Source organism: Stomoxys calcitrans, chromosome 5 (assembly GCF_963082655.1).
Source record: "Stomoxys calcitrans chromosome 5, idStoCalc2.1, whole genome shotgun sequence".
NCBI lineage: Eukaryota > Metazoa > Arthropoda > Insecta > Diptera > Muscidae > Stomoxys > Stomoxys calcitrans.
The window spans coordinates 38582153-38720040 of record NC_081556.1 but is presented as its reverse complement, the minus strand read 5'-3'; the positions used below and the strand labels follow the sequence as shown (position 1 = coordinate 38720040).

Below are 137888 nucleotides of genomic sequence, written 5' to 3'. Positions count from 1 at the left end.
GACAAAAATTGTGGCTTCCAGGGGCTCAAAGAAGTCAAATCGGGAGATCGTTTTATATGGGAGCTATATCAGGTCACAGACCGATTTGGAACGTACTTGGCAGGGTTGTTGGAAGTCGTAATAGAACACCGCATGTAAAATTTTAGCCAAATCGGATGAAAATTGAGGCTTCCAGGGGTTCAAGAAGTCAAACTGGGAGATCGGTTTATATGGGAGCTATATCCAAATCTGAACCGATATGGCCCATTTGCAATCCCTTTTAAAATTTCATCAAAATCGGATGAAAAATGCTGCTTTTATGAGTTAAGTACTCCATATCGGGAGGTCGGTGTATGTGACAGCTATATCCAAATATGGTGCGATCTGTACGATATTCAACAAAAAGGTTTAGAGGGGTACCAAAACTCACTGTTTAAAATTTCATCCAAATCGAATGAAAAATGCTTCTTTATGGGCTCAATATTCTATATGGGGAGATCGGTCTATTTGGCAGCTATATCCACATATGGTCCGATCTGAACGATATTCAACGAAAAGGTTTAGAGGGATACCAAAACGCACTGTGAATTTGCTGTGCCAAATTTCATTGAAATCGGATGAAAAATGCTGCTTTTATGAACTCAATACTCCATATCGTGCGATCGGTCGATATGGCAGCTATATCCAAATATGGTCCGATCTGGACCACATTTGACAGGGATGGGAAGGGATCTACCAGAACACATTGTGTCGAATTCGGGTAATAAATGGATATTTTATGGCCTTAATACCATATATCGGGAGATCGGGCGGTCGGTCTTAGGGTCTTATCCAAATATAATGCGATCTGAACCACACTTCACAGAAATGGGTAGGGGTCTACCAGAACTCACTATGCCAAATTTCATCGAAATCGGATGGAATATTACCAATTTATCGCCTCAAGACTTTAAGTCTGGAGATCGGTCTATATAGCGGCTATGTATAACTAAAATTCGATTTTATGAGATCAAAAGATCAGGTTTATATACAAAGAAAACGAAATCATCAAAAATTATTTGGAAAATATTTTTGTGTCCAAGATATCGGCAAAATTATAAATACCCAAATAAATACCCAAAAAGGGTTATTTATTGGGTATTTATCCAATAAATACCCAAGCGTTGGGTATTTACCCGGTAGAAACCCATCTCTATGAATCCTGCAAGATTTTCTTGGCAATAAACCATCACTACCACAAGCGGAATTTTGTGGCTGGAACACTTGGAGCAATGTAACTTAGGCACCGGTGTAGGCAAACTGTGGTCTACTGTGGAACCCCGGTAGACGGAATGACAGGACCTCAGTCACTTTTGGCAAAATAACCGTGACTGATCCCAAGAGATCCCAGGTTGTTCAACCGTCAATTTATTGTGCACCCGAGAGAGACAGGGCAAGGAGGAGAGCCATTCGCCGTATTCGTGGTCTCCGAGCCGATGAACAGCCATCACAATTTACCGTGGGCGAAGTTACGAATGTCATCCGTGGCGCCAAATCATCTAAGGCGTTGGGCCCCGACGGAATCTCTAAATTGATGTTGAAGAATCTCTATTCACCTGGAGTTGGAGAGTACCTTACCACTGGCCTCAACCTGTCATTGAACACTCTTATAGTTCCCGACGTCTGAAAAATGGACAGAGTGATCCCGCTACTGAAGCCTGGAAAAGACCTGAGTTTGGGAGAGTCGAACAGACCAATCTCCCTTCTCTCACCAGTGGCAAAGACGCTTGAGGCATTACTCCACTCGAGCCTCGTAGGAGAATTTCCATTAGCCGAGCATCAACATGGATTTCGAAGATTGCACAGCACAACAGCAGCTTTGCATGCCATCACTGCACACATTTGCCGTGGCTTCAATCAGCCCAGGCCATGTGATGGGACGGTCCTCGTGGCACTGGACCTATCGAAGGCATTCGACACGGTCAGCCATGCCAAATTATTTGAGGACATTGCCAACTCGTCCCTTCAGCCAGGCCTGAAACGATAGGTAGCGAATTATCTGTGTAGTCGCCAGTCATTTGTGGAACTTAGGGATAAGAAGTCGAAACACCGTAGAGTGAAACAGGGAGTTTCCCAAGGTGGTGTGATATCTCCGGCACTGTTTAACCTCTACCTGTCTTCCATTCCACCCCCTTCAGACGGCATAGAGATCGTATCATATGCGGACGATTGTACGATCATGGCATCAGGCCCCTCACCCATTGATGACATCTGCGATAGGTTGAACGTCTACCTCAATGAACTTGCCTCATATTTCGCTGCAAGAAATCGGAAGATATCCGCCACCAAATCTTCAGCCACATTGTTCATTACAAATACGCGTGAGGTGATTCTGACCATCAAGTGTCCCAAATCACACTTTTGACAGCTCTTACACATTCTCCCCACATGCCACAGCAATCTGGGATAAAGTCAAAAGTGGAGGTCCTCAAGTCACTTGCTGCCGGCACTTGGGGTGCAGACAAAGACGCCTTGTTGACCACGTACAAAGCAATTGGCCTGTATGTGGTAAGTTATGCTGCGCCAGTGTGGTCTCGTCAACTTTGTGACACGGGGTGGAACTGCGACGGGCTGTCTCCTCAGTTCTCACGTGGACCATCAGGAGACAAAGATCCTACTACATGCTGTCTAAGCAATACCTTTTGGGCTGTTATCGCAGAGATCATCCAAATCATAATCTTGTGGATAGATATCCACCGCCCAGAAGCCTTAAGGTAGATCTACATGATCTAGAGCGTAAGGTTCAGCACTACAAGAGAGAACCTCTAGATCAAGCGGTTCTAAACAACATTCATGCAGACACGGTAGCAGATACGGTAATTGGCTACCGGGTGAATGTAGTCCCTGGAGAACGACCGCCACCCATTGCAACCGAAGAAATTGACCTCCCCTGGCAAACCAGAGTAGTTCTGGCTTATTTACGTTCCGGCAGATGCAGCCGCCTCAATTCCTACAGAGCTTGGATTGATGCCGACGTGCAAGATGTATGTACCGATTGTAACCAGGGACCGCACGGTACACGTCACTTGTTTAACTGCCCGACCAGACCCACTCGACTCAGACCCAGATCCCTGTGGACGCACCCCATCTTAGTCGCAGAGTTCCTGGGTCTTGACACTCAACAGAATCAAGCAAACGAAAGATAGAACACACAGTTATCAGCTGTTACTTTTAGCTTGCTTTAGAAAAAAAGTATATTTGATTAAAGTTCATTCTAAGTTTTATTAAAAATGCATTTACTTTCTTTTAAAAAATCCGCAATTACTTTTTGGGCAACCCAATAGTAGTAATAAAGTCGGCGTTGACAATTTTTTTCAACGGCTTGTGACTCTGTAATTGCATTCTTTCTTCTGTCAGTTATCAGCTGTTACTTTTAGCTTGCTTTAGAAAAAAAGTGCGCGAAATTTTGTTTACATTTGTTTGTTTGGCGTCAATTTTTGATATGGGTACCACATGTATTGAAAGAAATTCATTTAGCAAACCGAATCAACGCTTGTGATATGCACCTTAAACGCAATGAATTCGATCCGTTTTTAAAACGAATCATAACTGGAGAATCATAAAAATGGATTGTTTACAACAACGTTAGTCGAAAACGATCATGGTCCAAGCATGGTGAACCAGCTCAAACCACTTCAAAGGCTGATATCCACCAAAAGAAGGTTGTGCTGTCTGTTTGGTGGGATTGGAAGGGTGTGGTATATTTTGAGCTGCTTCCAAGGAACCAAACGATTAATTCGGATGTTTACTGTCAACAATTCCACAAATTGAATACAGCCATCAAGGAGAAGCGACCAGAATTGGTCAATCGTAAAGGTGTCATATTCCACCAGGACAACGCTAGACCCCACACACCTTTGGTCACTCGCCACAAACTGAGTGAGCTTGGCTGGGAACTTTTGATCCATCCACCAATAGCCCTGACCTTGCACCATCAGACTACCATTTGTTTCGATCTTTGCAGAACTCCTTAAATGGTAAAACTTTCGGCAATAATGAGGCTATAAAATCGCACTTGGTTCAGTTTTTTGCAGATAAAGGCCAGAAGTTCTATGAGCGTGGAATACTAAATTTGCCAGGAAGATGACAAAAGGTAATCGAACAAAATGGCAATTATATATTTGATTAAAGTTCATTCTAAGTTTTATTAAAAATGCATTTACTTTCTTTTAAAAAATCCGCAATTACTTTTTAGGCAACCCAATATCATTAGCAAAATTCACTTTTATTGACTGTTATACAAATGAAGCATGTCATTTTCAGGCGCTTCTACTAAATATCACTAACGGTTCTTACAATATATAACATTTTCAAAGTTATGCGAGCACTTTTGTTTGGCACTGTTCATTTCTCCTTTAATTTTTGAAGTAAAGATAAGAGAAGACTCAACTTTGTTTACAGTGTCAAAAAAAATATTTATTAAGCACATTTGGCAACAACGCCATTTTGTTTGACAATTTGTTAAAATTTAATACCATTTTCCACTTCAATTGTGATATGAAAGTAGGAGCTAATGCGTTTATAAGTCTTTATTTATTTTCCAATTTTTTAGTTGTCGTTTGTAGTTTGCAAAGGGGCTTGGAATACGAGTAAGTGAATGTGTCACACAGGTAAACTTGGAATGTTTAAACAATTAAAACATTCTTAAGAGTAAAATAAATGCATACCAGCCTTGGAAATACATATACATCTTAAATTCTTGCCAAGATCAATTGATGCTTTTTAGCACAAAAAAAAAATTCGAAAGCAATACGACTCCAGCTCACCGTTTATTCATGCCTGGCATAAATTTTATTTTTAATCTTATGAGTAGATATGTTTGTATGCTATATGTTTGTAGATCCCCCTCTTTCGCAAAAGGGAATAGCCAGCCAATCAATGCGTCATGGATTGCTGTAAACAACTTTTTGTTTTTTTTTTATTAGCAATTCTAGCAATAATAACTATGGAGCCGTTTTAGTTGAACACGTTTATTCAACGTCAATTGAAATAAATGCTCATATGAACACTGCAGTCGTGTATTTTAATAATTGAGGCAAAAAACCGGCTCGTTGGCTACTTTTTTTTAATTTTCATCTTATATACAAAAAAACATACGTACTAGGTGTTCCCCTGTAGATTGGCAAGGAAGGAAATAGCTGAGCGTTTACTAGTCTTATATATAAAAATCAATTTGTGTTTGTTTGTATGTTTGTGTGTTTGTTTGTTTGTATGTTTGTGTGTTTGTAAGTTTGTGTGTTCCTTATAGACTTCGAAACGGCTGAACCGATTTTCTTGAAATTTTCACAGATGGTACATATAGACCCCGTGGTGAAAATAGGGTACTACATTTTTTGATATCTGAAGGGGGGTGGACCCTCCCCCTTACCCTAATTTTCAGAAACACCATATCTCGAAGATGGGTGATGCGATTTAAGCGAAATTTTGTGTGCTCTCATATAGTAACCTAAAAATAAAAATTTGGCATCCAAATTTCGGATGGGGTACCTGGGGGGGGGGGGGGGGGCTGTCCCACCCTAAAACCTACCAAACATATATTTACACCAATCACGACAATATGGGACTCAAAAGAAAGGTATTTAGGATAAGAAAACGGTCCTGATATCCAATTGTCGGACCAAGTGCTAGGGGGACCACCCCAAGCCCCAAAACACCCCTAAATCGGACATATTTACCGACCATGGCAACATGGGACTCATATGAAAGGTATATGCGAGTAGAATACCAATCTGATATCCAAATGTGGGACCACGTTTCCGGAGGTCCACCCCTTTCCCAAAAAAACACCCCCAAAACAGCACTTATTTACTGACCGTGAGAATATGGGGCTTAAATAAACGGTATTTGAATGCAGAATACGAATCTGATATCCAAATATGGAACCAAGTGTTTGGGGGGCCGCCTCTCACGAAAAACATCCCCCAAAGGGGACAAATTTACGACCATAGCAATATGGGACTCAAATGAAAGGTCTTTGGGAGTAAAGGACGAATTCGATATCAATATTCGGGATAAGTGTCTATGGGGCCACCCCACCCCCACAACACCACCCAAATAGTAAGTATTTTCTGACTATTATGATGGCTCAAATAAGAGGGTTTTTAGAGTGGAACACGAATCCTATATATTTTTTCAAGGCCAACTCACTGAGTGGCCGCCCATTCCTCAAAACACCCCCCAAGCCGGTCATGTTTGCCGACTATGGAAATGTGGGGCTCAAATTAAAGGTATGTGGGAGTAGACCACATGTCTGATATCAACATTAGGGGCCAACTGTCTAGCGGACGTCCCACCACCATAACAACCCCCAAATAGGACGTATTTCCTCACCAAGACAATTTGGGTCTTAAAGAGAGTAGAACTAAATATTCATAGTTTTTAGGACCAATACCCCAAACCGGACATATTTGCTGACTTTTGCAATAAGGAGTTTAAATGAGATTAGAAAACGAATTTGATATCCAATTTGGAGGCCAATGGCAATATGGGGTTCAAATAAATGATATATAGATATATGGGAATAGAGCGCGTTGCTGATATATTGTATTTTCAGGGCTTAGAATTTGGGGGACCACCCCACTCGCAAAACACCCCTAAATCGGGCATATTTACGGACCATGACAATGTGGGGCTTAAATGAAAGGTATTGGGGGGTCGAGCAAGAATTGATACCCACTTTCGGGACCAATTTTCTGGGGGTCTACCTCATTCCCAAAATACCCCACAAACAGCAAATTTTTACTAACCATCGCAATATGGGGCTCAATTTAGAGGTATTTGGAAATAGAATACAAATTTGCTATTCAAATGTAGGACCATGTATTTAAGGCATCACCCCTTCTCCAAAACACCCCCCAAAGGGTAAACATTTTTCGATCATGCCAATATGTGGCTCAAATGAAAGGTATTTGAGATTTTGGGACCACGTGTTTGGGCGACGCCTCATACTGTAAACTCCCCTACAAAACCTATGGCAATATGGGGTTTAAATAAATGGTATTTGAGAGAAGAGAACGATACCAAGTCAAGTGTCTGGGGGACCACCTCACCCCGAAAACACCCCTAAATCAGACATCATGAGAATATCGGGCTGAAATAAAGTATTCTAAGAATGGAGTACACCTTACATCCAAACTTAAATTCGTAGACCAATAAAGATCATGTGGGATTCAGATAAAGGCACTTATATTGTTAAACTGTTTGTCAAGCGATATACTATTTTCGTAGCATGGTATTTCACTAAAAGCTCTGTAATTGCCGAAAATAAATATTCAAAGGAAAATTTTGCTCCATATAAAGTAAAAGAAGGCGCAGCGAAGCGGGCGGGGTTCAGCTAGTGTCTTATAGAAATGAAATGAATTTTTTCTAAAATCTTGCACTCATAGAAAAAAGTCTGCTCATAAAAACAAAGACTTTCTGCTGACTGCTAAAAGTAAATTTTGCTGCTATTACAGCAGTAGTTCTGCTGTTATAGCAAAATGTTTGCAATTTCAGAACAGCAGGTTGACTGCTGAAAAGACCGTTGTATACTGAGAATGGCAGCTGCTTAATTTATGATTGAGTTGTTAGAAGGAGTGTAAAATAAAACAAGTAAAAGCGTGCTAAGTTCGGCCGGGCCGAATCTTATATACCCTCCATCATGGATCGCATTTGTCGAGCTCTTGCCACGGTATATCTTTTAAGGCACACAAAGGATAAAAGAAAATAATTGCTATGTTATTGGTACAATATCAAGTTATGGTTCATTTCGGACCATAATTGAACTGAATAATGGAGACCATAGTACAAGTCATTGTGTAAAATTTCAGCCAAATCTTGAAAGCATTGCGCACTTTAGGGGATGAAGAAGTAAAATAGGGAGATCGGTTTATAGGGGAACTACATTAGGCTATAAACCGATTCATGCCATTTTCGACACGTATGTTAAAGGTCATGAGAGAAGCCGTTGTACACAATTTCAGCTAAATCGGATAAAAATTGCGCCATCTAGAGGCTCTAGATGCTCAAGAAGTCAAGACCCCAGATCGGTTTTTATTGCAGCTCAGTTGTTGAAAGTCATAACAAAACACCTCATGCTAAATTTCAGCCAAATCGGATAATAATTGCGTCCTCTAGAGGCTCAAGAAGTCAAGACCCCAGATCGGTTTATATGGCAGCTATATCAGGTTATGGACCGATTTGAACTATTCTTAGAACAGTTGTTGAAAGTCATAACAAAACACGTCATGCAAAATTTCAGCCAAATCGGATAAGAATTGTGCCCTCTAGCCGCTCAAGAAGTCAAGATCCAAGATCGGTTTATATGGCAGCTATATTAAAACGTGGACTGATATAGCCCATTTACAATCCTAACCGACCTACACTAATAAGAAGTATTTGTGCAAAATTTCAAGCGGCTAGCTTTACTTCTTCGAAAGTTAGCGTGCTTTCGACAGACATACGGACGGACGAACAGACAGACGGACGGACATGGCTAGTTCGACTTAAAATGTCATGACGATCAAGAATATATATAAAGGGTGATTTTTTTGAGGTTAGGATTTTCATGCATTAGTATTTGACAGATCACGTGGGATTTCAGACATGGTGTCAAAGAGAAAGATGCTCAGTATGCTTTGACATTTCATCATGAATAGACTTACTAACGAGCAACGCTTGCAAATCATTGAATTTTATTACCAAAATCAGTGTTCGGTTCGAAATGTGTTCATTCAATTCAATACTAATGCATGAAAATCCTAACCTCAAAAAAATCACCCTTTACTTTATGGGATCCAGATCGCGAGAAGACGAGGCTATTACTGAAAGGAAGCACGAAGGAGGTCAGTATAGCTATTGATATCATAACGGGACACATAGGACTACGAGCTCACTTATGTAATATGTAAAATCGGTGCGGCAAGTGATAGCATGTGTAGGGCATGCGAGGAAGATGATAAGACGTTGGAACATTTCCTTTGTCATTGCCCGGCTTTCGCGTCCAACAGATACCGGTACTTAGGTGGAGACACAATATCAGACATGAACCAACTTAGGGGAGTGGCATTGAAAACAATTAAGGATTTTGTAAGTAGCACGGAATTCCTAACTTAAAATTTTCTTTTTAAAGGTTACTTTAGAGTATTTAGAGCCTTTTCAAGTCTAGATGAGGCCATATAGTTTTGGAATTTTCACAGCCCTCTCTTTGTGACCATCTATCTGTCATTCGTTGCCCTTCGGGCCTGGTCCTGAAAACGTAGCTTACATGGCACTAGAGCAGTAGACCTCTTCTCTAGTCTAGATCAGGCCACATAGTTTTGGAAAGCTCACAGCCCCTTCTTTGTGACCATCTGTCATTCGTCGCCATTCGGGCCTGGTCCTGAAAACTTAGCTCAAATGTGAATATAGACCGATTTGGACCGTACTTATCACAGTTGGTGAAGGAACAGAACACTACATGCAAAATTTCAGCCAAATCGGACAAAAATTGCGGCTTCCAGGGGCTAGCCGCTTGAAATTTTGCACAGATACTTAATATTGATGTAAAGGGTGATTTTTTTGAGGTTAAGATTTTCATGCATTAGTATTTGACAGATCACGTGGGATTTCAGACATGGTGTCAAAGAGAAAGATGCTCAGTATGCTTTGACATTTCATCATGAATAGACTTACTAACGAGCAACGCTTGCAAATCATTGAATTTTATTACCAAAATCAGTGTTCGGTTCGAAATGTGTTCAAATTTTGACAAATTTTGTTCAGCGATGAGGCTCATTTCTAGTTGAATGGCTACGTAAATAAGCAAAATTGCCGCATTTGGAGTGAAGAGCAACCAGAAGCCGTTCAAGAACTGCCCATGCATCCCGAAAAATGCACTGTTTGGTGTGGTTTGTACGCTGGTGGAATCATTGGACCGTATTTTTTCAAAGATGCTGTTGGACGCAACGTTACGGTGAATGAACACATTTAGAACCGAACACTGATTTTGGTAATAAAATTCAATGATTTGCAAGCGTTGCTCGTTAGTAAGTCTATTCATGATGAAATGTCAAAGCATACTGAGCATCTTTCTCTTTGACACCATGTCTGAAATCCCACGAGATCTGTCAAATACTAATGCATGAAAATCCTAACCTCAAAAAAATCACCCTTTATGTCGTTGGGGATGGCATTTGAGCCATATCAGATAAGATTTAGATATATATATATAGCTCCCATATAAACCGATCTCCCAATCTGACTTTTTGAGGCTCTATAGGGCGCAATTGTTGTCCGATTTAGCTAATATTTATTTTATTTTATTACTAGCTGAACCCGGCCCGCTCCACAGCGGCTTCATTGACACCACGCGAAAAATGTGTTTTTTATTTTATACCATATGTTTCTACCCAGAACAATAAGTTTATCTACTCCCAAATTATTCACCGTTTATATGTACCTCATATAGCCATAATTCGCAAATATTTCCATTTGGGGGGAGGGGTTTTGTAGTCCCATATTTTCATGATCTCCCAAATCAGTGCGGCCCCCTAGGTACTTGGACTCTACTCTCGAATACCTTCCATTTAGATCCCGTATTGTCTCTATCGTCCCACTTTTATTTTTGGGTGGTGCTTTTGGGGTAACGGGGAGAGTCCGCCCCTTCCTACATCAACAAATCATATACCCTTCTGCTCCTTCCAGACGATATTCGTAATCTACTACCTAATGCCTTTCACTTGAGTCCCATATTGTCACTATCGTCCAATATTGCTATTTTTTGGGTTTTGGGGTCGGGACGGCCCTTAGGTACCTGTATCCAATTTTTAAGATCAAGTTAGTACTGTAATCTTGAATACCTTTCATATGACTCCCATAATGTCCCCTTCGGCATACTTAAATTTTTAGGTTGTGCTTTAGGGGTAAGGGGGAGAGTCCGACCCTTTACGATATTAACAAATTCTATACCCTATTGCTCCTGCCAGACCATATTCGTTATATACTATCTAATACCTTTCATATGAATCCCATATTGTCCCGATCGGTTCACTTTTATTATTGGATGGTGCTTTTGCTGTAGGGGGAGGGTCCGCCCCCTTACGATATCAACTAATTATATAGCCTATTGCTCCTTACAGACCATATTCGTAATCTACTCTCTCAAACCTTTCATTTCAGTACCATATTGTCATTATCGTCCAATATTTTACGGGGTTTTGGGGTCGAGGCGGCCCCCTTGGTAGCTAAACCTAATTTTTATATCAATTTAGTACTCTAATCTCGAATACCTTTCATTTGAGTCCATATTTTCTCGATCGGTCCACTTTCAATTTTTGGGTGATTATTTCCTTTCCGATTTTAAAATATTATCTATTATCTAAATCTAGACAATCTGTGAAAATTTCAAGAAAATCGGTTTAGCCGTTTTCGAGTCTATTCGGAACAAACAAAACCGACAAACAAACTCACTTTGAGTATTATATAATAGATAATATATTTCATTTTTTCATTTAATTTAATTTAACTAATTAAATTTTTCATGTTTTTTTTTAATTAAAATTTTTAAATATTTTCGTAAAAAAAATTTTTTGTATTTAATTGATACGGTACCACCCTATTATTTATAAGGTTCTCTAAATTCCTTAACACTTGCGTGCTAACTAATACATATGTAGCTCGTATCACAAATGAAAGGGGGTTTGTGCACTATATCAAATGGTGGTTTTGGGTGTCCCGTTCAAATAAATTAATTTAAAATAATAACAGAGCTCTTAGAGGACATCAAATGTTTCATAATTTCCTCAATTATTTAATAAAATCGAACAATTGATAAAGTAATCAACAAAAGCAACAAAAACAATGGAAAGCACAGCAGAAATTGCGCGCCTATGAATGAAAGAATATTGTTTGTGTGTAAACAAAAGATACCATTACTAATCTCTGTTGATAGTGCCTCTGCCGCTGAGGCCGCCGCCATCACAACCGTCTTTTCCGGCGTGTTTGGTAGTTTATTTACTCAACAACACAAAATATAAACAAATCAGGCGTTTCATTTAAATACAAAGATTTGCATTTAAATTCACATTGTGAACTTCCAGGAACGCAGTGATGTGTATGACAAATGAAGTACATATGTGGTTGTTGGTGGGTGGGTGACTCAAGAATTGTTTTCGACTAGACTACTGCCGCTGCCTCACAACACATTTGGAATGAAGAAATTATTTTTTGGGAGTGTCAAAACCATAAAAACACCTTAGAGAGAATATTTTTAATGAAAAAACAAGGTTAGACTACTGCCATAATATTTATACTAATAATTAGCACACCCAAAACCTGGTTGGAACTGGTCCCATGCCTTCTAATTTGTTGCGAGGATATAAAATCCCAAATTGGCAAAGTTTCAAGAAAAAAAAACAACAAAACAGACACACTAGCCCCTTACCAACAACACTCATACCAAATGCCAACACAAACACTTTCTACTTTCCCTAAAAGTGATCCCATTATTACTACGACGTGTTGTCAATGCCTAAACTGGATTGATTTTTATAATTATTTTGGTTAAATCCCATCATAACAATTGAGACAGTTCGATGATCATAGTGATGGCTTGGCTACATTTTTATATAAAAACTCGATATCACACATTTTCATGTGATCGAAACGTCGACGTCTCTATGATTTTAAGCGAAATAGATGAATCAGTAAAGACCAATCGGCGACTGGTCCCAAAAAAAAACAAAAAAGCATAACAAAGTACGTTTGTGTGTAAATAATGGCCGTGGCCGTTTATGTTTTTTTTTTGCTTTTGATGATTGAAAGAATCTAATTTTGGATATAATATGTATATTCTGCGTTGTTCATTCATTCACACTCTAAGATGGCCAAAGGAAAGGTTTGTTTGTTGCTTTCCATATGTTGGTTGTTGGATTCGTGGGATTTTTTGTTTTTGTTGTTTTTATTATTTTTTGTCTGTTTGATGACATCACCGTTTCCACAAACACACACTTTCTCCTAAGATTAGGTATTTTTCTTAAATTATTTCACAAACTCATTTTATATTGCGTATCTTTTCCCCATTTTATTTCTATGGGTTAATAAAGTAACACACTGGTAGTATAACAGCAAAAATTTCCTAGTACAATCTCGTTTCACAGCAATTATAATGAGTAAAGAGGCACATGCACACACACACACACACAGATACACACCTACGCGAAATAGCAGAACTACTGAGAACCGTATCGCAACACTTTAACCAAATGACTGAATAGCTGAACAGCAATCATATGTTTAGACAGCGAGCAGAGACTGTTTTGACAGATACAACAATGATAGCAATGTGGCGTTTTTACAAAAGATTTGAGCGTTTTTAAAGGTGACTGCAATGCATACATACAATGAAGATTGTTAAAAAACTAGTTCTTGTTATATAAGTTCATGCTGATGTGTCTTAGGGGAATCAGGGCAAGTGTACCAATCTATCAACCTCGATTGCTACCCTCTTCACTCGCATACTTTAGGTCCAGATAAGGCAACTATTGGGCTAAAGTACAGTTTGCCGAGAAAATTACATAAAATATTCCGACTTGGGTGGGAAAACGGGGCAATTGGGGCCCATAGCCCAAGCCCCAAAAAATAACCTGTATATAAGTGGTCCTAGACGTTATGGAGAGTAGGCTCCACTTAAAGAGAAGAATAATTCTGCTTAAGGTTCATTTTTCTTTGAAGACTTTTACGGATGTGAACATTTGCAAGGTAATTTTTTACCTTTTTTCGCTGAAAAGTTTGCTTTTATAAGCTGTGGTATGGTCTAGACTATCCAGATAATTTTCCGATATTGTTTATACTTTCATGAATCTACAGAAGCTTTAATTTTTATCCAATTTCTTTCAAATATAGCCCATAAAAAATTATTTTTACGTGTTAGAGTTTTCTTATGCCACTTAAAACATTGACATCACTTATAACGCTCCATTGGATATTTAAATAAAAACATCTTGCGATGCGTATGCCGGCATTAAGTGACATTTCAACATGTATTTTTGAATTACAAATTTGACGTTGCTGCAAAGCATTCCATCAGTTTCCAAAACAAGTTCAGATGGCGCTAGTCTTAAACAGAAATAAAATGTCTTTGCTTCATCTCAGAGATAGAATTGAAAGATAAATCAATATAAATTTCTTCAGATAAATCAAAGTAGTATTGAAATACACACAAATGTATTTCAATCCAAAATTAAACTTTTGTGAAAATTTTGTAACATTTTTGGCCCTATTTACAAAACTTAATGAAGCTTTTAAATAGGTTTATTTGACGGTTCTATAAAGGAAATCTGTCAAATAAACCTATTTCAAATCTATATTAAGTTTTGTGAATACCGTTATTATTAATTCATACAATTTTTTTCAAAATTTTTTCAAGTTTAATTCACGGTATTGCTTTACTATCAATATCAATGGAAAAACCTACCAAAAATTGAGATCAGCCTACCAAGAAAATAAAAACCTACCACCTTTGGTAGGAAACTACCAAAAACGGCAACACTGACAGCAAACAGCTGAGTAAAATTTTTCTTGTCGACGAGTTTTAATAACGTTCGGTTGTTGTGTATGCATTATGTTCGGTTGTTGTGTGTGCATTATGGTTAAGAAGCATAACACACACAAACAACGAGAAATGACGCGAACTAATAGAAAACTCGGAATCAGTGTTGCACTTAATACTGATTTTGACAGATAGTGCACCCAATTTTTTGTTGTTGGGCAACTGCTCCTACCTGTCAAATTTATCTTGACAACGAGTTTTGGTTGTGTGTGTATTATAGTTAAGAACAATAACACACCCGAACGACGGAAAACTCTCTCTTTCTAAATATAGTCCGATTTGGTCCAATCAAGAATTTAACCCGTAGATCTATACCAAATTTCAATTTTTGAAGTCTGTAGTGTGATTACAACAGACGGACGGAAAGACATCTTGAAATTTTACGACGACCAAGAATATATTTTATAGGGTCGTAAATGGATATTTAGATGTGTTGCAAACATAATGACTAAATGAGTGTACATACCCTTTTTCCTATGGTGGTGGGTATAAAAATACAATTTCGCTAAAAATCGACCAAAATCGAAATGAGCTGTCAATCCGGCAAAACCCTTAAAATGTAAAGTAAATCCTACCAAATTTGGTAGAAAAAGACCTAGACAGCTACTTTGTATTTGGGCATCGCTGGATTAGATCTATATACAAGAGAGAGAAAGTAAGAAAGAACAAGGAAAACGGGGAAAACAAGAACTTATCCAATACGCCTATGTGTATATGCCTTCACTGGAGGAGTACTAGTCCGCACACACCTATGCGTTCAATTTTTGTGCTTGCTAACTAAAATCGCTACACCCATAGAAAAAATCAAGCACCGCATTGACAAAGGGACCACATTCGTTCATAAAAGTGAATCAACACACAGATATTATCAGATCAACCACAAATGTTCATAAACCAACGACAGTATTTGTGAATGAAACGTCCAAACGTCTCGTTCACATTCTGACAACGTCCTGCGCACATTTTTTTAAAAGATTGCAAAAAGATTTTGTGTGCTGCTGAGTATCGAACCTGTGTTCCATCCATTCCATTGAATGTTTACGGCTTACCACATTGCACCACAGCCGGCTATGTACATACAATGTTTTTAGAGTTATTTAAACTTAAGCTTGGAATACATACACATTTTGTAGGGATGATGTTCACAACGCTCGGTGTATGAAACAACAACGTGTGTTCACAAAATCATCCACGCTTGTTAACAATGTTTTCAACAACATCCGTGTACGATGGTGACAACATTGGTGCATGATTTTGCAACGTATTTTTCTATCAGTGTATGCACTAAACAAATAAATGTGTCGAAAAGCTGTTTGGGACCAACCAGGTGGGCTTGACGTATTACCAACGGAACAGCCTGAGCCATAAATTCGAGCTGTGTGAATTGAGAAGGTCACACTGTTTGGAGGCCACCGTAGCGTAGAGGTAAGCTTGTCTGCCTCTAACGCTGAACTCCTCTGTTCGAACCCTGGCCGGAGCATCTGAAAAATAATTTCCTCCTAATGCTCGCACGGTTACGATCATTGAAACCATGTTTTCGATCTCAAGGAGCGTTCTGGCATGTTTCAATGTCTTACTAACCAGTGTAACTTACACTGGTACTGCATAGTTAGTTACTGCTGGCAAACAGTGGGAATTTGGTTTCTACTTATAACAGATAACGTGGCGTGGCGTGGGAAAAGGATCCGAAGGCTATCGAAGATGATATGAATTGTTTTGCCGTTGTGGAAAATTGCATTCAGTAATTGTAATCATGATTTGGTGGCTGTTATTTCATTATCTACCACAAAAAGGCGGTACTATAAATTGCTAGTCGTTGCTAGCAATCGCGTTTGGCATCTCTATTTTATTTCACAATAAAATAAGGTTGCAACTGTCGGCTGTTCATCCGACTAATCCCTTAAAATTGAAAATAAATCACACCAAATTTGATAGAAAAAGCCCAAAACGGCCACTTTTTTCAGTCGCTCGCTGTCCCATATATTCTGTGTCCCTCAAGTGAGTGACTCGACTCAATTAAGCATTTGTTTTTCGTTTATTAAATCATCGGACTTTGACATACAAGCGACATTTCAGTGGCACAAATTTCGAGAACAGGCAGTTAATGCAATCCTATTTCAAATAGTTTCAGAATAAGGAATGTCGATTTTAATCGAAAATGCAGTTTTGACAACAACAACAAATTTCAAAAAAACATCTACAAAGATTTGCAGCTTCTCAATTATCGAAGTGTTTATTTTTTACACATTTCTCTCTCTCTCACTTCCCTTCTCTGGTCTGTGCAATTGCATATAAATCAGCGAGTCAGGCTGCGAGAGAAATAGGGATGCCGATTTACATCACAAAAGCACCAGAAATAGGGATGTCGATAAGTACCCCAAGAATTATCTTTCAACGAAGATTACATATAAAGAAAAATAAAACAATTTTTAGATATAACAAAAAAGATGTAAAATGATCATTTGTATTTTGTTTTTAAAATTAAAATTTAATTGTATTACAATTCAATCATCATATATATTACATATGTATAAAATAAAAATAATAATAATAAAAAAAAAATCATGTATACGTTGTAAAGTTTTCTTTTTCTTTTCTATGTCATATAAAATATACAAAAAAAATATATATATAGTAGAAAAAATAGAGATGGAAATGTTAAAATTAACAAAAAATGCATAGATATATGTATATACATATGTATATATATATATATTTAGTATATATATAGTATATATTTGGAAGTATATGTACATATGTATGGTATATATGAATGCAGCAGAAGAGGGCCTTACGCACACACATACAATGTGAGTAACACAATGCGGTTGTTGTTGTTGTAGTTGGTAGGTATGTTTTCTTTTATTACGAGTTTTAAAAGTATGTATGTGTGTGTATTGTATAAAGTATATAAGTATGTATATGTATTTATATAAATATAGTTTTTTGTTTTTGTTTTTTTTTATTAGGAGCGACAAAACTACTACTCTATTACATATGTATATATTTATGTATATGGATAGTATCAAAACGAAGTACTAATCGCGTAAATTTTTTGCTAACAATAAATTGTTGTGATGGCCGGACAAATGCCGGACCAACTCTTGTACTGATTCGAAATACATTGAACAGAAGCAGCAACAATATCGCGTATCATTGTCGCTGCCATTGGTGGTGATGACATTTCTATGCACTGAACACAAATGTTTGAGTAGATGGGCCTTTTGCTTGAACATCGCTATGCAGAGGCGGCAGGCGAAGGGCTTCTCGCCGGTGTGGACACGCAGATGCGTCTTCAAATTCCAGGACATGCCAAACTGTTTGCCACAGTATTCGCAGCGATATTCACGCACTGGACTTTGATTGTTGCCCACACCGCCGCCGCCTCCTCCCCCGCCACCCACACCGGCGCTAATGCCACAGGCGGGACTACTGTTTTGATTGCTGGATCCCTCGAGGCTGAGTTTAATGTCGGACATGGAAGTCAGACCCGGCTGCAGATGGGACAATGAAGACATATTCGAGTTGTGGGTGGACTGCCATTGGTAGACCAGTTGCGGTGGTAGTTGTACTGTCTTTTCAGGGCTGGTGTCGTGTCGCGATATGCTCTTCTCCAACAGGGTGCGATTTTGCGGCAGTATATCGGCAGGATTTATAACCACGCCCTCATCCAGGGGCAGCAGCATATTCTTTTCGGGCATGTAACCAGACATGGGCGAGAGAGCTGATTTAGCGGAACGAAATTCGTCGAGAATATTTTGTTGATACGATACAAAGGGCTTGTGGCTGGGCGAGGAATGAAAACCGGGACGCCGCTTTCGATGCGGCGTTACCACATAGTTGTCTGGCGAACTATTGAGATCACCATGTTCGGAGAGGGGCTTTAGGCAATCACGAGCCGAATCGGAAAATAGGGTTTTGCGCTTGGCACTTTCCATAATGTTGAGGGAATCATAGTCGGGGGAATAGCTGCTTTTGCCGCGGAATATATTGCGCATGCTGTGTTCGGATTTTGTGCGTATGCCCAGTGAAAGATTGACGGGATTCAGGCCTCCTCCATTGCCGCCGCTCACACTGTTTACATCGGATAATTGGTCAATGTCGTGATGGGAATCCTTGGTTTTTAAGTCGGCTGTGCTATCGCTGTCTATGTTAAGATTGTCCTCGTCTTCCTCTTCATCATGGTCTTCGGAAATATTTTTCTCGGAACTTTGCGAGGAAGGGGGACTCTGTTTGATGTCATTGCCATTTTCGTTGCTGCGTAACTTTTTCTCACAATCGGGACTGTCACAGCGTTGGTCAATGGAAAGTTTGCGATTGTGGGAATTGGAGAGATTTGTAATGGAACCGCTACCACCTCCTCCTCCGCCGAGGCCTAAGCCCCCACCGCCTCCAACACCGCCATTGTTGCCGCCGCTTATAGAGGAACTGTTGTTGTTCTCATGTGTGGTGGGCTGTGGGGCTGCCGTAGGCGGCGGTGTGGTATCTGTGGTCTTCCAATTGTCCGATTTAATTTGCAACAACAGCAACAGATCATGCAAATAGTTGACATCTCGCGATGTTATGCACGTCTGGCCGGAATACAAGAAATCCAACAAGAACTTGAAGTACGTTGCATTCACATCCGGGAAATAGACCGTTGTCATGCAGTCATACAGCTGCGTATCTTCCAGAAGATTTCTAAACACCAAGAAAAAGAGGAAGAAGAGAGAAAAGAAACGAAACGAGAAAAAGAAAAATAAAAATAGATTCTCAAGAATTTGTGGGAATTTCCCAAGTTGTTGGTGGTGGGTTTTTTGTTTCGGGAATTGTTGTTACCTAATTAACGGACTCGCCGCTGCCAAGACCAGCTTGTGGGCATGCAATTTGACTTGATTCTCGCAGACAATTGTCAGATCGGCGGGGTGTTCTCCACGGAAGGCAGCTCCAATTTCTTTAAGAATACATTCGCCATGTTTGCTGTATTGCAACATCAACATTCTCGGTACCTGAAACAACAATGAACGTTGGTTGTGTTGTTCCCCCAAAACGAGCGAGCGAGCGAACGAACCGCCACACACAACAACAGAAAGAAAGAAAACCAAGATTAATTTTCAAGTCGCCAAAGTACAAAAAAAAGACAATAACAAAAAACTTTTATAAAGCCATACATACATACACCAAAGGCCCCACACTCATACACACACACACACTCGTACAAACCATACAAAAAAGATGTTAGTAAAAGGCCTTGGATTTTGAAATTATTGCTACAATAAAAAAAACCTCGACTTGATCAAAACTACTTTCTAAAAATGGCTTACATCTCTTTTTCGTTTTTCGTAAGCTCAGCAGCTCTTGCATTTACATACAAACAGACATACACACACATACCTAGATATAAAGTCCCCTTTCAACTTCACATAGCGCTGGCAGCAGCAGTAGCGGCAGCACTTGAAGCCACAGCCATAGCGTAGCTATGCCACCAGAGGCATAGGACAGACATTTAAACTTAAAAGAGAGTGTTTCTTTTCTTGCCTCCCTTCCACTTCCCCCTCACCCTTCGAACACCCCCAACTCACTAGCCTTATATATTTTGTAGGTGTATACGAGGAGAAGCTTAACAGGGGATTTCGGAACATATGAAATCGCATTCGTCTATCTTCTGTTCGTTTCAGCTAGTCAGTCAGTCATGCGCACTGAAAACCACAAGAAAAAAAAAAGAGATTTACCCCAGCAGGTAGAACATCCAACATGGTCGTAGTAATATTGGCCAATGGATCCTGTTTGTGTTGTTGCAAAATAAACCCAAAGACTAACGGGCGGACGGACGGACGCAAAGCAAGACAAACAGCCAGCCCATCGAACAAGGCAGCCAACAACAAACAGACAGACAGCCAAACCGCCAGCCAACACTGGGTAATAATAATGAAATTGAAAGCGTTCTTGAGTTTACGGTTAATCAACTTCTTCAGCCAAGTATAGACAACGCAACCAACACATGTTTAAGCTTCAAAGTAACATTCGAACAGAAACTGAGAAAGAGAGAGAGAGAGAGCGAACTATCCTCATATATTAACAGATACGAGAGTATGCTTGTGCACACTCCCATGTACAGAGCTATGACAACATTAAGTGTTGCCACATTCCTTTTTTGGACTCCGAATGTTTTTTCCCGCAATGCAACTTCAATAAATTATGTGCTGATCTTCATTGGGAGCCTCGATTGGTATATTTAAATAGCGTTTTGAAAACCGCAGCAGCCGTGGATTGCTGTTGTCTGATTATTTTCTACTTTCGGTTATATCCAGCCCGACAAATCAAGTAATTTCACCAAATCAACTAGGCCTACAGTTATTGTCTTGATAAGACCCTGAACCTCAGGTCCTCCTGTTTTCTGCAGGAACGGAGGAGGTGCGCAAGCGAATCCTCTTCATCTCCGCAATTGCTACAGTGGCTTTTTTTTACCTTTAAGTCTTAACAATTTAAGTTGTAACAAGCTGGTCAAAGACTCTAAGGCCATATCGCGGCCAGGTTCTTCCTTTCCGGTCTCTTTGGAGTTTGACAGAAGTCGGGGATCCAAATGTTTTCGATCTCAATGCTAGGAGAGGCGTTTGAATCTTTCCTTTGTATACTGTATACAAATTCCTATAGAATTTCCTGCATGAAATGCACTGCAATGCTCAAGAAGCTTTACTGAGGTTATCTCTACTTTATCTAAGAAAACATCCGAACCCAAACCACAATTCATTTTCGAGCCCGCCGTTTGCACCTTGGTGTCGTATCTTGTCACAGAATTTCAGCCCGTTCTACTTGAGAATTTTTTTCCTAAATGGCTGATCGAAGGCCATTGCAGGGGTGAAGTAGTTAGCGGTGATTATTTATATCTCCTGGAAAATTCTGATAAGCATTGCCCTGTCACTCCGGTACATGTCTGTAAGCTATATATCCCAGCTTTGTAGTCCAATTTTTCATTGCACCACACAAGTGTTCCATATGTGAGTGTTGATTCTATTGTAACAATGCTAGAAGAAATTCCGGCCAGAAAGCTTTATGAAACTCTGGCATTTTTACAGAAATAGGAATATCGAAAGATCAAGACAGTCATCTCGAAACTTGGTCCTAGAAATTGGACAAATTTACATCGACCAGATATGCCAGACGGAACATTTCTAGTAGCATAATCAAAAGTCATAGCTCTGCCATCGCAGCAAGAGGGCATGGGCAAAGAACTGGCCCACAGTTTGCAACTGGTGATGTACGTGTGAAAATAAGTCGACCGATGGCAACCGTAGGAGGGCCCATTCAATAACATCTGGGAGCAAAATATCTCCCCCGGGCACATAGAACGGCGTATCTAAGGAATATATTATTCTACAGGACTCAGCGCAGCCCTCGTTATAGGTGGAATGGCAGACTCTTGAAACAGGCGTGCAATAACATCTGTAAGCGAAAAACACTCCCTCGGTACAGGGAACGACGGATCTAAGGATTATATAATACTACCGCACAGTGGAAGACCCGCAAATCTCGTTATAGCTGAAATGGTCTCAGAAACCTACAAGAGGGCCAAGCTTTATACCGGGAGGGGTAGCTTCCTAACAGGAGAGGGAGAGAGAGAGGGCTATAAACGGATCATGCACATTACATACGAGAAAAGTTCATCGAGAGGTGGCAACAAATGTAGCAAAATAAGAGTCATGACTGGTGGAGACGACCACTAATGGGAAAAATAGGAGGGACGGCAATGTGAACTAATTAATACCTGAGAAAGATGTCATTCGGCCAAGTAATGCGAAAACGATGTAAACTTTTACCTAACCCAGAAGTTATCCGACCATGGCGATGATGACACAGCGGCGTAGAAGATAAAGCTTGACATTCTACGCACTAGGCATGGAATACACCTGGGCATAATGTGAAAACATTTCAGTAATGTAACTAATTCCCTGGATTTAAACTAGTACTCTCGATACCTATAGAGTCAGGCATATGACAAGAAACGCACTCTTTAGATGAGTAAAGCATTTTCGCCCACTAATCCGCAAACAATAGTCCAGAACTTTTTGTGCCTTCCCGACTAGGCAGTCTTTGCTTTATTTTATTCATTTAGGCCTCAACTATTATGGTATAATTCAAACCTAAGAATCCTGGATTGCTGGATAGAGCTCATCACCGCATCGAAAGGTAGGCATGGTTAACAATTCCCAGAATGATTTAATACTCCTTTTGTTTGGATAAGAAGTGGTGCGCTTCAGAGAAAAAAAAACTTACCGTGCATGGGGAAAAAACCCCTGTTCCGGCGGCAAGTGATTAGTCCACGATCCGTGGATTGTGGGTGCCAGACACCTCTAGTCAAGAGTAATGGTTTATCCCACAACCAGTTATAAGACTATAAAATGAGGAACAGACAGTAAAACAAGGGGAGTTCTATGCAGTTCATCCCCATCCGTTGAATACGGATGCGTTTCCGACAACGATAATGTCAATAAACTTTCACCGCAGCTGAATCTAAAGATGAGATCGGCAGGATGATGTCAGAAGTTGCACACAATGACGACAGCGATAATGAAAATAAAACTTTCATCACAGCTGCATCTAAAGAGGAGGCCCGCAGGATGATGGCAGAAGTCAGCACACAATGAAGGAAACTGAAGATGTACAACCATCTTGCGAAAGTGCTACATGTTCCTAGGGATACAACTGACACTGCAACAGCAATTTCTGTGGAAGCTGGTAAGGATCAGGTCGACGCAATAGAGCCACCCGCATTCAAATACTCTGGGAAGACTTTTGTCAGCCCTCCCTTAATGTATACTTAGACAGTATCATACGGAGGGAGAAAACTCGGATCAAGTGCGAAAGAAGCGCTTGCAACCCAAGTCTTCAGGGTGGCGCAAACTCGACTAGGTGAGGAAGAGGACATCCCCCCGGCTCACGAAGGCGACGACGGTCTTTATGAAATGATGGGGCATAAAGACGGAAAGCTAGCCGAAAATTTTATGCAAACAGGCCAAGGCTTAGTCGTGAAGAATGGGAGGAATTTCACAGGGAATAGAAGGGCGAGGGACATACATGACAAGCTTGGCTAAGACTAAAGCCATAGCGTTCTTCGTGTTCAAGGATGTAATTTTTTAAGATTGCGAAGATCTTCGTCTAGTATCATCAGGCAGTGCAGGAGAATCAGTGCACCACATAGATCAGGGAGCCGGCAACAAAGGCGTTACCGGTGGGGAATGTCGACCCATCCCCAAGTTGTTAAATGGCCCCTCAATATTCAGGAATGCCGCTATCGCGTCCTCCTTTTTAGGAGAGACAGCCCGACTTCTCGCACCATTTCGAGGAGGGCCGTCTTCTACGACTTGCCCTTGAGGTATGCATGATGTGCCCTTGATGCATTCCTGAAGTTCTCCGACGTCAGGTCGTCCCTCATCTTCTCCATTTTTTATTCCAATAAGTATTTATCCGTAAAAAGAAAAACATCAAACGGCAACTCTGAGCACATGCGCGAGCGCTGTTGCTGTTTTGTTGGTCTTGCAAAATAAATGTTGCCACTCACTCACTCACCCATTGTTATTTTCCATGAGGTTGGTTGGTTAGCTTTTATTTCTTCTTTGTGTGGCATTGTTTTATTTGCTATTGTTGTTGTTGATGGCATTTTTATTCGAATGAAAGCTTTAAAATCTCAGATTCTTCCGTTTGACTTAATAACGACGACGACAAAGAAGAAGACGAACGACTTCTTTCTATCTAGTGCAATATCTCTTCTCAATATTCCTTTCACGAAAAGCTTTGCCTTTTCTGATGGTGTGGTATTGAGAGTAGTTGTGGCTTGATTACGTATGCGTACGTCAGCCCCAACCATACATAAATATGTACATACATCCATACACATTTTTATACACACATAGGGGTGCGCAGGCGCTCGTTCAAGTACACAACCAAATAAAAAACAAAAACAACGACCGCAACAACAACAATTATAATAATAAAAGAAGCGAAAATGAAAATGAAAACGAAAATCATGAAATGAAATTCAGCACAGTGTGAGCACATACACCGACACACAGTCGTCGTTAACACATTCCAGTGTTGCCCATGTTAAAAGTGCACAACTATATTGCGCGTTGGGTATTAAGTAATTCCCCCTTCAAAGAGTTTGCTAGTTTGTTTACACTAGCTTACAGTCTATTCGTTGGATTTCGGAGTAATCAATTTTTTTTGACAAGAGAGAAAAAAGAAGGAAAGGCGTACTTTCAAAAAGATAAATCAGAAGATCTATTTGTATGCAGGGTTACCGTTGAGTATTTTAGAAAAGAGGATAAACATTTTATGTTGTTTTTTTTTTAATATGGCTTTTTTTTTACAAAATTAAAACGAAAAAATCGGGCAAGACCTTAAAAAAGGCAACTTAGCCCTTCAGTCGCACCATGGTAAAGCTGTTTTTAGACGACCCTTAACATAGACCTGTGAAGACGACAGAATTCGGATACAAAATTTCATAACAGTTTGGCAATAATTGTGCTCTCCAAGTGCTCAAGAAGAGTTCTGGGCCGAAGACGAGGCTAAAACTACAGCTATATGGATTCCCACTCGCAGTGCTATTCAGGAAAGGGCAAGGGATTCGTATATGTAAATCTAATCGACTTTACGCTGTTTAGTTCCAGAGATACTATTGACGATTTCCAGTCCAAGCTTGATGCTTTCGAGGATGTGCTGAGAGAGTTTCACAACTGAGAGAGAGTGACAACCATATAGTGGCAAAGCGTTGTTGTTGTTGTAGCTGTGTGTTGTACACAAAAGCTGCAGCCTTTGCCGATGAAGCACTCCATCGGGTCAATCCGGTACGTACCACCGGCTGCCATGGTAGGTAAAAGGATTTTGCTAATGGAAGCAAGGAAGAGAGTGGTTGTGGTCAATAGTGGGAACGTTCCAACATTCAGATGCCCCGTTGTGAAGTCACAATACCCGATATAACTCTTTTATCTGAGAGAATCGCAGATAGGGTCGACAAATGTTGGGTACTGGAAACATACTCCGCAAGTGATTACCATTGAGTTTCCTTTCGAAGGCCACCTTAGACAAATAAAATGAGAACAAGCTAGAGCCATCTATGCTCCTAGCCGAGATCGAATCCGAATCCAGCGTAAACGCCTCAATAGCAACGTATACTATCATGTTCGTAGCCACTAAAGGATAAGGAAATGTCGATGATTAAGGCATTGTCGCTAAAGGATAATGCAATGCCGATGATTAAGGGGCCCAGATCAAACAGAACCGCAATATCCTGTTGGAATAACTTAATCGATGAACACAGACGTGATTGCATCCGTAAAAAGCGGAAGTACACCAGAGCTAAAAGCAGGGCCGTAGCAGAAGCAGAGCATACCCAATATAAGAACGCGAAAAAGCACTCAAGAGCGCCAAATGGGAAGAACTAAGAGAAGACCTCAACCGAGAACCCAGGGGATTTTAATACAAAGTCGTAATGAAAAAGGTTGGAACAAAATGCCCAAATATGTAGTAAGATGATTAAACAATGCTGAATATTGTAACCACCATATTCAACGTACCACCGTAATGCCCAGAAATGGTTCGCCTAGGGAAGGGCTGTCGAAAAATTGTAAAACCGACGCCAATCATGCAGGAGCTGGAGTTTCTAGAGATCAACACTACCGTAAGAAAATATATAAATAGCTTACTTAATAAAAGATGCACTATGGCAGGCTTGGGATTCGTGGATCTTATAAGATGAGACAGCAGAGGAACCCCTCGTGAAGGTGTACTATATCCTCTACTTTGGAATATAGCAATTAACAATGTGTTATTGTTTCTGGAAGAAAAAATGTGTAAAAGAGATATCCTTCAGAAAGCCTTTTGTTCGATGGCGAAGTGGGCTACCGAGCGTAAATCTGCGTAAGACAAATGTTGGTCTCTTCTGCGGGATATACAAGTTACCCACAGTGGCACCTGTCTCCTTGCGAGGGACCATTAGGTGAAAAGTATGTAATAGCTCTTCACCATTGTCTGAAGTGGAATATTAATGATACCGAGGTATCATGTTTTGGGATGTTCCGTAGCAATTGATCTCTTGGATACGACATTTGCTGTTTGAATCATGGATAAATGTTTTGTACTGTTTATTAAAGTAAATGTACGGTAAGGAGTTGAAGGGCGGTTGAAGCGGTGGGAAGGAGGATGGATGGGGAGCTAGTAGACTGCATGGAAAAGGTCGGTTATTTGCAGACTGCTGTACCGTAATGAAGTCTTCGGAGTTGATCGTGTGGAGGTGAATGTGGATATATGGAAGTTCTTGTTGGTTTGGATGTTTTTCACACGGTGTCGCTGCTATTCCTTGTAAATAGCAGAATACATACCGAGTTGTTGGGCGTTTTACTGGGCAGAATATCTGTAGGATTTGGGGTTTACTCTGAAGTATCAGCACTGGTCATATCGAGAAGATGGAGGCCACCGTAGCGCAGAGGTTAGCATGTCCGCCTATGACGCTGAACGCCTGGGTTCAAATCCTTGCTAAAAACATCAAACAAAAATTTCAGCGGTGGTTATCCTTTCGAAGGCTGGCAACATTTACATATGTGCCGTTTGGTATGGCAGCCATATATAAAAACTTCTCCACAAAGAGATCTCGCACAGCAGCATGCCGTTCGAAATCGGCTATAAAAAGGGGGCCTCTTATCATTGAGTTTAAAACTTGAATCGGACAGCACTCATTGATATGTTCCCCTGTTCCTTAATGGAATGTTAATGGGCACACAAATATGCCGGGCCACACAAATATCCCAGGAAATTGTTGAACAGTCGTGCTTGCGAGACTAGGAACTACCTTACACATCCCGGGGGAACTGGGATCTGGGGGTATGCCTCTAGCGACAAGTAAGCTAAGACTTCTAGATTAGGCCCGAAGGGAATCGAATTACTTTTTTTAAGGGAAAGGACGGGAAAATGCATTACGCATGTGACGAGTACGTCTCTCGCTTTATGCCAGACACCGTTTTTTCAACGGTACCGGCTAAAAAGCCACCCTGTATCACCCCTGGGGATTAATATCACCTCGGAACCGCTTTTGCATTACCTCGAGGTGGATACCATATCGAATGATTATCCGTATTATCTTCGTTACGCCGCTGCGTCAGGGTCGATCTTCTTCCTTTGCAGTACTTGTTTCTCTCATCACCGCTTCCCAGCTCTTCTTGTCTTCCAGCATCCTCTGGACTATTGTCAACATCTGCATAACGTAATAGTTGACGTCGCAATGCTTCCTATCTCTCCACATCCGTACATCGACATATGTCGTCGCATCCACCCGGCCCGGCCCATTCGTCCTCCTTTTCGCTATCTCTTGTTAATGTCCCCTCGTCTCGTGTTTGATCCGTTTGAATTTCACCCTTTCCTCTCTGTGTTTCATCTCCCGGTGGAGAGTCTGGCGCGCTCCATGGCCTATAGGTCTATCGGAACCATTCCGGCTATCACAAGGGCTGCCGGCTCCGCCACTGTCCGGTTGGGTGATATGACGCTAAAAGCCGCCGTCCTCTGTACCGAGAGCAGCATGCTGTCTGCAGTGTCTCGCCCCTACCTACCTAAGAACTACCTTATACATTCATGTAAGCTAAGTCTTCAGTATCAGGCCCGAAACGAATCGATAGATGGTCACAAAATTCAAAAATTATGTGGCCCAATCTAGATTTGAAAAGGTCTACCGTATGCTGTCTTTGGCAAGAATAGACGTCTCAATCATTGTGTCCGTAATAACAAGTAACTGTCTGATCGGAAAACATGCTGACAGACTGAAGGTTGTCAGTAACTACTTTTGCAGAAACTGTGAGGACATCGAGGAAGAGCCTATAGATAGCTGCTGTGTGTGTCCTGCACTTACAGTGCGGGAGAACTTTGAGAACTTGGCAGAGTTATTGGATGTGAACAAGTTGTTAGGCTTTTCAAATTGATCTGTATGGTTCAACGGCAAGCTCTAGTAGGCATCTTCCTGGTACCACAATGGACGAAAACGTCTAAATGACTCTGATGGCAGACTGCCACTTAAACCAAACCTAGCCTAAGGTACTACTGATTTTACCGAAATTGGACCGAAATTCAATGTTTCGAGTTCTCAGTAGGAAGAACACATTGCAAACATTTAGAATATTAGTCCACATTTAGATATACACCCCATATAAAATAACCGCACGATTTTTAAACATTTTCCAACCGTAGCACTGTGGGATAGAATCGTAAAAACTAGAAAAAAATCTACCGTTTGAGAACGTGTAGAGATTTCTCTTTAAAATTTTAAATAGTTAGAGCTGAGGGATCATATGTAAAATTTTAAGGCAAATATACACTCCATATAAAGTTGCCGCACGATTTTTGGACATTTTCCCATCGTTGCACTGTGGGATAGAATCGTAAAAAATATAGTTTGAGAACTTGTAGAGATTTTTCTTTAAAATTGTAAATAGTTAGAGCTGATGGATCATATGCAAAATTTTAAGGCCCTAAGTGGTCCGTGCGTCTCTTGGGAGGCCCCTAAAGTTGTTCATCTCGGCATTTGGAAAACTAGGTCGGGCTGCAAAATTTGTGGTCCGACTTTCAAAATTCTGTTTTTAAATTTCAAACAAATATCTCTACCCCTTTTTAAACGGCAGATTTTTTACTAGCTTTTTCGATTCTATCCCACTGTACATAAAGATTCTCGGATTATTTAATTCAGGTCCTGATTTTGATGTAGCCCCTGCATCCATGTAGCGTTACCACTCTATTTTAGATATTTTTTTAAGAATTTGTTATCTTTTAACATAAAAATTTATTAACCTCGACTTAAAAATCTTTTCCGCACTGTTTTTTGGGAAGAAAACAATTTGAGCAAACATTTGCGTGTGACAACACTGGCTGCGCTGCCATTGTTTTGCAAGAAAACTATATCCGTTTTATAATCCAGTGCAGCGCTCATTAAAGCGGCAATCGACTGTAAAGATATAACTTTTAAAATAAGTACCTTCATTTCAACTGAAGTGTGTGTGAATGTGTTGGTTCACCTTCATAACACAAAGGTGAAACTAAACTTATTTTCTTAATTATCCATAAAAATGGCATTACGTTAACCTCACTGTGCGAAAAAGCCAAATATTCGTGAATTTTCTATTGCAGTATTTTGTTAAACAGTGTTAAATAGCAATGGAAAACCTTTCCTTGAAAGCATAAGCTTTCATGAGTGTGTGTGCGCGCTGTGTGGACCATGAAGTCATGTTAACTACTTTAGCGGCGGCACAGAGAGTGAAATGTTTTCCGGCTGTGGCCCACATACAAATGAAAAAAAGTGAAGTATTGCTACATAGCCCAACAACTCGCACATACACTGACACACACCCGGAGAGATCACAAAACAACAACAAAGCAAAAAACAAAAGTTTAGGTGGGCCATGAGACAATGAATGGTTGGTTTGGTCTGCTGGTTGGTTGGCTGGTGGTCGGTTATACGGTTCGGTTGGGTATATCTTACGATCGACAACGCGACGACTCACTGCCTGCTTGCTTGTTCGTTCGAATGTTGAAATGTTAGGTCTGGTTAGGTTTTGCAGCTCTCTTTTTTCGATTGTTTATTTATTTTGTTTTTATTGTTGCTGTTTTTTTTTTGTTTTGACATACCTTCCACTTGGTGTAAGCATATGTGTGGGTTTGCAGGAGGGAGCGCAACGAGTGTAAGAGAGTGTGTGTGTATGTACGAGCGCGTATCTATGTAGCAACTCATCATCTGCTTAAATGTAAGAGAAGTGAAAAATATGCCTCTAAACCAAAAAAATATTGTTTTTATTTTTTATCATGTTTTGAGTATGTCCAAATATTTCTATATAAAGGAAATACAAAACTATTTCCGCCATTAACGCAAATAAATATTTTACTTATTTTTGTGTTTTAAAATTTCTTGTTAAGCTTTGAGAAATTATTCTTTTTTTTTTTTTTAATTAACTCCCTTCACTTTTCGCTTTCAAAAGCAAAGTAAAAGTGCAAAAAAGACAACTTCTCAGAAATGCTTAAATAATGTGGTGAAGGGGAAGAAAAAGGTGTTTCAGTTTTAACCCCATAATGCAGGTTGAGTATGCCAGCCAGTAATTATCAACACAAATTTCTCTGATATTGCGGTTGCGGCGATTGCTGCCGCGCTTTTGCTTGCGCTCCGTTTGCTGCCTCAGCAAATGAAATGGAAATGTTTATTTCGCATTCTCCACCACCAAGTTGTTGCTTGCGTTGTATGCCTTTGTCCATATGCATATGTATTTCTCTATGTGGTAATACCCCAAACACACACACACATACTTAACTCAACTAAAGCATTGAGCGAGCAAGGCAACAACTTTTCGAAAGTTTACCATTAAGAAGTGAATTGTCTCTGATCGTCAGTCAAAATCTACTACTTTTTAGTAACGACGCAGAGATTAAAAACAAAATTATAAAGTCTGCCTTTCACAAAAAGCTCAACACAACAGTGAACGACGAAATCATTGTTGTTTGGTAGGTCGATTGTTCGTTTTGCTCGTGCGACAGCCGACGTTAACGTTGGCAATGTGACCGACATCTACATGAGTGTTTTGCTTGGCGGAATGCTTGCTTTGCTGTTTTGTTGTCTCTTCACTCTCGCTTGTTAACAGGGTTACCAAAATAGATTTTATTTGTTTTAATGAAAATGCTTGAGCCATTTAAGAAGTTGTTTTAGTTCTAGTAATGTCATTTTTTCGTACTGAATTTTAAAAACGTACGGAAACTAGTGCACTGACCATGTAAAAATATTAGGAATCTTCGCAAAAAATCATTTTACGTGATGCAAGGTGCAATCTGACGTTTCCATTGGAAAATTTGATATTTTCTGGCATAATAGTACTCAGATCATCATCATTTGTACTGTTTGCCGTGACTAGAAAAAAAGAATTTGGCAAATAAGTGGAATTAACTCTTATATATTTTCGTGCCATCATTTTTCGCAACATATGACGTGGATTATCATGACAACAGTTCATTGATGAACTTTAATCTTTGTATGGCGAATCTTTGGATCTTTTTGGATTTACAATCCTATTTAGATTTTCAATCCTATAGCACTGTGAACAACTGGTTTATGAATTCAATCGTGGCCGACGCTCGCTCAAAAACGAATTTCGTGAAGGTCGCCCAAAGATGAGCCAAATCAAAAGAAAATTGTTCGTGAAAGAAGCACTTCGATGCAAATGGTCGCAGGTTTCTTTAGCAATTCTCAGTGGTATACCACGATTTGTTTGACCACAGTCTTCGGAAAGATTTAAAAAACGAACAAGAAAAGACGAATAATTGTTCACAATGACAATGCGGGCACAAGCAAAATAAGAAAAATAATGCATAAATCATGCTTTAGAATATTTTGAAAAACAAACTAACTTTTTTCAATGACAAATATATACATTTTCATTATTAGGCCAGAAATATATATAGTAGAACTCGTAAAGAAAAATAACAGTAATTTTATATTTATGTACAAATTTCATAGTGTTGTGATTTGCATGTTTGTGGATATATAATCAAAAACGGCTGAACGAACTTTACTGAAATTTCCAAAAAAAAAAAAAAATTTAGGAGTTTGGCCCCTTTTAAAAATAGAATACTTAATTTTTCGAAAGGGCCCTAATAAAAAAATCGCCTGATCTCGCAGATGAGTGCAACGAATTAAACGAAATTTTCTTTGGGCGATAACCCAAAAAACAAATCTGGTACAAAAATTTGGGGGTGTTATAAGGAAAACGCCACAAATCATACTAAAATCCGACGCGATCAGCACAATATGAACATCGAGTGAAAGGCATATACAACTATAGTAGGAATCTGATATTAAAATTTAGGGCCAAGTATTTACAGGGTCATCCTACCACAACAAAGGGGACCCACCATAGCTCAGAAATTAGCCTGTCCGCCTGGACTCAAATCCCGGCGAGAACATCAGAAAGAATTTTTGGCGGTAGTTAGTGCTCCTCTGCTGCTCCCGACACTTGAGGTATTTACCTTAAGAAATCAGCCGTGTAAACTTCCCTAAGTGGTTTCGCTCTGCGGTAAGCAGTTCGGACTCGGCAATAAAAAGGAGATCCCTTACTATTGAGCTTAAACTTATATCGGAAATATTCCCTCTGTTCTTTATGGAAATGTTCATAGGAAAATTTGCAATTTTTTTGTATTTTGATCCGGACAAAATAGAACTCAAATGAAAGGCCTTTGATGAAGGTCAAATGAAAGGTCTTTGTAATATTTATACGAAATGTATTTAAAATTAGATAACAAGTTGGATAGAAAAATTAAATAATGTGTATCCGCAAGTTTCTGAAAACCTCCTACAAAATGGTTTATTTTTTCAGGGTGATCAAAACACACCGGATCTGCTTGTATACTACTATATAACTGTACTCGTTTTCAAAGCAATCAATAAGGAGATACCGTATCACCGTAGCTCATTGAGCCTAAACTTATATCGGAAATCATTCAATGAGGTAAGAAAACAGGAAAAACCATAAGCTGACAATATTTGTCAGTATATATATCCCATTAAAGTTCTCTACCTGTCTTTGTTTATGTCCAAAGTTTGTCCACGTTTTTTTGTAGTTTGCGAATTTTGATGACAACGATTCAATCGGCTATTTATACAAATTAGGGTCCCGTCACGGGACGACTATAAGCACCACACGGGTTGAAATCCTGAGCTCCAATTTGTGTGGTTTTCATCATCTACAGTGTGCGGATAGTGGGATGCTTCCTATACGGAGTAGTTGAAATTCCAGTCGTGGACAATTAGCGGTATCAAGTGGGGAGTATCTGTGAGAGGCCTGCGGCATCGGATCTTTCTTTAATTCTGAGTGCCCGTGATACTTGCGAGTTATTGGCACCTTTAAATAACCAATGGCCATAACGTTCTCGCTGCGATCTATCCCATAGACCGGAACGAGCTTGCTCACCAACAGAGCTTGGCTAAGAATGCCATCTCCTCATACCAATGTGACTACAACACCAACAATTAAGGGTCATTTGAAGGTTTTAACAGCAGTTTCCATCATCTTTGACCAAAATTCATTTTTGAGGTTCTTTTGAAAGTTGAAAGTTTTGGCACGGAACCATATTAAGGTAAGGAAGAATAGAAGTGTAAGGAACTGCCTGAGCTTAAGAACTTTTAATGTCTAAGACACAATTTCTTATCGCTTGGTTTGGTTTTGATATTGGTTTTCAAATTCTGAGAGTTAGAAAACTTTTAGTTAAAAATATTTAATATCAGTCCACGATTTTGCATAACCTCAATATTATGCTAATTTTGCAGCCACGATGCTGTAATTTGGCATAGCTAGTCCTCCCAGTGGCTAAAAAATCTCCTGGCACACAGTTTTCGTTATAGGCCTATTTTTTGCCTGTATGTAATAGTACCAACTAATCCAACGTATTTGCACAAAGACTAAAACGCTTTAGTAGAACATTTTAGAAATATCTGAAGTAAAGTACGATTTTTCAAAAAAAAAAAAACAAATACGGTGCTATTCTATAGAAACTATGAATAAACTTGAACCGACGTAAACCATATAACCATAGTTGAATAAGTCTAAAAAGTTCTGTTCCGATTTTTAGTTAAATTAGATAATCGAAGTCGATTTCTGCTTGACTTAAAATTTCAAAGAAGACATAGTGCATAATAGGATACACAAAATAAAAGAAAGTGGGAGGGAGAGTTTTGTAGCCTCCTCAATTCATAAAAACAGATTTTAAAGAAAAACAAGCTTAAGCAAATGTTATCGTTTTGTGATTTAGAAAAAAATTGGTTCATAATTCATATATTTAAGTAAGGACGTGGTGGTCTGACCAACCATATTGGTATTGGGTTTTTTTTTATAAAAAATCGCCCAATTCGAACAATTTTATTCCTTTAGAATGTACAAAATTTTCTTTCGTCCCTGGCAAATAGGGTGTCATATTTTTCAAACTCCCCTCGCACCAGCCGAAATGCTCTTTTTATGACCTTCATAACAACGACTTTTTTATGTACATTTTCGGATACAAAGTTAGCTTAAATTTAACAAAAATAACATATTTTTATATTCACAAACTTTCTTGCAAATCTTTACTAAGAAAAAAGTTTCCATTTTAATTGTTAATCATTTCTAATCTAAAACCAATATATCAAGTTCTGGCAACCCTACGATCATCGTCAGCTTGCTTTATTGCTCTCCCCTGCTGTTGCTGCTTCACACACATAAGTAACAACAAACATAAATGTGTAAGTATGGGAGATGTGATTGCATTAATACACCATACAGCAACAATAATAACAACAACAACAATAAGACAACACTGGAAAACATTTCGTAAGTTTTTTTTCGTTTGTGAAACTTTGAAAAAGTGGTAATATTTTTTTATCGCAAGTATTATTTCGTATTGTTTTTTTTACAGTTGCTGCCTTTTTGATGTTATTGTTGTATATGTGTCTGTTGTTGCTTGGGCTAACTCTAGCTGTAGCTATAGCTAACTAGCTTTCTGTCTGTCCCTAAAGAAACTTCTCTTGTTTTGTTGTCTTTTCGTTGTGTATTGCGACGAAGACCACAAACTAACAGCAACAGCAACAACTATAGCAGCCAATAAAACAGAAAACACAAAGAAAAAACTATTTATGTTAAATATACGCAGAAATGTGAAATATAAATTCAAATTAAAGAAGAAACTTGAAGTGAAGGTCGCATATATATATGTATGTATGTATTGTACGTATGTTTGTTTGAATATACGTCGAAGTGGGGTATGTAGTAAGCTTGTTGTAGATTTTAAAGTTATTGTGTGCATGTGTGTAGATACATTTTTTTTTTTAATATGTTTGCATGCACAGTCACAGTCACTAGCCAGCCAGTTTACAGACAGACGACTTACAGACCTATCTCCACACTCTTAATTCATGTAAAATATCTTTACTTTATTGTCTGTCAGAGTCTGTCCATACGTTTGCTTGATCGTCTGCCTGCTGTTCGCCCGTCCGTCCGTCCGTCCGTCCGTCCTTCTGTAGTTATGTTTTTGTCATGTTTTTTTATGCATACGAAAATATCCCCCCACCATTTAAACCATGTGAGTGAGTGTTGTGTGTGTGTATGTATGCCATGCCTAGCCATATCATCCATGCATGCATGCATGCCTATGTGTGCTACTCCTCCTCAGAGAAGAGATGTAATAATACATGTCGTTGTCGACGACGTAGTCGTCGTCGTAGTCTCCGACAACGACACGACCTACATAAAAGAAAATTATTCACTTGAAAAAGAAGAAGAGGCAAAAGACGGACGGACGGACATATAGATGTTTGGTTGGTTGGTTAGTTGGACGTCAAAGGGGGGGAAACTTACCTCTTTCATTTACAATAGTTTTATTGTTGTTGTTGCCTTCCCAAGAAACACGTAGTAGTTGAAATTGAGAAATGAATATCAAAAAAAATGGGATTTTGCTTTCCGTCTTCAATGTGCTGATGATGTTGAGAGAAGGAGTATGTTGGTTGGGGATGAATGGTTTTCGAAGGGGGTCAGCAGGGGAAATGCGTTTAATTATTTTATTGCCTATGGCTGTCGTTGTTGTTGTTGGGTTTGCTGCTGCTGCTGCTGCTTCCACTACTGCTGATTTGGTGTGTGCGTTTTCTTTTAATTGATTGTTGTATTTCTTTTTATTAGCAAGAATTCTTTTTCTTTCTTTTCTTTCCTTCTTGTCTTGGCACAATTTTTTCTTTACTTCTTTCTTTCATATATTTTCTTGTTTTCTTTTACGACTTGGTTCTTTGCAAAAATCAAAAAACAACTTTTAACGTTATAATTCTGCGACTGCTTATTGGTTTTCTAGTTGTTGTTGCTGTTGTGGTTGATGTTGATCTCTGATCATCATCTTCACCACTATTAACATAATTCTCACCACTATCACACACATTCACTTTTATTTGAGTGGGGAAAAATAGTTTCAAGTCTTTTTTTTCTTACGTTTTCAATTTATCATATCGGTTTTCATAATTTCACAGTTCCTTTATAATTATTTAGCACAGTTGAAGATCGTTGGGGGTAATTATTGTAAATTTCCTCTTTAGCGGCGGCAGCCATAAGTAATAATCCACGATTTAGGCTGCTTGGTGTGTGTTGTGTCCTACTGCTGCTCACAAAGCAGCAAAAAACAAGCACTTTTTTTCTACAAAAACTCTTAAAAACTTTTTTTGTTGTTTTTGCTATATTGTACTATTGTGAAACAACATGGGGGAGCCTATGTTGGGGTCTGGTCTCGCTAAAGTAGTGAGTGCAGCCCCAATAACTTGGCACTATGCGCTTTCGTACTGTAGAAAAATCCCACTCACTCACTTTACGGCTCTTGTTTTTTTTTTTGTGTAATATAATTTTCCAAAAATATTAGCTTTTAACGTTTATTTTTTATGAATTTTTATTTTCTATTTCACTCCGCGTTTCTCTTAAAGTGAGGAAAAATCCAAGAAATACTTAAACTTTCCAACGACACCCAACAGGTTTTCCGCGACTGCTTGCTTAAATATCACTTTTCTTACTGTGCCGAAACTTTTAAGTAAACACATTTCGTGGTCTAAAACACAACTGCAGTAAAACTTCATACTTAGCTTTTGTTGGTTTCACATATTTTTATGGTTTTTTTTTTTGCTGTTGGTGGTTTTTTGTGCTGCTTGATGTTGATCACACTACCATCTCTTTTTTGTGTGTCTGCTGCCCGCTCGCGTATTGTTGTTTTTGGCGTTTTTCAATGCAATATTTTGTTGTACTAGATACGTTTTATTTTCTCCTTCTTTTACGAAGTGAGATCTTTCCCATCCATCCAAAAAACACACACTGCTGGATGGCTCTGAGACAACGACTACTCTGGCTACTACTCTACCACTGTGAGACATTAAACGAGCAAGCAATCGATCGATGTGTGCTGTTACTCACTCTCTATTGCGGAGAATTTGAATTTTTTACTTGTGTCTTGTTTTTTTTTTTTTTGCCAGCAAACGTTATTGTTACAACTTTCGGTGTGAATGGATGGTTGATTATTGTTATTATTGAGTAAGTGTATGTTGTGTAGTCGCTCTTGTTCTTCTCCCATCTGTTTTTTCCAAAAGCTTTAAGCTGAGAGAAAGATGTTGGTTGGTTGGTTGGTTGAATGCATGAATGGTGGTTTGGTTTGCTTTGCTATGGCACTACGGTACTATGCACGATGGCCACTCTCTTTTTCTTTCGCAAAACGGTCATCATTTGAAATGCCAGAGTGGAGTAAAGCTTTAACTGGAAATTTCTCATTGCCATATTGACCCTGCCTGCCCCTCCTTGGATAGTTGAGTGAGAGGGGAAAAGTTGTTGTATGAATCATTGTGAATTTTACTCTGCTTGCTGCTCTCACTGACAAATGAGGTAACAAGCAACAACTCTTCAATCTTGATTGGTGATGTTTAGAAGAGTTCACACAGCTGTTACAGTGTTTTCAGGAAAGTATGTATTTTTAAAGAAAAACATACATATGTAACTATATGTAGTATGCAGATTTAATTTATTTATATTAACTAATCTAAGCAATTTTTGGCCGACAAAACCGACGTTGAAAAGAGGGTGCAAATATTAGTCCGTCCCATGCCAATATGGACAAACACTTAAGCCAGTGCTCTCTACCTACTATAAAAAGTAACCTTGAAAAAAGAAATTAAGTAAAAAGTTTCGTGCAGGTGATAAAATCCTTAATTGTTCTCCATGCCACGCCCCTCAGTCGGTTCAGGTCTGGTATTTTGTCCCCACCTTAGTTCCGGTGTTAGTTACTGAAAATGGAAAAATATCAGGGGCCGAATTAACGCATACGTGAACGAGTAAAATCGTTCGAAATCTCTCTATTGTGAATTATGTATCTTTTTATTGGATGGGAATTTTTAAAATTTAAGAACACATACATAAAATGTATGTACAACTCTACTAAATACGATTTGAAAATTCATTTGATACGAAAGTGCACTCAATCACTTATGCGGTAATTCGGCCCCAGGTAGGTGATCTGACTTTCCAACCATGCCCGTTTGTCAATCTGTCGATAGCGTTCGAACGAATAAAGATATCCGCCTGAAATTGGGAGGCCACCGTAGCATGTCCGTCTATGACGCTGAATGTCTGGGTTCAAATCCTGGCTAAAACAGCAGAAAAAAAAGTTCTTAGCGATGGTTATCCCAGCAATCGACCTTCGGAATCTGTTATAAAATGGAGGACCCTTATCATTGAGCTTAAACTTGAATGGGACAGCCCCTGAGAAGATTGCCCCTGTTTCTTAATGGAATGTTAATGGACAAATTTGCATTTTTTGCCTGAAAATTTTCACAGAGACTTCTTATCGATATAGGTCGTTGGGGATTGGTAATGGCCTATATCGGCTCAGATTTGAAATTAGCCTCCATATAAACCTATCCCCAGTTTTAGATTCTTGAGACCAAGGCTTCTGGCAGGAATCGAACCCACGACCCCTGCACTGATAATCCAAGAGACCAAAGTAGCCGCAAACAATTCCCAATTTGATTGTTGTCAACATTTCGAATAGGAACTGGATTAGGTTAGGTTAGGTATGAGTGGCAGTCCTTTACTGACTAACTTAGGCAATTTTAGATCCATTGTGATACCACAGTAGCGACAGATCAAGGCTTCAGGCGGGAATCGAACCCCATCTTATGCCAAGTTTGGGCATTCGCCGTAGTGGCAATCCACCATCCCACAATCAGAGGTTTATCATCGCAGTAACAATCGCAGAATATATTCGCGATTCAAACCTGGTCAGCTCATAAGCCCAGGGCCCAGCGCCATCTGACGGCAGCACCTAAATGTCGGAGACGCGCTTTGCATCTCCCGGTAAGTCTCGATCTCACACGACCCGCAGCCAGGGCCTTCAGCGCGGCCTGACTGCCCACGTATGTATTGGGTTGCCCAAAAAGTAATTGCGGATTTTTTAAAAGAAAGTAAATGCATTTTTAATAAAACTTAGAATGAACTTTAATCGAATATAATTTTTTTACACTTTTTTTCTAAAGCAAGCTAAAAGTAACAGCTGATAACTGACAGAAGAAAGAATGCAATTAAAATTTTTCACAAGCTGTGAAAAAATTTGTCAACTCCGACTATATGAAAAATCCGCAATTACTTTTTGGGCAACCCAATATATCATGACAGACGGAGAGGGCTGCCGCTCCTGGCTCAGGATCGCAAAAACCTCAATTTGGAAGACACTACATCCGTCCAAAATCCCACGTATCCCAACCAGCTTGTTCCCATCCATGTAAATAGAGGGACCCTATGTCGCGCACTCCACGTACAAATACAAAAGGTCTCAGATCAAGTATCCTGACTCAGATTCACTACTTAGGTCCTGAGGACCGAAAAATCTCAGCCTGCAAGACATTCACCCGTCCAGAATCCCCCGTTCCCCATCCGGCTTGTACCCATTCGTGTTAACATAGGGTCCCGAGAAGGGCGAGGCTTAAAGTTCCCTCTACGGTTAAACAACATCCAGGTCACCATCTAAAAGTCTACGAACGGCACCCATTTCATCTCGTCACCAACGCCACATAGTCGTCCCTTGCCAGCGACCTTTCTCAGAACAGACGGATAAACAAAATTCGAAGAGCCTCATGTTTCTGACTACCTTAGACTAAGGTCAGTACTCAAGGCCCCTCACTCCACGTACAAATACAAAAGGTCTTAGATCAAGTATCCTGACTCAGGTTCACTTGCTTAGTCCTGAGGATCGCAAAATTCTTATCTCTCACCATACCCGTCCAGAATCCCCCGTCCTCATCCAGCTTGGACCCATCCGTGTAAAAAGAGGTTCCCTCTACGTTAAGACAAACTTCAAGTCTGGTCGCCTATGCCACATAATCCTCCTACGCCAGCGGCCTTCCGCAGAACAGACAGATGCCCGAAATCCAAAGTGCCTCATGTCCCTGTCTCCCTTAGTCTAAGGACAGTACTCAACGCGCCGCACTCCACCTACAAATACAAAAGGTCTCAGATCAAGTATCCTGACTCAGAATCACATGCAAGGTCCTTAGGATTGCAAAAATCTCAGTTTTAAATAAACTGCCCCCGTCTAGAGGTTCCCTATACGGTTAGAAATCCTCCAGGTCCTCATCGAAAACGATCCGCCCGGCATCAAGTCTGTGCCACATAGTCCTCTTACTCTAGCGGCCTTCCCCAGTACAGACGGATGTCTGAAATCCAAAGAGCCCCATATCCCTGACTCCCTTATTCTAAGGACAGTACTCAACGCCGCGCACTCCAGGTACAAATTCAAAAGGTCTCATACCAAGTATCCTGACTCAGAATCACATGCAAGGTCCTTAGGATTGCAAAAATCACAGTCTGAAAGACACTGCACCCGTCCAGCTAAAACCCATCCATGTAAGCAGAGGGATCCGAGAAAGGCGCGTCGCCCACAGCTCATATTCCTTTTACGGGAAGACAACCTCCAGAATATCATCGAAAAGAATCCGCTTGGCACCACACCAGAGGCCTTCTCCAAAACAGGCGGATGCCCGAAATCCGAAGAGCCCCGTGTCCCTAAGGACAGTCCCCAAAGTCACACACTCCACGTGCAAATGCAAAAGGTCGCAGATCGAGTATCGCAATCAATGCCACTCCTTGGAGCACTCTTACTCGCCCCCGATATCAGCACCGACGCAATTTCCTAAATTTTCTCCATCATACCGCGAAAACTCACCTTCTCCAGGACCCGGTGCCACTCCAGGCACGCATAGAAGCCACTCCTGATCCGCAACTCCTAACTATCAACTTGCGATATGAGTAGCAACAACGCCTAGGTATTTAGCCTGCCGAGAGATTGGCAGCTCCACTTCATCCAGGACCTGGGAATACCAATACCCTCCCTGTGGTGTCCCTCTGATCACCATCCCTCTAATCTAGTCCTCAGCCAGTGAAGCATTGATTATTCTGCCCTTTTGCATGGTATCAATCGAACTTACCAGAAGAGGGGGGACTCTCTTACGTGTATTAAGCAGGGAACCATGTATAGAAACCATCTTCACTTTATTTAAAGCCCCTTCTATACCGAAGAAGGCCGCCAATATTAAGTTGCCTGTCCGCAAGTACCACTCTATATTTCCCACCACGTCGTGGAGAGCAGTATCAACCGACCGACTTTCGGTTTAAGCATGCTAGTAGCCGTTTACAAAAAAAATCCCTGATATACGCTCCTTATGTCGAGCTACTGAACACAGTAGATGGGATGGCCAGGGCGGCGTCGGTGGCGAGATGGGACACGGTATATGGTTGCCGGACTGCGAAGGCGCTGAGACCGGTCATCGACCGAAGGAGGACGTGGGAGTTGCTGGCGTTCGATAAGAAGTCGATGAGTACTTTGACATGGGTCATAACCGGACACTGTGCCATAGGCCGCATGGCGGCGCACATGGGGATACCGTACAATGACTTTTGTAGGAGTTGCCTCGATGAGAATGAGGAGAGACTATTGAGCACTTGCTGTGTTCCTGTCTGGGTCTGCAGAGACGCAGGATCTCCTTTCTGGGGGGCCGTTTTTTCTGTGATCTGGGTGAACTTGCAAACGTATCTCTGGCATCTCTCCTGAGGTTTGTTGAGGGAACATGATGGTTCCGACGGGAACATGATGATGTGTATAACTTCCAGTACGCGGTCTCACATTATCTTTTTTCTTCCCTTTCTCTCTCTAAGGTACCACAATGGGCCAAACTGGCCTCCAAATGAACTCACCTTTGGTCAGCGGCCCATTCAACCTAACCTACCCTCCTTATAGTATCTCAAGTGTTTTCAAGAAGAAAGTCGGAAGACTGGCCCAAAGTCATTGGGCAGGCAATGGCTCGGTTTTTCACACCTTGGGAATAAAAACGAGCCTAACCTCCTGCCACGCCATCGACACAAAACCAAATTTTATTTTAAGAAAAAAAAAATAATTTGAATAGTTTTTTTTAACAGAAATGTTTTTTATTTATTTAATTCAAAAATGTATATTTGCCAGTTCCACCAACTTTATGTCACTGAAAATGAGCGGCTTTCGTTCGCTCTTATGTCAAAACCAGCTGTTTTCATAAAAGGGAAAACAGATGTCTGCGTGAGTCGATTCACTCACTTAGGTGACATAAAGTAAGCGGGACAGACAGCAAATGTTCTCCAATGCTCTATGAGCTATTCAAATATTTCTCATAAACCTTTAATTCCCTTTTGGACAAATTATAAGGATAATTAAGGCTGGTGGGCACGAATATATCGCCAGCAATACCACTGAAAAAAATAACAATTACAGAAATACAAATTCCCACAACTCCATACTTACTTCGCCAGGTCACCATTGTATCCGACTTTGAAACCTTCTGGTATATTTTTTATGGGATTTCCCGATATACACCATGGTGGCACAACCTTTGAAGCATAAAAGGGGAAATCGAAAGCGTTTATATACATGCGTACACTTAGCCCATGACTACTCCAATAGGGTTGACTCAATACAGCCGGCTGGGTATAGCCACAGTGACCAAGTAAAATATTTTGATCACAATTACGAAATTGTGTACTCTTATCCAGGCTGGAATAGTAACAGGATACATTATCAGCAGCCTCATGGTGACGAGAATAGGATAGGAAATCAAAGCCGGGACCAGCTATGTCACACACTGAAAACAAAGAAAAATTAACGAAAAGTTTAAAAGTTATACTACTACCCTTAAGGTCAAAACAGAATGAACGCGTTGAGCCAAGGCCGATTTAAAAAGGTGGTTTCATGCGAACAGGTGTTAATAGCAGGCCAGGTTTTACGGTATTAAGATGACAGATTTTTATTTGTATTCCCTTTGTTGTTGTCTTCTTTCTCGCATATTCTACGTATACACGCAGGCACACGCATTTCTTTGGATGTGTTGGCAAAACGTCCATCAGCTTGATGACAATATGGCGGATTGCACCATATGATTTGTGGTTGTTGTACAAATGAGACCACCTTTAATTGTTTCGCCATGGTGTTAAGCTTTCTTTTTGAGCATCGCGTTGCAAAAATGCAACTCTGCACACATATACCAAAAAATCAACGCGGAAAAGTAAAAAAATTATCAAATTTGATGCTTGAAAGCGAGCGAGTCATTGTGTGTTGTCACACGTAAAGTAGTAAAAATTGTTTAATTTTTCCGATTTGCTTTTTTTTAACATTTGTTTGCAGAGTTGCATTTTTCAACGCGGCGCTCCACTACACGCTCATTCTGTTTAGGCCTTTAGGCCTTTTAACGTACAATCCATTTGCCTAATTTTATAGCCATGATAAAAATTTAAGACTCTTCCGATTTTCGAAGCCAACTGTCCGCCATAACTGAAGCCAAACATATAGTTATTTTGGGGATTTAAACCATTCCGTATTTGAGTTAAGATCTCCTCATAGAGTATCTCACTGATGACATCGAATCGTTGTACCAAATCCAAATAGGGTTTATCGGCCCATTCCTTGTAATCCACACAAATAATACAACCGCCGCGGTAAAAGGTTAGACCTAGAGGAGAAATGAAAGGTAACATAAAAATTAGGAAGAAAGTTCTTGCTTGAATGAATGAAGGCAATAACGAAATGGAAAGGAGATAATAATACAAGAAATTCGAGAAAGACCGGTTGGGATAAATTCAGAGGACATACGGAAATATTGACCCTTAAATGGCTGAATAGCTTACAAATGTTGCCAGCATCGGTGAGGGGGGTAACCATCGCAGAAAAATTGTTTGATGTTCTCCCTCAAGAGACTACCGTGGAACAGAGATTAGCATATCCGCTTATATTGCTGAACGCCTGGGTTCGGACGTCATCGAGAGAATAAGGAAGAACTCTGGGACGAATTCCTGGGCAAGAGATCTCTCGTAGATCCCCAGCAAGTCTAGCTTCCTATGAAAGGACAATAGGTAGCCCCTCTTCCCACTATAGGCCTGGTCTGTCGCTACTGTAGCATCACAAGACTAATGAAAATGCTCAGACATTTTAATAGGCCTATTTTCAAGGGAGGGAACTGGAGTCCACAGTGGTTTTCGAAAGTAAAACATTCCGAAATACATGTCCAAAAATAATACCGTCAGGTAAGATATGGTGGATACCGAAACTAAGAGCTCTCAGGAAAGAGAGGAGGTAACTTTTAAACTTCGCAATTAATCCAGACACTCTTGCAGGAATCCCTCGGACACTAAATAACTGTAAAGCAAAACATCCAGGTTGCAGATAGTGATATGCTCTATAAAGAGTAACTGCAACTAGCACCGGCTCTTGCTTAAATACTGAGGGCGTATGCTGCTCAATATGAAAAGGTGAGTTTTTGGCACATTTAAATAAACAATCGTCACCCTGTTCCCGCGGCGACCGGACCGGACCGGAACGAGCTTACTCATCTATGCGAGCTTGACATGAAAATATGGCTACAACAACAACAACAATATAAAGTACAACATGCCTTCTTCTAAGGTAGGACAGTGAAAACGCACCAGCAAGTCTCTACAATAAAAGGGGGTGGGGGAGAGCTTCCGATGGAGAAAAACAATAAGAGTTACATCTCATGGAAGCTACATATAAAACTGAACCGATTTTGATAAAATTATGCACACATATTGGAGCGTTAAATAGAACGTTTTGTGCAAAGTTTTGTAAAGATCGGACCAAAATTATGGCTCCTAGAGCCTCGGATGAAAGATATATATGGTAGCTATATCTATATCTGATCCGATTTTGATAAAATTATGAGCACATATTAGAACATTAAATAAAATCGTCCTTGGACCAAAAAAGTGACCTGTGCAAAATTTTACCATAATCGAACAAAAAATGCTACCTGTCCCTTAATCACAAGAATATGGAAAGAACCTGAAAACAAGTAAAAGCGTGTTAAGTTCGGCCGGGTCGAATCTTGAGAACCCACCACAATGGATTCTGCTAAAATATGGCAGCTATATCAGGTTATATACATGGAAAAATTCAGGCAAATCAGACAAAAATTGCGGCTTCCAAGTGCTCAAGAAATCAAATCGGAAGATCGGTTTATATGGGAGCTATATCAGGTTATAGACCGATTAGAACCGTACTTAACACAGTTGTTGGAAGTCATAACGGAACACCACATGCAAAATTTCAGCCAAATCGGATGATAATTGCTGTATCCAGGGGCTCAAGATGTCAAATTAGGAGATCGGTTTATATAGGAGCTATATCGGGTTATAGACCGATTAGGACCGTACTTAGCACAGTTGTTGTAAGTCATAATGGAACACCACATGCAAAATTTCAGCCAAATCGGATGATAATTTCTGTATCTAGGGGCTCAAGATGTCAAATTAGGAGATCGGTTTATATGGGAGCTGAATCAAGTTATGGTCCAATTTGGACCATACTTGACACCATTCTCGAAAGCCATAACAAAGCACTCCATGCAAAATTTCAGCCAATTCGGATGATAATTGCGGCATCCAGGGGCTCAAGATGCCAAATCAGGAGATCGGTTTATATGGGAGCTATATCTAAATCTGAACCGATATGGCCCATCTGCAATCTCCTACGACCTACATCGACACAGACACTTAGCTGTACAAAATTTCAAGCGGCTAGCTTTACGCGTTCGACCTCTATCGTGATTTCGACAGACGGACGAACGGACATGGCTAAATTGGTTCAGAATGACGAGACGATCAAGAATATATAAACTTTATGGGGTCCTAGATAGCACTAAGAAATGTTTGCTAATATAGCATCCCAATGTCTGCTGAAACAGCCATAATGTCTGCTTTCCCAAACATTTTTGATGTTTTGAATAACAAATTTCCTCGAGTGCAGGAAAAAATTTTGAAGTCGAGAGACGCGGACTAGGATTTTATTTTAGATACAACGTTTCTTCAGAGAAACTTCTAAGAATTGTGTGTAATTTACGTTTTTGCTTTACGATATTAAAAAAATCGGCCCGCCCTAATATATATTCTTGATCGCCATGACATTATAAGTCGACCTAGCCATGTCCGTCCCACTGTTCAAAGGAGTAAAGCTAGGAGATTGAAATTTTGCACAAATACTTCCTATTTGTGTAGGTAAGTTGGGATGTAAATGGGCCATATTGGTCCACGTTTTGATATAGCTGACATATAAACCAAACTTGGATCTTGACTACTTGAGCCTCTAGAGGGCGCAATTCTTATTCTATTTGGCTGAAATTTAGTACGAGGTATTTTGTTATAGATTCCAAAAACTGTGTTAAGTATGATCCAAATAGGTTCATAATATATAGCTGCCATATAAACCGATCGCTGATCTTGACTTCTTGAGCCTCTAGAGGGCGCAATTAATTTTCGATTTGGCTGACACTTTTTTGCATGAAGTGTTTTAATTTGATTTCTAACAATTATGGCAAGTGTGATCTTAATCGGTTCATAACATGATAAATAGATAAAGCTGCCATATAAACAAATCTCTGATCTTGACTTCTGGAGCCTCTAGAGGGCGCAATTAATTTTCGATTTGGCTGACACTTTTTTGCATGAAGTGTTTTATTTTGATTTCCAACAATTATGCCAAATGTGATCTAAATCGGTTCATCACATGATATAGCCCCCAAACTGATCTCCCGCCTATACTTCTTGAGCCTCTAGTAGGCGCAATTCTTTTCCGATTGGACTGAAAATTTGCACCAAGACTTCTCCTACAACCTTCAACATATGTGACAAATAGGGTCTGAATATGTCTATAACCTGATATAGCTGCATATAAGCCGATCTCTGATCTTGACTTCTTCAGCCTCCAGAGGGCGCAATTATTATTCGATTTGGCTGAAATTTAGTATGAGGTATTTTGTTATAGATTCCAAAAATTGTATTTAGTATGGTCGAAATAGTTTCATAACCTGATATAATTGCCATATAAACCAATCTTTGTTCTTGACTTCTTGAGCCTCTAGAGGGCGCACTTAATTTTCGATTTGGCTGACACTTTTTTGCATGAAGTGTTTTATTTTGATATCCAACAATTATGCCAAGTGTGATCTAAATCGGTTCATAACGTGATATGGCTCCCATATAAACTGATCTTCCGACTATACTTCTTGAGCCTCTAGAGGGCGCAATTCTCTTCCAATATAAATTTTGTACAAAGACTGCTCCTACAACCTTCAACATATGTGATAAATATGGTCTGAATCGGTCTATAACCCGATATAGCTGCCATGTAACCCTCATCTTGACTTATTCAGCCTCCAGAGGGCGTAATTATTATTCGATTTGGCTGAAATTTTGCATGAAGTGTTTAGTTTTAACCTTCAACAATTATGCCAAATATGGTCTAAATCGGTTCATAACCCTATGTAACTTCCATGTAAATCGATCTCCCGCCTATACTTCTTGAGCCTCTAGAGGGCGCAATTTTTATTCGATTTCGCTGAAAATTTGCACTATGAAGTTCTCCGCGACATTCAACGTACGAATCAAATATGGTCCGAATCGGTGTATATTCTATTATAGCTCCCATATATAAACCGATCTTCCGACTATACTTCTAGAGGGCGCAATTCTTAACTGATTTGACTGAAATTTTGACAAATATAAGATTCGGATCGGTCGAACTTTAACTTATTTTTTGTTAACTGTCTTATATAAATATTGTTTTGAAATACTTACGCTCTATAAGTTGAGTAACCCATTCCGTTGTGCAGCTTTCCGTCCAGCCATGAAATACGTATGCCGTTTTTTCATTACCACCGCATTGATTTGAAAGAAATGATAAACTTTTCTGCAAATCTACATCACCGGGTGTTGTACGAAACAGTATGTCTCCGTTTCTTAGGAGTGGTTGCAAACATGTGAATTAAATAAGAAACATTAAAAAAAAGCAAATTTCTGTCAAATTTTATAAAAAAAAGTTGGTGGTGGTTCGTTGCCGTTGATTTATAAACCCTGTCGTTAAATGTTGCCCACATAGTTGCATATCTGGATTTATCAGCTTTATAGTCCCACAATTGATTTGGCTCTTTTCACAGTAGTTTTTGTATATCCCAATCCCATGTTGGAGGGTATAAAAACTAAGTTACTGAGCTAAAACTTCGCGCAGATAATGCCTATGTGGATATGATCCCCTATGTAGACCCATATGCAGATAAGATTTTTAAACCCATAAAAAACGTATTTTTGAACTGAATTCGCTTTTCATAAACCCCAGATGCTTTTCACTAGGAGGAGAAAGCTAAGTGTTTTTAGAGAACCTGTCTTGTATGGGGTAGAGCTGCGGCTTTCTCCATAGGCCAAATAAATTCTTGAAATTAGGAACGTCGAGGAATGGGTCAAAAGGAGAATGCATGCCCTCTACTTCTCACACTACTCGGGGACCGTAAACTGTATGTTTAACTTTTTTTAGAATTTGTTCAATCTTTTAACTGAATTATCAGATGTGGACACTTCGTGGACACGGCAAAGTCTTCGCAAATTTTGTCACGAATCTAAATCATGCATAAACATGAAAATCGAACCACAAATGTCTTCGTAAATTTCAAAATACGAAGACAATCTCGGCCAAATTTTCATCAAATAAAAATTAAAACTCGTATATCCCTAAAACCAGTGAAGATGTTGTACACCTCAAGAGGACTTTTTTTGAAGCACTATACAGCAAAAAAAGAATTTTGAAAATTGACCACAAGATTTGACAGCCCTAACAATTTTTCGAAATACCGAGATGACCAACTTTAGGGACCTGCCAAAAGGCGGCCAGACAACCTAAGGCCTTGAAATTTTTGCACACGATCTCACTAAAACCTCAGTTCTAGCTTAGGTTAGGTTCAAAAGAGGGTGCAGATATTAATCCGCCCCATGCCACTATGGACATACACCTAAGCCCGTAATCGGCTTGTTGTGCGCTCTAAAATCTGTAAAGTAACCTCCAGCGGCTCAAGAATTCAAGACCCCAGATCAGTTTATAGGGCAGCTCTATGAGGTTATGGACCGATTTGAACCATACTTGGCAAAGTTATTGGAAGTCATAACAAACCACTTCGAGCATAATTTTAGCCAAATTGGATAAGATTTGCGCCCACTAGTGGCCCAAGAAGTCAAGACTCCAGATCGGTTCATATGACATCTATATCAGGTTATGAACCGATTTCAACCATACTTAGCACAGTTGTTGGATGTCATGACGAAACACGTCGCGCAAAATTTTAGCCAAATCGGATAAGATTTGCGCCCGCTAGTGGCCCAAGAAGTCAAGACCCCAGATCGGTTTATATGACAGCTATATCAGTTTATGGACCGATTTCAACCATACTTAGCACAGCTGTTGGAAGTCATGACGAAATACCTCATGCAAAATTTCAGCCAAATCGGATAGGAATGGCGCCCTCTAGAGGCTCAAGAAGTCAAGACCCCAGATCGGTTTATATGACAGCTACATCAGGTAATGAAACGATTTCAAACATACTTAGCACAGTGGTTGGAAATCATAACAAACCATCTCATGCTAAATTTCAGCCAAATCGGATAGGAATTGCGCCCTCTAGAGGCTCAAGAAGTCTAGACCCCAGATCGGTTTATATGACAGCTATATCAAAACATGGACCGATATGAACCATTTACAATCCCAACCAACCTACACCTATAAGAAGTATTTCAGCAGAATTTCAAAAGGCCAGCTTTACTTCTTCGAAGGTTAGCGTGCTTTCGACAGACAGACGGACGGACATGGCTAGATCAAGAATATATATGCTTTATGGGGTATGAGACGAATATTTCGAGGAGTTACAAACAGAAATGCAAGGGAGGCCACCGTAGCGGAGAGGTTAGCATGTCCGCCTATGACGCTGAACCCCTGGGTTCGAACCCCGGCGAGACCATCAGAAAAAATGTTCAGCGGTGGCTTTCCACTCCTAATGCTGGCAACATTTGTGAGGTAATATCTCATATAAAACTTCTCTCCAAAAGAGGTGTCGCACTGCGGCACGCCGTTCGGACTCGGCTATAAAAAGGAGGTCCCTCATCATTGAGCTTAAACTTGAATAGGACTGCACTCATTGATAGGTGAGAAGTTTGCCCCTGTTCCTTAGTGGAATGTTCAGGGGCAAAATTTGCAATTTTACAAACTTAGTATACCCCCATCCTATGGTGAAGGGTATAAGAAATAGTCTAAGGGTATTGGGCAAGGCAAGCCAACTTAGGCAGGCAATATTAAATCACTCTTATGTAAAATATGGGTCAAAGCAATTTCCCTAGGAGTTAGGTTATCAGTAGAGGATTTGATCTTCTTTTGAGTAAAATTTCACCTACTTGTAAAATATAAATTCTATGGATTTTTGTATAGTCGGTTTACTCTGCGATGTTGTCCTTCTCATGGCCATGGAAAGATTTCTCACAGTGCTGGGCAAATGCAGCCATCGTACAGAATACAAATTAATTACATTGTTGTTGTTGTTGTTGTTATTTATATTACTCCGATGATGATGATGATAAGACTCGGGCATATCATTTCTAAACTCAAATTCAGATTCACCATAAATTTCACACAGACACAGCAAACTGACAAGGACTAACTGCCCTAGACTTAAGTTAAACATAGCGGCTTAAAAATTGAGCAACACCACTAACACAACAAAAACTCGTTCTATTCATTTAAACATTTTAGAATAAACTAAAAATAATAATTTGTAGTTTTTGTTTTTTAAAGGGGGGGATAGCATAGCCAGCAATGACTTAATATGTAGGTGATAGCTAGTATTGGCGCAGGGATGGGAGAAAGTCCCAAGGCAGAGGGGAAAACATAGAGGCGGCGGTGTGATAGATGAAAACAACATCGAGGGAACTTTTTGTGGTGTGTTAATTTTTCCCCAGAAAAAAAATACTAAAAATTGGAAACTAAAACAGAAAATAAGAAGAAATCGCCGCGCTTTTGTTTTAAGCAACTAAAAAAAAACCACAGAGCTAGAAAGACAGACGGACAGCCATATTAACCTCGAGCGCTTAGTTATCCAGTAAAACCATCACCATCACCACCAACAGCAGCAGCAACAACAGTTGTTGTCGACTACTATGAAGGTATTCGATGGCAGAGATTGTCATTGAAGAAGAGTTAGAGCCACCAGTTAGTCAGTTAGTCGGACCGCCAGCCATCCAGCGAATCAGCTACATTGTTGTAAAAATACACAAATACGCGCAGGCGCACAGCGGGCCAAAACTTTGGTTTTTTTTCACTCTTCTACCAAAACTCTTCAGCAGTTTGTCGTCTTGCTTTTATGAGTAATCAAAAAAACAAAAAACAACAACAAACAAAAAACTACAGAAAAATAACACAATAACAGCACACTCAAACCTATATACATGCATAGAGAAATATACATACATACATACGTATGGCCATACTTTAAGAAAACTATGTTGTGTTTTATGCTAAAGTGAAGGTGGTCAAAACTTGTTTTGTTTCATCATTGTAGAAAAAAGAAAAAGCTTTTTTGGGAAGTAAAATTTAGCAACACTTTAGCTTTGTATGTCAGTTGCTTTGTTTTGTCTTCTCTTAGACAGACAGACACACACACACACAGACGGACATAACGACATGGTGGCTGGCTGGCAGCGATGGTAATATGCACTATGATATTCATCGTAAGTTTTTTTGTTTCATAGAGACGACGCACCAATATTCACACACACACACACAGAGACTGTGTGTAGATAAGGGGGGTAGACAAGGGGACTCATTTAATAGCTGGCTCTACGATGATAGTTCGTTTCATAGCAAAGATGTATGGTTTGTATGTATGTATGTATGTACACCTAGAGAAGGTAGGCTTTTAAGCCAACTTTGCTGGTTGCCCTTCGAAGCACTAAGCCCCACCAACCAACTAAACCAACCAACCAAGCTAATGTGAAAACGTTTTCTGTTTCTTTAAGTATTTCTCTTCTTTTGTTGTTGTTGTTTCTTTTTGTTTTATTTCAATACAATGAAAAGTCTTAAAATTAAAAAAAAAAACTTTAATAAAATAAAATCTGTTTTTTTTTTTATAGCCATGGATGCCAGGCCGGGTCCATGAGACATAGATTGTCATGATTTGTGGCCTGCTGCAATAGTATGGAGATTTTCTTAGATTCTGTATTATCAAAATATGATATTGTATTCAAGCGCTTCAATATAGCGCTTACCGCCTTATTGACCAGCCGTATCATATTCTCGGTGGCATTGGCATCGGCCGTAGCCTCATCCATGCCATCCATGGGCTTGTTGTCCCGCATTCGTTTCTTATGGAAGGCTATAATCTCATCACGTAATATCGTTCTCAATATCGATGCCAGCTTATAGTTGGGATGTACAAAGCAACGGGCCGTTGCTATAATGGCGGCTGACAATGGGCCCGATATGCCTATGTTTGTCAGGAACTCGGCTATGTTTGGTGTCAAACGGAATGGCACTGGTCTGCTGTGATCCAATTCTTCTTTCTCATCGTTAATATCGAATTTGAAATAGGAGATATTGATGAGACCCGAGTCTTGGTGTATGTAAATCATATCCGTATTTAGGCGGGTCAAATGTAGAGCATATTCACACAGGAAGGCCAAAGCCATTTGCAGGGTCATCTGTGGGGGAAAAAAACACAAAACAAAAAAGAAAATTGAGTTATATTCAAATTAAATAAGTTAAGGTTAGGTTAGGTTGAAAACAGGTAGCGGATATTAATTCGACACATGCCGCTATGAATGTAGACCTAAAAAACTATGGCCCCTGGTAATTTGTCAGAGCAGATTGAAGGCTCCACGTTTTGCACGGTAAATGAGGATGTTCCCAATAGGATTACGAGGAGGGGCAGCAGCTCGCTAGACATTTCCATTGCATCCTCTGATTTTTTGACTGAACTATCCTGGCAAGCCGTAATTTCTTTGGGATCACATCACCTCCCCATAATTTTTAACATCGACCGCCCACCCGATGTCATAACCTCTGAGCGCCGGACGTTTTTCCATCAGAAGAAGAAGGCCAATTGGGTCGGTTTCACAGAGTACATCAATCGGCGCTTCAGTGAACTGACACCGCCCTCAAATGTGATAGTTGCCGACAGGAAAATTCGTAACAACATCAACGCAGCCGCCGCTCGCTTTATACTAGCCAGTCGAGCACCCCAAGTGTGGTCCAATTTCTCGGCACAGACAGTGAGTAGTCGCAGACGAGCGTTATGGGATTCGTTGCACGGACACCACTAACCCCAGAATCAGCAACCTGGATCTGGAGATAAACAGGGTAGTTAACGAACATAAGCGGGATTTTTGGCTGTAGAACTTGGAGCAATGTAACTTAGGTACTGGTGTAGGCAAGCTGCGGTTTATGATTAAGTGACTCTTGAACCCCGGTAGAAGGGATGCCAGGATCTCAGTCACTTTTGGCGACATAACATAAAGATGTTCATACTATACGTCCTCACGTTAGCACCACATCACTTCACGCATTCCGAAATCGCCTGGATCTCCGTCTGCAGGACCGTATTATGGTCAGGCAGTCTAAAACAGATCTCAGTCCCTGGGTTCTCAATATAAACCCCCAGGCTCACTCCGTCCTCTAGCTTTGATGCATCCGTATAACATCATCTTCCAGATGGCAATACTAGGGTTCCGTCAATCCAAGACTGTGCCGATGGCAGCAGTGCCTCGCACTCGACTTCAAGGTTCATCCCAGGAATCAGATCGGAAACCTCTTTCCTTCCTTCCAGGTTTCCTATCGTCGTCTCGATTATACCGAATGATGACCTCCCATTCTCAATCCATTCTCTCATCGCCTTAAGTCTCAAAGCTGCAGTGGCTGCCTCACACTTAATCTGTATGTCAATGGGTCGGATATCTAGAATAGTCTCCAGTGCCCTAGTGGACGTGGTCCTCATCGCTCCGTCTATGCCAAGACAACATGAACTCTGAACCTATTGTATGGTCCTTATGTTGCACTTTTTCTCCATTGTAGTCCATCAAACTACTGAGGCGTAAGTAAGTATTGGTCTAATCACGCTCCTGTAGAGCCAGATTCAGGCCCCATTTCTAGCCAACATCTGTAAGGCTTCCCAGTACGCTCCTGAATGTGACAATTCCAATTCAGTTTCCTATCCAAGATCACAGCTAAGTATTTGACCTTGTCAGATATCGAAATCGTCTTATTGAGGAAACATGGTGCGTTAAATTGGCCCGCCTCCATTTTCCTCGTGAACAGGCATATTTCATTCTTCTCTGGGTTAACATTGTGACCTCTGGGTCTTGCCCAGTCATATGCCATATGCAAGACCCTTTCGGTTCTTCTGCATAGCTCGTTCGGATCCTTATCTCTTAGAAGTATTATAACATCGTCTGCTTGGCAGACGGGTTCAAATCCCTCCTCATTCAGCATCCGTAATAGGTCATTTATAAAATGCCCCCCTGTGGCGTGCCTTGTGCCACTTTCTCCCTTATATTTATGCCATGGGACACACAATTTATCCACCTGTTTCTTAGCATATGGTTTATCCAGTCTCTAAGGAGCGGGTCCACTCGGTACTGGTCTAAGGATTGGATCAGTGTGTAGGTCCGCACATTGTTAAAAGCCCCCTCGATGTCAATGCATACCACCAGGGTGCACGTCTTGGCATCGAAGGATTCTTCTATTTTATGCACAACCTCGTGCAGGGCAGTCTCCACCGATTTTTCTTTGACATAGGCATGCTCTTTGTATTTGAGCATTTCGCTTGATGTCCTACTCTTTACATTGGTGCCCACAATACGTTCCATGGTTTTAAGTAGAAAGGACGTAAGGCTTATGGGTCTGTAGGCCTTTGGTGTCGCATAACTTACCTTTCCGGGCTTGGGTATAAACACCACCGTTGCCTCCTGCCTGGCTTTCGGAGTATATGCAAGTCCTAGGCACGATGTGAAAATACTGGCCAGATGAGGCGCCAGATAGTCTGCCTCTTTCTGTAGTAACGCTGGAAATATTCCATCAGGTCTGGGTGACTTAATGGTTTGAAGCTCCTCAAGGATTCCTTCACCAAAAATTCAGTAATTATAAACCTTCGATCAACGTCATTATTCCAAGATTCCGGTGTCTCTGTGAGTCCCGTAGTATTCTGTGGAAAATGGGTTCTCATCAAAAGCCTTAACATGTCCTCCGTTGTCTCTGCTCTCACTCCCATGTCATTTACAAAAGTTTCAGTTTGGACATGGGTTTTTGAGAGAAACTTTTTATCTTGGCGGCCCGCTTAACGCTATCCACCTGTTCGCAGAAAAGCTTCCAGGAGGCACGTTTTGCCGCTCTGGTTATCTTATTGCAGTCCTTGAGCCGTGTGTAATACACATTCCAATAAACTTCCGCTTTTTTACGACGCGCTCTGTTAAAAAGTCTGTGGACCTCTTTCCTAATATGGCAAATCTCCCCTATCATTCAGGGTTTTTCTTGGGCTGATTTCCTTTCCCGAAGAGGACAACTATCTTCGATGGACCCCACCAGTGTAGCTGGAATCCTGTTGACACTTTCGTCAATGTCTTCTATGCTATGGACAATCAAAATTATCTTGCCCAAGTCTTCTTCTGAGTAGCCTTCCGAATTTGGTCCAGTTGGTTTTCAACTTATTCCGGAAGCTTAACGGCCGTGCTATTCTAATCCTAATGTAGCGATGGTCAGAGAGTGATTTTCCGAACATGTCGTCACATCTAACAGCTCCTCCCTAATCCTATTAACAAAGGTAGCGGTGTTACCAATATTAAGTGTTATTATCAAAAAAAGTTGCCCAAAAATGTCAGCCTTGCCACAAAGTTTTCTATTGACTAACTATTAAAGCTGATTTCATCTGTGAAGAGAAAATTCAACTTTTCTCAATAAGGTGAAAGCAAAATCTTTGGGTTCAAAGTATCAAGTATAGGGAAATGCAAAATACATGAGACAAACTCCAACGAATAGTTAGGTAAGAAGATTTTGCCAAATATCATAAAAGCAGCACAGTATATACACCCAATTTACATATCCGCAAATTTCTTAGAAAAGTGAGGACAAAAAGACATTTTAATTAAAAAAAATGTATTCGACCAAAAAGCGTTGTTTTTCTCAAATAGTAATAAGAAGTAATAAAAAATATATAAATAATAAATCATAAAATATTAAACCATAAAACGATAAAACTGGAATTGGTTTTACAAAAAGAAGAAGGAAATTGTTTCTGTTTTTTCCCATGCCACATACATATGTGGTTGTTGTTATTTGTGTTTACCATACATACATATTATGAGCACGTAAGAACAGTTACTTGACTAAAGAGAGCCACAAGTTTGAGAATCATAGGTTTGAAAAGCATTGCAATAATGAGAATTGTTAAGGGCAGCGTTGCCATTTTTGCTTTTTTCTACGAAATGTGGTAGGATTTACTTTAAATTTTGAGGGTTTAGTGGATGGACGGCCCATTTCGATTTTTTCATGTAAAAACTTCTCCCCAAAGAGGTGGCGCACTCCCCAAAAAGGATGTCGCCGTTCGGACTTGGCTATTAAAAAAAGGCCCCTTATCAATGAGCATAAAACTTGAATCGGACAGTGTTCAGTGATATGTGAGAAGTTTGCTCTTGTTCCTTAATAGAATGTTCATGGGTAGAGATGGGCGATAGGTAAATACCCGAAAGGTATTTACCCATTTATACCCAAAAGCTGGGTATTTATAATTTTTTTTCAGATATCTTGGGTATAAAAACATTTTGCAAAAAATTTTTGATGCTTTCGTATTCTTTGTATATAAACCTTCTGATCTCATAAAATCGGATTTTGGTTATATATATTCTGGAGGCAACAATTTGGTAATTTTTCATCCGATTTCGATGAAATTTGGCATAGTGTGTTTTGGTAGACCCCTGCCCATTTCTGTGAAGTGTGGTTCAGATCGAATATTTGGATAAAGCTGCCCTATAGACAGATTGCCCGATCTCCCGATATAGGATATTGAGGCCATCAAAGATCCATTTATTACCCGAATTCGATGAAATTTGGCACAGTGAGTTCTGGTAGACCCCTACCCATTTCTGTAAAGTGTGGTTCAGATCGGACTATATTTGGATATAGCTTCCTATAGACCGACTGCCCGATCTCCCGACAAAGGGTATTGAGGCCATTAAAGATCCATTCATTACCCGAATTCGATGAAATTTGGCACAGTGTGTTCTGGTAGACCCCTATCCATTCCTGTCAAATGTGGTCCAGATCGGACTATATTTGGATATAGCTGCCATAAAGACCGATCTCCCGATAAAGAGTCTGAAGCCCATAAAAGCTATATTTTTTTATCCGATTTCGCTGAAATTTAAAACTTTGAGTAGCTCTAGGCGTCCCAAGATCCAACCCAAATATGGTTCAGATCGGACTATATTTAGATATAGCTGCCATATAGACCGATCTCCCGATATAGGGTCTGAAGCCCATAAAAGCTTTATTTATTACCCGATTTCGCTGAAATTTGAAACAGTGAGTTTTTTTAAGCCTCCCCATATAGGACTATATGTGGATATAGCTTTCAAATTTCAGCGAATTCGGTTAAAAAATAAAACTTTTATGGGCTTCAGACCCTTTATCGGGAGATCGGTCTATATGGCATCTATATCTAAATATAGTCCCATCTGAACCATATTTGTATCAAATGCCGGGAGGCTTAAAATAACCCACTGTTTTAAATTTCAGCGAAATCGGGTAATAAATAAAGCTTTTATGGCTTTCAGACCCTTTATCGGTAGATCGGTCTATATGGCAGCTATATCTAAATATAGGCCGATTTGAACCATATTTAGATCAGATGTCGGGAGGCTTAAAATAACCCATTGTTTCAAATTTCAGCGAAATCGGGTAAAAAATAAAGCTTTTATGTTCTTCAGACCTTTTATCGGGAGATCAGTCTATATGGGAGCTATATCTAAATATAGTCCGATCTAAACCATATATGGTTCAGTTGTCGGGAAGCCTTAAGCTACTCACTGTTTCAAATTTTAGTGAAATCGGATAAAAATTAAAGCATTTATTTATCGGCAGATCGGTCTATATAGCAGCTATATCTAAATATGGTCCGATTTGGCCCGTTCAAGGACTTAATCAGCGTGCATCAAAAAGACGTATCTGTGCCAAATTTCAGCTCAATATCTCAATTTTTGAAGGCTGTAGAGTGATTACAACAGACGGACGGACAGACACACGGATATCGAGAAATCGTTCGATTTGGCCCGGACTTTGTAGGGTCGGAAATTGACATTTCGATGTGTTGCAAACGGGATGATTAAATGAATATACCCCTTTCCTACGGGGGTGGGTATAAAAATGCTGATCACAATAAAAACGCCGTCAAAAACATCCCTGTTGGATTTGGGCTCTAGTGAAAACGTGGTTTTACAAGAAGATTGCGTGTATTTTGACTTAGTTTACAATTTTGGTCGGCTGGGAGGGAATTTGGTAGTTTTTTAAAAAATTTTGGTCGGATTTTTTTTTTTTGATAATGGCAACGCTGGTTGTGAGGAGATTTTATTGTTTCATCAATGCGAGATAAACAGTGGAATCGTTTTATTATTGCATGGTATTTTGTAAGTTGATAAACAGTCGTTTTATTATGGCATGGTATTTTGTATGTAGTGAAAGTCAAAAGTATTACATGGCTTTGCAGTACAAGGTTACAATGTTTAGCTTTTGATGACAAGCGATAACTCAAGCCTAGCCCTATACAATACTAAAAGAATTAAGAAGCAATCTTAATAATGCATAACCGCGTAACATCTTTATATTTTGATATTAAATCTTGCAGATAAATTTTGTTAAACTAAATATAAATAATTTCTTAAGCTTTTTCTTCCAAAGTTGACAAAATAAATTGTTTGTTTTTAAATATGTACTAATTTATGTACAATAGTATGAGTACGAAGTGAGGTGTATTTGTAAACTGAAGTAATTGTGAAGGGAGGTGTATATAAAGTGAGGTAGGTGTCAAGTGAGGTGTGTATGGAAAATGAGACTGTGAGAGGATTTTTAACGATTATTTTTGAGAGTCACATATACTTCTAAGTGTAATTTTTTAAATTAGCTTGTATAAGTTATATCCAAATATGGTCCGATCTGGACGATGTTCGACACAAAGGTGTATAAGTCTATCAAAACGCACTGTTTCAAATTTCATCAAAATAGGATGAAAAATGCTCCTTTTATTGGCTCATTACACTATATCGGGAGATCGGTCTATATGGCAGCTATATCGAAATATTATCCGATCTGGACGATATTCAACAAAACGGTTAAGAGGCGTACCAAAACTCACTGTGTCCAATTTCATCGAAATAGGATGAAAAATGCTCCTTTAATTGGCTCCTTACACTATATCGGGAGATCGGTCTATATGGCAGCTATATCCAAATATGGTCCGATCTGGACCACATTTCACAAGAATGAGTAGGGGTCTACCGGAACACACTGTGCCAAATTTTATCGAATTCGGGTAGTAAATGCATCATTTATGGCCTTAATACCCTATATCGGGAGATCGGTCGATCGGTCGATCGGTCTATAGGGCAGCTATATCCACTTCACAGAAATGGGAAGGGGTCTATCAGAACTCACTGCGCCAAATTTCAACGAAATCGGATGAAAAATGACCAATTTATTGCCTAAAGACTTAAAGTCTGGAGATCGGTCTATATAGCGACTATATATAACTAAAATCAGATTTTATGAAATCAGAAGATCAGGTTAATATACAAAGAATACGAAACCATTAAAAATTGTTTGCAAAATGTTTTTGTACCCAAGATATTTGCAAAATTATAAATATCCCAAAAAGTTATTTATTGGGTATTTGCCCAATAAATACCTAAGCATTGGGTATTTACCCGGTAGAAACGCATCTCTATTTATTTGTTTGTTAGTTTGTCTGTTCCGTATAGACTCAAAAACGGCTGAACCTATTTTCATGAAAATTTCACAGATGGTAGAGTTTGGGCCGCCGGTGAAAATAGGGTACTACAATTTTTAATATCCGAAGGGGGGCGGACCCTCCCCCATACCCCAATTTTCAAAAACGCCAGATCTTCGAGATGCGTGCAGCGAAATTTTGTATTCCAACTTATGGTATCCCAAAAATACGAAATTGGTATAAAATTTTGGGGTCTAATAACCTGGGGAGACGCCCCATCCTAAAACACACCCGAACGCACATGTTTACAATATGTGTATCAAACGAAAGGTATTTAAGAGTAGAGTAGAATTTGGTATACGAATCTGGCCCAAAGTGTTTGGACCACTCCCAAAAACCCCCCAACAGGACTCGTTCCCCGCTTTGAGCATTATGGGTTTCAAATGAAAGGTATCTAATAGTAGAGTACAAATAAATGCGAGGGTGGCCCACACTCCCTAAATATCCTTCAAACTGGACATATTTGTGGATTATGGTAAAAAGGGGCTCAAATCTGGTATCTGTTTTAGGGTCAAGTGTTTCGGTGACGTCTCACCTCATAAACTCCTCTAAACCATTTATATTTACCGACTATAGCAATATGTAGCTTAAATGTGGTTTTTGGGACAAGAGTATGAATCTGATATCCATTTTCCGGGCAAAGGATTTGGCTCCTCCCCTTATCTTATGTTCGAAAACGTCAGATCTCCAAGATGGTTGGGGCAATTTAAGCGAAATTTAGTTTGTTTATAATAACTAAAAAACAGAAGTTTGGTATCGTTTTTTAGGGTGGGATATCTAGAGGGGCCGCGCCACCTCCAAAACCCGGCAAATTGAAATATAAACCAATAATGACAATATGGGGCTCGAATTAAAGGTATTTAAGACTAGATCACGAATCTGATATATTTGGCGTTCACCTCACCCCCAAAAATACCCCTATACCGGATATATTTACCGATCACAGCAATATAAGGCTCAAATGAAAGGTATTTGGGAGTAGAGCACAAAAATGATATCCACATTGGGGCGAAATATCTGAAAGGCCGTACCAGCACCCACAAAACAGGATTTATTTCCTGCCCCTGCCAGAGGAGGAGGAGCGGACCCTCCCTCTTACCTCAAAAATGAAAGCGGACCGATCGGGACAATATGGAACTCAAATAAAAGGTATTTAGAAAAGGAGTACGAATTTCATATTAAAAATTGGTTCTAAGTAACTAGGCGACCGCCCCAACCCCAAAACCTTCTATAATAGGTTTATTGGACGATCATGACAATATGGAACTAAAATTAAAGGCATTCGGGAGTAGATTACGAAGGAGGCGGACCCACCCCCATTACCCCAAAAACACCAACCAAAATCAAAAGTGGACCGATAAGGACAACATTTATATCAAATGAAAGGTATTGTAGAGCAGAATACGAATATGGCATTAAGGGTCCAAGTACTCAGGAAGTAGCCCAATATGGGTCTCAAATGAAAGGTATTGGGGAGTAGATTACGAATCTGGCACACAAAGTCAGGTCGAAGTCTAGGGGGTCACCCCATTCCACAAAAACGCTCCAAATGGGCATATTAGTCAATCACGACTATATGGGACTCGGTTTGTTTGTTTGTTCCGTATAGACTACAAAACAGCAGAACCGTTTTTCTCGAAATGTTCACAGATTGTGTAGGTCGGTCTGGAAGGAAATAAAGGCTTTAAAATTTTTTGGTATCAGAAGGGGGCGCACTTTCCCCCTTACTCCAATGAGAACAATGTGGGTATCAGATGGAAGGTATTGGAGAGTAGAATATGAGTATAGTGTTAAAAACCGAGTCTAAGTACCCAGCGGGCCGCCCCAACCCCAAAACTCACCTAAACAGATATTTACTTTTGCGTTTCAATGACACAAATTCGATATCCACATTTAGGGCGAAATGTCCCCATCTTAAAACTCTACCAAAACGGGACTTATATATCGACCATTGCAAATAAAAGGTGTAAGAGCGTTAAAGAAGGCGCAGAAAAGCGGGCCAAAGATGAAGGCAAGTATAAAAAGTGAAAAAAAAAACGGAAGTGCCACCTAAAAAATTCAGTTTTCCTTAAATTTGGTCGGCTGGGAGGGGATTTGGTAGGTTTCTTTTTTTATAAAAAAAATTTGGTCCGAAAACGCTGGTTGAAGTTGGAGACAAATCCCAACCATATTCGCTTTCAGGTGATGTGACAATGAAGCAGATTGACCGATATTAGGCGCACTCCTGGCATGGATCTTTATGCACTTATGGGTTAGCTCCCAGCTGAGATTGACGGCACCCAAACAATGCGGATAGTTCCATCCTCAGAGAAGGCGTTAATCTCCTTCTTACACTCTGTCCGTGACCTCACCGTCCTGGTTGTTATTGCCCTAATGGCCAGTTTACTATCCGTAAAGATGTTCACATTCGACGTCCTCGCGTTAACGCCACACCCCTCACGCATCTTGATCGCCAAGATCTCCGCCTGAAGGACCATATTATGGGCAGCAGTCGAAAACAAATTTCAGTCCTTGGATTCTTAATGTAGGCTCAGGCTCACTCTGTACTCTAGCTTTGATCCATCTGTGTAGCATGATCTTTCAGATGGCAATACCGAAAACGGGCATTATGCCCGGCAGGGGATAACTTTGAGCACCACACAGGTTGGTACTTTAAGCTCCAAACGTTGTGGGGTTCATCGTTATCATGATAATCTCAGCTGGGAGCTAACGGGCGCGCCATACGATGCTCCATACGATGAAGCTGAAACTGCAACTGTAGTCGCGGGCAATCAGCGGTATCGAGTGGCGAGTGTCAGGGAGTAGCCGTAAGGCACCGACTCTTCCTAAAATACTTAATGTTCGATATGACAAGGCGGGTTTTTTGGTGCCTTTTAATAACCCATGGCCATCACGTTCCCTATGAGCCGAAACTAGCTTGCTAACCTATGAGAGCTTGACGAGAATCGCCACAACGACCATGAACTATTGACAATCAATCGACTTTAAATGCTGTTGTTTTGGGTCATGTGAGATTGAAAGATGCCCGAAGTAGTTTGTCAAGCTATAATGGGTCCCGGGCTTTCAGGAGCTAATGTTTTATGAGGCATATATGACATGATGAAATGTACTCCTGAGAATCGCTACAACGACGATGACTTATTGGCAGTCAATCGACGCTTAAAGCTGTTGTTTTGGGTCATGTGAGATTGAAATATGCCAGAAATAGTTTGTCAGGCTATAATGGGTCCCGGGCTTTCAGGGGGTAATGTCTTATGAGGCATATATGACATGACGAAATATATTCCTGAGAGGCCGTTCTTTCATAAGTACTTGGAAGTCGTTCTCCTAGACAGGTAGATTATGTTTAAACGTAAGCCGCCCCTCTCTGATCCTTTGAAATCCAGGGGCTTACAGACTTCTTGAAATATGTAACTGTTTTCAGCCGGAGCCTTTTGCAATTTTAAAGAATCTGGTTACAATTTGCAGGACGGGCGGCTACCCGTCAAATGGTTACGTTCCAGTTGGCGCTGGAGGCTCTGAAGAAACACAGTAAGTACTCTCGGATCACGGAGAGGGCGTCAAGCTATGCTTGATTTGTCGACGGTATGACAGAGTACATTCCAAAAAGACTTTTTAAAGAGGCCCTGTCCATCGTACCCACCCTTTTCTGGTCCCTAGGTGTATACAGAGGGCCCCCAAGATTGGCCGGGAATTCGGTGCACTGGTTTTTGCAGAATCTGGGTACGATTTCTTGAGGCGGGGCCAGCTGCAGTCCGATGTTCACAATATATAACAGTCGTTCGGGCCTGAATATGTGGTTAAAACTTGTCCAGAATACGGTGGGTCAATTTGTGGCGGTTGTCAAAAGCGCCTTCCACTTTCGTAATAAATAAATAAAAAAAAAATATTTTTTTTTTGTATTTTCACTTACCATTTTACGGAATTGCCAGAAATCGGTGGCCGACACAAATGTCTTGACCGCCCATTGCTTAAACAATGTTTTGGGCACCATTTTATTTTGTATCTCTTGGAAGATGTCCCTCAAGATAGCATGAGTGATTTGTGCTCCTTGCGATTGAACTTCTGAGAGACGTTCATAATACTTCATTATGGGTAAATCATGTTCCACATCCATTTTGGCGCAGGTACTCTTGTATATTTCATAGAGCGATATACTGGCGGGATTGTCTTCAGCCAAACGCATTTGTGGTGATATTGGCACCACTCGCGGCACTGTTATGTTCAAGAAACGTCTGGTGGTTTCCTTTTGTTTCTCCAAATAATAGTTGAGCATGCGTAACAATTGTAAAACACGTTCCTCACGACGAGCATCACCCAATCCGGTGTCGATGACTACTAGATAGGGATATATTTTACCATTGGTTCCCCTTATATGGAGACGTCGCGCCGCTGTATTATTCTTTTGTACAATCTCAACTCGGGGCATAAATCGGGATATGCGTATGTGGTAATGTGATGATGAGGGTATTAGAAATTCTCCTGGTAATTCAACTTCGGCGGTTTTTTGACTGAAATTGGAAAGGAAACGACACTTGTCCTCGATAAGGAATGAAGTGGGTAACTTCTTGACTTTATTCTCCAAAGCCTTTATCCAAGACTTCAATTTGGTTATTAGGTTGTGCAATTTCATGGCATCGGGCTTGGTGAAATCAAAATCGCGGGTGAATTGTTCTTTCATCATTTGGAAGGCGGGATCTTGGAAAGTTACTTGGGCACGACGAGCCAAGGATTCAGAGGCTGCCGAATTGGAGGCGGACGAGGCCACCGAACCGGGAATGTTTTCTATGCCAATGCCAAAGGTTGAACCCAATTTCTTGACAAAATGAAGTGTGTGTGGTGTTATGGTGGCCTCATTCACAGTACTCCTAGTTTCAAAGGCTATGGCATAGCATTTGATAAGGCCCTGACGCAATTGCCTTAGCACTTCTTCGGTCCAACTTTCTCTGAACCATACCATTTGATCAACAATACCCTCTAGAGAGCTTAAGATAGTGGGATGGATTTCTCTTTGAACATGCATAACTTTGGAGCAACGCCACATGGGTGGAGTTGCCTTAATGGGATTAACCGAAGTTTGACTCGATGCCGAAGAGTTGGTGAACACTTGATTCATGTTGCTCTCCAGGTTTTGCTATAAGGAAAAACGTGGCCATTAAGTGGGTAACTAATGAAATAAGTATTTGGTTGTCCTTACATGATTATGAGGCCTGCCAGAGGCCTGTTCTGCGGTTTTGTGTTTTTCTCGTTGTTCTATTTTCAAAGTCAAGTACAAAGTACGTATAGGAAAGTACACCGCTTGGGGATACAAACGACCAACCTAGAAAATCAATCACATATGAAATCAGTTTTCTTCTGTTCCGTTTCATTGAACTTACATGACTCAAGAGATTCAATATCACATTGCCATCATATTGTACCAGACAACACAGCAGCTGGGGTATCCAAGGTAGCCAGTACGAAGGCTGCACTCCCACAACATACTTTTCCAAGGTGTTCATCAAAGTATTGGTGGCATTGTCATAGGACAAAAACCATAGAACCTTGGCTAAATATTTTCTGGTCTTACTTTCGCTTTGATGGCGACAGGCGTGTAGATAGCAGGTTAAAGCATTAACACCATGTGAAATTTGTTTGTCCCGTATGAAAAGATGTTCCATAAAATCACCCCACATGGCCCAGGCTTTTGTTAGCCCATCATGTAATTGAACTGCAGCACTAAAGGCTTTGGCAGCTTCCTCTGAGCGCCCAATATTTGCAAGCAATAAACCTTTGAGAGCATAAAATTCGGCATTCATTTCAGCGGTGAAATATTTCAGATTGGTAGATTCGATAACCTCTAAGGCTTCATTTAAATCATTGCTGACAGTTGAGGAGGCTGTTTGTATGTAGCACTTGACTTGTTGGCGAATTTTCTGAAAAAGAAAAGAAAAAAAGAGGAAGTGTGGAAGAGAGTGAGAGAGAAAGTTTTCCTTATTCAGCCAGGCTGAATTAAAGTTTTCCTATAAGAAACCTTATTCAGCCAGGCTGAATTAAAGTTTTCCTATAAGAAAACCTTATTCAGCCAGGCTGAATTAAAGTTTTCCTATAAGAAAATCTTATTCAGCCAGGCTGAATTAAAGTTTTCCTATAAGAAACCCTTATTCAGCCAGGCTGAATTAAAGTTTTCCTTAAGAAAACCTTATTCAGCCAGGCTGAATTAAAGTTTTCCTATAAGAAAACCTTATTCAGCCAGGCTGAATTAAAGTTTTCCTATAAGAAACCCTTATTCAGCCAGGCTGAATTAAAGTTTTTGTATAAGAAAACCTTATTCAGCCAGGCTGAATTAAAGTTTTTGTATAAGAAAACCTTATTCAGCCAGGCTGAATTAAAGTTTTCCTATAAGAAACCCTTATTCAGCCAGGCTGAATTAAAGTTTTCCTATAAGAAAACCTTATTCAGCCAGGCTGAATTAAAGTTTTCCTATAAGAAAACCTTATTCAGCCAGGCTGAATTAAAGTTTTCCTATAAGAAAACCTTATTCAGCCAGGCTGAATTAAAGATTTCCTACAAGAAAACCTTATTCAGCCAGGCTGAATTAAAGATTTCCTACAAGAAAACCTTATTCAGCTAGGCCGAATTAAAGTTTTCCCATAAGAAACCCTTATTCAGCCAGTCTGAATTAAAGTTTTCCTATAAGAATACCTTATTCAGCCAGGCTGAATTAAAGTTTTCCTATAAGAAACCCTTATTCAGCCAGGCTGAATTAAAGTTTTCCTATAAGAAAACCTTATTCAGCCAGGCTGAATTAAAGTTTTCCTATAAGAAACCCTTATTCAGCCAGGCTGAATTAAAGTTTTCCTATAAGAAAACCTTATTCAGCCAGGCTGAATTAAAGTTTTCCTATAAGAAAACCTTATTCAGCCAGGCTGAATTGAAGATTTTCTATAGAAACTCTTATTCTATAGGGCTGAATTGGAGATTTCCTGAATTACAATTTTTCATAAATGAACGCCACATTCAGCCCGGTTGAATTGAAGTTTTCCTGTAGGAAGCCTTACTTTGTCAGGCTAAATTGAAGATTTCCTTTAGAAAACTTTATGCAGGGGTCTAGTGTTTGTAAGACTTATTTGTACCTACCTGAAAGCAATCCACAATGGGCACCGATGGTATTGTGTAAATTCGCGACAATGTCTCCTGACACACACCCGTTAAATTATGTTTTCTTGCTATCTTGCCAAAGTATATGATGGCCTGGGCTGAAGCATGTACTCCCAGCATTGTATTGCCCTGATCTGGAGTCTGTTCCAAGTGTTGCGTGATTATTTGATAATGATGTTGACGCCAGGTGAATATGTCGGACCAGTGGGACAAATCATCGGCGATTACAGGCAAGCGGTTTCTCCAAGTTTTCACAATGGCCTTCATATCATGCAAGGAAGTGTTGCGAGATTGTAGTAAACCCTGGTGGATTTGACTGGCCTCCTGTAATTCGATGATTTGCTGGGCTGCCTGCAGATATTGCAGGTGAATGTGAGACACAATGTGTGGTAGCCTACGCCATTCGCGTATGCAAAGACCCGAGGCAATTTCCACATATTTTTCCACATTGGCCAATTGCCTTTCCTCAGGATGGAGAATGGCCAAGAAGCCCTTGTACAAATTAACTTTGTAGCCATATTGCTTGGAATAGGCTTGTTCTATTTTCAACAAAGCCTTTTTCATGAGATTCCAATCGGGCACACGCCAAGCACTTTCCATTATGAGAATTTCATGCTGCTCCCTGTTGGTTTGAGCATAGTCCAGTAAAATATCCCATTGGTTGAGCTCTTTGGCACAGCGTATCCAATGATTTTCCCATAACAATACCTCGCTATTCATGTGAGAATTGCATTGGCCATTCGAGAGGTCCTCTTTGAATTTGGTCATGGCCAAGTCATAGGCCCCCTGGGCCTCTTCAAAGAAGCCCATTTGTTCATAGGCAATGGCCAGATTAGTTTCCGAATATTGGGCATATTTCATCCAAAGGCCAGCCCATAAATCTTCCTCATGCATTGCTGAATACATCAGGGAAAGGGAGTCATGGACAGTGGTTTGATTGCCATTGTATTCCTGTTGTTGATCACAGTAGTCCATGAAAGATGATTGATTGCTTAGATTAACCTTCGAGGTCATTTCTTCCAACACTAGGGTCATGCGATGCCACAAATTATGGGCCTTTCCCAGGTATGTGCAGACATTGGGGGGTATGTATATCTTGGGATTACATTGTGTGAGGCCCTCCACAAAGGTATTTATGGCACTGGGGGCACAGTCCTTTTGTATAATATTGGTGCCCGAAGCCAAGAAGGGTATAACCTCTTTGATGATTGTCTGCTGTTGGTCGGTGCTAAAGATGGACCATATGCGGGGAAATATGGCCAGCCATACAGATTCAGCCAGGCTAGTGTCCATGTGGCAGAGCTGTGAAGTGGCCACCAGCAATTGGTCGGTACGTATCTTTCGATTTATTTCCAAAAATTCAATGTGACGATTGATAAGACGGCATATCTTCACTTTCCTTACAGGCAACAGACGGTCAGTATCGGCCTGATCGGTGGTTTGCTGATTAACCAAATCCAAATTTATGTCCACATCAAACTCCTCATCCTTATCATCGACACTCTGTGGCATATCCATGCAATCCGATTGCGAGGATGAGGTGTAGATGACAAATTGGCTCTTCTCCTCATTGTCTGCCATATTAATGATGGATGTTATGCTGGGTATCTTGTGCGTGTCATTGGCATTTTGTATGGCGGTCATGGTATTGGCCGTCAGCACCAACAGTTCAATGCATTGCTTAATCCAGTAATGGGTGCCTATGGAATCCCAAGCCTGTGAGCAAATAATGTACAGCAGGCGATCATGTAGACGTCGTCTCATGGAGGCATCTATGATTTCGAAGAACTTCGCCCTGATGGTGGGATTTTGGCTGCGCAAACCGGTTAGGAAAGCTCCCTCCAATTTGGCACTCAGCTCAGTCTGTTTCAAATACTCATCGCGATATATGTAGTTGATCATTTCCAGGAATTGAATGTGCAATTCACTCTCGTCCGAGAACTTTTTCTCAACGCATTGCATCAATTTGACCAACAGAATGGATTTTTCCCTTATCGAGGGTATTTGTACCATGGTATTCTGCTCCTTAACCCTCACCCAGTCGTCCAGCATTTTTATGATGCATTTTATAATTTTCGCATCCATGGACTTCTCAATCAAGCTCACTATGATGCTGGTAATGAGCAACTTGCGCACCTCCACACTCATAATGACAATTCGATTTTTGATCATATCCAACGAGAGAATCAACAACTCCAACGACAAATGGTTTCCCTCCACCGAGGGATTCATAGCCTGGGCATTGTTATTTTGCATGGCAATGTGTTCCTTGGTAAGACGATTCAAGACGCGTATAAACTGCAGCATCAGACGATCAATATACTCTGGATTGTTCACACAGCAGGCTTTCAAAATCATCAAAGTGCCAAAGAGCGACGAAGGATTTGGCTGAGGGCTCTTCTCGTAAAAGGTCAAATTGTCCACAATCATTTTACTGATGGCACTATACAAGATGTCCAGCTCATCGTTCTTATGCTGCGAGTCGGGAGGGAAAATTGTCATAAGGCGTGTTATCAGACCATGCATTAAGCGCACAATTTTCGTATTTTGATGAATGATACAAGCCGAAAGGCCTTTTTGTATGGGTCTAATGATTGCCAATAGCTGATCGGGCTTCATGATGTTGTGTAAAAATGTCAAAAAGTCCAAAGCTGTGCAAATGTTATTGATATTGGTGTTGGGCGATTCAATGGTGGTGAATAGCTTATCCATCCAATTGAGTTTGAGTTCAAATGGCTGCGGCCAGACATCGGGTCGCATGGCAGTTTTCAGTAAGATGATGCATCTAGAATTTGAGAAGAAAATTTTGAGAAAACTTGGAAGGATACAGAAGATAAAATTTTGCGTCTTTAAAAACGATATGGGCGAAATTTTCTATAGAAAATTTTTTATGGGAAAACAAAAATTCGGCACCCTTTTGGCAAAATCTGCTATAAGAGCTAAATTTCAGTGAAATTTTCCATAGAAACCAATTTTGGCGAAATTTTCTATAAAAAACAAAATTTCAGCGAAATTTAGACAAATATTCGGCGAAACAATATGTCTAAGAAATTTTTAATATAAACATAATTTTTTATAGAAAGAAAATTTCCACGAAATTTTCTATCGAAACAAAATTTCCAAGAAATTTTCTATAGAAACAAAATTTCGACGAAATTTTCTATAGAAACAAAATTTCGACGAAATTTTCTATAGAAACAAAATTTCGACGAAATTTTCTATAGAAACAAAATTTCGACGAAATTTTCTATAGAAACAAAATTTCGACGAAATTTTCTATAGAAACAAAATTTCGACGAAATTTTTTATAGAAACAAAATTTCGACGAAATTTTCTATAGAAACAAAATTTGGACGAAATTCTCGGTAAAAACAAAATCTTAGCGAAATTTTCTATGGAAACGAAATTTCGACGAAATTTTCTATAGAAACAAAATTTGGACGAAATTTTCTATAGAAACAAAATTTGAACAAAATTTTCTCTAGAAACAAAATTTAGACGAAATTTTTTAAAAAAACAAAATTACGACGACATTTTCTATAGAAACAAAATTTGGAAGAAATTTTCTATAGAAACAAAATTTGAACCAAATTTTCTAAATAAAACAAAATTTTGAAATTTTCTATGGAAACCAAAAATTCGGCGAAATTTTCTATAGAAACAAAATTTCGACGAAATTTTCTATAGAAACAAAATTTCGACGAAATTTTCTATAGAAACAAAATTTCGACGAAATTTTCTATAGAAACAAAATTTGGACGAAATTTTCTATAGAAACCAAAAACTTTAACAAAATTTTTTTAAATAAAACAAAATTTTGAAATTTTCTATGGAAACCAAATTTTGGCGAAATTTTCTATAGAAACAAAATTTCGACGAAATTTTCTATAGAAACAAAATTTTGACGAAATTTTCTATAGAAACAAAATTTCGACGAAATTTTCTATAGAAACAAAATTTTAACGAAATTTTCTATAGAAACAAAATTCCGACGAAATTTTCTATAGAAACAAAATTTAGACGAAATTTTCTATAGAAAAAAAATTTCGACGAAATTTTCTATAGGAACAAAAGTTTCGAAATTTTGTTTCTATAGAAAATTTCATCGAAATTTTGTTTCTATAGAAAATTTCATCGAAATTTTGTTTCTATAGAAAAAATTTTCTATGGAAACCAAATTTCGGCGAAAAGTAAAATTTTCTTTCCTAAGAAAAAAATTGCGGCAAAATTTTTCATAGAATCAAATCTTCGCAAAATTTTCTAGAGAAAAAAAATTTCGGCAAAATTTTCTATGTAAACTAAATTCGGCGAAATTTTTTATAAAAACAAAGTTTCGCAAAACTTTCTAAGAAATTCAAATTGCGATGAAATTTTCTATAAAGCAAAACATTTTCTAAAGAAATTTTTGATTAATATTTTTTAGTTGGTCGAATTTAAAGCTTCGTTTTTTTTAATCAACCTACCTTCTTGATAAATTATCACCCGAATTCAAAATGGTTGGTGGACTATCGTTGACCTGGCAGGCCAGTCTTATGAGGAAATTTAATACTGTGTCGCAGTGTACTTTTCCTATAGAGCGAGTGCTTTCATCTATTTTCGAGCTCATAGCAGCATCCGAGGTGCCTGAATGATAAGACAAAAATTAGTTTCTATTATCGTTTATCAGTTGGCTGAAAACAAGGCCACTTACTTGATCGGGCGCCAGCGTCTGTGGTCACTTTCTTACGATGTGATTCAGCGAAATCATCACCGCTTCTTTTCACGGAGGTCTTATCGTCCATTTCATCATCCAAATTAGAGATTTTACTCTCAGTTTCATCTTCCTTAATGCGTTGCAATTCCCATTTGATGATTACATCGGCCAATTCCACGGATAGTTTTTTGTGTTCCAGCGAAGCATTGGGAGGGAAACCCAAACGTTGCATATAATTACTCAAATGAGTAACCAGTTGATGGCGCACCGGAAAGTAGACCTAAAAGAATAAAAAAAAAAACCGTCTTCGCTCTATCTTTCTATTTGCCTTCGACCAATTTTCTTACCTTATAATGCCTCACTATTAATTGTAGAATATGGAAAAGTTGTTGCATTGAATGACCCTCTTCCACTATGATTTTCTTGGTCCAATGCGTTAACATGGTATTGCCATCTTCCATGCGCAATGGCATAGCTGGCGTTAGAACATCCAAGGCTTGTCGCACCACCGGCCTAGCTTCCAAGGCATGACCCTTCAGCAGAGAATGAAATACCTGCAATACGATTTTCTTGTGTATGGCCAGGCGTGCAATGATATGGGCCAAGAGTAAATGGCCATGATAACGTGCTGTTGGATCCACCGAATTCTTACTCAGCAGACAAGGCCAGGCAAAGGTCATAAGGCGCCTCAATTTGTTGCCTTGTGTGCGATTGGTGGCATCACCATCGTGTATGTGCTGTGAGGCTCTTTCCACCAAAAGACAAGCGAACTGCAGCAAAGCAATTCTGACAGCATCATCTTTGGCATAGGGTTTTTCGGGATCAAACACCTTGCTGTTAATGAACACCGACACTATGTTACTCTCGTCCTCTTGGAATGGTGTGGGTGGGGCGCCTATTAGCTTATTGCCTTCACCCTTATCGAAACTGGCCACAAAACAGGGCACCAGTATGGAGGTTATTATTTTGGCCTTCAGCTCTTCCGACAACGAGGCATTATTGAAGTTCTCTATGAAATAGAAAAAGGCTTGACGCTTCCAATAGACGGTGTAGCTTTGGGCCACAGTATTTTGCAAAAAGTCTCTTAGGAAATAGAAATCAGGAATGAAGTGCAAACACAATGCTCTGGAGAGCTGGAACAGCAGCTCAATTTCATTGGTGTTATGGGAGAAATACTTTAATAGGATCTTGCCCACCAAATGCCATTTGTAGCTGATGACGTTCTCCTGGCAGCTGTTGCTCAAATTATATTGCCACAATTGTTTGAGGCAGTTAATCAAGTCCGTCTGCACGGCTATCCATTGTTCGTCACATTCCATAACGGTGTAGACTATTTTAATGGCCTGCTCTTGGACTTCCTGCTTTTGCTCATCGCTCATAATGGAACTGTCGATTTGTCCACAGCCAATCAAGCGTATCAAGGCCTTAATGCATTTGGGCGATTTGAGGTCGGCGTGGAAGGGTTTGCCATCTTTGTGCTTGAGCAAATAGATAAAGAAGCGGTTCCACTGTGCATCCACTATATACATATCGGAGAGAAAGTACTCCACAGTCTGGGTGTGAAAGCGTAACAAGAACTTCAGCAAGGGAGCCCGGTAGGGTGAGGAGGATTCAATCATTAGATTTTTCTCCGTTTGCAAGACCAATTGGCATAGATTCTCTATATATTTGGGAGTGGCAGCTGTGATTTGATGGAACATCTCGATGAGGCAAACCACTTTCTGTTCATATTCCCCACCACGTATGGCAGCAAAGAAGTTTCCCCCCTGCTGGCCCTGTTTGCAAATTTGTATAGACGTATCCAAGAGATTGCGACAAAGCTCCAGTATTTGCTCACTCAGCTTCTCATTGAACATATGCGGGAACAGCTGGGTGAAATAGGACAAACGCTTGGTGGCAGTCAGCGTCAGACTGCGATAGTCTCCCAATAATATTAGCAAAGGTCTAATGCAATTGTGTATCTCCTTCTTGTCAATCTGGATGCCGGCATTGAAACGTTTCATGCATTTGAAAGCGGCTTCTTGCAACTCAGGCTTCTTATGTTCCATCAGCTTGAAGAGGATGTTGATAATCTTGTCCTTATGCTGGGTATCCGTAATGTAATGGCAAGCGGCCAAGGCTTTCAAAGCACTTATGCGAAGGGGTACCAAGTTATTGACATTCTTGTAGCAATCCAATTTCATGAGAGTGGCATCTTCGGCCTCGGACAAGGTCAACAGCTCATGGAAGAACAGTTTATGATAGCTATTGGTGAGGTCAATGGTAAACAGTCTGGGCTCTAGGGTAGTGCAGAAGGTATTGCCCTCCATTAGGCCAATTTGGGCATTGACGGGTTGATGTCTCAGCAAATGCTTCTTGGGTGGTATAATATCGGCCAAGACCTCTTTGTGGGGATCCATGACTTCGGAGACAGTGCGATTCTGCAATTGGGCTATGTACTTCAAGGAGGCCATGGATTCCTGGCGCACCAAGGCATTGGGACTTGTTACTTGCCGGCAGAGTTCATGCACCACGTCATAGGTGGATTTGGTTCTAATTGCTGTTATCTCTTCACTGGTCTCATACTCCTTGGGTTTCATGCACAAGTCCAACAGGGATCTTAGATTAGTTTTCGCTATGTAAATGGCTCCATTGGAGACCTCGCCTTCCAAATCCATAAGCACAAACATAAATGCCTTGACAAAGGAGAATAAATGCTGATACAAGGAGCGTGGCGAGAACTGTTGATAAATCAACTGTATGGCTTTGCATCCTCCCACTTTGGCATACCAAGGCCTTTCATAGCATAGGGCAGTCATCTTCTCAGCCAAATACTGCATTAAAGGCAAACGACAAGCTCGCTCTTTGCTGCCCAAAATATTGGAAGCTGTTTCCAGGATCAGCCGTATGCACAATTGACCCGGTTTGCATAGCTCCTTTTCCTCATGACCCATACAAATGGCCAAGGCATCCACCAACACCAAAGGATCTATGCCATTAAGTGAATAGTATTGTTTGACTGGAAATGGGCCCGCCTGTTGGGCTATTGCTATCATGGTGAAGTGGCGGGCAATGGCCAACATTATGGGTATGACAAATTCCCTCAAGTCTTTGGTGGCGGAGGCCACAAACATACCGGTCAAGGCATTCTGCAAAGTTTTGCGAGCCTGATAGTCCTCTATCTTATTTTGATTGATGGGCACATTTACAATGTTGTTGTCCAGAAAACTGGGATGTAGAAAGAATTTCTGCAGGGTGTGTTTCTCATCATCCAAGTTAATGGAGGCTGCCAAAAAGCAACGTATGACCTCCCAGCTTTGGCGGCGATAAAACGAATCAGTGGCATTTGAGCTAAGTGCAGCCAAGGCTGTCTCAATGGCCTTGTCTATGGGAAAATCTATGGGCTTCTCATGCTCCTGGAAATAGGCCACAACTGAAGTGGGCTGTATCTCACTGTTGGTATATTGAATGCACTGAGGTTCGGTCATCATTTTACGATTGCCGCCGCCAAATTTACCCAAGACTCTAAAGGCAACCATGGCAGCATTGTCCTGATTGCGTAATGTCTTCCATAGAGCCTGCATCAAAGCAGCGCGTACAGGCTGTATATGATCGTACAAAAAGTCCGGCTGCAAGTTATCAACGCATAACTCCAAAGTTCTAAGGCCCTGGAAGAAATTAAAAATCATGAAAAAGAGGTCAGTTCTTTAAAAAATTTCACAACTTACCTGGCTAACCAAAGTGGCTGAACCATTGAGGGCCGAGACCAAAGGATCCATTAACATGGGCAAATAGGGCAGCAATGAAGATAAACGCACTGGCACTGTCAAACACAACTCCACAAACAAATCTTTCATGTGTTGCTTATGGAAGCCACTTTGTAAACGATTTAAACCCTCCAATAAATTGGGCAGCAAAGGCAAAAACTCCTGATATAATAAATCATGAGAGCCACCTCCTATGGAGCGGAATAAGGCTCTAAGCAAAAGGAAGTAGTTGTAAGGCTCCTCCGCAGTCAAAGCCAATTCCATAGATTGATTCACTATGCTATGCAGATGAGGTCTAAGCATCTGCTCATTTTCCACTGGAAATAGGCTTACGCTGCCAAAGACCAATTTGAATAGCCTCAAATACAAATTGGAACGCTCGACATTAGTGCCCATTTCATGCATTTTTCCCAAAAGATATTCCACCAGCACAGTGGCAAAGAGTGGAGACGTTTGTGGATTGGCCAAAAACGAATTGGCCACTATCTGCAGTGAGGGATTCTTGTGTATACGTTCAACCATAAAATCAATGGTGGTGGCAAAAACCTCTTGAAAGTTCTGCGGATGCATCATAAGAAACTGCAAAAAAATAAAGAGGTTGGGGTTAAACAAAGAGTTTGAGAAGATACAAATGACCACTTACTATGCCACTAAAGTGCTCCAAAACCTCTTTCTCCTCCTTTGTTCTGGGTATTATACCCGAGGTCTTCAATTGATTGGCTGGCGATGTATTAATGGAGTATATATCCAAAGCCTCCATTGCCCAATGTACCAAATCTATATAAATACTGACTTCATAGGGTTGGAACAGCTTCTCTTGCTTTTGTTTGGTGACATCAACAGAGGGTGACTGCAAAAAAATCAGCTGTCAAAATACCCACAAGCTCATATTTCAACATACCTTTGAACTGACGAAGCCCCATGTTATGGTCTTAACTCCACCAACTAGTGTCTTTACCAAACTACGATATTCCACAATGTTCAAGGAGCATAACATTTGATTTCCGGTCAATTGATTCTTGGATATGGCATCGGCGGCAGTGTCCTACAGGGGTTAGAAAGATTAGTGCCTTCTCTATCAAAGCAATAAAAATCAAATTTACTATTATAGCCGTTTCTTTGTTATCCATAGTTGATGAGGATGTGGAGGAGGGTGATGTTGAAGTGTTTGACTGGGCTTTTCTGTAGGGAAAATTAACAATAACAAAATTAGTCTCTTTGGTAACAATTACTAAGAAAATTAAAAATTTTATAACGATAAAAGTCCCCAACGGTGATTTTCGCTTACACATTTCCATTTTTTAGCCTTAGTGGAAACTATCTTCCAGAGTTTACATTAAACGTAGTTAGTCCATGTTGCCAATAGCGGAGCTTGCTGAGATAGAGTATTTGACAGGAGTTGTTGATGAGTGATTAGTAATGCTTAGTGATGTGGAAGGTGAGTCGACACGTCAATATATATATCTTCTCCTCTTAGGAGGAGAAGATAGATTTGGCGCTAACTGCGTTCGAACCCTACAAGTCGAAGGGAGCAAATGGTATACTGCCTGCTATTTTCGATTCTTCACTGGTATGTAGCTTTGTATATCAGAATGCCTACGGTAGGTTGACAGTGCCCTTCAAGATGTGGTTAGCTACAACAAAGGGCATTTGGAGATAGAGGTTTTGTTTTTTTGTGGCTTCTTGTTATCAATAGGATTCTCAGGCCTTTCAAAAAGGAGAGGGTAAAACTCTTTGACCACTCTCGGTCTTAGGACTTTGCACTAAGAGCGAGGAAGACAAAAAACGGTCGTTCCTCAAACTTTGAGAATTCTTCTGGTCGATAGTTGTTGTTGTTGTTGTAGCAGTGTGTTATACACTGAGGGGGCAGCCCCTGCCGATTAAGACCTCCATCGGGTCAACCGGTACGTACAACCGGCTGCCAAGGCATTGCCTGGTTGATAGTGAGGCGGTATGCTGTATGCAAGTCATTCTATGTAGGCTCGTTGGTCGTCGATATTGGCCACAGGAGTCTTCATTGAGCTGCTTCCGGACGTATGGAGCTTCAAACGAATGTCTTCACAGTTCTGAAGACATTAAAGGCAATTTCGGTCGGCTACACAATTGGACTGTCACTATATACGTGGACAGCTAGGCGGCGCTGTAGGCTCTAGCGCCGGGCCATTTGGTTGAAATTTTGCACGAAATGTTTTGTTATGACTTCCAACAACTGTGCTGAGTACGCTTCAAATCGTTCTATAACCTGATATAGCTGCAATATATAAACCGATCTTGGATCTTGACTTCTTGGGCCACCAGAGGATGCAATTCTTATCTGATTTGGCTTAAATTTTGCATAAAGTATTTTGTTGTGACATCCAACAACTGCGATAAATATGGTTCAGATCGGTGCATAACCTGATATAGCTGCCATATAAACCGATCTGGGATCTTGGCTATTTAAGCCTCTATAGGGCGCAATTCTTATCCAATTTTGCTGAAATTTTGTACAACGACTTCTTCCATGACCTTCAACATACGTGTCTAATATGGTCTTAATCGATTTATAGCCTGATACAGCTCCCATATAAACCGATCTCTCGATAATGCTTTTTGAGCTCCTACAAGGAGCAATTCTTACCCGAATGGACTGAAATACTACCCAATGACGTCTACTATGATCTTTAACGTTCAATTCACTTATGGTTCCAATCGGACTATAACTTGTTTATATCTACAATAGCATGGATCGACAAATTCGATCCATGGTGGAGGGTATAAAAGATTCGGCCTGGCCTAACTTAGCACGCTCTTACTTGTTTCTTCTACTATTCTTTTTGCTGTCATACAACTCATTATGGTTCACCTTTATCCATTTTTTTCGCCTTCTTTTTTTTAATAGGGCGAACACAATGCACCTAAGGTCTGCAGCATATTTCAAAACAAGAGCCCGTACACTCGGCGATTGGTTATTTGGACCGGGACGATCTTGCTCGTCAAGAGGAGTTTACCAAGAATCGCTTCCACTACAATTGTACTACCACATAATAACACCCCAGCAGAGGATATCTATGAGTGAGTTCACAGATTGTGGATAGAGAAATGCTCCATATGGTGTAGCTGCAACTGTAGTCGCGGACAATCAGCAGTATCGATAGAGAGTCTCAGTGAGAGGTCATACGGCATCGACTCTTGCTTAAAACCCAGTTCCTGTTATGCTCGATATGACAGGACGAGTTTTTTTTAATTACCAATGGCCATACCGTTTCCGCGGCAATCGATCCTATGGATCGGAACAAGCTTGATCACCTATGGAGCTTGACAAATGTTCAAATCACTATTCTCTCGGCATTACTTGACATTATTAGTAAATACATGAAAAATATCTTTATGTTAAAGGACCAAAACAATCTTCAAGACTACAAATCTCTTCGTGTAAAGAGACCATTACATTGCTAACGGGACTTTGGGCTTTTTCTTATAACCTAGCTTTTAAGACGTTAAGTGAAAGCTACACTTCACATTAGATTTTCGTTGGTGACTTGGTGTGTTCGGTGTGGCGTCCTCGTTGTTATTCCATTCGTTTAGTGTTGTTACAGTTGTTGTTGTTGTTTTAGCAGTGTGTTATCGGCAGCCCTTGCCGATGAAGAACTCCATCGGGTCAATGCGGTATGTACAACCGGCTGCCATGGAACTGTCAGTTGTTACAGTTACACATAACTGTGTTTTCGTTTAACTGGCCGTGAGGCAATAGTATGATGGAGTTTTTAAAAATCGTTGAAGTTAATCTATGTAGTAGTTGTTGTTGATGTAGCCAGAATTTCATGTGAAAGTGGCAATCTTTGTCGAGCTCCTGCAGGTGAGCAAGCTCTTTCCGGTCCAAAGAACCGATCGGCGCGGAAATAGGTAGGCCATTGGTTATTTAAAGGCGCCAATAACTCGCCTTGTCATATCGAACATCATAGGCACTTAGTATTTGTGTAGGAGCCGGTGTCGACCGGCCTCTCACTTGGAGCTCAAAGTTTCAGCCTGCGTGGTGCTCACAGCTTTTCCGTGCGGTGTATGTAGTTACACATAACTGTGTATTCTCGCGGTTTTATTTTTTTTTTGTTGTGGATATTATTCAATCGGTGTTTAGATATTAATTTATAGTGCGGATATCAAGCGATTAATCGATACCCAGGAGTTTGAACATTAATTTATAGCGAGAACATTTACCAATGAACTGGATAGCATTTGGATTTTAATTATTAACTGGATGGATTAAACCATGGCATTTGGACATTAATATGTAGCGAGAACATTAACCAATAAACTGGATACCCTAACATTTGGATTTTAATTTATTAACTGGATACGCTGGCAGTATGTGAGTCAGTAGACTCCGCCAACTAATCAATAGTTCAAAAAAAGTGGAAACTAGCATACAAAATTATTATGAAAGTATTTGTTGTTTTGCTATTTACTTACAATCTTTGTGTTATTGTGGGCAGCGTTATTTTGGCAATTGTTTGAAATTTATACACAAAAACCTTCAACAAGGTTGTTAGCAAATTCCTGGCCTTCAGGGGTTCCTCTTCACTGTGATGTCTTACACAATCCACTAAATTTAACAAAAGTTTACATGACATTGTTTGTATGCTGGTGGCCAAGGATTCATCGTGAACATTTTTCGAAAAAAGTTTTATGGCCTTTTCCAAAACATCCAAACTTAAACTCTGGCGTACATGATGGGCCAAATCGGCCAAAGTTGAATAGGCCAAGGGGCGTATTGAGTCCAAGGTAACACCTTTGCCAATAAGCAAATCCTCATCGAATAAACGTTCAATAGAGGATATGAATTCTGAAAAATATATATAAAATTTTAAATTAACATTTTAGAAAAAAAAACTTGAGTAAAAATTCTGCATTTGTAAGTTGTATCCTCTTTCACAAAGTCGAAGGCAGTGTTGCACATGCTTCTATGCTATCTGACTCCAGTTTGCCCATGAGCATTTCATTAAGGTATAGCGGGGATTCTTCTCTCATAGCAATAAGAACTGGTCAATTCAAGTTTTTTTAGCTCAGTGTGTTAAACTTCTCAACTAAGTTGAGTCGCCCTGCGGCGCGCATTTATTCCTCAGGAGGGAGCTTCTTCATCATTGAGCAATTCCACACTTACTTTGTCTTAAATCTGTAGCAAAGATATGACGTGCAGCTATTAATAGCTCCTTTCTTAGATGGGCTGCTTCTTTGGGACACAAATGCATCAGACTTAAGATGCCACTACACACTGAAGCCGAGTGATTCATAATATTTTCTTGAAATAATCGCACAATATAGGCTAGGAATGATAGGGTTTTTATTTGGGCGCCCATAAAATCGATAAAAATTTCTTTATTAAAGAATTGGGAATTTCTAAAAAAAAATGGATAAAATATAAACATTTAATTGCAAGCTATTAAAAAGGCAACAACAACAACAATAAATACCTGTGTATTGTAGAAGGTTGCAGATTTATGGTGGTCATGATCAATGGCACAAAATCTGAAACTTCTTGGTACACTGCATTTTTGTAGATTTGATACATTAAAACCACTATAATGGGTAACTCTTGCAATACCCTCAGGGATAACATGCCACGGGGAAGCAAATTGTACTAGTAGAGAAATAATTAAGACATTCATATAAACTCATACAACAATCCATTTTAAAGCAAGTTGTACTCACCATTTGAAATGTAACTGGGTCTGTGGGATTTTCAATGTGTATGGATTTAATGACATATGTTTCGGATAACAATTGTTCCATATTTAGTTCTTTAAGATCTTTGATTTTGATCTGTTGTGTGGGTTCGAAAATTTTGTTCATATGATTGGGCAATTCGGTATAGATTTTCTTAACCAAAGCCAGAAATTGTTGTACCTGGGCAAAAGGAATGGAGAATCATGTTTTTATTTTGATTGAGAATCCAGCCACACATAATGAACTTACCTCATTGTTAAATGATGGTCGAAAATTTTTGTGCAATTCAATGATAATACGAAGACACACCAACACATTCTCCTCATTGTCAATTTGCAGTATGTTAAGCATCAAGGATATTATGGATTTGACATGCTGTCTTAGATTCTCACTTAGGGGAAGGCGATGTATCATTTCCAAGATAAGTTTACGCACCTAATACAAAAAAGACAGACATTTTGTTTAAAATGATTTTGAGGAGGAGGGGGCAGGTTAGGTTTTGGTAAACTTTTCTCCACCAACCTGATGTGCTTGATATTCCTGTATGAATTGTGGCTCCCCATCTTGCAAAAAGTGCATAAACGCCTTCAGAGAGTGCTCCAAAAACGATGGATATGATGAACTTTGCACAACCACCTCAAAATGTTCACTTAGTTCCTGGGCCGCTCTGAGTTTCTTGTCATCGGTGGCTTTGCTATCAGCCAGTATAGTAACATAACTTCGAAAAGTGTTTAGTTGAAAATTTTCACTATGTGCCATGTTGGGAAAACATTAACTTTTTCCTTGTTTAATTTCACCAAACTTTGCAATTCTTTGGATAACTTTTTCCTTTTTCTAATCTTTAGAGCGGCAGTATACAATTTGATGTAAACAACAAACTAAAATCCAAATTTGCAATGTTAGCGATGGCAAATGTAGATTTTGATATGGTACCAAAATAAGTACTTTCTCCCAAAGAAAAATACCTTAAAAACATACAAAATTCTTTTATTGTATGGTTGTGGTTTGTTGGTTGCTAACAGAAAACAACAAAAAAATTTGTTTCATTCATGTTTTCATAAATATTTTGTGGTGGGGTTTACTTACATGCTTAAACAAAGGCTGGTAAAGAAAATTGTGTACAATTGACTTACTCATCACTAATCAATGTGCTAGTTAAAAGCCGGCTGGAATGACGGCGTTCAATTATTGTGCATGCGGCCTCAATTGTATTTTGCTAGTCAGCTGATAAAATACTTAAGTTCGATGTCAAGGCGTATTTAAAAAGGTGGCCTCACGTGAACAGCTGTTTACAGCCGGCCCAGTTTGACGGTATTAAGTTGTAAGATTTTTGTTTGTATTCTCATTGTTGTTATCTTCTTTCTCGCAAATTCTCTGCTCATGTACGCACACGTATACACACGCACACAATTTTTTTTGTGTGCGCCATCTATCAGCTTAACGGCAAGATGGCGGATTGCACCATATGATTTGTGGTTGTTGTATAAATGAGACCAGCTTTAATTGTTTCGCCATGCCCTTAGGGTTGGTATTCTATTCTGCTTTCGGAATAGTAGCAGAAATCTTTAATTGTTGTCTCACGCGAACAGCTGTAGCAGCCAGCCAGGTTAGACGGTTAAGATGACAGATTTTTGTTTGCGTACTCTGTTTTGTTATCATTCTCGCATTTTCTCTGCTCATGTATACACACACGCACACGAATTTCTTTGTGTGTTGATAAAACGTCGATCAGCTTAATTGCAAGGTGGCGGATTGCACCATATAATTTGTGGTTGTTGTATAAATGAGACCACCTTTAATTGTTTCGCCATGGCCATTAACGTAAACAATGCATTTATATATTTCACATATTTTTAGCTTAAACCCCGTTTACACTGCTCTTCAAATTCGGATTTAATGGCTCGATCACCTGTTTACCCTTTATAAAATCGGCTGACGAGAGCCTTAAATCCGGATTTAATGAGCAGTGTAAACGGGGTTTTATTCGGTTCACGTGAAAAGTCGAATAGAGTACCAATCCTTAAGCGTTGAGCTGTGATGTGTTTTTTTTACGTACATAAAATCCCGTTTACACTGCTCTTTGAATTCGGGTTTAATGACTCGATCATCTGTTTTCCCTTTACAAAATCAGCTGACGAGAGCCTTAAATTCGGATTTAATAAGCAGTGTAAACGAGGTTTTAAACAAAACTCACTACTATAGAGCGAACATATCATTAAAGAAATAGGGAAGGCTTTTTTCACCATGAAATGTTCATTGATTAAGGTTTGATTTATTGCCGAGCAGGAACCAATATCTGCAAGGCGATATCCTGTCAATATTCGAACCTAAACGTCCAAAATTTTTTTTTACTTCAATTTTATTTTTCCAGTGTGTCAGTGTATGTTGGCATTCTTGCTGTTTATGATATGTTAGATATTAGATATCAACCTTTTTGTATCTTTTACCGTTATAACCGAACGTTAACTAATTCACGTGAAACCGTTATTTCTTCATACGATAGTTATAAAAGTTTTTAAACAAAAAACAAATTCAATAAATTTGCATACAAAAGACAAAGATTGTTGCACACCACAACCGTATAACCAGCACGCCATAACTGTGAGCACCACACAGGCTACAAAATTTCTCCAATCCCATGGTTGTACGTACCGTACTGACCCGATGGAGTTTTTCATCGGCCAGGGCTGCCGCCTCAGTAACCAACACACTGCTACAACAACAACAACTGAAGTTTCGGCAAATTTACTTTCCATATCTTCAGCAAACAAACCCATCATCAAAATAATGATACGAACTAAAACAAACAAAAAGTATATTGTATTAACTTTAATTTTTTCTTAGTGTTAATATATTCTATTATCATCGTTTATCATTTTCGTTAATTAATCATCAAATTATTTTTGTTTTGTTTTTCTTTTCTTTTTTCTTTATACTAAAATTATATGAGTTTTTTGTGGTTTTGTTATTTTTTCATTCATTCATTTTGAAATAAGACAAAAAAAAAGGTAAAAATTAAAATTTTATGAATATATATATGTATGTGTGATTTGTATGTATGTATGTATATAGTACAAATTGGTGCATTGATTCGATTATGAAGTAGAATGGCCATGTTAGGCCCTATCTCAAAGGGGACTGTTTTCGGAATCATCACGCTCCTGAATAGCGGTTATGCTCTGTTGTAAGGCATTCGGAGTCAGCCATTCTCTGAAAATGGAAAAATTTTCAATTTTGATTTATTTAAAAATCTGCTATGGGACTTTTTGGGGACTCACTTTGGCAAGCATCTTTGTAAAAAAGGTACACATGAACTGAAATGGGCTAAACGATTTACCCAACTGGGAATTTCTTGGCCGCAAAGGATCTGAAAAATATAAAGAATAAAGAAATTAAATTATATTGTATTTTATCAATTGAATCCATTTATATATAAAGCAAAAAAGCAACTTTTCCTACTAAAATTGCTTAAAAAAGTCAAGTGGGTCCCATAGAAATAAAATTTTGCCAAAAAAAATTCCTATAGAAATGAAATTTTGACAAAATTTCCTATAGAAATAAAATTTTGACAAAATTTCTTATAGAAATGAAGTTTCCTATGGAAATGAAATTTTGACAAAATTTCCTATAGAAATGAAATTTAGACAAAATTTCCTATAGAAATGAAATTTAGACAAAATTTCCTATAGAAATGAAATTTTGACAAAATTTCCTATAGAAATGAAATTTTGACAAAATTTCCTATAGAAATGAAATTTCAACAAAATTTCCTATAGAAATTAAACTTTGACAAATTTTCCTATAGAAATGAAATTTTGACAAAATTTCCTATAGAAATGAAATTTTGACAAAATTTCCTATAGAAATGAAATTTTGACAAAATTTCCTATAGAAATGCAATTTTGACAAAATTTCCTATAGAAATGAAATTTTGACAATATTTCCTATAGAAATGAAATTTTGACAAAATTTCCTATAGAAATGAAATTTTGACAAAATTTTCTATAGAAATGAAATTTTGACAAAATTTCCTATAAAAATGGAATTTTGACAAAATTTCCTATAAAAATGGAATTTTGACAAAATTTCCTATAAAAATAAAATTTTATCTAAATTTCCTTAGAAATGAAAGGTTGCGCATAGTAAAATGCTTCATACGGAGTTGCTGCAATTGCAGTCGCGGTCAATCAGTGGTATCGAGTGGCGTGTCTCAGTGAGAGGCCAACAGGTTCCTCTGTCCCTATCCCAAGTTCTAGCCCACAGCGACTTCAGTGCATTTTTCTTGAGTTTCCTGGCTGTCTACGATATAGCAGAATGACACTGACGAGGAAGAGGAGAATGACGAGGGTGACCCCTATGGTTTTTGAGTGATTTTAAGTCGCAATTCATTACCCATCAAAATCGATTTCTAGCTCCATAAAACTTCTTTCTGCTTTTGCCCCTTACCAAAATAAAATAGCGATGTGTGTTACAGGTTGGCAAAGGCCCTGTGACCCAGTGTTTCACGAAACAGGATGTCACTTAAGCTGATAGCAGTCTGTTAGGAGTCTTTGACATTGCCCTGGACAGAGAGACAGACAGACAGGATAATGAGCGAACACATAATTCCGTGATAATTCCCTGGATACACTCTAGGCACTCAGTACTCTCGACATTCTGGAATATTGTGGAAGAGCTCAGAATTGCCTGATTAGACAATGTTCTCACAGCCAAGAGTTGCTCCATGGTTCTCCAGGTTCCTCACTTTTTCGACTTGTGCGAACATACATGTGTATTTATTACACCAATCTATGTTGGAGGCCACCCTAGCGCAGAGGATAGTATGTGCGCCTATGACGCTGAATGTCTGGTTTCGAATCTTGGCAAGACCATCAGAAAAATTTTCAGCGGTGTTTATCCCCTCCTAATGCTGGCGACATTTGTGAGGTACTTTGCCATGTAAAAACTTCTCCCTAAAGACGTGTCGTTCGGCGTCACGCCGTTCGGACTCGGCTATAAAAAGGAGTTTCCATCATTGAGCTTAAAATTGAATAGGACTCAATGATTTGTGAGAAGTTTGCCCCACATTTAACGTATTTTTACTTTATTAGATTTAGTTATTTATCCATGGAACTATTTTCTAGCTAACCCTTTGACGACTTTCAGTTTCATGTTGACACTAGCCTAAGTTAGAATGTCGATAAATGTATGCAAATGGAAATTTGTCTATGAACATTCCAATAAGGAATAATGACAAACTTCTTGATAAATGTAAGTTTTCATAGAACATTCTATACATCCATAAAATCTATTGTGAATAAATATCTATTGTCAATAAAATCCTATTGTGAATGGGAATATATAATCAACAACATCCTATTGTGAATAAAAATATAGCAAAGTGACTAATCGACAAATCTTCAAACTTTTATCTTTGTCAACAAAGTATTTCCCAATTTTTATAGTATATTTCAACAGTTTTTTTCATCAACATTTTAAAAGCGTTATCAACTTACCTGAGTAAGTGCACTGGAGAAATGATTGCAATTATTGTTCATTAAATGATAACGATCACCTCTGAATTGATTTCCCAACTCCTAAAGAACAAAAACATTTCAAACGGGGTTATCTCAAGAATATTGAACCAGGACAAGTTAACTACTAACCTCTACAATACGACGGACTTCCTGATACGTGAAATCTGTACATCCTATTTGTATACTTTGTCTGAATTGAAACTGATCGCCCAGTTCATCATGGTCCCGCGGTGTTATCTCAAATACTCCAGTGAAGGGAAAGGGATGACCTCCATAGGCGAATTCTGTGCCAAAAACTTCTACGCCCGAATGAAAAACCCCCAGACCAATTGAAGTTGTGTACTCGTTAATCCAATACTGGAAATGAGAAGAAAAATAGAACAGAACAGAAAAGAAACAAAACAAGCGAATAATTAATTACCTTCATACCACTCATTCATTCATTCATATATCCATTCATACACTCATTCCGTGCATAAGGAAGCTGTGGCACGCAGCCCCATATCAAACTTATTACATGCCACCACTACTACTACTACAACTATTTACACTTACCATATCGTATACATTTAAGATGACGGGTTCCCGGTTGCCAGTATTGGAGGGCAGCAATTCATCATTCCCACTGTCTTTCGATATGCCCAAACAACTGGGAAACGGTAAGTTGCAAGGAAGACCGTTCGAAAACATCTCGCATTAATATTTGCTAGCTGTAAGAAAAATATGGTTTAAGAAAAACACACACAAAAAAAAAACAAATACAACACAAAAGGGGAATGAGTTGTGTGGAGCCCTCATTTGTAACATATTTTCCCACATATATGTACATATGTATGTTTGCATGTACATATATATGTGTGTGTTTATTTCTGGCTTCACGCTTTCAAGTGTATGATGAAAAAAAAAATCGATGTAAAATGATAAATTATTGTTGTATATTTTTATTGTTGTTATTATTATGTATGTGCGTACTCCTTACGACTTGATGACACCAAAGTCATCATTGAATGAGCGTAACCACCTTTTTTCCAATGAATAAATGACAATATTTGATGCCAGTCTATTTTCTTATTATTGGATACATTTGCGGCTATAAAGAGTGTGTTGTGGCCCCCGTCTTATGTTATCTTCCACAGCAGCCACTTGCTAATTTTTGCCTATTTATATCGTTTTATCTGCGAGATTTAGATTTATTTTTAACTTTTTCCGTAAATCAACAAATTAGAGTATTATAAGCTTATTTATTCGTTCTTCTTTCTCCGTATGTTGCAAATTGATTATTTATGTGTGATTTATTTGTTGGTACACTAAACACTTTACACGGACAACACCACAAACAACAACACCATCAAAACTTTAAGAATATCGAACTTTTTTTCTTATTGGCTTTGCTGCATACCTTATGAAAATAATTTTACTTTAAAAATAACAAACAACTGATTTAGAATCACTATTGATATATGTGTAGAAGTAATGATTAATAATTATTCAACTTGTTTTAATATCATCCAAATTTCTTGTTATTTTTTTTTATGTATCATGTATCACTAAAAACTTAAATGTCACATAAAATGTTTTTGTTTCAATCATGGCAACGAATGGAGCATTTGATGTATGTCGCCTGTCAAAGTAGTCATTGCGAAGTTATTCGGTGGTTAAGGTTTCTAGACAAATTGTACAATAAGTTGAAAGTAAACGATAAACTTAATGGGTCGTTTACACATGCCAAATTATTTGTCCAATTAATATTTGATTAAAAATATTCATGGCGAAACAATAAAGGTGGTCTCATTTGTACAACAACCATATATCATATGGAGCAATCCGCCTTCTTGTCATCAAGCTGATCGACGTTTTGCCAAAACTACACACAAAAGTAATTTGTATGCGTGTGCGTAAATGAGTACAGAATATGAGAGAAAGAAGATAACAACAAAGAGAATGCAAACTAAAATCTGACATTTTAACACCGTCAAACCTGGCCGGCTGTTAACAGTTGTTCGCGCGAGACCACCTTATTAAATCCGCCTTGAAAAATATGTATGCATCTTTTTATTATTGAGGCGTGGGCTGGCGCTTGGGTTTCAGGGTGGCAAAAGCCTTGTGGTCGAATATTTTGCAGAACACACTGCTGATAGGAGACATGGCCATTGCAAGTCATCGACGCCGCGCAGGACAAAGGGATAGGCGGATCACACTTTGCCGTAGCGACAAGTCATCCAATGCTGTGCCCAGACGGAATCTATACACTGACGCTGAAGAATTTGGATGTACCATTCCTGAAAAATTGACGGAGTGATTCCGCTATTGAAGCCTATAAATGTCCAGAGTAAAGAGAGTCGTACAGATCGATCTCCGTTCTCTCGCCATTGACCAAGACACTTGAGGGACTTCTCCTGGCGAAACAAGTTGGAAATTTTACTTTTGCTGAGCAGCAACTCGGATTACCCACTCCGTGTGTGTATGCCAACCAGCAACCCTGAGACACATATTTAAGTGTTCGAGTGTACCTGAAAGGGTACAATTTCGGAAGCATACCGCGTTGTCGATTTGTTTGAGGAAATTCCTTCGAGATACATTTGAAAGATCACCAACGACGATGAAGAATCGTCTCCCTCTGATGAAGAGCTGGTGTCTGTGCCAGATAAATCCCTAATTTTCGAGAGAGTAAAATCCCTTCCCACAATTTCGATCACAATGGCACAGATCTCGGTCTGAAATACCGTGCACTCGTCGAGATACCGATCACCTCATCCTAATTTTGCAGCCATTAGTGAGGCCGAGCACTCAACGTCCTTAAATACAGAATCCGCCGTCCAATTTATTTATGGTCGGGAAATCGAATCTTGAAGATCCTATCTGAAAACCATATCGGTTACAGTTCGTCTGAGACCTTCCTCAGCGTCTACAAACCCAAAGATTTAAATAGGGCTGCATGCGTCCTTCTTCAGCTTGCCGAATTTCCTTAGCCTGAGTGCAACATTGACAGCACAGGTCTGAAAATACATCTCAATGGGTTGCATATTCAGCGTGTCTTCCTAACAAGGTTACACTTTCGGAATCATACCGCCTTGTCGATATGTTTGAGGAGATCCCTTCGCAATAGCTTTGAAAGATCACCAAGATCGATGAAGAACCGTCTACACTGTGCCACATAAATTAAAAATTTTTCACGGCTGTAGGATCCCTTCCCACATATATATATAAAAAAGGAGGCTTCTTATCATAGTTCTAAAACTTGATTCGGACAGCATATTATATGAGAAGTTTGCCCCCGCTCCCTAATAGAATGTTCATGGATAAATTTACGTTTGCAATCTAGCCATAAAAAGGTCTACCGCTTTGCTGTCGCTGGCTAGAACAGACGTCTCAGTCATGGTGTCCGTCATGACAGGCCACTGTCTCATCGGAAAACATGCTGACAGACTGAAGGTTGCCAGTAACGACTTTTGCCGAAGCTGTGTGGACGTCGTTCATTAAAAGCGTGGAAAAAACCTTTTTCAACTTGGGCCAACATGATAAATAAAGGAATTTTTGTCGCATTCGCGTTGCATTTTCGTTAATTTTTTTTTATATAAATAACAATTTTTAGCAAATATCACTCTTTTACTTTTATTTTTCGTGATAACACTATACCAAAATTATGCTGGTGATAAAACATATGATGAGAGTGTTGACTATATGTCTTTTTATTGAAAAACAAGTAAAAGCGTGCTAAGTTCGGCCGGGCCGAATCTTATATACCCTCCACCATGGATCGCATTTGTCGGGTTCTTTTCCCGGCATCTCTTCTTAGACAAAAAAAGGATATAAGAAAAGATTTGCTCTGCTATTAGAGCGATATCAAGATATGGTCCGGTTTGGACCACAATTAAATTACATGTTGGAGACCTGTGTATACTGTCAACCAATTCGAATAAGAATTGCGCCCTTTGTGGGCTCAAGAAGTAAAATAGAGAGCCCGATTTATATGGGAGCTGTATCGGGCTATAGACAGATTCAGACCATAAAAAACACGTATGTTGATAGTCATGAGAGGATCTGTCGTACAAAATTTCAGGCAAATCGGATAATAATTGCGACCTCTAGAGGCTCAAGAAATTCAGATCCCAGATCGGTTTATATGACAGCTATATCAGGTTATGAACCGACTTGTACTATATTTGACATAGTTTTTGAAAGTAACAATAAAAAACGTCTTGCGAAATTTCAGCCAAATCGGATAGAAATTGCGCCCTCTAGAAGCTCAAAAAGTCAAGTCCCCACATCTGTTTATATGACAGCTAAATCAGGTAATGAACGGATTTGAACCATATTTGGCACAGTTGTTGGATATCATAACAAAATACTACGTGTCAAAATTCATTCAAATTGGATAAGAATTGCGCCCTCTAGAGGCTCAAGAAGTCAAGAACCAAGATCGGTTTATATGACAGCTATATAAGGTTATGGACCGATTTGAACCATACTTGGCACAGTTGTTGTATATCGCTACAAAACACGTGCAAAATTTCATTCCAATCGGATAAGAATTGCGCACTCTAGAGGTTCAAGAAGTCAAGACCCCAGATCGGTTTATATGACAGCTATATAAGGTTATGGACCGATTTGAACCATACTTGGCACAGTTGTTGGACATCGTAACAAAACACGTTGTGCAAAATTTCATTCCAATCAGATAAGAATTGCGCACTCTAGAGGCTCAAGAAGTCAAGACCCAAGATCGGTTTATATGGCAGCTATATCAAAACATGGACCGATATGGCTCATTTACAATACCAACCGACCTACACTAATAAGAAGTATTTGTGCAAAATTTCAAGCGGCTAGCTTTACTCCTTCGGAAGTTAGCGTGCTTTCGACAGACAGACGGACGGACAGACGGACGGACATGGCTAGATCGACATAAAATTTCACGACGATCAAGAAAATATATACTTTATGGGGTCTCAGATGAATATTTCGAGTAGTTACAATCAGAATGACGAAATTAGTATACCCCCCATCTTATGGTGGAGGGTATAAAAAACGCTCTTTTTATGGTTTCTACAATAAAGAAACAATGTTTTGTGAAAACATTCCACAGTGAATGTTCTGTCAAAAATGTTCTTTTTTCACATTTTTTGATTTGAAATGCCTTTGCCAACCTCTAAGAAAATTTCAAAACCAAAAATTTTTGTTAGTCGAATATCTTGGACACCCTAAAAGATATCCCACAAGGAGGCTGGTTTTTTGTAGGGTTTGCTTTCTTTTCGTGCGGTTTCCCTGCTTTTGGAATAAAAATTACCCAAATGCCCTTCCCTCCAACAGCTACCTACAGCGGTCAAAAAAAGTATTCATCATTAGCAAAATTGATAATAAATTCACTTATTTTGGGTAATTGAAGAAAATTTAAAGTAAACAAATAATGCAGTTTTATGCAATAGTTTATTTTTCGTAATATGTTTTAAAATAAATTCAAAAAATAAATTTAATTAGCGCAAAAAATTCAATTTTATATAATAACACCAAAAACAGAACAAAAAAAGTATTCATCATTGATGTGCTATCATCAAAGTCAAATTCAAATATTATTTGGGAATCCCCCTTTTCTGTTTTATTTAGTAAAGGAGGCTTTGCCCTTGACAGCAAATATTTAATTTCATTGAAAATATAGTTTTTGTCAAAATGGGTCGTAAGCAAAACGAGGTTTCTGATGAGGTAAAAGTTTTGATAATAAAACACCACAGGAATGGTTTAACTCAAAAAACTATCAGTGAAATATTAAATAGACCACGATCTACTATACAATCCATCATCAGAAAGTGGACAGAAACGAAAACTGTTGACAATAAACCAAGATCTGGTCGACCAAAAGCACTTTCAGTTGGAGATGTGCGTTGGCTAGTGCGGCAAGTTCAGAAAACTCCGAAGACAAATGCGACCATTCTTCGTAAAAACACTATGGAATATTTAGGGAAGGAAGTTACTACACAAACAATTCAAAATACACTCAAAAGGCATAGTTACAGAGGAAGAACTGCACGTAAGAAGCCCTTTATAAATAAAATAAACCGAGTGAAAAGGCTAAACTTCGCAAAAATGTATGTAAAACAGCCCGAATCATTTTGGAAAACAGTCATTTTTGCATACGAGAGCAAGTTTAATCTTTTTGGGTGCGATGGAAAGGTCATAGTGTACAGAAAACCAAATACAGAGCTTGAAGAACGAAACACAGTTGCTACTGTAAAACATGGTGGAGGTGGTTTAATGGTTTGGGGGTGTATGGCGGCTTCAGGAGCGGGAAATCTTGAAATTATTAATGGAGTAATGGATCATAAGTATTACATTGACATTTTAAAGAGGAATTTAAAAGATAGTGCTGTAAAACTTGGGCTTGTTAATAACTTTCAATATTATCAAGATAATGACCCCAAACATTCTGCTTTAAATACCAAGATGTGGATGCTGTATAACTGCCCCAAAGTCATTAAAACTCCTCCTCAAAGTCCCGACTTGAACCCAATTGAACATCTTTGGGAACATCTCGAACGCAAATTGAGAACGCGCAATTTTTCGAGCAAGAGTCAAATGCAACAGGTGATAATGGAGGAATGGACTAATATAGACCAAAATATAACCTCTAAATTAGTCCAATCGATGTCTAACCGTTTAAAAGAAGTTATAAGACGCGGTGGTCGAATAACAAAGTATTAATTTTTTTAAATTATGTTATTTATTTTTTTGTTTTTTTGCAATGATGAATACTTTTTTTGTTTAATTTTTTGTGTTCAGCTGTAAAATGGCCCTTTTTGTTCCAATAAATACTATTTTTTTCTTTAAAAACAATGAAATTGTGTACATATATATCACACAAGCACTACTGCATCATTAGTTTAATATGTTTTTATTCCAATTGTCTTTTGTAGACTTATTAAAAAAAAAAACATTGAATGATGAATACTTTTTTTGACCGCTGTATATACAAAATGCCAATTCAAGCATAGTATGGATGTCTACCTAAACTAGGGAACCAGTCTATCGAACACAGTTGGCAATTCAACGGGTGATACTTGGGGATCTGGTGATTTAAATGGGTCTTAAATCGGGATAACTCTAAGGTATCGTAACTTAGTCACAAATTCCTCGATAATACTCGAACAATGCATATAATGGCAAATTTGTAGTGTTTTCTGACTATACATTGTCCGTAATTTCTTTGAATGATCTTATCGCACCAGGTGTGAAGGCTAGAATCCTCTGTATCCTAGAGGTCCCGGATGTATCGTTCATGAAGCTATAAGATTTTTTTCAGTTTTTTTTTTCTTTTAAAACTTTTTTTTTATTTTTTAAGCTCAGAATTAAAAAAGTCCCAGTCTCACAGAAAAAATTCAAAAGTCTGCTTTACTGCAGGGGACCAAGTCCAAATTTAAATAGGTGGCCCTGACAAGAGCACCACCGAGCTTGATGAAGGTTTAAATTCACAAAATATTTCCTTAACTCTCCCTCCCATTAAGTAACGATGTTTTTGATATGTCTTGCCCAAGGAATGGGGAACTATAGTACTGTGCGACTTTAAATTAATATACGTACCTATACAAACTTGTTTCAATACATTCAAATAAAATTAAATCAATTATACATTTATTATTGCTACACTGTAAAACAATGTATATCACTTAAAATTATAAAATACCATAAAATCATTACTTAATCGTATATGAGTACAATATAAAGTTTCGTTTTTATAGTTTTCATCATTTGTATAAAATTATCTCAATACGAAGACGTTGTACGATTGATATGTATAGAATGTCGTTCTTGTTTTCGAAATTTGGCCCGTCGATTTTGGAACCAAACCTGAAAGGAAAAAAGGTAGAAAAGAAACGATGAAAAAATATTTTATAGAAAATTTTGTTAAAATGTTATTTATATGGGAAATTTTGTTAAAATTTCATTTTTATGGGAACTATTGTCAAACTTTTTGTCAAGGCGGATTGGCATAAATTTCGGCACAAATTCTGCACCACTATCCCTTCTAGACTAGAAAAGGAAGTGGAAACTACGGAGGATATATACATATTGTTCATGCGGTTCCCGTAGGCCCTGAATGACTCGCTTGCGTCAGCATGCCCTAGTGCCAAGCCAAGGGGCAAACAGCGACCGCCATGGTGGACCCCAGAGCTGGTTGGTCTTAGGAAGGACTGCAGAAAACTTTTCAACAGAGCAAAAGCCACAAGAGCACCACACGATTGAGACATCTATAAGGCTGAGCTAAAAAAATATAAGGGCGAGCTTAGAAGGCTCAGAACAAATCCTGGGTAGAATTCTGCAGCTCCGTGGAGGATACATTTGAGGCCTCTAGGCTATGGAAGATTCTGTCCTCTAAACCTATTACGTTGGGGTATATCCAGAAGTCGGAGAATGTATGGACAATGTCTAGTGAGGAAACTCTATAACTACTCGTTGATAAACATTTCCCGGTAAGTTTTCCAACGGACAACGTGGCGCCAGAAGAGGTTGTCACTGATATGCATTCGTCGGAGGCCATTAGGGAAATTTTGTCTGAGCAGAAAATGCTTACGCGGTAAGAAGTTTCGACTCCTTTAAGTCGCCAGGCCCTGATGATGTATCACCGGATGAATTACAAGCTGCGTCTGATAGACTGGTTCCCAGGCTTAGGGAGATAAACTCTGCTTGTCATATATACTTGTGGGATGTAGGGACACGAAAGTCAACTTCATTGCGAAAGCAGGATAACCCACACCACACTTTCGTCCTATTAGTCTGTCATCCTTTATGCTGAAGACTCTTGAGAGGTTGATAGCAACATATCTTAGGGCAAAGATCCCTGAAGATTGCCTGTCGCGGCTGCAGCATGCATATAATAAAGGTAAATCCACTGAAACAGCCCGTCACGACCTAGTCGGCTACATAGAGAGTTCTCTCCGACATTGAAGGTGCTTTCAATAATGTAAAACCGACGTCAATCATGAAGTAGTTGGAGTTTCTAGGCATCAACTCTACCGTAAGAAGATGCATTACGGCAGGTTTGGGATCTGTGGATCTAAAAAGATGGGTCAGCAGAGGAACTCCTCAAGGAGGTGTACTGTCTACTCTACTTTGGAATATAGACATTAACAATATATTATTGTCTCTGGAAGAAAACGGCGTAAAAGTGGTCGCGTATGCAGATGACGTGGCAATTGCGGTTAGGGGAAAGTTTGCCGGCACTCTAAGAGATATGCTTCAGAAAGCTCTACGTGCAACAGCGCAATGGGCTACCGAAAGTTGTCTGGGTATAAATCCGACAACTTTCGGTAGTTCTTTTCAGCAGGAGATACATGTTGCCTACAGTGGAACCTGTCTCCTTGGGTGGAGAGAATGTTCCATTTACAGACAGCACAGAATACCTGGATGTTTTGCTGGACAGGAAATTGAACTTCAAATCCAACATTTTGGAAAGGGCAAGCAATGCCACTCTTGCCCTATACACCTGCAAGAGAGCCTGGGCAAAAATTGAAGGTTTACACTGCACGTCATGCATTGGGTATATACTGCAGTTGTCAGACCTTTATTGCTATATGGTGTTGTGGTCTGGTGGACGGCGCTCCAAAGTCCACCTACTGTTTAATATATATTCGGATCCAAAGGATGGCTTACTTGTGCATCACAGCCGCACTGAGGACGACACCATCTGATGCACTGAATTTAAGGCTTCATCTTATGCCTCTGGACATTGTGGCTACCCAAATTGCAGCGACCACTGCAGTGAGGTTAAGGGAGCTTTCTCATTGGTCATGTGGCGGCTATGGACACCGTGCCATCCTTGATACAATATCCGATGTTCCAGGCAGTGTGGATTACATCTACCTGAGACGCTTTTTGATCAAATGTACTGTACCACTATTCCTGATAGAAGCGATTGGAAGTACGATATTCCTGCTAACAGATGGTTCCAAACTAAACGACCAGGTGGGCTTTGGGGTGTACTCTAAAGATCTAGAACTGGTGATATCGAAGAGTTTACCCGACCACTGCAGTGTGTATCAAGCAGAGATCCTTGCAATTAAGGAAGTGGTGGAATGGCTAAGATATAATGTCATTATGACGTTTGGCATATATATCTTCTCAGAGAGACAGGCAGCCATTAAATCCCTGGAAAATGTATTTCTGAACACAAAAACCACCCTCGGCTGTAGTAGATGTCTCAACGAGATGGCTGAACAGTTCAAAATTCAGCTGTTCTGGGTGCCGGGCCACTGAGATATCCCGGGGAATTCTAAAGCAGACGAGCTTGCGAGACTAGGAACTACAGTACACATTCCAGGGATACTGGAATCTGTGGGTATGCCTCTAGCGACATGTAAGCTAAGTCTTCAGGACCAAGCTCGAAGGGCAACGAATGATAGATGGTCACAAAGAGGGGGCTGTGAGCAATCTAGACTTTAAGAGTTATACTGCTTTGCTGTCATTGGCTAGAACAGACGTCTCAGTCATGGTGTCCGTCATGACAGGTCACTGTCTAATCGGAAAACATGCTGACAGACTGAAGGTTGCTAGCAACGACTTTTGCAGAAGATGTAGAGACATCGGGGAAGAAGAGACTATAGAACACCTTCTGTGTGTGCACTAGCAGTCAGAAAGAGTTTCACTTTAGGTTGTCATTTCGTTTGAGAACCTGTCTGATTTAGCGGATATGAACATTCGCAAGTTATTGGGCTTTTTAAGGCTATATGGATGGTTCAACGGTAGGAACTAGAAGGCTTCTTCCTTCTTCTGTTTCTGTGGTATCACAATGGACGAAAACGTCTAAGTGAGTCTGATGGCAGACTGACACTTAAACCTAACCTAACTATTGTCAAATTTTGTCAAAATTTTGTTTGTTTTGGTTATATTCTCACGATTTCTTTTTATTGTCAATTTCATTTCTATAGGAAACTTTGTCAAATTTTCTGTCTGAAAATTCGTTATGTTCACTTAAGCACAATTTTGAAAAAAACACACATTTCACAATAAATAACTTTAATCATGTGAGAAATGTCTAAAAAGCACCATCCACCTACAGACTTACGACAATTCCATTGGGAGCAATATTGCTCCCATTAACAGAGCAACCCTCAAAAATTTCACACAAGCCAAAATACTTCTAAATTCACAAACATCCCCAATCTCACTCTCTTATTTTTAATTCTTCAAAAAAAAAAACAGAAACTTCAAAGTGACCAAATGCAATATTTGTTTGTGAGAGTGTAACAATGCACCAATGAATTCTCTGGAGAGCAAAAAGATGGATGAGAAAGTAATTGGCCCTTTTTAATTCATTTAGTCATTTTACCCATACCGCCGCCGACAGCAACACCAAGCTGCACGTGTGTGTCTGTGTGTGTGTGTGTGTGTGTATGGTCTTAACGGATGATTACGTGTGTGATTGGTGTTTTAGTGCAATTTCGGCGATTACACGCGTTACAATAAGAGATAAACTCAAGGGGACTATAGCGGTGGCAGGGAGAGGTAGTACATACATACATACATATACTTTCAAGTGTTTGCTGGGGCGTTTTTAAATGGAGATAAAATTATATGCAATAGGAAGTAGAGCACAAAGGTTGCAATAAAGAAGAGTTGACAAAATACCAATAGAAACTAAATTTTATGAATATTCACCGAATAGAAATGAAATTTTGACAAATTTTTACTTTGAAAAAATATTCTATATGAATGAGATTTTGTTAAAAGATTTCCATAAAAATAAGATTCTGTTAAAATATTCCTAAAAAAATAAAATTTCGTCAAAATTTCCTATGAAAATGAAATTTAGACAAAATTTCTTATAAAAACGAAATTTGTACCAAATTTCGTAAAGAAACAAAGTTTTGTTGTTGGATTTATTTGTCCAACTGAAACCAATATAGGCTTCGATTTTGTTTCTATTTAAAATAGAAAGTAAAATAAAAACCCCTTTTTTAAAAAGTTTTTGGCAAAATGTGATTGCGATTAATGCATTGGGCAGGCTACATAGATCGCGATTTCGAAGCTAACCAAGCTTCATTCTCAGTCCGCTTTGTCCCAAAAAGATTACATGCATTGTGTGTGTTGCTGATGCTAGATGTTCCCTTTAAATCAGAGATATTGACGGTTGGCTCAGATAGCCGAGTGTTTGGGGGTACGCCCTCAAGTAACCTCCTGAACTGAACTTCATTTCTGACTATGGTAATATAGAGCTCGAATGAATGGTATTAATGAGTAAAGATCGAATTTGATATCTAATTTCAGGGCAAAGTGTCGGTGGGCGCCCCATCCCAAAACACCTTCCAAACGGTTCACATTTACCGACCATGGCAATAAGGGGCTCAAATAAATATCGATATTTGAGTCGGAATGTCTGAGGTGCCATCCCTCCCCTAAAAAGCACTTCTCATTAGCCTAATTTTCAAAAACACCAGATCTCGGAGATTGGTAATGCAATTTGTTCGAAATTTTTTGGCACTCTTACAGTTACCTAAAACAAAACAAGGTTTTTATTGTTGGGGTCGGGTGCCTAGGGGGCCACACAAAACTCGGAAAATGGATATATAGAGCAATGACGACAACATAGGGTTAAAACGAAAGGTGCTTGAGAGAGAAAAAAAAAAACGAAGAGCCATGAGTTTGACGAAGACCCTGGGGTCCACTCAACCCTCAAACTGAACTTATTTACCGATCATACAAATAAGGGGCTCATATAAAATGTGTTTGAAAGTGGAGCCCGAAGCTTAGATTTGCTTTAAGGGCCAAGTGTCTTGGGGGCCATCCCATCCCGAAATACCCGGTAAATAGGAAATATTTACCAAAGTGGAAATATAAGACCCAAAAGAGTAGGAGTATTTTTGCCAGCATTAAGAGGGAATAAGCACCGCTTTAAATTGTTTTCCAATGTTCTCGCCAGAATTCGAACGCAGGCGTTAGCGGACAAGGGGTACAGTGGCACGAATTCGATATCCACATTAAGGGTGATGTGCCCCCACCCTAATAAGGCATTAGAGAGTTTAATAAAGGGGAGCGCAGCGGGCCCTTTCGGCCAGTTTTCTATCGAAATGAAATTTTGACAAATCCTATAGAAATGATATTTTGACAAAATGTCCTATAGAAAGAAATTTTGACAAAATTTCCTATAGAAATGAGATTTTGACAAAATTTCCTAACGAAGTGAAATCTTGACAAAATTTCCTTTAGAACTGAAATTTTGACAAAATTTCCTATAGAAATGAAATTTTGACAAAATTTCCAATAGAAATGAAATTTTGACAAAATTTCCTATAGAAATGAAATTTTGACAAAATTTCCTATAGAAATGAAATTTTGACAAAATTTCCTATAGAAATGAAATTTTGACAAAATTTCCTATAGAAATGAAATTTTGACAAAATTTCCTATAGAAATGAAATTTTGACAAAATTTCCTATAGAAATGAAATTTTGACAAAATTTCCTATAGAAATGAAATTTTGACAAAATTTCCTATAGAAATGAAATTTTGACAAAATTTCCTATAGAAATGAAATTTTGACAAAATTTCCTATAGAAATGAAATTTTGACAAAATTTCCTATAGAAATGAAATTTTGACAAAATTTCCTATAGAAATGAAATTTTGACAAAATTTCCTATAGAAATGAAATTTTGACAAAATTTCCTATAGAAATGAAATTTTGACAAAATTTCCTATAGAAATGAAATTTTGACAAAATTTCCTATAGAAATGAAATTTTGACAAAATTTCCTATAGAAATGAAATTTTGACAAAATTTCCTATAGAAATGAAATTTTGACAAAATTTCCTATAGAAATGAAATTTTGACAAAATTTCCTATAGAAATGAAATTTTGACAAAATTTCCTATAGAAATGAAATTTTGACAAAATTTCCTATAGAAATGAAATTTTGACAAAATTTCCTATAGAAATGAAATTTTGACAAAATTTCCTATAGAAATGAAATTTTGACAAAATTTCCTATAGAAATGAAATTTTGACAAAATTTCCTATAGAAATGAAATTTTGACAAAATTTCCTATAGAAATGAAATTTTGACAAAATTTCCTATAGAAATGAAATTTTGACACAAAATTTCCTATAGAAAGAAATTTTGACCAAATTTCATATAGAAATGAAATTTGACAAAATTTCCTATAGAAATGAAATTTTGACAACATTTCTTATAAAATGAAATTTTGACAAAATTTCCTATAGAAATGCAATTTTGACAAAATTTCCTATAGAAATGAAATTTTGACAAAATTTCCTATAGAAATGAAATTTTGACAAAATTTCCTATAGAAATGAAATTTTGACAAAATTTCCTATAGAAATGAAATTTTGACAAAATTTCCTATAGAAATGAAATTTTGACAAAATTTCCTATAGAAATGAAATTTTGACAAAATTTCCTATAGAAATGAAATTTTGACAAAATTTCCTATAGAAATGAAATTTTGACAAAATTTCCTATAGAAATGAAATTTTGACAAAATTTCCTATAGAAATGAAATTTTGACAAAATTTCCTATAGAAATGAAATTTTGACAAAATTTCCTATAGAAATGAAATTTTGACAAAATTTCCTATAGAAATGAAATTTTGACAAAATTTCCTATAGAAATGAAATTTTGACAAAATTTCCTATAGAAATGAAATTTTGACAAAATTTCCTATAGAAATGAAATTTTGACAAAATTTCCTATAGAAATGAAATTTTGACAAAATTTCCTATAGAAATGAAATTTTGACAAAATTTCCTATAGAAATGAAATTTTGACAAAATTTCCTATAGAAATGAAATTTTGACAAAATTTCCTATAGAAATGAAATTTTGACAAAATTTCCTATAGAAATGAAATTTTGACAAAATTTCCTATAGAAATGAAATTTTGACAAAATTTCCTATAGAAATGAAATTTTGACAAAATTTCCTATAGAAATGAAATTTTGTCAAAATTTTCTATAAAAATTAAAATTTGACAAAATTTCCTATAGAAATGAAATTTTGACAAAAATTTCCAGTTGAAATGAAATTTTGACAAAATTTCCTATAGAAATGAAATTTTGACAAAATTTCCTATAGAAATGAAATTTTTGACAAAATTTCCTATAGAAATGAAATTTTGACAAAATTTCCTATAGAAATGAAATTTTGACAAAATTTCCTATAGAAAGAAATTTTGACAAAATTTCATATAGAAATGAAATTTTGACAAAATTTCCTATAGAAATGAAATTTTGACAACATTTCTTATAAAATGAAATTTTGACAAAATTTCCTATAGAAATGAAATTTTGACAAAATTTCTATAGAAATTAAATTTTGACAAATTTCCTATAGAAATGAAATTTTGACAAAATTTCCTATAGAAATGAAATTTTGACAAAATTTCCTATAGAAATGAAATTTTGACAAAATTTCCTATAGAAATGAAATTTTGACAAAATTTCCTATAGAAATGAAATTTTGACAAAATTTCCTATAGAAATGAAATTTTGACAAAATTTCCTATAGAAATGAAATTTTGACAAAATTTTCCTATAGAAATGAAATTTTGACAAAATTTCCTATAGAAATGAAATTTTGACAAAATTTCCTATAGAAATGAAATTTTGTCAAAATTTCCTATAGAAATGAAATTTTGACAAAATTTCCTATAGAAATGAAATTTTGACAAAATTTCCTATAGATATGAAATTTTGACAAAATTTCCTATAGAAATGAAATTTTGACAAAATTTCCTATAGAAATGATATTTTGACAAATTTCCTATAGAAATGAAATTTTGACAAAATTTCCAATAGAAATGAAATTTTGACAAAATTTCCTATAGAAATGAAATTTTGTCAAAATTTCTATAGAAATGAAATTTGACAAAATTTCCTATAGAAATGAAATTTTGACAAAATTTCCTATAGATATGAAATTTTGACAAAATTTCCTATAGAAATGAATTTTGACAAAATTTCCTATAGAAATGAAATTTTGACAAAATTTCCTATAGAAATGAAATTTTGACAAAAATTTCCTATAGAAATGAAATTTTGACAAAATTTCCTATAGAAATGAAATTTTGACAAAATTTCCTATAGAAAGAAATTTTGACAAAATTTCATATAGAAATTGAAATTTTGACAAAATTTCCTATAGAAATGAAATTTTGACAAAATTTCCTATAGAAATGAAATTTTGACAAAATTTCCTATAGAAATGAAATTTTGACAAAATTTCCTATAGAAATGAAATTTTGACAAAATTTCCTATAGAAATGAATTTTGACAAAATTTCCTATAGAAATGAAATTTTGACAAAATTTCCTATAGAAATGAATTTTGTCAAAATTTTCAATAAAAATTAAAATTTCCTATAGAAATGAAATTTTGACAAAATTTCCTATAGAAATGAATTTTGACAAAATTTCCTATAGAAAGAAATTTTGACAAAATTTCATATAGAAATGAAATTTTGACAAAATTTCCTATAGAAATGAAATTTTGACAAAATTTCCTATAGAAATTAAATTTTGACAAATTTCCTATAGAAATGAAATTTTGACAAAATTTCCTATAGAAATGAAATTTTGACAAAATTTCCTATAGAAATGAAATTTTGACAAAATTTCCTATAGAAATGAAATTTTGACAAAATTTCCTATAGGAATGAAATTTTGACAAAATTTCCTATAGAAATGAAATTTTGACAAAATTTCCTATAGAAATGAAATTTTGACAAATTTTCCTATAGAAAGAAATTTTGACAAAATTTCATATAGAAATGAAATTTTGACAAAATTTCCTATAGAAATGAAATTTTGACAAAATTTCCTATAGAAATGAAATTTTGACAAATTTCCTATAGAAATGAAATTTTGACAAAATTTCCTATAGAAATGAAATTTTGACAAAAATTTCCTATAGAAATGAAATTTTGACAAAATTTCCTATAGAAATGAAATTTTGACAAAATTTCCTATAGAAATGAAATTTTGACAAAATTTCCTATAGAAATGAAATTTTGACAAAATTTCCTATAGAAATGAAATTTTGACAAAATTTCCTATAGAAATGAAATTTTGACAAAATTCCTATAGAAATGAAATTTTGACAAAAATTTCCTATAGAAATGAAATTTTGACAAAATTTCCTATAGAAATGAAATTTTGACAAAATTTCCTATAGAAATGAAATTTTGACAAAATTTCCTATAGAAATGAAATTTTGACAAAATTTCCTATAGAAATGAAATTTTGACAAAAATTTCCTATAGAAATGAAATTTTGACAAAATTTCCTATAGAAATGAAATTTTGACAAAATTTCCTATAGAAATGAAATTTTGACAAAATTTCCTATAGAAATGAAATTTTGTCAAAATTTTCTATAAAAATTAAAATTTGACAAAATTTCCTATAGAAATGAAATTTTGACAAAATTTCCAATTGAAATGAAATTTTGACAAAATTTCCTATAGAAATGAAATTTTGACAAAATTTCCTATAGAAATGAAATTTTGACAAAATTTCCTATAGAAATGAAATTTTGACAAAATTTCCTATAGAAATGAAATTTTGACAAAATTTCCTATAGAAAGAAATTTGACAAAATTTCATATAGAAATGAAATTTTGACAAAATTTCCTATAGAAATGAAATTTTGACAACATTTCTTATAAAATGAAATTTTGACAAAATTTCCTATAGAAATGAAATTTTGACAAAATTTCCTATAGAAATGAAATTTGACAAAATTTCCTATAGAAATGAAATTTTGACAAAATTTCCTATAGAAATGAAATTTTGACAAAAATTTCCTATAGAAATGAAATTTTGACAAAATTTCCTATAGAAATGAAATTTTGACAAAATTTCCTATAGAAATGAAATTTTGACAAAATTTCCTATAGAAATGAAATTTGACAAAATTTCCTATAGAAATGAAATTTTGTCAAAATTTCCTATAGAAATGAAATTTTGACAAAATTTCTATAGAAATGAAATTTTGACAAAATTTCCTATAGATATGAAATTTTGACAAAATTTCCTATAGAAATGAAATTTTGACAAAATTTCCTATAGAAATGAAATTTGACAAAATTTCCTATAGAAATGAAATTATGTCAAAATTTCCTATAGAAATGAAATTTTGACAAAATTTCCTATAGAAATGAAATTTTGACAAAATTTCCTATAGATATGAAATTTTGACAAAATTTCCTATAGAAATGAAATTTTGACAAAATTTCCTATAGAAATGAAATTTTGACAAAATTTCCTATAGAAATGAATTTTGACAAAATTTCCTATAGAAATGAAATTTTGAACAAAATTTCCTATAGAAATGAAATTTTGACAAAATTTCCTATAGAAATGAAATTTTGACAAAATTTCCTATAGAAAGAAATTTTGACAAAATTTCATATAGAAATGAAATTTTGACAAAATTTCATATAGAAATGAAATTTTGACAAAATTCCTATAGAAATGAAATTTGACAAAATTTCCTATAGAAATGAAATTTTGACAAAATTTCCTATAGAAATGAAATTTTGACAAATTTCCTATAGAAATGAAATTTTGACAAAATTTCCTATAGAAATGAAATTTGACAAAATTTCCTATAGAAATGAAATTTTGACAAAATTTCCTATAGAAATGAAATTTTGACAAAATTTCCTATAGAAATGAAATTTTGACAAAATTTCCTATAGAAATGAAATTTTGACAAAATTTCCTATAGAAATGAAATTTTGACAAAATTTCCTATAGAAATGAAATTTTGTCAAAATTTTCTATAAAAATTAAAATTTCCTATAGAAATGAAATTTTGACAAAATTTCCTATAGAAATGAAATTTTGACAAAATTTCCTATAGAAAGAAATTTTGACAAAATTTCATATAGAAATGAAATTTTGACAAAATTTCCTATAGAAATGAAATTTTGACAAAATTTCCTATAGAAATTATTTTGACAAAATTTCCTATAGAAATGAATTTGACAAAATTTCCTATAGAAATGAAATTTTGACAAAATTTCCTATAGAAATGAAATTTTTGACAAAATTTCCTATAGGAATGAAATTTTGACAAAATTTCCTTATAGAAATGAAATTTTGACAAAATTTCCTATAGAAATGAAATTTTGACAAAATTTCCTATAGAAATGAAATTTTGACAAAATTTCCTATAGAAATGAAATTTTGACAAAATTTCCTATAGAAATGAAATTTTGTCAAAATTTCCTATAGAAATGAAATTTTGACAAAATTTCCTATAGAAATGAAATTTTGACAAAATTTCCTATAGATATGAAATTTTGACAAAATTTCCTATAGAAATGAAATTTTGACAAAATTTCCTATAGAAATGAAATTTTGACAAAATTTCCTATAGAAATGAAATTTTGACAAAATTTCCTATAGAAATGAAATTTTGACAAAATTTCCTATAGAAAGAAATTTTGACAAAATTTCATATAGAAATGAAATTTTGACAAAATTTCCTATAGAAATGAAATTTTGACAAAATTTCCTATAGAAATGAAATTTTGACAAAATTTCCTATAGAAAGAAATTTTGACAAAATTTCCTATAGAAATGAAATTTTGACAAAATTTCCTATAGAAATGAAATTTTGACAAAATTTCCTATAGAAATGAAATTTTGACAAAATTTCCTATAGAAATGAAATTTTGACAAAATTTCCTATAGAAAATGAAATTTTGACAAAATTTCCTATAGAAATGAAATTTTGACAAAATTTCCTATAGAAATGAAATTTTGACAAAATTTCCTATAGAAATGAAATTTTGACAAAATTTCCTATAAAATGAAATTTTGACAAAATTTCCTATAGAAGAAATTTGTCAAAATTTCCTATAGAAATGAAATTTTGACAAAATTTCCTATAGAAATGAAATTTTGACAAAATTTCCTATAGATATGAAATTTTGACAAAATTTCCTATAGAAATGAAATTTTGACAAAATTTCCTATAGAAATGAATTTTGACAAAATTTCCTATAGAAATGAAATTTTGACAAAATTTCCTATAGAAAGAAATTTTGACAAAATTTCATATAGAAATGAAATTTTGACAAAATTTCCTATAGAAATGAAATTTTTGACAACATTTCTTATAAAATGAAATTTTGACAAAATTTCCTATAGAAATGCAATTTTGACAAAATTTCCTATAGAAATGAAATTTTGACAAAATTTCCTATAGAATGAAATTTTGACAAAATTTCCTATAGAAATGAAATTTTGACAAAATTTCCTATAGAAATGAAATTTTGACAAAATTTCCTATAGAAATGAAATTTTGACAAAATTTCCTATAGAAATGAAATTTTGACAAAATTTCCTATAGAAATGAAATTTTGACAAAATTTCCTATAGAAATGAAATTTTGACGAAATTTCTATAGAAATGAAATTTTGACAAAATTTCCTATAGAAATGAAATTTTGACAAAATTTCCTATAGAAATGAAATTTTGACAAAATTCCCTATAGAAATGAAATTTTGACAAAATTTCCTATAGAAATGAAATTTTGACAAAATTTCCTATAGAAATGAAATTTTGACAAAATTTCCTATAGAAATGAATTTTGACAAAATTTCCTATAGAAATGAAATTTTGACAAAATTTCCTATAGAAATGAAATTTTGACAAAATTTCCTATAGAAATAAATTTTGACAAAATTTCCTATAGAAATGAAATTTTGACAAAATTTCCTATAGAAATGAAATTTTGACAAAATTTCCTATAGAAATGAAATTTTGACAAAATTTCCTATAGAAATGAAATTTTGACAAAATTTCTATAGAAATGAAATTTTGACAAAATTTCCTATAGAAATGAAATTTTGACAAAATTTCCTATAGAAATGAAATTTTGTCAAAATTTTCTATAAAAATTAAAATTTGACAAAATTTCCTATAGAAATGAAATTTTGACAAAATTTCCAATTGAAATGAAATTTTGACAAAAATTTCCTATAGAAATGAAATTTTGACAAAATTTCCTATAGAAATGAAATTTTGACAAAATTTCCTATAGAAATGAAATTTTGACAAAATTTCCCTATAGAAATGAAATTTTGACAAAATTTCCTATAGAAATGAAATTTTGACAAAATTTCCTATAGAAAGAAATTTTGACAAAATTTCATATAGAAATGAAATTTTGACAAAATTTCCTATAGAAATGAAATTTTGACAACATTTCTTATAAAATGAAATTTTGACAAAATTTCCTATAGAAATGAAATTTTGACAAAATTTCCTATAGAAATTAAATTTTGACAAAATTTCCTATAGAAATGAAATTTTGACAAAATTTCCTATATAAATGAAATTTTGACAAAATTTCCTATAGAAATGAAATTTTGACAAAATTTCCTATAGAAATGAAATTTTGACAAAATTTCCTATAGAAATGAAATTTTGACAAAATTTCCTATAGAAATGAAATTTTGACAAAATTTCCTATAGAAATGAAATTTTGACAAAATTTCCTATAGAAATGAAATTTTGACAAAATTTCCTATAGATATGAAATTTTGACAAAATTTCCTATAGATATGAAATTTTGACAAAATTTCCTATAGAAATGAAATTTTGACAAAATTTCTTATAGAAATGAAATTTTGACAAAATTTCCTATAAAATTGTATAAAAATCAATTTGTGTTTGTTTGTCGGTTTGTTTATTTGTATGTTTGTTTGTGTGTTTTCAAAGATGGTGCTTAATTTTCCCGTGGTGAAAATAGGGTACTACATTTTTTGATATCCGAAGAGGGGCGGACCCTCCCCCTTACCCTAATTTTCAGAAACGCCAGATCTCTGAGATGGGTGGTGTGATTTAAGCAAAATTTTGTGAGCTCTTTTATAGTAACCTAGAAACAAAAATTTGGAATCTAAATTTCGGATGGGGTACCTGAGGGGCCGCCCCATCCTAAAATCCATAAAATATATATATAGACCAATCACGACAATATGGGACTCAAATGAAAGGTATTTAAGATAAGAAAACGTATCTGATATCCATTTGTCGGACCAAGTGTTTGAGGGACCACCCCAATCCCAAAAACACCGGACATATTTACCCACGATGGCAATATTGGACTCAAATGAAAGGTATTTACGAGTAGGGTAGGAATATGATATTCACATGTGGGACCAAGTTCCTGGGGGTCCAATCTCCCCAAAACAGCCCCTAAACATGACTTTTTTACTCACCATGGCAATATGGGGCTTAAATATTCTGAGTGTAGAACTCGAATCGAATTGAGTGTAGAACTCAAATCTGATATCCAAATGCGGGACCAAGTATTTGGGGGGCCGTCCCCAAAAACATTCCTCAAAGGACACAAATTTACGACCATAGCAATATGGGGCTCAAATGAGAGGTATTTGTGAGTATAGCACGAATTTGATATCAATATTCGGGAAACAGTCTATGGGGCCACCCCACGACCATAACACCACTCAAATTGGACTTATTTGCTGACCGTTGCAATATGGGACTAAAATAAGAGGGATTTTAGAGTTGAACACGAATCTGATATATATTATCAAGGCCAAGTCACGCCCCATCCCCCAAAACACCCCCAAACCGGTCATATTTGCCGACTATGGAAATATGGAGCTCAAATGGAAGGTATTTGAGATTAGACCACGAATCTGATAACAACATTCGTGACCAACTATTTAGGGGACTTCCGACCCCGATAACCATCCCCTAATAGGGCGTATTTGCGCACCATGACAATTTTGGTCTTAATGAGAGCGGAACTCGATATAGTTTTTAGGGCCCATACCTCAAACCGGACATATTTGCAGACTTTTGCAATAAGGCGTTCAAATGAAAGGTTCATATAAATTATATTTGAGAGTAGAGAACTATGCTGATTTATTTTCAGGGCTAATTAGGGGGAGCACCCAACTCCCTAAAACACCCTTAAATCGGACATATTTACCGACCATGTAAATGTGGGGCTCAAATGAAAGGTATTGGGCAGTAGAGAACAATATTGATACTGACCTTCCCAATATGGGCCACAAATAAAAGGTATCTGGTAGTAGAATACGAATCTGATATCCAAATGTGGGACCAAGTATTTGGGGCACCCAGCATGGCAATATGTGGCTCAAATGAAAGGTATTTGGGAGTAGAGCACGAAATTGATACCCACTTTCCGGAACACGTTTCTGGGGGTCCAAACCACCAACTAAACCCACGAAGCACTACACTGGGAACCTTCCCTCTTTCAAACTCCCCATGGGCACATCAGGCTGAAATAAAGTCTTTTAAGAATGGAGGCCACCGCAATGCATATGACGCTGAACGCCTGGGTTCTAATCCTGACGACACCATCAGAAAAAATGTTCGGCGGTGGTTTTCCCCTCCTACATTTATGAGATACTATGCCATGTAAAACTTCTCTCCAAAGAGGTGCGAGACGCCGTTCGCTTTTAGCTTAAACTTGAATCGGACTGCAGTCATTGATATGTGAGAAGTTCGCCCATAGAAGTTTTTCCATATAATATAAAAGAAGGCGAAGCGGATTGGGCCCGGTTCAGCTAGTTTCGTATTGCAATGAAATTTTGACAAAAATCCTTCAAAATTTAAATTTTGACAAGAGTTGCTTTAGATTTTTATACCCACCACCATAGGATGGGGGATATACTAATATAGTCATTCCGTTTGTAACATCTCGAATTATTGACCTGAGTCCTTATAAAGTATATATATTCTTGATCGTCTTGACATTCGACAGTCGATCTAGCCATATCCGTCCGTCCGTCCGTTTATCAAATTAACGATGGCGTTCGAATGAATAAAGATATCCTCTTGAAATTTTGCCCAGATACTTCTTATCGATGTAGGTCGTTGAGGATTGCAAATGTGTCATATCGGTTTAGATTTTGATATAGCCCCATATAAACCGATCCCCAATTTTGACTTCTTGAGCCTTAATTTTCATCCGATTTGGCTGAAATTTGGCACAAGGACTTGGATTCTGACTTCCAACATCAAAGTCGAGTATGATCCAATCGGTCTATACACTGAAAAAGCCCCCATACACACCGATTCCTGGATTGCGCAGATACTTCTTATCGATGTAGGTGGTTGAGGATTGCAAATGGGTCATATCGGTTTAGATTTTGATATAGCCCCCATGTTAACCAATCCCCAGTTTTGACTTGACTTTCAGCCCCTAGAGATCTCAAGTTTCTTCCGATTTGACTGAAATTTGGGACAAAGACTTGGAATCTGACTTCCAACATCAAAGCCGAGTATGATCCGATCGATCTATATACTGAAATAGCCCCCATAGAAACCTGAGGCACTAGAAACCTCAGTTTTCTTTCGATTTGGCTGAAGCTTGGCACAAAGACTTCTGCTATGGCTTCCAATAATCATGCTAACTATGATCCGAATCGGTCCATAACCTGATACGCAAATTTGCCCATGAACATTCTTCTAAGGAATTGGGGTCTACTAATGATAAGGGGCCTTCCTTTTATAGCCGAGCCCTTTGGGGAGAAGTTTAAACACGGCATTGTACCTCACAAATGTTGCCAGCATTAGGAGGGGAAAACCACCGCTGACAATTTTTTCTGATAGTCTCGCCAGGATTCGAACCCAGACGTTCAGAAGTTTTAACACGGCATTGTACCTCACAAATCTTGCCAGCATTAGGAGGGGAAAACGACCGCTGAAAATTTTTTCTGATGGCTTCGCCAGGAATCGAACCCTGACGTTCAGAAGTTTTAACACGGCATTGTACCTCGCAAATGTTACCACCGCTGAAAATTTTTTCTGATGGCTTCGCCAGGATTCGAACTCAGATGTTCAGAAGTTTTAACACGGCATTGTACCTCACAAATGTTGCCAGCATTAGGAGGGGAAAACCACCGCTGAAATTTTTTTTCTGATGGTCTCGCCAGGAATCGAACCCAGATGTTCAGAAGTTTTAACACGGCATTGTACCTCCCAAATGTTGCCAGCATTAGGAGGGGAAAACCGCCGCTGAAAATTTTTTTTGATGGTCACGCCAGAAATCGAACCCAGATGTTTAGAAGTTTTAACACGGCATTGTACCTTACAAATGTTGCCAGCGTTAGGAGGGGAAAACCACCGCTGAAAATTTTTTCTGATGGTCTCGCCAGGATTCGAACCCAGACGTTCAGAAGTTTTAACACGGCATTGTACCTCCCAAATGTTGCCAGCATTAGGAGGGGAAAACCGCCGCTGAAAATTTTTTTTGATGGTCACGCCAGGAATCGAACCCAGGTGTTCAGCGTCATAGGCGGTGCTACGGTGGCCCCCCATAAACTGATATAGTCCCCATATAAACCCATGCCCGAATTGATTTTTGAATTTTTAACACAAAGACTTCTGTTACGACCTCCAGCATCTGTGTCAAGTATGATCCGAATCAACCTATAACTGATATAGGACCCCTTAAATACCGAATGCCGGAAATTTTTAGCATAATCTATGGTAGTGGGTACTCAAGATTCGGCCCGGCCTGGGGTTAGGTTTAAGTGGCAGTCTGCCATCAGACTTAGACGTTTTCGTCCATTGTGATACAATAGGAGCAGAAGAAGGAAGATGCCTTCTAGGAAGATGCCTTCTAGGAAGATGCCTTCTAGGAAGATGCCTTCTTGGAAGATGCCTTCTAGGAAGATGCCTTCTAGGAAGATGTCTTCTAGGATGATGCCTTCTAGGAAGATGCCTTCTAGGAAGATGCCTTCTAGGAAGATGCCTTCTAGGAAGATGCCTTCTAGGAAGATGCCTTCTAGGAAGATGCCTTCTAGGAAGCTGCCTTCTAGGAAGATGTCTTCTAGGAAGATGCCTTCTAGGAAGATGCCTTCTGGGAAGATGCCTTCTAGGAAGATGCCTTCTAGGAAGATGCCTTCCTGGAAGATGCCTTCTAGTTCCTACCGTTGAAACATCCAGATTGCTTTAAAAAGCCCAATAACTTGCGAATGTGCATATCCGCTAAATCAGACAGGTTCTCAAAGAAATGAGAACCTAAAGTCGAACTCCTTCTGACAGCTAGTGCGGGATACACACATAGAAGGTATTCTATAGTCTCTTCTTCCTCAATGTCCTTCAGTTTGCCAGCATGGACAACCTCAGCACTTTTTTGCTTGTTACATTATTAAGATTTGGGGGATTCTGATGCATTTGATCACTTGACTTTTTCACACCCTATGAAATCAATTTTTTTTTTTGGAAAAAATAAACAGTAACAAGACAAAATCATAATTTATTATTCTTTTTGTCATAGTCAATTAAGTTTTTGTTAACATGTGCCCTTCTCTGTCCGTCCGTCTGAAACAGACGTCATTTTAAGACCTCATGCCCATTCAGATAATTGCGTTGCTTGCATTTCAAACGTTTGAGGTGGTATTTATTAGCATATTTAATTAAATTAAAACAAGTCAACATACACTCATACCCACAGCCACACAGACACACGCACACATTGACACACATTCATATATTGATCTGTAGGCATTATTAGCAAGTAAAATGTTATGAATTAAAAATCAAACAGCATAAAATAGCAGTCAAGTGAAAATTCTCTCATAATTGCAGTACAATGTGGGGGATTATATTTGATTTTCATAGAAAATATCGATTATAATTAAATTGAAAAAAAAACGAAATTCTTTCAAACTTTTGTTGAAATATGTGAATTAGAAATTGTACAAAATTATTGGGTTGCCCAAAAAGTAATTGCGGATTTTTTAAAAGAAAGTAAATGCATTTTTAATAAAACTTAGAATGAACTTTAATCAAATATACTTTTTTTACACTTTTTTTCTAAAGCAAGCTAAAAGTAACAGCTGGTAACTGACAGAAGAAAGAATGCAATTACAGAGTCACAAGCTGTGAAAAAATTTGTCAACGCCGACTATATATATATATGAAAAATCCGCAATTACTTTTTGGGCAACCCAATATCTCCGTCTCCGAATACTTAGCCCTAAAAAAAAAATTAGCATTGTGCTCTACTCTTAAATATCATTTATTTAAACCCCATATTGCCATTGGTTTAATGGGAGTTTATTGGATGAGGCGTCCCCAAACACTTAGCTCCAAAATTGGTTATCAAATTCGTTTTCTAATCTAAAATTTGAGCCACATATTGCCATGGTCGGTCAATTTGTAGTCTTTGGAGGGTTTTTTGGGGCAAAATACATGGTCTCACATTTGTATGGGTTGCCCAAAAAGTAATTGCGGATTTTTCATATAGTCGGCGTTGACAAATTTTTTCACAGCTTGTGACACTGTAATTGCATTCTTTCTTCTGTCAGTTATCAGCTGTAACTTTTAGCTTGCTCTAGAAAAAAGAGTGTAAAAAAGTATATTTGATTAAAGTTCATTCTAAGTTTTATTAAAAATGCATTTACTTTCTTTTAAAAAATCCGCAATTACTTTTCGGGCAACCCAATATATCAGATTCGTATTCTACTTCCAAATACCTTTATTTCAGCCCCATATTGCGATGGTCAGTAAATAATTGCTGTTTAAGGGTAAAACATTGGTACCGAAAGTGGGTATCAATTTCGTGCTCTACTCCCGGTCGGTAAATATGTACGATAAAGGGGTGTTTTGGGGAGTGGGATGGTCCCCCCAACCACTTAGCCCTGAAAGTATATCAACGTCGTGCTCTACACTGAGACATCATTTATATGAAACCCATATTACCATTGGCTTCAAAATTGGATATCAAATTCGTTTTCTAATCTCCATTAGCATTCATTTAAACCTCTTATTGACAAAGTCAGCAAATATGTCCGGTTTCGGGTATGGGCCCTAAAAACTATCAATATCGAACTCCACTCTCTTTAAGGCCCAAATTGTCATGGTGAGCAAATACGTCCTATTTGGGGGTTGTTATGGTGGTGGGTCGTCCCGAATGTTGATATCAGATTCGTGGTCTACTTCCAAATTAAATTTCATCAGCATGTGTTTCGAAGACTGCAAAGCACAACAACAGCTTTGCATGCCATCACCACACACATTTGCCGTGGCTTCAAACAGCCCAGGCCATGTGATAGGACGGTCCTCGTGGTACTGGACCTATCGAAGGCATTCGTGGTCTACTACCAAATTAAATTTCATTTGAGTCCTATAATCTACAAACATGTCCGGTTTGGGAGATGGGGCGGTCACTCAGCGACTTGGACCTGAAAATATATATCAGATTCGTGTTCCACTCTAAAATACCTCTTCCTCCCCATATTGAAATGGTCAGCAAATACGCCCTTTTTCGGTGGTGTCATGGGAGTGAGGTGGCGCCATAGACACTTTTCCCGAATATTGATATCACATTCGAGCTTTACTCCGAAAGACCTTTCATTTGAGCCCCAATATTGCTATGGTCGTAGATTTGTCCTATTTGGGGGTGTTTTGGGGAAAGGATGGACCCCAGAAACTTGGTCCCACATTTGGATGTCAGAATCGTATTCTACTCGCAAATACTTCTCATTTGAGTCCCATATTGCCATGGTCGGTAAATATGTCCGATTTAGGGAAGTTTTTTAGGGGAGGGGGTTGGGATGGTCGAAAATTGAATGTCAGATAGGTTTTCTAATCTTAAATACCTTTCATTTGAATCCCATATTGTCGTGATCGTTCTATATATATATTTGGTAGGTTTTGGGTTAGGGCGTCCCCCTAGGTACCCCATCCGGAATTTGGATACCAAATTTTTGTTTTTGGGTTACTATAAGAGATCACACAAAATTTCGCTTAAATCGCATCAACTATCTCCCAGATCTGGCGTTCCTGAAAATTAGGGAAAGGGGGAGGGTCCGCCCCCCCTTCAGAAATCAAAAATGTACTAACCTATTTTCACCACGGGATCATTATGCACCATTTAAAGAAAATCGGTTCCAGCCGTTTTTGAGTCTATACGGAACAAACAAACAAACAACAATTGATTTTTATATATATATATATAGATTTAGCCGATAGTTGGTGGGGGAATTTGAAGGACATCATGTACCAATTGAATGCTAATTGAAACTCGTAGGACCTCAAGAACTCAAAAGTATGAATCAATATAGCCTAAAGTTAAGTTAGGCTGGAGTCGCAGTCTATTATCTAAATAGACTCACTAAGACTATTTTAGTCCATTGTTGTCCACAGTAGTGCAGACCCGGCCTTTGGTGGGTATCAAACCCGGCAATCTACCAACTAGGCTACCGGGGCGACTAATTTACGCTTATTTTACTTTCAAATTGTTAACCAAATCGGTTAAACACGAAAGTTTCTTGGGGCTCCCTAATTAAAATAGAAGTATCGGTTTATAAAGAGCTATACCGAAATCTGCATCGATATGATCCCAATGAATACCTAAATGACCTGTTCTTCAAGCTTCTCTGCAAAATTTCATTTGAATTGCTCTATTCGTTCGAACGCTATCTTGCTTTCCGCCGAATCCTGCTCTGTTTACAGGACTCTCTGGATTACGAGGAGGTGCAGCAGCTCGCCAGAAATTTCCTTTGCATCCCCTGATTTCCTGAGTGACGTATCCTGGCAAGCCGTCATCTCTTTGGGGTCAGACCACCTCCCCATAATTCTCACCATCGACCGGCGACCCAACTTCATAACCTCTGAGCGCCGGACGTTAATTAATCAGAAGAAATCCGATTGGGCTGGCTTCAGAGAGTATACCAATCCCCACTTCAGTGAACTGCCACCCCCTCGGATGTGCTAGTTGCCGAAAGGAAATTCCTAGACATCATTAACGCAGCAGTCGCTCGCTTTATAACAGCCAGTCGAATACCCCAAATGCGGCGCAATTTCCCGGTGCAGGCAGTGGTACTCGCAGACGAGCATGATGGGATTCGTTGTATGGACCCTACTAACCCCAGAATCAGCGAGCTGTATCTGGAAATAAACGGTAATCAACGAACATTAGCGGAATTTGTAGCTGGAACACTTGAAGCAATGTAACTTAGTTACCGGTTTAGGCTGTGGTCTACTGTTAAGTCACTCTCGAACCATGGTAGACGGGATGACAGTACCTTAGTCACTTTTGGCGAAGTAACCGTGACTGATCGGAAGGGATGCGCCAGGTTGTTTAACCGTCAATTTATTGTGTATCCCGAGAGTGACATGGCAAGGAGGAGAGCCATTCGCCGTATCGGTGGTCTCCGAGCCGATGGACATCCATCACAATTTAACGTGGACGAAGTTACGAATGTCATCCGTGGCGCCAAATCATCTAAGGCGTTGGGCCCCGACGGAATCTCTACATTGATGTTGAAGAATCTGGATTCACCTTGAGTTGAACACCCTTCTACTGTCCTCAACCTGTCTTTGAACACTCTTTTAGTTCCCGATGTCTGGAAAATGGGCAGAGTGATCCCGCTACTGAAGCTGGGAAAGGACCCGAGTTTGGGGGAGTCGTACAGACAGATCTCCCTTCTCTCACCAATAGCAAAGACGCTTGAGGCATTACTCCTCCCGCGCAGCGTAGGAGAATTTCCATTCGCCGAGCATCAACATGGATTTCGAAGACTGCAAAGCACAACAACAGCTTTGCATGCCATCACCGCACACATTTGCCGTGGTTTCAATCAGCCCAGGCCATGTGATAGGATGGACCTATCGAAGGCATTCGACACGGTCAGCCATGTCAAATTATTTGAGGACATCGCCAACACGTCCCTCCAGCCAGGCCCGAAACGATGGGTCGCGAATTATCTGTGTGGTCGCCAGTCATTTATGGAATTTAGGGATAAGAAGTCGAAGCACCGTAGAGTGAAACAGGGAGTTCCCCAGGTGGGATGATATCTCCGACACTGTTTAACCTCCACCTATCCTCCATTCCACCCCCTCCAGACGGCATAGAGATCGTATCATATGCGGACGATTGTACGATCATGGCATCATGCCCACCCATTGTTAATATCTGCGATAGGTGGTTGAACGTCTAGAATTTGAAGATATCTTCACCTACAATCTTCACTACAAATACGCGTGAGCTGAATACTAAGCTGACTGTGATGGTCGATGGAGAAATGACTCCGTCCATCAAGTGTCCCAAAATACTTGGCGTCACATTTGAAAGCTCTTACACTTTCTTTCCACAGCCACAGCAATTTGCGATAAAGTCAAAAGTAGAAACAAGGTCCTCAAGTCACTTGCTGGCAGGACTTGGGGTGCAGACAAAGAAAACTTGTTGACCACGTACAAAGCATTTGTTGTTTGTATCTCTTTCGAGACAAGCTCAATGGCCGAAGATTTCTTGGCAATGGGAAAGGAAAGCCAGAGATCCCCACACACGCCAATCACTGTGGGAGGCGTTTCGTCATTTGGTCATATTAGCTCATCATCGGTCATATAGAATGTCAAGGCTTCAAAATTCAATCAATTTAATAAAAAATTGATTGAACCAAATAATTTTTTATTGAAAACGATTTTTATTCCAATAAAATTTTTAATTGAAATTAAAATTGATTTTTTTCTTTCCCTAGGAGGACAAAAAAAAATCTGTTTGTAACACCTCGAAATATTGACCTGAGGCTCTATAAAGTATATATATTCTTGATCGCCTTGAAATTTTGAGTTGATCTAGCAATGGCTATTCTTTTGTCCCTCTGTCTAAAACTCGATATCATTCGAACGAATAAAGTTTTCCGCTTCACATTTTTCACAGATATTTCTTATTGATATAGGCCGTTGAGTATTGTAAATGGGCCATATCCGTTCAGATTTGGATATAGCCCCCATATAAATCGATCCCCAGTTTTGACTTCTTGAGCTTCTAGAGACCTCTATTTTCATTCAATTTGGCTGAAATATGGCACAAGAACTTGGGTTTGGCCTTCCAATAGAAGTGTCGAGTATACTTCGAATCGGTCTATAAACTGATATAGCCCCCATGCAAACCGATACCTGGATTTAATTTCTTGAGCCCCTAGAAGCCTCAGTTTTCATCCGAAGATTTGAACAAGGACTTCCTTTCTGACATCCAACATCAACGCCGAGTATGATCCGGATCGGTCTATAAACTGAATAACCCCCATACAAACTGATCCGCGGATTTGACTTCTTGAGCCTCACAAACCTCAATTTTCATCCGATTTGGTGGAAACTTGGCACAAGGACTTCTGTTTTAACTTCCAACATCATTTCATAGAAATAATTGTCTTAGACCCCACAAAGCATATATATTCTTGATCGCCATGATATTGTAAGTCGATCTAGTCACATCCGTCCGTCTGCGGAAAGCACGCTAACTTTCGAAGAGTAAAGATAGACGCTCGAAATTTTGCACAAATAAGTTGGGTTGGGATTGTAAACGGGAAGGGATGGCCGATGAGTAAATACCCAAAAGGTATTTACCCGGTAAATTGGGTAAATACCCGTGTATTCACCCATTTATACCCAGAAGCTGGGTATTTATAATTTGCAGATATCTTGAGTATAAAAACATTTTTCAAAAATTTTTTGATGATTTCGTATCCTTTGTATATAAACTAGATCTTCTAATCTCATAAAATCGGATTTTAGTTATATATAGCCGCTATATAGACCGATCTCCCGACTTAAAGTCTTGAGGTAATAAATTTCCTTCGATCCATTTTTCGTTCGATTTCGATGAAATTTGGCACAGCGACTTCTGGTAGACCCCTATTCATTTCTGTGAAGTGCGGTTCTGATCGGACTATATTTGGATATAGCTGCTCTTAGACCGACCACCCGATCTCCCGATAAACGGTATTCAGGCCACAAAAGATCCATTTATTACCCGAATTCGACTAAATTTGGCACAGTGTGTTCTGGTGGACCCCTACCCATTCCTGTGAAATGTGGTACAGATCTCCCGATATTGTGTAATGAGCCTATAAAAAGAGCAATTTTTCATCCTATTTCGATGAAATTTGGCACAGAAAGTTCCGGCAACCCTCTAAACCTTTTTGTTGAATATCGTTCAGATCGGACCATATATGGATGTAGCTGCCATAAAGACCGATCTCCCGAAATAGAGTATTGAGTCCATAAAAGAGCATTTTTCATCCGATATTGATGAAATTTGAAACAATCGGTCTATAACCTGCTATATCTTCCATATAAACCAATCTCCGTATTATAGGTATTGAGCCTCTAGAGGGCGTAACTCTTATCCGATTTAAATAAAATTTTCCACAGTGACTTCTCCTATGACCTCTAATATACGTGCCAAATATGGTCTGAATCGGTTCATAACCTTACATAGCTCCCAAATAAATCGACCTCCCGATTTTACTCCTATGGGAGTAATTCTTATGCGATTGGTTGAAATTTGGGACTCTAAAATATTGACCAGCATAATAGTCCACCTTTAATGTTTAACATTTTTTTTTTTAATTTTTTAGAATTTTATCCGTAATTTGCTTCCATAAATATTTTTTTTATTTTATTTTTCTTATTTTTTATTTGTTCGCTCACTTTGATCTCTTACCTGTACTCTTGCTTCGGTCAAATCAATTTTCGTTGCAATCTCTTCACGGGTATAGATGTCGGGGTAGTGGGTCTCTTGAAAAATTTTCTCCAATTCCTTGATTTGGGCAGAACTGAATGTGGTGCGCATTCGTCGTTGTTTTTGTCTATCACTTTGATAAGATAGGGAGTCGGGTTTTAAATCTGCAAAAAAACAGGAAAATGAGAAAAAAAATTAGGAAATGTTTACAAAAAAATCAGTAACCAGGTTACGCCGAGCGGTCAGTTGATATAAAATTTTTTGCATTTTATACCCTCCACCATAGGATGGGGGTATACTAATTTCATCATTCTGTTTGTAACTCCTCGAAATACTCATCTAAGACCCCATAAAGTATACATATTCTTGATCGTGATGACATTTTAATTTGATCTAGCCATGTGCGTCCGCCCGTCCGGCTGTCTGTCAAAAGCACGCTAACGCTTAAAATTTACACGCTCGAAGGAGTAAAGTTAACCGCTTAAAATTTTCCACAAATACTTCCTATTAGTGTTGGTCGGTTCGCACCCATTTGAACATGGCGAGGAAAGTACGATTTGACACTGCTCGGAAGCTTGACATTGAAAAGCTGCAAACACAACAGATGACAGCGGCATACTCCACTCGACTGACCCAACTGCTTGATGAAAGCACTGCTTGTTCCGATGATATAATGGTGCAGTGGCAAACTATTGCCCACTCCATGGAAAATGCTGCGAAATCCGTACTTGGGTACCGGAAGCCTCCTCCAAGAAACCCATGGTACGACCAAGAGGGTCGAGATGCTACTGAAGCCAAGAATGCGGCATATAGAGCAACCCTGCAATCAGAAGCAACGCGCCAGATGAAGGAGAGGTATCGGGAGAAAAGGAGAGAGAAGAACGTCTATTCCGCAGAAAGAAAAACGAAATAGAAAGACGTGAGTGTGAGCAAATTGAGATGTACAGGAGTCAGAATGAAGTCCGGAAATTCTACCTAAGAATATAAACCAAACCGATGGCTTTGGTGCAGGCACATCCTTCTGCAGAGACAAAGAAGGAAATCTGGTAACTGACACAGATAACATGCTGAGGATATGGAAAGAACATTTTACCCAACTGAAAGTGTCCGATGTTGGCGGCGAAGAGGATACCGCAAAACCAATCCCTGATGATGATATAGAATGTATCCAAGTAGCAGTGACCCGACTAAAGAACAACAAGGCAGCAGGAGCCGACGGGTTACCCGATGAACTATTTAAGACCGGAGGCGACATGCGCATCAGCTTATCTGCGCAATCTGGCTAGAAGAACCCATACCCGATGATTGGAACCTCAGCATACTATGTCCCGTGCACAAGAAAGGAGACAAAACGGAATGTGCCAACTACAGAGGAATAAGTTTCCTCCCCATCGCATACAAGATACTCTCGAGCATACTGTGTGAAAGATTAAAACCTAAAGTCAATGAGATAATTGGGCCCTATCAATGTGGCTTTAGACCCGGTAAATCCACCCTAGACTAGATATTCACACTGCGCCAAATCCTGGAAAAGACCCGAGAAGGACAAATCAACACCTACCACCTCTTTGTTGACTACAAAGCCGCCTTTGATACTCCTTTACGTTCAAAGGTATTTCAAGCCATGTCTGAGTTTGGTATCCCTGCAAAATTAATAAGACTCTGCAGGATGACACTTGCTGATACGCGTTCCTCAGTAAGAATAGGAAAAAATCTCTCCGAACCATTTAATACCAAACGAGGTTTCAGACAAGGAGACAGCCTCTCGTGTGATCTCTTTAACATCCTGCTGGAGAAGATTATACGAGATGCAGAAGTGAATAGATATGGCACACTAATCACAAAAGATCACATGCTACTCGCCTATGCCGACGATATCGATATCATAGGTCGGTCACCGGAAGTTGTAACTGCAGCCTTTGAAAGAATCGAAAGAGAGTCAGTGAAAATGGGTCTAGCAGCAAATGGAGATAAGACAAAATGGATGGTTTCAAATCCCAAGAAGCCTTGCTCACCCAAACAGATAAAGAAAATGGAGAAAGTTGGGAACCACAACTTTGAGACAGTCAGTAACTTTATCTACCTCGGCACCACCGTAACCGAAACGACACCAGTTTTGAGACTAAGCGAAGACTAATACTGGCAAACAGATGCTACTTTGGATTAAGTAGGCAGCTTAGGAACAAGACCACCTTTCAACAGACGAAGACTACACTTTACAAGACACTGATACTACACGTGCTGTTATATGGCTCTGAAGCATGGGTACTTGTGAAAGCAGAGGTGGCAGTGCTTGGAGTATTTGAGAGAAAGATTCTCCTTAAAATATATGGACCAGTTTGCGTTAATGGAGAATATAGGCGACTTATAAACCACGAGCTGTATGACGACGATAGCTTAGTTACACGCATCAAAATACCACGGCTGCGTTGGTCATGTTGTCAGAATGAATGAAGAAACTCCAGCAAAGAAGTCTTTTGAAGGCAAACACGGTGGTACACGCAAACCGGGAAGACCAAAGGCACGATGGAAAGATCAAGTGGTGGGAGACACCTCGAAACTTGGTGTCAGAGATTTTAGAATGAGCGCAGAAGATCGAGGCGGTTGGAACAAATATTCTGTCATAGACAATTAAAGAAAGAAAGAATCGCCGTCGCCACGTCATCAGCATACGCGACCACTTTTACGCCTTTTTTGCTTGCACAGACAATAAAATGGGGTTGCCCAAAAAGTAATTGCGGATTTTTCATATAGTCAGCGTTGACAAATTTTTTCAACGGGTTGTAACTCTGTAATTGCATTCTTTATTCTGTCAGTTATCAGCTGTTATTTTTAGCTTGCTTTCGGAAAAAAGTGTAAAAAAGTATATTTGATTAAAGTTCATTCTAAGTTTTATTAAAAATGCATTTACTTTCTTTTCAAAAATCCGCAATTACTTTTTGGGCAACCCAATATTATTGTTAATGGCTATATGTCGCTACCATTTTGCTTATAGAACTCAGCACCACTTCTACGAAATGTGTTTGGATTTTCTTTGTCACCATGTCGAAGTCAGCACTAGGCTTAATGCGTTTTGACAGTCATTCGGGCGCAAAGCCGAAGTTAGTTCTAGGCTTAAGTTATGAAATTAGGAAGCTTATATTTGATAAAAAAAAAATTTCTTTCTTTTTTATTCATTGTAAGAAAGAAACATTGTTGTAAAGTTGGATTTTCTTTCCCTAGTCTCTCCTCCCCAAGACTCTACTCACATCAAATATAATCAAATCTGAAAAAAGATGTTGCAAATTTAAAAATTCAAACTTGACAAATGCTATGATTGTAATCTCTGAAGCACCGAATAAAAGCAAAAAGAAAAAATCTCGACAAATAGCGACACCAAACAATTTCCATAATTGTATGAATTAATTTAATATTCAAACATATTGGAAGGATGAGCTCCAATCTAACCCACGCACACACACAGATTTTGACATAAACTCTCCCATAAAACTCGCACACACACACACACACACACACATACATACTTACACATATGTTTTTAGATAGGCTTTGATGTTGGCTGCTTATTTTAAGAAGTCTGGGTGTGATGAATGTGTCTGTCTGTCAACCTTAACATGTCTCAGGTAGACCCTTTTCCCCCGCATATCTTGCCTTTTTTTTTTCTTCTCATATTGATGCGGTTGGCATAGGATTTTGAAAACACCAACAGAAATTTCCATATTTCAAAAATTAATTCATTCAAATACTCACTTGAATTCGTACAGCAAGAGCGGCATTTGGTGGCTGGCGCCCAACGCAATGCGATTATACACACAGCGTGTAATTCAAGGCTTATAGAATGGTGTTTTAGTTCCACTTATTTTTAACACTTCAATGGGTTTGGAACATGAAAAGGAAGCCAAAGGGCCTATATCTATATATCTGTGGTGTCCTTTGTACTTTGTGCCGCACAATCCTATTTGCCATAACAAGATGTTGTTATTATTATGTAGTGAGAATTGATAATAAACATACCATGGACATCACCATTACCATTACCTACCACCCAACCTTCCTCCTTCCTCGTTCCTCCATCCGCCTCCACCTCCCCGGCAGTAGATAAAGCACCGTAACATCTCTATCGGCATCAACACTACAACCACCAAGACCACCCATCCGACCTATTCGACACTACCACCACCACCACCATGGCCACCACCACTTCATGATTCATTAAATTGTTTTTATTTGCCATTTCCCTTTTGTTTGTTGTACAATTACTACCATCCATCCAAGCAATCAAGCAGCACACACAGGGCACAAAACAAAACTACACGAAGAGAGTGAGAGGGGGTGGGTTGATTTTTGTTGATTAATCCTGCTGCCAAACCAGCGTACGTACGTACGTACATACAGACAAGGCATACATACCGACAAACACAATAACTTTCTAACTAAATTTACGAGATTCACTTCAGTCAGTAAATTTTGCCTTAATTGTCAATAAATGCAAAGTGTTAAGGTTTGTAGATGCAAATTTCATTAGAAAATAGCAGGCAGATATCTCTCATATCCCGGTTTTTGTTCTAGAGATTTGTTTTTTAAAGTCAAAAATGGTATGGCATGGCGCTGAATACCAACTCTTTGTAGACAAGTTTGAAGACATTACAAATGCCCTCAACATTAGTAAGGGCTTTGGCAGCCACACCTGATAACGGTTTTTGATGCTCTCGGCGGGATTACAGCTCAGGCATTTAGAGTTACAAGCCCAGGCTCACCAAATGCATTCTTATACCCTACACCACTAGTTTGCTCAAGCAATCACCCCAATAATCAGAGAGGCCTGGGATACAAACGCTGTCCCCACTGATAACGGTTTTTGATGCTCTCGGCGGGATTCCAGCTCAGGCATTCAGTGTTACATGCCCAGGCTCACCAAATGCATTCTTATACCCTACGCCACAAGTCTGCTCAAGCGATCACCCCAATAATCAGAGAGTCCTGGGATACAAACGCTGTCCCCACGCAATGGTAGAAGGGGATCATGGTCACAATCCCACAAAGAAGGGTGTCCTCAGTAAAAATGTGGAGCCCGCTGTTGAATAAGGGCATCCCTGAAAAAATCATGACATGAATTAGGGAGCTGTATAAGAATGCTGAAGTTTCAGCCCATTTCAATGGAAAGAGAGAGAGAGCCGACCTTTCGGGAACGACAAAGCAGTGAAGCAGGGTTGCATCCTGTCACCGACGCTATTTTATTGGGTTGCCCAAAAAGTAATTGCGGATTTTTCATATAGTCGGCGTTGACAAATTTTTTCACAGCTTGTGACTCTGTAATTGCATTCTTTCTTCTGTCAGTTATCAGCTGTTACTCTTAGCTTGCTTTAGAAAAAAAGTGTAAAACAGGTATATTTGATTAAAGCTCATTCTAAGTTTTATTAAAAATGCATTTACTTTCTTTTAAAAAATCCGCAATTACTTTTTGGGCAACCAATAAATTTTATTATACTCCGCTGAGGCACCCTATGGCATACGCTGGAGTATTAACGACTTCCTCGGAGACATTGACTACGCGGATGAGATATGCCTTTTTGCGCATCGCTTCGAGCACATAAAGGCGAAACTGGAACGATTGAATGGAAATGCTGCCAAAGTAGGCCTAAGTATAAACAAAGCTAAGACCAAATTGATGAGGATAGGAACATTAAATCTGACACCGCTAACCATAAACCATGTCATTGAAGACGTTGACAACTTCTCCTATGTGGGCAGAAAAAAAAATAACAAAGGACGGAGGATCAGAGGCAGACTTATGCGTACGTAGCAACAAGGCTAGAAGCGCCCTTCTTAAACTCAACAAAGTTTGGAGATGCAGTGACATCTCACATAAAATACTAAAGTCAGGATCATTGACATACAGATTTAGTGTGAGGCAGCCACTGCGGCTATGAGGCTTAAGGTGATGGAAGAATGGATTGAGGATGAGAGCAGCTCATACCATTGCGGTATAATCGAGGCGACGATAGGAAACCTGGAAGGAAGGGAAGAGGTTTCCGATCGGATACCTGAGATGAACTTTGAAGTCGAGTGCGAGGCACTGCTGCCAGAGGCACAGTCTTGGATTGACGGAACCCTAGTATTGCCATCTGGAAGAACATGTTACACGAATGGATCAAAGCTAGAGGACAGTGTGGATCTAGGGGTCTACATTGAGAGCCCAGGAACTGAGATCTGTTTTAGACTGCCTGACCATAATACGGTCCTGCAGGCGGAGATACGGGCGATCACGGAATGCGTGAAGTGGTGTGGTGCTAACGCGAGGACGTCGAGTGTGAACATGTTTACCGACAGTAAAATTGCCATAAGGGCAGTAACAACCAGGACGGTAAGATCACAAACAGTCTTGCAGTGTAAGAAGGAGATTAACGCCTTCTCTGAGAATCGCAAAATCCGCATCGTTTGGGTGTCGGGCCATAACGGAGTAAGGGGAAATGAAAGGGTAAACAATGTGGCGGTGAAGGCTAGAGGACTGCCGTTAATAAACTTGGTTAACCCGCAGCCTTTCGGGTCGACGCAGTTCGAGTTAAGAGAGTGAGCGACGAATACGCATGCAACATTGTGGAACTGCGTAACGGTCGGTAGGACGTCGAAAATCCTATGGGGGGATCCAGATCGTGAGAATACGAGGCTATTACTGAAAGGAAGCAAGAAGGGGGTCAGTATAGCTATGTGTATCATAACGGGACACATAGGACTACGAGCTTACTTATGTAAAATCGGTGCGGCAAGTAGTAGCATATGTAGATGAGACGTTGGAGCATTTCCTTTATAATTGCCCGGCTTTCACTTCCAACAGATACCGGCACTTGGGTGGAGACACAAAACCAGATATGAACCAACTTAGGGGAGTGGTATTGAAAACAATCAAGGATTTTGTAAGTAGCACGGAATTCCTAACTTAAAATTTGCTTTTTAGAACTTACTTAAATCCTTCTTACCCTAAATCCTTCATCCGATATGTTAAACTATCATGACAATATTGGAAAGAAAACTGCAGGCGGTGGAAAAAATGCGGTGGTACAATTGCGGTGTTGGTACGTATCGCCACCGCAATAGTTGCGGTGTTATGTACAGCACACAGATATGAGTGGCGATCGTTTGAATACTCGTACATTCATTTTCATGTGTACAACCACTTTTAAAATCGTCTTTGTCCTTTTTTCAGCGACGCTGCAAAATTAGACCGATAGGACAGCAAAAGTCGCCATATTTTTTGCCGCTGTTTTGACATTTTTTTTCAATAAGGTTTCATGATGGATAGATATAGGAGCCAACAACGAGTCGAAATTGCTTAAAGACATCTAAGTCAAAGGACATCTAAGTCGAAATTTCCTTGCTGCCGAAATTCGGACATCTAAGTCAAAGGACATCTAAGTTGAAATTTCCTTGCTGCCGAAATTCGGAGTCAGTGGCCTCAATATTAAGAGCGCTACGTCCAATTTAGGGATAAGGCTCATTTCTGGCTGAATGGCTTCGTCAACAAGCAAAATTTGCATTATTGGTCAGACAGCAATCCACACGTACTCCATGAGCCATCATTGCATCCCGAAAAAATTACGTTTTGGTGCAGTTTATGGGCCGACGACGTCATTGGGCCGTACTTCTTCCGTAATGATCAAGACCGGCACGTACTGTGAATCGTTACCGTTCAATGGTAACAGAATATTTTTGATCCCAATTGGATGATATGGACTTGGAGGACATGTGGTTCCAACAGGACGGGGGCACAAGTCACACAGCGAATGTTACAATCTATTTGTTGGAAACCAAGTTTGCAGAACGTGTCATCTCACGAAATGGTCCAGTTGATTGCCCGCCTCGTTCGTGCGATTTGATATCGTTAGACTATTTTCTGTGGGGCTCCATCAAGTCTATGGTCTATGCCAAGAAACCAGCGGTGATTGATAACCTTCGTACAAATATCGAACGTGAAATTGCAGCAGTATTGGCCGATTTATGCTTAAAAACTGTCGAAAATTGGGTTCAGCGTCTGGACTTTTGCAAGCGTGTCCGTGGTGGCCATGCAAAAAAAATCGAGTTCCATACTTCATCGAAAGTACTTTCATAGAAATTAAAAATTTGATTGATTTTGAACCGTTTATGTTATGTTGTAATACATCGAAATATTTATCTAAGATCCTATAAAGAGTATATATTCTTTATCGTCATGAAAATTTAAGTCGGTCTAGCCATGTCCGTCCGTCTATCTGTCGAAAGCACGCTGACTTTCGAAGGAGTAAAACTTTTACACAAATACCTTCTATTAGAGTAGGCCAGTTGGAATGATGAAGCCTATATGGGAGACAACCGATCTCCCGATTGCATTCCTTGAACCCCTAGAGATCGAAGTTATTATCTGATTTTGCTAAAATACTCAACGACTTCTCCTAAGACCTGCAACTTATACGTGCCAAATATGGTTTGAATCGGTTCATAACCTGAAATAGCTCCGATATAAACTGATCTCCCGATTGTACTTCTTGAGCCCCTATGGGGCGCAAGTAGACGCTTTTACTTGTTAATATTTAATTTCGTTCCGGAATTTTTTCGAACTTGATATGTTACAAATAGATTTGCGGGGTTTGCGGTGTTTTTTTGCAAACACTCTTCATACCACCGCATTTACAAGAGACACATGAGCATAAGTATTTGCGGTGGTGTATTGCATTAAATCAAACGCCCGGCGATACATGCACACACACATCAGCACCAGGCCATGCGATAGGACTGTACTCGAGGCAGTGGACCTATCGAAGGAATGCAATGGGACCAGTCAGCTATGCTAAACTATTTATGGACAAGGCCAACACGTCCCTCCAGCCAGTTCTGAAACGCTGGGTCGCGAATTGTTGACAGTCATTTGTGGAATTTAAGTCGAAGTCGAAACACCGTTGAGTGAAACAGGGTGTTCCCCAAGGTAGAGTGATATCTCCGGCACTGTTTAACCTCTACCTATGTCTAGCTATGCTACATTCCACCCCCTCCCGACTGTATAGAGATTGTATCATATACGGATGATTGACGATCGTGGCATCAGACCCGTTCCCATTATTGATTATTGTTATATGTCTACCTCAACGAACTTGCCGCTTAGTTCGCTGCAGGAGGTCTGAAAATATCTGCCACCAAATCTTCAGCCATATTGTTCACTACAAATATGCCTGAGGTGAATAATGGAAGTCGATGGAGAAGCGATTCCAACTATCAAGTGTCCCAAAATACTTGGTGTCATATTTGACACATGCCATATGCCACAGCACAAACGTCAAAAGTAGTAGAAACAAGATCACTAAGCCACTGGCCTGCAGCACTTGGGATGCTGACACGGAAACCTTGTTGACCATGTACAAAGCAATTGGCCGGTCTGTGGCAGACTATGCAGTGCTTATAATATTCAGATATGTCAGAATGCCCCTCTTCGAACTGAGACGGGCAGTCTCCACAGTTCTTATGTGGACCACCTCCATCAGGAGACAAAGATCCTACCCGTGCGAAGCCATAACTACATGCTGTCCAAGCAATATCTTCTGGGATGTTATCACAGGAACCATCCCAATCATCATCTTGTGGATAGGTATCCAACGCCCAGAAGCCTTAAGGTGGATCTACATGGTTTAGAGCGAGAGGATCAGCGCTACAAGAGAGAATCTCCATATCTAGCGGGTCTAGACAACATTCATGCAGACAAGGTAGAAGATGCAGTAAATAGCTACTGGGTGAATGTGGTCCTTAGAGAACGACCGCCTCTCATTGCATCTGAAGAAATTGACCTCCCCCGCCAACCCAGAAAAGTTTTGGTTCAATTACCATCCGGCAAATGCCGCCTAAACTCCTACAGAGCAAGGGTTGACGCCAACATGTAGGATGTGACCTGGGATCACACGTCACCTGTTTAACTGCCCAGCCAGACCCACTTGACTCAGACCCAGATCCCTCTGGACGCACCCCACCTTAGTCGCAGAGTACCTGGATCTGGATATTCAACAGAATCAAGCAGATGAGAGATAGAACACAACACACTGCTACAACAACAACAACTTATATTCGGGAAAACATTGTGGAAGCTGCTTTGGAGCTGTGGGCACGTAAATATTTCGGTTCTAGATCATGGAGTTACCAACAAGATTCGGCACAGTCACCTAAACCAAGTGTAAACCAAGAATGGCTTAAAAAGCATGTTTCGTACTTCACATCGTCCACACAGTGGTTGTCCCAGATACCAAAGGACTTATATATTTGTAAAAATTTTATTTCATTATACCCATCACCGAAGGATGGGGGTATATTAATTTTGTCATTCCGTTTGCAACACATCGAAGTATCCATTTCCGACCCTATAAAGTATATATATTCTTGATAAGCGTAAAAATCTAAGACGGTCTAGACATGTCCGTCCGTCTGTCTGTTGAAATCACGCTACAGTCTTTAAAAATAGAGATATTGAGCTGAAACTTTGCACAGACTCTTTTTTTTGTCCATAAGCAGGTTATGTTCGAAGATGGGCTATATCGGACTATATCTTGATATAGCCCCCATATAGACCGATCGGCCGATTTAGGGTCTTAGGCCCATAAAAGCCGCATTTATTATCCGATTTTGCTGAAATTTGGGACAGTGACATCCTTCGTGAATTTGGCCCAGATCGGTCCAGATTTGGATATAGCTGCCATATAGCCCGTCCTCCGATTTAGGGTCTTAGGCCCATAAAAGCCACATTTATTATCCGATTTTGCTGAAATTTGGGACAGTGAGTTGTGTTAGGCCCATCGACATCCTTCGTGAATTTGGCCCAGATCGGTCCAGATTTGGATATAGCTGCCATATAGACCGATCCTCCGAAGTAGGGTCTTAGACCCATAAAAGCCACATTTATTATCCGATTGTGCTGAAATTTGGGACAGTGAGTTGTGTTAGGCCCATCGACATCCTTCGTGAATTTGGCCCAGATCGGTCCAGATTTGGATATAGCTGCCATATAGACCGATCCTCCGAAGTAGGGTCTTAGACCCATAAAAGCCACATTTATTATCCAATTTTGCTGAAATTCGATACAGTGAGTTGTGTTAGGCCCTTTGATATCCTTTTTCAATTTGGTCCAGATCGGTCCAGATTTGGATATAGCTGCCATATAGACCGATATTCCGAGTTAGGGTCTTAGGCCCATAAAAGCCACATTTATTACCCGATTTTGCTGAAATTTGTGACAGTGAGTTGTGTTAGGCCCTTCGACATCCTTATTCAATTCGGCCCAGATCGGTCCAGATTTTAATATAGCTGCGATATAGACTAATCTCTCGATTTAAGGTTTTGGAGCCATAAAAGGCGCACTTATTATCCGATTTCGCCGAAATTTGGAACAGTGCGTTGTGTTAGGCTCTTCGACATTTTTCTGCAATTTGACCCAAATCGGTCCAGATTTGGATATAGCTGCCATGTTGACCGATATCTCGATTTAAAGTCTTGGCCCCATAAAAGGCGCATTTATTATCCGATTTCACTGAAATTTGACACAGTGACTTATATTAGGCTTTTTGACATCTGTGTCGTATATGGTTTAGATCGGTTTATTTTTAGATATAGCTACTAAAAAGACCAATATTTTGTTATACACAATTAAACAATGACTTTTACTTATTAGTATTTGGTCCAAATCGGAACATATTTCGATATAACTGCTATTAGACAAAAGGTTTGCAATTTTCACCGGATTTTGATGAAAGGTGGTTTACATACATATCCGAGGTGGTGGGTATCCAAAGTTCGGCCCGTCCAAACTTAACGCATTTTTACTTGTTTTAATAAAATTTTCTCCCTTCCTAAAAGATACTTATTCCCTAAAATTTTCTCCGCAGATAAAATTTCTCTAAAGACAAAATGTCAATAAAATCTTCTATTATGACTAGAAAACGGATACATATGCTCATGCACGTTTCGTGTTTTGTTCCACTGACAAACATCTTCAGTTTGGTCTATAATTTAAGCATGAACCGTCTTACAAACGAACAACGCTTGCAAATTATTGAATTTTATTATCAAAATGCGTGCTCTGCTAAGAAAGTTCATCGCGCTCCTCTTCCATTTTAAAGACAAAGCTCATTTTTGGCTCAATGGGTATGTAAAAAAGCAGAATGGTCGATTTTGAAGTGAAGATCAGCCAAAAGCATTGCAAGAACTAACAATGCATCCAGAAAAAGTCAAAGTTTGGTGCGGTTCATGGGCTGGTGGCATCATTGGACCATACTTCTTCAAAGATTATGCGAAATGTAATGTAATTGTGAATGGTGATCGCTACCGTGAGATGATACCCAAAATGCAAGAGCTTGACTTGCATGACATTTGGTTTCAACAATACGGTGCCACATGCCACACAGCACGCGTAACAATGGACTTATTGAGAGGTGAGTTCGGTTAACATTTTATTTCACGTTCTGGACCTTTCAATTGGCCGCCTAGATCGTGCGATTTAACGCCTTAAGACTATTTTTTGTGGGGCTATGTTAAAGCTCATAGCTATACAGATAAGCCCGCTTCAATTGAAGCATTAGAAGACAACAAAAAATATAAATGTGGCCATTAACATTCCATTAAGGAACTGGGGCAAAATTCTCACAAATCAATGAGTGCCGTCCGATTCAATATTAAGCTCAATGATAAGGGGCTTCCTTTTCATAGCCGAGTCCGAAAGGCATGCAGCAGAGCGACACCTCTTTGGAAGACAACATTGCAAGCATTTATTCGTGAGATACCAGCCGAAACATTGGAAAGAGTATGCCAAAACTGGACTAAGCAGATGGACCATTTGAGGCACAGTCACGGTCAACATTTGCATGAAATAATCTTCGAACATTCAATTATATGGACCGTACTATCGATATCAAATAAAGAGGTCACGCATTTTTCTGATTTTTATGTGTTTTTGTTTTTTGAAAAACTTTCCTATATCTCTTAAAAAGTCACCCTTTACGTCAAGAAAACGCTTAAAATTCGGTTCAGATCGAAATCCGATAATAACTCCGCCTTTTATTGGGATATTACCTTAAATCGGAAGATCGGTCTATAAGGGAGATATGTTAAGATACAGGCTGATCTGAACCATATTCGAAACAGATATCAAGGATCTTAACACAAGTCAGGTAATAAATGCAGCTTTAATTGGGAGATATATTGGAGCTATTTGAAGATATAGGCCTATTTGAACCATGATCGGCACATATATCATGAATTCCAACAGAACTCGTTGTGCGAAATCGGGTAATAAATGCGGCTTTTATAAATGCGGGAGATCGGTCTACGGTGGAACCTGTCTCCTTGGGAGGAGAGAATGTTCCATTTACAGAAAGTGCAAAATACCTGTGTGTTTTGCTGGACAGGAAATTGAACTGCAAATCCAACATTTTGGAAAGGACAAGCAAGGCAACTCTTGCCCTATACACATGCAAGAGAGCCATTGGCAAAAGTTGGGGGGTTTAGACCGCGTGTCATGCATTGGGTATATACTGCAGTTGTCAGACCTATAATGCTATATTGTATTGTGGTCTGGTGGATGGCGCTTCAAAAGTCCGGACACTGAGTTATACTTGATACAATATCCGATGTTCCAGGCAGTGTGAATTTGGCCCTGCCTTAGCCGATTTTTGATAAAAACTACTGTACCACTATTCGTGATAGAACCGATTGGAACTATGATATCCCTGATAACAGAAGTTCCATAGACTTCTATACGGATTGTTCCAAACTAAACAACCAGGTGGTTTGAGGTGCACTCTAAAGATCTAGAACTGGTCAAATTGAAAAGGTTGGCCGACCACTGCAGTGTGTATCAAGCGGAGATCCTTGCAATTAAGAAAGTGGTGGAATTACAAAGATAAATGTCATTACGGCGATTGGATATATTATAGATATTTATATATCTTCTCAGACAGCCAGACAGCCATTAAATCCCTGGAGAACGCATTTCTGAACACAAAAACCGCCCTCGACTGACGCAGATCTCTCCACAAGATGGCTGAACAGTTCAAAATTCACCTGTTCTGGGTGCCGGGCCAGAGAGATATCCCAGGGAATTGTAAAGGAATTGTACACATTCCAGGGATACTGGAATCTGTGGGTATGCTTCTGGCGGCATGTAAGCTATGTTTTCAGAACCAGGAACGAAGGACAACAAATGATCGATGCTCACAAAGAGGGGGCTGTGGGCATTCCAAAACCATGTGGCCTCATCTGGACTTGAAAAGGTCTACCGCTTTCTTGTCATTGGCTAGAACAGACGCCTCAGTCATTGTGTTCGTCATGACAGATCACTGTCTGATAGGAAATCATGCTGCCAGACTGAAGGTTGCCAGCAACGACTTTTGCCGAAGCTGTGAGCACATTGAAGAAGAAGAGACTATATAACATCTTCTGTGTGTGTGTCCCGCGCTAGCAGTCAGAAGGAATTCCACTTTAGGTTCTCATTTCTTTAAGAACCTGTCTGATTTAGAGGATGTGAACATTCGCAAGTTATTGGGCTTTTTAAAGCATTCTGGATGGTTCAACGGTAGGAACTAGAGGACATATTCCTTCTTCTCTTCCGGTGGTATTACAATGGGCGAAAACGTCCAAGTGAGTCTGATGGCAGACTGCCACTTAAACCTAACCAAACCTAATTTTAATTCAAATTTCTTCAAAAAACAAAATTTAAATGCAACAGTCTACAGAGGAGGCCACCGTAGCGCAGAGGTTAGCATGTCCGCCTATGACGCTGAACGCATGGGTTGGAATCCTGGCGAGACCATCAGAAAAAATTTTCAGCGGTGTTTTTCCCCTCCTAATGCTGGCAACATTTGTGAGGTACTATGTCATGTAAAACATCTCACCAAAGAGGTGTCGCACTGCGGCACGCCGTTCGGACTCTGCTATAAAAATGAGGCCCCTTATCATTGAGCTTAAACTTGAATCGGACTGTACTCATTGATATGTGAGAAGTTTGCTCCTGTTCCTTAGTGGCAAAATTTGCATTTGCAGTCTGCACAGTAACGGCCTTATTCGCAAAAGTTAATGTGGATTTTAAATAGTTTTATTTGACAGATTTCCTTTAAAGAGCTGTCAAATAAGGGCTTCATAAAGTTTTGTGAATAAGGCCGTGAAAATTTCAATAAATTTTTTTTCTAAAGACAAAATTTCTATGAAATTTTCTCGAAAGTCAAAATTTTAGTGAAATTTTCTCCAACGAAAGAATTTATAAAAAAATTTTTCCCAAGATCAAACTTTATTAAAATTTGTTCCAAAGGCCAAATTTTATTAAATTTTTCTCCAAAGACAAAATTAATTTTTTTCACTTTTCATTTTCCATAAAACATCAAGCTGTATAGCTTATCGCTTTTGTTGCCATAAATGTAGACTTTGCTACCGCACCTCGTATACACTGTGTACACACTGTGACTTGAGTTAATTTTCTCAAGTGTTACAATGTTCTGAGCAACGAGATTTCAATAGGGTGCTGGGCTACCCTTAAACCTGAAGTGACCCAAGTGTTGTCAAAGGAGGCTTCACAGAGTGTCTGTCTGTCTGTCTTATGGTTGCTGTTTTTTTTTTTTTAAAGACACTCAAGGTACACTGTAGGGGCTCAAGAGGCTTCCCGCTGTCACAGCATTGCTGGAGGTCAACTAAGTGATCGGCACTTGCAGGTAAGATAAGAGTTGCTTGCTTTGCCATATGTTGTTTAACAATTAAATTAAATTACCTGTATATTGATTATTGATGCTGGATGCTGAGGCGGAAGAGGCATTATAATTTAAATAGATATCCGTTTCTTCTTGATTTTCATATATCACGGGTACGGCTATGGCTGATGTGGCACTATGACTATGACAATTCTTAAAATGATCCATAACCAAATCATAGCTGGACAAAATCTCTCGACCTATAACATTTGAGTGATGATAGAAGGTCTTGGCCGCGCTATCTTTCAGATTTTCGGTAATCACAAAATTTTTTAAGGAAGTATACTCCATGGTTTGCGGAGCAGGAAACAGCAACAACAATAACTCAATTTAAAACAATGATAAGACAAATTAGAATTGTCCACCGAATTAGTAGAGCACTTGGGACTTTCGATGGTTTCGATTTTGTTTTCGATATTTGCACAATTCAATATTGTTGGTTTAATTTGTTGGAAAAATAACTTTATTATTAGCAGCACTTGACTAAATGAAAAAAGGATGCAATTAATACACATATTACGGTCGTCTGAATTTTTGAGCAGAGGAGCAATTTTCGAAAAACAACTACTTCAACGACTTCAACGACGACTCACTCATCGTCGGTCGTCGCTCATGGCTAAAACCATAAGGCAAAAGCCCAGCCAGCATTCGAGCAGCAGCTATTTCAAACTGACACACACACACACACACACACAGGCACACCAACACTCAAGCTTACACACAATAGGCGTTGCCAAACAAATAGGGGTTGGAAAATAAGAAATTTTCCCTGGTGGCACTACAGTAATTGTGTCAAGCATGCTCGAATGCCTACATCCACTTGAAGTGAAGTGACAAATTGCCTTGGGGAGGTATGACCACTCACTTCCGCACACTGTCCCTGTCTCTTGCCACACAGCCACACGCTCAGCCACAGCTACCCCTCATCAGTGTATTGGAATAATTTAAAAGGCGATAATCAGTGTGTCTAATCCACGAGACACTTTTCGATGATGTTCCCTTTGGTTTTTATGGCATTTTCCCAATCAAGGCTAGCTGGCTGACTTTTCGCAGGACTGAGTAGATGTAAACCGCAGTGTAGGGTAAACGTTTTGTATGAATAATTTTGTGATTTTGGGTTGTGCCAATGAGTGGGCGCTACATTTATCAGAGGAGCATAATGCTTTTATAGGCAGAGATTGCGCAGCGATAAAAAAAACACTTAAATAAATGGAGACATGAAATTTTGACAAAACTTCGATGAAAATAAAATTGTGACAAAAATTTTGAGTAACTTTTATAAAAAAATATTTTTATTCC

General features: G+C 38.7%; 6 protein-coding genes and 1 long non-coding RNA gene across 8 annotated transcripts in view; 1 reads left to right on the top strand and 6 right to left on the bottom strand.

The window, feature by feature from the left end:
* Nucleotides 1–13267, bottom strand: part of LOC106082401 (calpain-A) — a 63840-nt gene extending 50573 nt beyond the window's left edge. Inside the window, exon 1 of the mRNA XM_013244882.2 lies at nt 13188–13267. The gene's annotated coding sequence lies outside the window, so the exon portion shown is untranslated. The remainder of the gene's footprint in view (nt 1–13187) is intronic.
* A 4065-nt stretch (nt 13268–17332) lies between these two features.
* LOC106082410 (transcription factor Ken) lies at nt 17333–37450 on the bottom strand. 2 transcript variants are annotated; one of them, XM_013244901.2, is made up of 3 exons: nt 35959–37450; nt 19403–19572; nt 17333–19264 (listed from the first exon to the last, which is right to left on the bottom strand). In XM_013244901.2, the coding sequence occupies exons 1-3, from the start codon at nt 35965–35967 to the stop codon at nt 17623–17625; spliced, it is 1821 nt and encodes a 606-aa protein (XP_013100355.2). In that variant the 5' UTR covers nt 35968–37450; the 3' UTR covers nt 17333–17622. The 2 variants fall into 2 exon arrangements, with proteins under 2 accessions (XP_013100355.2, XP_013100354.2); XM_013244900.2 differs by lacking the exon at nt 35959–37450 and adding an exon at nt 20296–20427.
* Nucleotides 32952–35294, top strand: LOC106082411 (uncharacterized). The gene is made up of 3 exons (XR_001220501.2): nt 32952–33709; nt 34756–34935; nt 35021–35294. It is a non-coding gene; the product is annotated as an uncharacterized LOC106082411 (long non-coding RNA).
* A 5313-nt stretch (nt 37451–42763) lies between the features above and the next one.
* LOC106082399 (uncharacterized) lies at nt 42764–51232 on the bottom strand. Its single transcript, XM_013244881.2, has 5 exons — nt 50911–51232; nt 48277–48437; nt 43887–44141; nt 42941–43277; nt 42764–42888 (listed from the first exon to the last, which is right to left on the bottom strand). The coding sequence occupies exons 1-5, from the start codon at nt 51195–51197 to the stop codon at nt 42786–42788; spliced, it is 1143 nt and encodes a 380-aa protein (XP_013100335.2). The 5' UTR covers nt 51198–51232; the 3' UTR covers nt 42764–42785.
* Nucleotides 51233–52526: 1294 nt separating this feature from the next.
* LOC106082409 (transcription-associated protein 1) lies at nt 52527–82707 on the bottom strand. The gene is made up of 18 exons (XM_013244899.2): nt 82359–82707; nt 82086–82271; nt 81822–82016; nt 81584–81750; nt 81274–81509; nt 80583–80955; nt 77237–77315; nt 77035–77178; nt 76777–76983; nt 76095–76712; nt 72735–76034; nt 72385–72667; nt 72158–72317; nt 67674–70479; nt 65933–66469; nt 65752–65874; nt 64468–65688; nt 52527–53208 (listed from the first exon to the last, which is right to left on the bottom strand). Exons 1-18 carry the CDS (start codon nt 82593–82595, stop codon nt 52636–52638), a joined length of 11445 nt encoding a protein of 3814 aa, XP_013100353.2. The 5' UTR covers nt 82596–82707; the 3' UTR covers nt 52527–52635.
* A 1947-nt stretch (nt 82708–84654) lies between these two features.
* Nucleotides 84655–88042, bottom strand: LOC106082392 (deubiquitinase DESI2). The gene is made up of 5 exons (XM_013244862.2): nt 87908–88042; nt 87482–87709; nt 87332–87412; nt 85115–85203; nt 84655–85046 (listed from the first exon to the last, which is right to left on the bottom strand). Exons 1-5 carry the CDS (start codon nt 88040–88042, stop codon nt 84965–84967), a joined length of 615 nt encoding a protein of 204 aa, XP_013100316.1. The 3' UTR covers nt 84655–84964.
* A 6913-nt stretch (nt 88043–94955) lies between these two features.
* Nucleotides 94956–137161, bottom strand: LOC106082407 (homeobox ARX homolog alr-1). The gene is made up of 3 exons (XM_013244894.2): nt 136610–137161; nt 120832–121013; nt 94956–95191 (listed from the first exon to the last, which is right to left on the bottom strand). Exons 1-3 carry the CDS (start codon nt 136878–136880, stop codon nt 95108–95110), a joined length of 537 nt encoding a protein of 178 aa, XP_013100348.2. The 5' UTR covers nt 136881–137161; the 3' UTR covers nt 94956–95107.
* Between the last annotated feature and the right edge of the window lie 727 nt (nt 137162–137888).

Coding starts and splice junctions, on each gene's coding strand:
- LOC106082409 (XM_013244899.2), bottom strand. CDS start 82,595: ATGGCACATAGTGAAAATTTTCAACTAAACACTTTTCGAAGTTATGTT. Junction 76,984..77,034: donor GGGGCTTCGTCAGTTCAAAG/GTATGTTGAAAT, acceptor ATTTTTTTGCAG/TCACCCTCTGTTGATGTCAC. Junction 66,470..67,673: donor CCATTGTGGATTGCTTTCAG/GTAGGTACAAAT, acceptor TTTCTTTTTCAG/AAAATTCGCCAACAAGTCAA.
- LOC106082392 (XM_013244862.2), bottom strand. CDS start 88,042: ATGTTTTCGAACGGTCTTCCTTGCAACTTACCGTTTCCCAGTTGTTTG. Junction 87,413..87,481: donor AAGTCCGTCGTATTGTAGAG/GTTAGTAGTTAA, acceptor TTTGTTCTTTAG/GAGTTGGGAAATCAATTCAG. Junction 85,047..85,114: donor TTACAAAGATGCTTGCCAAA/GTGAGTCCCCAA, acceptor TTCCATTTTCAG/AGAATGGCTGACTCCGAATG.
- LOC106082410 (XM_013244900.2), bottom strand. CDS start 20,319: ATGTTGGATGTTCTACCTGCTGGG. Junction 19,573..20,295: donor TGGATGTTCTACCTGCTGGG/GTAAATCTCTTT, acceptor TTGTTGTTTCAG/GTACCGAGAATGTTGATGTT. Junction 19,265..19,402: donor GCGGCGAGTCCGTTAATTAG/GTAACAACAATT, acceptor CTTGGTGTTTAG/AAATCTTCTGGAAGATACGC.
- LOC106082407 (XM_013244894.2), bottom strand. CDS start 136,880: ATGGAGTATACTTCCTTAAAAAATTTTGTGATTACCGAAAATCTGAAA. Junction 121,014..136,609: donor CATCAATAATCAATATACAG/GTAATTTAATTT, acceptor GTTTTTTTGCAG/ATTTAAAACCCGACTCCCTA. Junction 95,192..120,831: donor TGACCGAAGCAAGAGTACAG/GTAAGAGATCAA, acceptor TTTTCCTTTCAG/GTTTGGTTCCAAAATCGACG.
- LOC106082399 (XM_013244881.2), bottom strand. CDS start 51,197: ATGTTTAACTTAAGTCTAGGGCAGTTAGTCCTTGTCAGTTTGCTGTGT. Junction 44,142..48,276: donor GGTTACTCAACTTATAGAGC/GTAAGTATTTCA, acceptor TTTCTCCTCTAG/GTCTAACCTTTTACCGCGGC. Junction 42,889..42,940: donor TACAATGGTGACCTGGCGAA/GTAAGTATGGAG, acceptor TATTTTTTTCAG/TGGTATTGCTGGCGATATAT.